Source organism: Equus asinus, chromosome 20, assembly GCF_041296235.1.
Source record: "Equus asinus isolate D_3611 breed Donkey chromosome 20, EquAss-T2T_v2, whole genome shotgun sequence".
Taxonomy (NCBI): Eukaryota; Metazoa; Chordata; class Mammalia; order Perissodactyla; family Equidae; genus Equus; species Equus asinus.
Window position 1 is genome coordinate 16,728,928 of NC_091809.1, and position 118,897 is coordinate 16,847,824.

The window sequence follows — 118,897 nt, forward strand, 5'->3', positions numbered from 1 at the left end:
CACTGGGACAGAGGACCCTAAACCCGCCTCCCCTCCCAGTGCTGCCCGGTGATGGCGTCTTTGTGGGGCTCCTGCATCCTCTGAGCCATCTCGTTCCCACCTCTGCCCCTTCATTCCCTGCTTACACCCCTCCAATGGGGCCCATCAACCACATTTATGCTCTGTGCCCCCGAGTCCTGTGGGTCTGACCCCACCCCCAGGCCTCCCCTGCTATGACTGTCCCCCTCCAGCCTCTCTCCAGCCTCGCTCCATCCACGCTGGCCTCCTCCTCTTCCTCCAACAGCCCCAGCTCAGTCCTGCCTCCTCCTCTTTGCCCTTGGGCTGCCTGCCACCCAGAATGCGCTTCCCCGAGATCTTCATTTGCACGCCTGACTCCTTCTGGGCATTCAGGTACCAGCTCCAATGGCCTTTCCTGAGGTCTCAGCTGCAGTGGCCTTCCCCGACCCCTGACTCCCCGGCTAAGGCAGCCGCCACCCCCACCCAGTCTCTGTCACATCGTGATGTTTACTTCCTGTCACAGTTAACACCATCTGACATCACCTGTGGGTCTGTTTCCTGGTTCACAGGAGCTCACTGGAGCATGAGCTCCCCCAGAACAGGGTGTGGTGTCTGTCTTCACCAACGTCCCACGTCTACAGAAGTGCCCGGCATAGAGTAGGTGCTTAATAAATGTGTGTTGCATTGTACAAAGAATCATCTGGTTACAGAATGTGTTGTGCATGTGAATCTGTGTCTTTCTGTGTCTCCTTGTGTCCTGTGTGTGCTTGTGTTTGTGCGTTTCTGTGGACAGTCCTCTGTGCGTCCCTGAGGACAAGTGTGGAGTCAGCAAGGGTTTGTGTCGAGGGGTCTCTGGGTCTGTGTGTTTGTGGTTTTCAAGGGGGTGACCAGTGTGTGTCTCCATGTGTGTATATGTGTGTGCGTGTTTTAGTCATTATGTGGCCAAATGTGTGTCCAGGGGTATTCGTTGTGTGTGTGTCTTCATGTCCATTCGGTGTGTCCATAGGATGGTGTGTGCTCATGTGTGACCGTGTGTCCATGAGCACACCTTTCTGTGATTCTGTGTCTCCTTGCATGCTCCTCTCTGGGTGTGTCCCTGTGGATTCATACCTATTGTGCGTGCTTGTGTCTCTAGTGTCCTGTGGGTGCCTTTGCGGGCTCCTGGGTCCAGATGTGTGACCGTACGTGGTGTCACAGATGCATGTGTGTGAACCTGCATGCAGTGGTGTGCTGGTAAATGGTTAACAACCGGCTCTCTCTGGTTTGCCAATTCCCATGGTGTAAATCCTTTCACCACGGCCAATTTCTAAGTACCAATGATGTCACCAAACCCAGAGTTGGAAGGAGATTTGCAGCTGCACCCCGTTATATAGTATTTCCACCAAAAGTATGGAAAAGAAAAAAAAGTAGCAAAATAATTCAGGAGTGATGAACTGCTTTTTATTTTATGATAGTGAAACATACATGACATAAAATTTACCACTTTGTTGGTAAGCATATGGTTCAGTGGCATTAAGTACATGTGACAGATTCGAGTGGACATTACCTGTGTTCTTAACATAATTTATTGAACAGTAAATTTATATAATTACTTTTTTTTTTTTGCTAAGATTAGCCCTGAGTTCACATCTGTTGCCAATCTTCCTCTTTTTTTTGTTGAGGAAGATTGGCCCTGAGCTAACATCTGTGCCAATCTTCCCCTACTTTATATGTAGGATGCCATCACAGTGTGGCTGATAAACGGTGTAGGTCTGTGCCTGGGATCCGAACCTGCGAACCCAGGCTGCCAAAGTGGAGCATGTGAACTTGACCGCTACGCCACGGGCCGGCTCCTATAATTGCATTTTTGATGATGGCTGCATTTTACAACCAGTTTGCAAAATCCGTGAACATTTAACAGGAGGAGCTGGCTCTACCTGTCTTTGTGTCTCTTCGCGGGCTCCTTCTGGCCTCGGAGTCCGGGTGTGCGCTCCAGTGTGCCTGCGTGTGACTTCACGTGGCTCCGTTCCTAATGCTGTGCATGCCTGTGTATCCACCTGCCTCTGAGCACAGAGGAGGCTGAGTGTGCCCCGTGTGCACCCAGGGGGCTCTGTGCATGCCACTGTGTCTGCACACCCCATGTCTCTCTGGACCCACAGCCTCTCTCCTGGGGCCCAGTCTCTCTGCGTGAACCCATGTACCTGACTACCCACTCCAGCCACGAGCCAGAGCCAAGTCTGAGCGGTTCTTCCTAATTCCACGCTCAGTGACATCAGGGTGGCAGTTGAGATCAGCCGTGATGGGAGTCTCCACACCACAGGAATTGGCAAATGCTACACAGCAGGACTTCTTTTTTTGGTCAGAGGGGTGGTTGTTAAACATTTACCAGCACGCCACGGGGACCCAGGTGACTCCACGTGCCCCGTGTCACCGTGTGTGCCTCCGTCTCCCCGTGCGTACCCACGAGCCAGTGTGTGTTCATGGGCGTCCCTGTGAGTCTCTGTCTGTGAACCCGTGTGCCCGGGGGAGGCCACGGCGCCCCATTCTTTCTTGGCAGTTAGTTCCGGAGGAAGCTGTCAGGGTGGGGGTGAGGGTGCTGAGGCTGCCCTGCTCGCCACCCACCTCGTTAGGACGCCTGCATGCACAGGGCTGAGCGGCGAGGGGGGCTCCCGCATCTAGACCCCAGTGCTGTGCTCTGCTCAGACCCTCCCGCAGCCCGCGGCCGGGGAGGGAGGCGCCGGGCAGGCGGGAGGGCGGTTGAGGAAGAGGAAGTCAGGGCAGAGTTGGGTCACCCTGTGGTTACCCCGGGATCTGGCCCGCTGATGCACCCCTTGGGCCGGCTGGAGCCCTAGCCATGGGTCGTGGGGGCTGCAGCAGCTGGTAGCCAGGCTGGGTACCTGCAGCAGTGAGGACAAGGCTCCATCTGGTGAGTGACGATTATTGCGTGGGGACGGGGGTGGAGGGGCGGTGAGGGACAGACAGACCAACACAGACCGAGCACAGGGGGCCCGTGGGGGCCTGAGGAGCCGCGGACAGAGAGACATCCACGGTGTCTCTCCATCTTATAGTCAGCCTGCTTCCTGAGTGGGTGGGGGAGGCTGTTTGGCTCCCGTGTTTGCTCTGCAGAGATCTGTGGTCCTAAAAGGCCACCTCAGGGGGCTGGGTCCATGATGGACAACCAAGTAAGTCAGGAGGATGAAGCCCCTTGTAGCCAAAGTCTGCATGGGGGACAAGGGACAGGGGGTGAACGCGGGGCTTAGGCTCCCTGTGGCAGGGTCACCAGGCACGTTTTGCTTCTTAAACTGGAGATTCCGGGGGGTGGGGGACCACAGACCTCCCTGAAGCAGAATTCAAAGGGTGGAGCTGAGGAGAGTGACTTTCAAAACAAGCTCCCGTTTAAGGCTGCTGTCGGAGAGCCAGCCCCAAGAATGGCCTCGCCCCGGTCTCCCGAGGTCATCCAAATAGGAGGATCTTCCTCTGGGCAGCCCTCCACATTGGGGCCCCCACCCCCGGGAGGTGCCCCCTGGCTCCCACCGTGGCCCACCTCGGGGAGCCGCCGCACACCCCTGGCTGCTTGGGGTGGGGTGAGACGGGAGGAGGAAGGCTGTGGTTTGTGCAAGGCACACCCAAGCTGGCTGCTTCCTTTCGGCCCCCGTGTCACACGACCTATGTGAGGGCTTCACGTGCCCTGGGTCGGGGAAGGTGGCCCAGGAGCAGCCGGGAGGAGGTGAATTTGGAGTGGACAGCTGGGGCCAGGAAGGATGGAGCTGGTGAGTTAGGCTGGGGGACACCTCAGGGAAGGCCTTGAATGCCATGCTCAGGAGGCTGATTCTTCACGGCACTCCGCTGGCCCGGTCACCTGCGGTTCTGAGGAAAAGGGCTTGACCAGCGAGCGCAGCCGAGGGAGCTCTGCCCCCACTCTCGGCCCCCCTCGAGAGCCCCTCTGAGAGAGCTTCCTGGCACAGGTAGGCTTTCTACTGCTCCTTCAAACACCGGTAGGATGTCAATTGCAAACCCATCAGTGTGTCTGGTCTGGACCATTCTTCATGTGCCCTCCTGGTCCTCCAGCTCCTGACACAGGGCTGGACACATGCCAGCACTCAGTACTGCTGTTGAAGGCGCTAGGATGTCTGTGGTGGCCCGTTGCGCGTTCAGATCCCCATCCCCCGTCTCTGTGTGGCCGTGGGCAACTGGCTTCACCACTCTGGCCTTCCTTTTGCTCCCCTATAAAAGGATTGTGGTAGGCTTTGTGTGCAAAATCTTAGCACGGTTTTTTTTATTAATGCCGTCAAGTAGATTCTGACTCCCAGCGACTCTGTGGACCGCGGAGCAGAACTCTGCCCGGTCTTTCTGCGCCACCCGCTCACCGTCGGAGGCTCTATCAGACAATGCCCTGCTGTTATCCAATGGGCTTTCATGGCCGACTTTTTTGGAAGGGGGTGGCCAGGCCCTTTTTCCTTGTCTGTCTTAGTCTGGAAGCTCTGCTGAAGCCTGTCCTCCCTGGGTGACCCTACTGGTATTTGAAATCCCAGTGGCACCACTTTCAGCATCACAATAACACACAGCCCCCGCAGGATGACAACCACAGCCAGGTGATGTGGTTCCCTGACGAGGAAATGAGCCTAGACTGTGGCAGTGAAAGTGCCAGATCTTAAGCACTAGACCACCAGGGCTGGCCGGCATGTGGTGGGAGCTCAGGAAAGATTGTCAGCATTGCCCATTCCCTCATACACTGTCCCTGCCCTAAGGCTTTGCTTCCCTGAGTGGTCTCATCCATGCGCCATGTATGCACCCTTAGAAACTTCCTGTGCCGCGCTCAAAAAGGGGGCCAAATGGTGGACTAACCTCTACTGAGTACGCAAGGTGGGCTCCTGAAAGGAGGCTAGACAGAGATGGCAACCACCTCCTTGGACTCTGCTTGAGGCTGAGTATCAGCCACCGAAGGGGCAGAGCACAGCAATGGGGTTCTTTTGAGAAGGTCCCTTGGGAGCCCCCCATGGAGGAGGAACTGGAGTGAAGGGGAGAGATAAGGGGAAGGGAGATGCTCTCAGGAGGCGACGGAGGCTGGACCAGATCAGGGCAAGGAGGACGCAGAGGGAGGAAGAGGACTGGGGACAGGACTTGGGGACCATTTGGTGGCTCTAGAGGGGGTTCAGGTCCAAAAGGAGTCCAGGACAAGGTGCTGCTTTCAGCTTGATTGATGGGATGGCGGTGGGGGATGTTGGTTGAGTTGAGAGAAGCTGTGTTTGAGATGTTTGTTACTTAACCTCCTTGTGTCTCAGTTTCCTCATCTGTAGAATGGAAGCAGTGGAAGCACCCCCACCATCACCCCATGGTAGGGTGGTTGTGAGGACTAGATGAGCCTATTGGCGTAAAACACTTAGACCAGTACCCGGCACAACATAAGCTCAGCTCTTGTTAAATGTTAGGTTGCGTTGCTGTTGTGTCACCCCTGGTGAAGGCTGGCATGACCCACACACCCGGCCCCCTCTTTGACATCCCCTCCCGTTGACCAGGGTCTTACCTGTACCCGCACCTGCCCACCTGGACTTCAGGGCCACACGCTCCTGCAGAATCTTGCCTTTCCTCATCAAGAAGAGGAGTCAAGGTGGAATCTCCTCCCCCTGGACCTGGGCAGTCCTTCCTGATTCCCCCAACTAATAAGGACCAGCAGAAGTGATGCTAGGTCATAATAAGGTAGCTTCTGCCTGGCTGGCTCTCTTTCTGTCTCTCTCGGGATGTGGATATTTGGAATCCTGAGTCTCCAAGTGGGAAGTCCGGCTTCCCTGAGGATACCGTGCAGGAGAGACCATGAGAAAAGACCACATAGAGATCAAAAGAGATGCCCAAGGAGCCCCAGCTGTGTAAGTCTTCCCAATCATGTGAGCAAAGATGCCTTCCAGATGGTCCCGCCCCAGCCCATGTCTGACTTAGAATCTCACAAGAGACCCCAAGCCAAAACCACCCAGTCAAGCCACTCCTGAATTCCTATCCCGTAGAAATCTTGAGACATAATAAATGATTGTTGTTGTTTTAATCCACTAGGTTTGGGAGTGACTTGTTATGCAGCAATAGATAACCAGAGCACCCTGCATTGCCCTGTACTGCACCCCAAAATTTTGTAGCTTAAAATGATAGTCACTTATTTAGCTCACAATTTGTTGGGTCAACTGAGTGGCTTTTCTGGCCTGGACCAATTCAGCCATTCTCTGCTGGGTTCACTAATGGATTCATGGGACCCTGTCATGAAGTCTTTTCTAGAATCTCCTCTTTCGAGGGGCCAGGACACCATTGTGTGAAAAGACAGTACCCTTAAGAAGATGACAGTCACCATCAACAAGATGGTGAAAGACCTCATTAACATGGCAGACTCTCATTCTCATTAAGACAGTGATGCCCTGACCAACATGGCAGATGACCTTACCAAGATGGTGGATGCCCTCACCAACATGGTGGCTATCTCCACCAAGATGGTGGACGCCTTTATCAAGATGGAGTACATTCTATACCCTGCATCCCCATCCAGTCTCTTCACCTGTTCTTTTCTACAATCTAGTAACACCCAGGACAAGAAGATCACCTTTTGGAAGGACAAGGGGCTATTTACTACTTATGATAACTAGCATCAGGCTCAGGGGAGACAATCCAAGTGGTAAATGTCATCTGGGTCTCCTTCTGGTACATACATACGATAAAACCAGAGCATTTAAACTTGAGACACTAAAGTCACTTGGCCCTCTGCCTCCAATTACTCCCACCCATGCAATGCCACCCAGCCTCCTCCCCACAACTTCACAATCAGCCCAACAGCTCAAGGTGGGAACCACATGTTCCCGATCCAGTACTCTAGGAACACTGTGGTCAATTCTGGCCCTAATGAAATAAGAAAAATTGGGCAGTGGAACCATGGTAGAAGTCATCTCCCAAATCTATATCAAAACTCTCCATTAGGTGGGTACATTTGATCCTGTGCATGGAGGGTATACCTGGAAATATCCCTTCCCCCTGACCTTTTACACGAGACCAACCCATCCCCATGTCTCATTATGCTGGACTTTTAAATCCAGCATCTGTATCTTCTGTGGATCTGTTGCTGTTGTCTGTTTTTCTTCCTGGTTTTAGGTTGTGAGGTTCTATCTCCTGGTGTGTGTGGTAATTTTCGATTGAATGCTAGCTATCATTTATGAAAATCCTTAGATACCATTGGTGGCTCTTCATGGTGTTATTTTCCTCCAGAGAGGATTTACTTTTTCTCCTGCCGGGCGGGGAGAGTAAGGCCAGATCACTTTAGTCAATTAACTGACTTGAAGCTGGATTTTGGTCTTGGTGAGGATTGGTCTATTTCTGGTCCCCCCTTGCTCATAGCACGCAGTCTTCTGGGGGTCCCAACTCTCTCCTCTTTATGGGCTCTGAATTCCAATGTCTGTTCCTCCAGCCCTAGAAGGTTGCCAGAAGCTACACTTAGCTTCTTAGCCTCTTTCTGGTCTGCTCCACAGTCATGTAAGCACTGCATCCATATCAACAACTCATTCCTGAGAAAAAAAGCAGTGCCTTATGTCTACTTCATCTCTAGGGCTTCTCTTCCTTCCAGAATCTTGACCCCCTCCAAGTCTGGCTGCCAAAGCCTTCAAATTGAGTGTGGTTTTTTTTCCTTCCAATTTTGTCCAGCTTTTCTAGCTGTTCTTGGTAGGAGGGTAAATCTACAATAAGCTAGCCTGCCATTGATAGAAGTAGATATCCCTTTTACAGGAAGATTTTTAGCAAGCCCCCTTTGCTAACTCTGCTCTAGATTCTGTGTTTCTCTGATTCTGGACTCCTGGATCCTTGCCTCTGGTACCATCGGGTTGATGGAGGTCCCTCCTGGCTTCTCATTGCCCTATATTTCCCTGAACTTTTCCTACCTGCTCCCCATCTAGAGGTCTGGGAGACCTAAGAGAGGTCCAGGGAAAGACGTGTGATGGGAGATGAGGAATTAAAACCCAGAGCACAGCAGAGGAGCTGTCCTCTGGATTTCTGTGTATACGTCTGGCTGTTTGTGCATATCTGTGTGTGTCTGTGTGAACGTATGTCTGATTATGTGTGTGTGTGTCTGCCATTGTCTACGTGTGCTGGAGAGTGTGTTGGGTGTTGGTGTATAGAGTGTTTTTATGTCTTTCTGTGAGTGAAAGACTCAGCGGTCACCTACTCACAATGTGATGGCTGAAGTCATGAGGGAGGTGCAGAGGGGGTCACCAGAGCCAGCGGGGAGAGCACGAAGTGGCCAATCAGAGAGCCTTGGGAACACAGAGTTTCAAGGTCAAGAAGAGAAAGGAAGACGAGCCAAGTCAGGATGGGAGACCGAGAAGGGGCACACAGAGGAAGGTGGGGTATGTAGCATTGTGGGAACATTGGATTTCAGGAAGGGAGTGGTCAGAGGTGTCCAGTAAAGGTGAGACTTATAAGTGCCCGTTGGATTTAGCCTGAGAGACAGCTAGAAGACTGGAGGAGATGGAAATAAGACTGCAGTGGGCTGTGGAGCCGAGTAGGTGTGTGCAGGTAAAGACAGGAGTGTGGATAACTCTCTGAGAAGAGGGGAGGAGAATGAGAGCTCCCTGAAGAGAGAAGTGACAGCTGGGAATTTTGCAGACACGAGTGACAATGCAAGTCAGGAGGGTCCACCTCCAGGGGGCAGCGCTTGCAAGGGCGTGCTCTGGCTGGCGTGCCGGCTGGAGCACCTGCAGACACACACCCCACGGATACGTTCAGAGATAAAGACGCAAACGCCTAGACACACAAAAACCCAGGCAGACGCCAAAACGCCTTCACAGATATCAGAAGATCTCCCCCAGCCCCAGATAAGTCGTGCAGATCCAACCTCACAGATACTGATGGGTATCCAGACACCCACACGCGTAGGATTGCAGAGATTTGACAAATCGACTGCATAATATCGTTCAGCCATAAAAAAGAAGAGAATCCTGGCATCTGCAACAGCATGCACGCACTTCGAGGGCATCGTGCTAAGGGAACTAAGTCTGTCAGAGAAAGATAAATACCGTATGATCTCACTTATACGTGAAATCTAAAAAAAACCTCAGAAAATGAGATCAGATTCGTGGAGACCAGGGGTGGGACAAACTGCCAGTTATATGATAAATAAGTCCCGGGGTGGCAACGTACAGCGTGTGACTATAGGTAACCCTGCTGTGTGGTCTATTTGAAAGTTGTTTTCACTATGACAAAAAAAATTTTCTTTCTCTTTTTGTATCTATATGAGATGATGGATGTCACAATAACTAAACTTACTGTGGCAATCGTTTCACAATATAGGGAAGTCAAGTCATTACGCTGCACACTTCAAACTTATACAGGGCTGTAGGTCAATTATATTGCCATCAAATTAGGGGGGGAAATCCCTTAAATGGTCATAGACACCCCACATAGACAAGTCGACACTCAAGACTCACAGATCCAAAAACACACACTCTAGATGTTGATGCAAAAATGCACCATCAAAAACATAGGCACAGGGGCCGGCCTGGTGGCGCAGTGGTTAAGTTTGCATGTTCCGCTTCTCGGCAGCCCAGGGTTCGCCGGTTCGGATCCCGGGTGTGGACATGGCACCGCTTGGCGCGCCATGCTGTGGTAGGCGTCCCACATATAAAGTAGAGGAAGATGGGCACGGATGTTGGCTCAGGGCCAGTCTTCCTCAGCAAAAAGAGGAGGATTGGCAGTAGTTAGCTCAGGGCTAATCTTCCTCAAAAAAAAAAAAAAGACCCAATGGGGCACACACACAGAGATACTGATGGGCATCCAGACACACAGAGAAGATTGCAGAGATTTAAAAAATCAACTGGATAACGTTACACTCAGACATTCATGCACACCTAGGCGCACCTCAGGACCCGGGCTGTGTTGCCTGAGGACCCCCAATGTCACCATCCTTCACACAGCATCCTTCGGCTCCTCCTAGGAATGTCTTGTCAAGCCAGGATAGAGGCTTGTAAGACTAGGGGGTGGGGATGGAGATAAGGGCTTGGCCTCCCCCCAGGCTGAAGTCCCAGGCACCACCACCCCCCTCCCCAGCCAGAACCAGCAGCCCCCCTGCCCAGCCCCAGGCTCGCATCAGCTGATGCATCTGGCAGCGCCTGGCGGCAGTCTCCGCCTCTCTTGCTGGCAGCCCCATCCTGGCAGGGAGTCCCTGCCCAGCTCCTGCTTCATCCCTTACTCCTAACGCACATTCTCCGAGGCAGCGGTGCGTGGCCCCCATGGCTAACTCGGGGCTCAACCACTCCTGGCCAGCCCTCTCCAAGCTGTGGCTGAAGCGGTGGGCCTTCAAGAGAGGTAAGGCTGCAGGGCACCCTAGTCAGCCTGCCCCCCATCCCGCCTCGAGCCTTTCCTCGGCCCCAGGGCATGGACTCTGCCCAAGCCAGCCCCAGATTCCATGACCCCTGGCTGCCCCGGGGTCCCTCAGAACATCACACACTCATGGGGTCCCTCTTTTCTCAGAGGAAAAGTCTCCCCAGGAACTCGTCTCACGAGGCAAATTTGCAGAAGGAGAGTCTGCCCCAGAACAGCTCAGAATTCCCTAGGGCAGCCCAGCGGCTTCCTGGGGGTTCCGGCTGCTGTGCGCCGCTGGGTGGCTGCAGAGCAGAGGCTCAGGGAGGCAGCAAAGGCAGGACTTAGAGACCGCAGGGGTTCTGAGAGACAACCCCCTCAAACACACACACACACATTGGCTGGGGGACCCCTCTCAGGCCCAGGGCCTCAGTTTACCTCTGTGGGGACTGGAAAGTCCCTTGTCTTATACCCTCCAAGGCCTGGTGAATCGCTGTTGCAAAAAGACACTTCCCCTTAAATCTCAGGAGGCGTCTAGTCCTTGAAGATAACCAGACAGGGGGTAGGGGACAGAGTGACAAGAGTCCCCTGTGGCCTCCACACCTACATGAGCCCCTCCCTGTCAGGCCAGCCCCTCTGCTCAGCCTCAAGTCCTGGCCAGCATCGGCAGCATGAGCCGAGTGCCTGTTAAGGGTGGCAGTGAGTGTCTGCGCAGGAGCGGGGCTGGTGAGAAGATTCATTAACTTGTTCATTCCACAGGCTGTCCTTGAAAGCCTACTGTGTGCGGGGCGCTGCGCTGGAGGAGAGGGGAAGATCAGGGGATGTGGTGGCTGGGGTTGGGGAGAAAGAGGGTGGCCTGGGGACAGAGATGCAATAGAAGAGCAGTCATAATGATGGATGTTGCTGCTAGTTGTTGAGCCCTCATGAAGTTGGGCTCAGAGAGGTTGAGTGACTTGCTCAAGGTCACACAGCAAGTACACCCTGGAGGAGTCAGATTTAAAACCAGTTCTGTTCTAAGGCCACCTGTGCCATGTGCTCTGCCCAGTGGACAAAGCCACCAGTGTGGGCAGCCAGCGGGCCTAGGGAGGGTTCTTAAATCCACCAGTGGATGGCAATGCTAGAGAATTAGTGCATTAGCCGCAGATCACCAAGCTGCCTGCCTGTGAACCAGGTCCTAAGGAAGGGGTCTACCTGCTCCTGGCCGCCTGGCCCACCCTGTCATCGTGCCTGGGCAGGGGCAGTGAGCTGTGGGACCAGGAGTGACTCTTACACACTTTTGTGGCTGGTGCTGTGGGGGCTGCGGGTGGAAGAGGCTTCTTTAGACCTGAATCCAGGCTGATGGATGGCTCCTTCCAGACAAGTGAGAAAAACAGGGGTGGGGGGTCGAGAGTGACTCCCTGACAGGGTCCTTCCAGTCTTCAGCCCTGGGGGGCATAAGGTGAAGGGCCTTTTTGCGCCCCTCTTAAGCTTTGTAACTGGCTGTCTGGGTGCCTGATGGGGCTTCCTGGGAAAATGGTGGGGTTGGATTGGGGGAGGCAGACACAACCGGGAGAGGGAGGTTAGGACATCCAGGGAGGTTCCCCGGGGCAGGGCCCCCCACTGCCCCTTCCCCTCACTTGCTCCAGTGACCCATTCTGGCCATTCTTTTTCATTCATTCCCCAAAATATAATCAGCGTGTATATAATGTGTGCATGCTGTGTCTCACCTTGGTCTCTTTCTTGCCTGGTTTCTCTGACACAATTCTGCCCCCCTTCCATCTCCACCTCTCTCCATCTCCTCCCCTCAGAAAGCCAACTTCTGAATGTAATGATCACTGCCTTTGAGTACTACCGCATCGCCTATCCACCCAACTACCCACCCATCCATTCATCCACCCAACTATCCATCCATCCATCCCTCTAACCATTCATCTTACTATTCATCTATCTAACTATCCCTCCATCCTTTCATCGAACCATCCATCCCGTCATTCACCCATTCATCCATCAAACCAACCAGCCAGCCAACTGTCTAGCCACTCATCCAGCCAGCCAGCCAGCTAGCTAACTGTCCAACCATCCATCCATCCATCCATCTAACCACTCATCCATCCAACCATCCATCCATCCATCTAACCACTCATCCATCCAAACATTCAACCATCCATCCATCCATCCATCCATCCATCCATCCATCTAACCACTCATCCATCCAACCATCCATCCATCCATCTAACCACTCATCCATCCAAACATTCAACCATCCATCCATCCATCCATCCATCCATCCATCCATCTAACCACCCATCCATCCAACCATCCATCCATCCATCTAACCACTCATCCATCTAACCATCCATCCATCCACCTAACCATCCATCCATCCATCTAACCACTCATCCATCCAAACATTCATCCATCCATCTAACCACGCATCCGTCCAACTGTCCATCCATCCATCTAACAATCCATTCATCCAGCCAACCTTCTACCCATCCATCCATCTATTGAGTCATCAGCTCACCACAGGACAGTCTGGTGGTGATGAGCCCTTGCTTTGGAGTCAAAAATACCTCAGTTCACATCCCACTTCTGCCTCTCACCAGCCTGGTGTGACCTTGAGCAAGTCAATACATCTCTCCGAGCCTCAGTTTCCACTTCTGTAAAGTGGGAGGCCTCAGTACTCCATAAAGTCCCTGCCCAGTGAAGGAGGCAGACCCTGCAGGCTCTCCTGGTGCCCCTGGGGGACTTGGCGGAGGGATGGGCCTGCCCCTCTGGGAGGATCCCCCTCCCCTCTCAAGCTCCCTTCAGCCTCCAGGACCCACCCCACATCTGGCTTTTCTCCTCCTTCACAGACTGCTTGTTTTGTTCCGACGTTTCCCTGAGTCATAGATGCTGCCTCAGCTTCAGGGTGAGGAAGGTGAGAAATGAAAGATGATGAGGGCAGCAGAACAGAGTCCCTCGACCAGCCTGGACGGGTAGCTGAGAAAGCAGTGATGGAGGAAACCATGACATTGTCAGGCCATGTGGCAGGCCAAAGGCATCAAAGGCTCATTTACCTTGAAGGGAATGGAGCTGGAACCCCCATGTGCACCTACCCCATCAAAGCTTTGCAAGGGGCCCCAGCAATTTTTTGGTGACAACTTTATTGAGATATAATTTGCACACCATACAAGTCACCCATTTAATATGTACAATTCAATGATTTTTAGTATATTCACAGCATTGTGCAACCATCACCACGATCAATTTTAGAACATTTTCATCACTCCCAATAGAAACTCATATCCTTTAGTTATCACCCCATAATTCCACACACCCCTCCCCCAGCCTTAGGCAACCACTAATCTCTGTTCTGTCTCTATAGATTCACTATTCTGGATGTTTTATATAAATGGAATCACATAGCTTATGGTCTTTGTTGACTCGCTTCTTTGCTTATGTTTTCAAGGTTCGTCCACATTGTAGCATATGTCAGAACTTCACTCTTTTTCATGGCTGAATACTATTCCATTGTATGGTTGCACCACATTTTGGGTAACTATTCACCAGTGGAGGGACATTTGGGTTGTTCCCACTTTTTAGCTATTCTGAATAATGCTACCATGAGCAATCATGGACAAGTCTTTAGATGGACGTATGTTTTCATTTCTCATGGGTATAGACCAAGGAGTAGAATGGCTGGGTCAGATGGTAACTCTTTGGGTTTTTTCTGAAGAACTGCCACACTGTTTTCCAACCTCCTTGGTTTTCTGCACACATGCATGCATGTATGTAACCCCTTTTCATTCACCTATTCATGAAGTGGGTTCATTTCTGTCTTGGCTAATTTCTGCCATTCTTGCTACCGCCCAGAGGCCCCAGCAATAATTTCGTACTCTTTTTCTTTTTTTTGGAGGAAGATTAGCCCTCAGCTAACTACTGCCGGTCCTCCTCTTTTTGCTGAGGAAGCCTGGCTCTGAGCTAACATCCGTGCCCATCTTCCTCTAGTTTATACGTGGGACGCCTACCACAGCATGGCTGCCAAGCAGTGCCATGTCCGCACCCGGGATCTGAACCAGCGAACCCCGGGCCGCCGAGAAGCGGAACGTGCGAACTTAACTGCTGCGCCACCGGGCCGGCCCCACGTATTCTTTTTCTTAAAGAAGGATCCTCCGAAGTGTGTGAGCTTCAGGCCCCCAAAACTTGGGGCAGTGTTTGTAGGGACGCAGCTGAGAGGAGAGGGAACATGAACGGGCACAGACAGCCTCATGCCGTCCCCCTCACTCTGCTCACCCAGCGTCAAGATAGACAGACATCATCACCCCTGTCTTATGGTTATACACAGGGTGACCACAAAATGTATCACCCAACCCACAACCTTTGGACAGAGAAAGAGGTACTGCTAATAATTACCTTGACTCAGAAGCATTAACTAGTACTGTCCCCAGCACATCGGGACATGGGGTCACCCAGCCATAGGGGACCCAAGCTATGGAATGAACAGGGACCTAACTCCAAAGGCATCTGCCATCCCACTCCCCACCCCCATCACTGCCCCAGCTGTTTCTCTCACTGCGAATGTGCTGGTTAGTCCCTCCACGCATCCCCCCACTGGTCTGCTCTCCTCCACCTTCACCCACCTCCTCAAGCCTCACCTGCAGCCACTCTCCCCTCACCTCCCTAGTTTAAGCAGAGCCCAGAATGTCTTTGCAGAAAGGATGGAGGAGTGAAAGGAGTCCAGACATCAAGGCAATGCAATGAAATGAAATGCACATGAGAGAGACACTGTAGGTGGGGGGTGGGTGGGGATTTCCGGAGGGGGTGGGGGAGGTCTTCATGCAGGCAGCCTTCGGGCAGGAACTAGGGGGAGAGGGTCTCAGGCAGCAGGTCCTGCAGGGGCGAGGATAAGGCACAGAAGGAAGATCCTGGTGGACATCAGTGGCTGGGCCAAGAGATCCTGCAGGTGGTGGGGAGCCTCCCCGGGAATTCATATAGGCAGGGGTGACGTGCTGTAGCAGACAGGGGCAGGGGGATGGGGATGCCCACTCCTCCCACAGAGAGGGGCTCCGTCTAAGACCCAAGATCAAGCCAGGGCACCCTCCTGACTTGGAAGGCAAGGAAAATGGCCAAGACTGGCCAAGTACCATGGGATAATGCTTGACACATGCTGGGACCTGGCATCTTCACCAAGCCCTGAAAGGTGGGCATCATCACACCCACCCTGCAGGTGAGGAAACTGAGGCTCAGGCAGGTGCCTTCCCCAAGGGTGTGCAACCATTAATAGCAGGTCCAGGAAAGGACACAGTCTGGTTGACCCCAAAGCTCTTGTTTTCTCCTCTATACCATGCCACCCAGTGGTCTCTGGAACTCAAAGTACAATATAGGGACAAGAGACAGCTTGAAGTTCAACCAGTACACACCCTCCAAATGTGGGCATTGGGCACTTGCATTTGATCTTAGGGACCCGTTCTATCAAACGCTCTACTTTTGCTAGAGGAGGCATGACCAACCAATTTCATCTCATGAGCCAATTAGGATCAACTGGAGACAGCTGCCAAAAACGGTGTGCTGGGAAGACTTCTGAGGGGACAAATGGATCAGTTGTGATTGATTAGAAATGTCTGCCACAGCCTCAGGATGAGGAAGCAGTGGCATGTATGTTGCCCTAAAGATCACTGAGACCATCCTCCCCCACCACCCCATCCTATAGATGGGAAAACTGAGGCCCAGGGACAGCAGTGGCAGATGCAGAGCTCAGGACTCCTCAGGACTCCCAGCTTAGCCCTGACACCTTGTCCCTCCTTTCTCCTCAGGCTCTGAGCCCAAGTCATGTGTCCAGCCTTTTGACTCTGGAGCTGCAGCCTCGGCCACCAAGAGCAGCAGTGGACCCTGGGGGCCTGAGCACCCAGACTTCTTCTCTGCCATGGAGGATGAGCAGGCAAGTGTGTGACTGCTGAGATGGGCAGCAGCTGATGGCAAGGGGGGCAGCAAGTACACGTTGTTATCACCTGCATTTTACCAGGCACTTGGTGTGCATTATTTCAGGGGAAGCTCATTAAAACTTGGCCAAGTAGCTATTATCCTGTTTTATAGGGGAGGGAACTGGAATCCTTTCTGGAACAAGAAGAGGGAGGGAGGGATGAGTAGAAGGGAAAGGGGATGAATGGATGGAAGGAAGGAAGGATGGACAGAAGGGATGGATGGACAGAATGAAGGAAGGAAGGGAGGGAGGGAGGAGGGAAGACTAGATGGGTGGGTAGGTGGGTAGATGGATGGAAAGGTGGGTAGATGAAACAGTGAATGGGTGGATGGATAGATGGATGGATGGATGGTTAGATAGGTGGATGAATGGATGAATAGAAGGAAGGAAGGGATGGCATGGATGGAAGGGTGGTTAGATGGGTGGTTGGGTGGGTAGATGGATGGAAGAGATGAATGGATGGATGGATGAAAGGGAAGAAGAAAGAAAGTAAGGATAGATGGATGTAAGGGTGGGTAGATGAAACATTGAATGAGTGGATGGATAGACGAATGGATGGATGGTTAGATGGGTGGATGAATGGATGGATGGAAGGAAAGAAGGAGGGAAGGAAGGTAGGAAGGAAGGGCTGGCATGGATGGAAAGGTGGTTAGATGGGTGGGTGGGTGGGTAGATGGATGGAAGGGTGGGTGGATGAAAGAGCGAATGGGTGGATGGAAAGATGGATGGATGGATGGTTAGAAGGGTGGATGAATGAATGGATAGAAGGAAAGAAGGATGGGATGTCATGGATGGAAGGGTAGTTAGATGAATGGTTGGGTGGGTAGATGGACTGAAGAGATGAATCGATGGATGGATGAAAGGGAAGAAGAAAGGAAGGAAGGATAGATGGATGGAAGGGTGATTAGACGGGTGGGTTTGTGAGTGGGTGAGTAGATGGATAGATGGGTGGGTGGATGGAAGAGTGGATGAATGGGTGGATAGATGGTTATATGGGTGGGTGGATGGAAGGAAGGAAAGAAGAAAGAAAGAAAGGAGGGGCCGGCCCAGTGGCGCAGCGGTTAAGTTCACGCGTTCCGCTTCTTGGTGGCCCGGCGTTCGCTGGTTCAGATCCTGGATGTGAACACAGCACCGCTTGGCAAAAGCCATGCTGTGGCAAGCGTCCCACATATAAAGTAGAGGAAGATGGGCACGGATGTGAGCTCAGGGCCAGTCTTCCTCAGCAAAAAGAGGAGGATTGGCAGTAGTTAGCTCAGGGCTAATCTTCCTAAAAAACAAAAAGAAAGAAAGGAGGGATGAGATGGCATGGATGAATGGACAGAAGGGTGGTTAGATGGATGGGTGGGTAGATGGATGGATGAAAAGGGAAGAAAAGGCTTTCTCCCACAGCGAGCTCTGAGCCACAGCAGCCCTGTGGAGTGGTCCAAAGTCTGGCTGAGATGGCCAAGCCATTCTGTTCCCACATCAATCAGTCTCAGCCTGGGGACTGCCCAGGAACCGCTGTGTCTTCCCCGAAGGGAGCTGATAGCTGGCAGCCATCTATTGACAGCTCCCCACTGCCCGCCAGCATCTGGGGCAACATGTCCTCACTGAAGGGGGTCTGGGTGGCATTTTACACCACCCACCACACTCCAGAAGGAGGGTCTGTTACGGTTAAACCATACAGGGCATTCTGCGTATGCCCCCCTGTCATTTTACAGAAGACGGCACTGGGGTCCAAGCAGGAAATCCATCCATTCCCAAGAGTCACAGAGGATTCAGGGTGAACAGAGATAGGACTAGGACTCAAGTTCAGTGATGGGCCCATCCGGGGCTCTGGACCCCTAGGAACCACAGGCAGATGAGATGGTTATGGAGGAACAGAGCGCCTGGGGAAGACGGGAGCCCTGGGAGCACGCAGCCAGGCTCTACCTCACCACCAAGAAATAAGCCCCTCCACCCGCATCCCTGTCACCGTCATCCACCTGGTCAGCAGAGCTGGAGGAAGTGGAGGGCATTGTCCTTCCCCCTCCCTCCCCGCTCTGTCCCCAAGCCCTGTGACCACTGTGCCTGCACAGTCCTCAGCTCTGTCCACGACTCTCCCTCATTCTCCACTGCCCTGGCGGAGGCCACCATTATCCGTCGCCCAGGTGGCTGGGACGGGTGTCCTCCTGCTCCGCCAGCCTTCATCGTGCCCCATCCAGACCCATCTCGGCTCTGCATCTTGTATAATCTTCCAGCCTTCCCACCACCATTGTCTGGAATTCAGAGATTAAGTCCTTCCTTGACCCGCCGGGCCCACTGACCGGCCCTCCCTGCCCCACCCTCCTCACGTCCAGCCGTAAGGAACTCTTGCTGGTTGTTAGAAACCGACAGCCGTCTGAACATCCTGTTCTTCCGACGCTCAGAACACCCTCACCCACAGCCTCTGCCCAGCCAACTCCTACTCCTTCCTCAGGGCTTCACTCGCTGTCTCTTCCTCCAGGAAGCCCTCTTGATTTCTTTTTCTTTTTTCTTTTTTCGTTTTCTTTTTTTTTACACATTTCGTAAGACTTTTTATCTAAAGTCTACTAACGAGTAAGATCATTTTAAAATGTATGAAACTTGACCAAAATGGCCAATTCGAGAAATCATTTCCAGGTCACATGGAGACTATCTTATGTGGTTGGAAATAGAGTTTGGCGGCTTTGTTTTGGCTATGGAAGCTGTCTAAAGACTATCTAACATTTCCTAATTGATCACACTCAGTAGGTTTTTCATACCAATGAGTGTCCTGGGTTTTGTACTTTTTAAAAAAGGGAGTTTTCTAAGTAAATTTCCAATATTCCAATCCAGAATTCCTGTTGCTCCGGACAGAGTCCGCCGGCCCCCCCTCAGTTTTTCTCCAGCCTGCGCCCTGAAACGTTCTCTCATACTCAATTATAATTGCTGGGTTTAATGGTCAGTCTTCTCCAGGTAGCGCCAGGAGAGCAGGAGAATGCATCTGCGTGAATCCATCTGGGGTGATATCAGCTTCTCAGAGGAAGGGCCTGACTCCTGACACACAAAAATTTGAAATATAAAGGCAACCACCACCAGAATGTCTGCTTCCATCAGTTGAGGGCTGGCAACACGCACACCTCATCTTATTTTGCCTTCATGGCAATCCTACAAGCAGGCAGCATCCTGTCCATTTTCGAGATGAGAACATGGAGGCCCAGAGAGGTTTAGGAACTTGCCCCAGGTCACACTGATCTAATAAAAGCCACAGCAGAGATACAAACCTTAACGAAGGCCTTTCTACCGGGCTGTCATTCGAGAACCCTCTGCCCTGTTACACACTTGCTAGTTCATTTGCAATCAATGCCCTGTGTTACACGATAAAATGAAAGCAGAGACATCATACGCTTGAAGTTGCTTTGGTGTGCTACTTTTTCTTTTCTTTTCTTTTTTTTTTTTTCTTGAGGAAGATTAGCCCTGAGCTAACTACTGCCAATCCTCCTCTTTTTGCTGAGGAAGACTGGCCCTGAGCTAACATCCATGCCCATCTTCCTCTACTTTATATGTGGGATGCCTGCCACAGCATGGCATGCCAAGCGGTGCCACGTCCGCACCGGGGATCCGAACCAGTGAACCCCGGGCCAAGGAGAAGCAGAACGTGCACACTTAACCGCTGCACCACCAGGCCGGCCCCACGAGCCCATTGATCTTATTTCCCTCCCACCTCCCTGGGTGCCCCTTCTCTGCCTCCTCTTCCTCCCTCTGTCCTTTGAACACTGGGGTCCCATTTCTTCAGTCTCTGTCTAAATACCCACGCCCTTGGCCCCGGCTGACCCGGGTGCACCCACCCCTCCTGTGACTTCGAAGGCAGTCTCCTTTCGGCTCACTCCTTTCCCCCCAAGTCATTCCAATCTGGTCCCTGGTGTCTGGACAACCTGACTCCCATCTCTTCTTCCACTGCCCGAAAAGTTTCCTTGTATCTCTGGTTTTCATCCTCCCGTAAATATAAACACGTCAGGACAGGCTCTTGGCGTGGACCGGGCCGCCCTCCCTCTCCCGCATCTGGGCTCCCTCAGCGGAGGCAGAAGTGGGAGCCGGGCCAGGGCTGGGGGTGGCGCGGTGGGGAACAGCTGGTGCAAGGGCCATCCGAGCTCCCTGCCAGCAGGTCGACTCAGGGAGGGAGCAGGAGGGGGCCTCATCCTTTGCCGGGGACCTTGTACCTTTCCTCCAACATTTCCTGCCTGAGGAAAGATGGGAGCCGGCCAAAGGGGGCCTTTCTGGACATCTGACTAAACATTGTACGCTGACGCCCCACAGAGGATGCAAGAAATTCAGGCTCGCTGGACCCTGAAGAGCCTTAGGCGATGGGGTCCCCTGCTCAGACCCAGAGATGTCTCAGTAATCCCCACTCTGAAAGAAGGCTTACTGTGTGCAGATTTAGGTATTACACGGATAAACGTTTTTTTAAAAATGTGGTTATTTATCTTGTTGTATATTAAGAAAAAGTAGGTGGCCGGCCCGGTGGCCCAGCAGTTAAGGGCGCACGTTCCACTTCGGTGGCCCAGGGTTCGCCGGTTCGGATCCCGGGTGCACACATGGCACCGCTTGGCATGCCACGCTGTGGCAGGCATCCCACATATAAAGTAGAGGAAGATGGGCACGGATGTGAGCTCAGGGCCAGTCTTCCTCAGCAAAAAAGAGGAGGATTGGCAGCAGAAGTTAGCTCAGAACTAATCTTCCTCAAAAAGAAAAAAAGATCAGTGGGCACAAAGCAGAGATTCCAGAAGAAGGGAGGTCGTGGAAAACAGGATGGCGGGTCCTCAAAAAGTCAAACACCAAATAACCATAGGAGACAGCAATCCCACTTGTGGATCTCTATCCAAAGCAGGGACTCAGAGAGTCTCGCGCCCACATTCATAGCGGCGTGATTCACAGTGGCTAAAGGGTGGAAGCGACCCAAGTGCCCATCGGCGGATGAATGGATAAACACAATGTGGTTTTGTTTATATCTATACAGTGTGGTCCATCCATACAATGGGATGTTATTTGGCCTTAAAAAGGAAGGAAATTCTGAGACACGCTAGAATACGGATGAATCCCGAAAACGCGCTGCTAAGTGAAATAAACCAGACGCAAGAGGACACATGTTGTGCGATTCCACTCAGATGAGGTCCCCGGGATAGGCAAATTCGGAGAGACGGACAGTAAATTAGAGGTTCCCAGCGGCTGGAGGAGGCGAGAGGGGGAGTGAGTGTTTAATGGGGACAGAGCTTCCGTTCGGGAGGGTGAAAACAGTTCCAGAGATGGATGATGAGGATGATGGCACAACCATGTGAATGTGCCTAATGCCACTGAATCAGACACTCAAAAACGGTTAAAATGGTAAAGTTTATGTTATGTATATTTTACCAAAATAAAAAGAAGGGAGGGGTCAAAGCCATAGAGAGCTCCAAGTGGGTGAGGTCAGGGAAAAGAGGCCAGCCCCTATGGAGCTCCCCTTCCTCCTTCCAAGGCAGGTGTGGATGCTGCCACCTGCCTCCTGCCAGCCAAGATCCACAGCTGACCAAGGGCCTGGCTTTTGGTTGGCAGGTATTTTCTGTTTTAAATTGGAAGCATCTCTGAAAATTCCCCACATCAAGCTTTACCAGCGATCTCCCTGTTCTCTTTCACCTAGTAAGGGCTGGCCCTGCCCGATCTAGTGGTCCAGACCCAGGATTGCAAAACTGAGCAAGTACAATCGCAGGACCCCCAGTTAGATTTGAAGGCCAAATATTGCAATGTTTGGGATATACTTATACTACAAACAATATTTGTTGTTTATCTGAAATTCAAATTTAACGGGGTGTCCTGTATTTTACCTGGCATTCCTACCCTAGGGTCCTCCTGTAGAGTTCATGAAGGGGGCCAGGTCCCCTCAGTGACCCCCTTCAGGCCACCAATTGGGACAGTCCATCAAGGGCTGCCTGAGATCATATAGATGCCTGAGGCCACATCTCAGCGTGGGCTTTGTATGGAGCAATGTGAGAGGCCCACCCACCCACCCACCTGCCCACCAAACCCTGTCTGAGGACAGTCCTAACAAAGGCCTGGAAAGGGACAGTTCTTGTCCTGCAGATCCGGATAGCCCAGAGGAGGAACACCTTGCCTAGCCTTGAGGAGTCAGGAAGACAGCCTGGAGGGCATGCCCAATCTGGGTTTTAAAGGATGAATAGGAGTTCGCTGGGCAAACTCTGGTTGGGCTGGGAGAAGAGGATCTCCAAGGAAAGGAAAAGGCAGGTACCCAGGCTAGAAAAATTGGCAAATAGAATGACTGAGACAGAGAGGGAGGAGAAGGGCATAGGAAGCAGAGGAAAAAGAAATAGAGAGGAGGGGGCCTGCCCCGTGGCTGAGTGGTTAAGTTCATGTGCTCTGCTTCAGCAGTCCAGGGTCCACGGGTTCAGATCCTGGGCGAGGACCTACACACCACTCATCTAGCCACGCTGTGGCAGCATCCCACATAGAAGAACTAGAATGATCTACAACTATGTACTGGGGCTTTAGGGAGAAAAAAGAAAAAGAAAATTGGCAACAGATGTTAGCTCAGAGCCAATCTTCCTCCTGAAAAAAAAAATAGAGAGAAGAGGAGGCAGAATAAGAAAGAGCATGGAGCTTGGATCCAGACAGCGGTCCCAGTTGAGTCTTTTTTTCCTCCCCGAGCCTCAGTCTCCTGATCCGGAAAGTGGAAGAACAATGCCCCCTGGTGGAATTGCTGTGGGCTTAGGCACAATGCACGCTTGGTTCCTGGTGCTGTGGCAGACGTGCATCATTGTCCACCCCTGTGTATCTCTGGTGTCAACAGCGCCTGGCACTCTGCTGCCAGAGTGGTGGGTGGGTGGGGACAGGAGGCCGCAGAGGGGCAGAAGCAGGAGGCAGCTGACCCTGGAGCCTTTTGCACTGTGCTGAGGAGGCTGGGCTTCTGCCTCTTGGCAGAACGGAGCTCAGATGTTCCAGACCCCACTCTGGTAGGAGGGAGCAGGGCCGGGAAGAGGGGGAGGCCAGCGAGGCGAGCTGGACAAGTGAGGAGCCCAGACTGTCATTTCGTAACCTTTTGATCAGTTGTTCACTGTGGATCTCCTTGCATTATTTTTGAGGTTTTTTAAAAATATTGCATTAGGGTCCGCCCCCTGGCCAAGTGGTTAAGTTTGCGCGCTCCGCTTCGGCGGCCCAGGGTTTGCTGGTTCAGATCCTGGACGCGGACATGGCACCGCTCATCAGGTCATGCTGAGGGGGCGTCCCACATGCCACAACTAGAAGGATCCACAATTAGAATATACAACTATGTACCAGGGGGCTTCCGGGAGAAGAAAAAAAGATTGGCAACAGATATTAGCTCGGTGCCAATCTTTAAAAACTATATATATATATATATTGCATTAAAATGTAATTTGTCTTGATCTCCGAGTTTTGGGGCATCCCCTTCAATTTTGTGCCTGAGGCCAGCGCCTCACCTGTCTCACCCTAGTCCCGATCTGGAAGGGATACTTAGGGTGGGTGAGGGGACGCCCCAAGCAGCCCAGGGAGAAGCCTGGAAGCCCCCACACGGCCTCGAACCATCTGCCCTTAGCGTCAAGGATAACCTGCCTGCGCGCAGCACTTAAACGAATTGCGTTCGCGGACGTGACGTTCCGTGGGCGCAGCGGGCGGGGCAAAGGTCATCATGTCGGTTTCACCAGCCGATCAGGCGAAACTCAAGCACAGACGTGGAATCAGGTCTGGAAGCCCAGGCTTTCCACCCCTTTTGGGGGATAAGGCCGTGAACGTCCAGGCAGTCTAAGAGCCATTCCTCCCCTCCCGCCGCGCAAAGGGCGCCGCGCCCAGGTTGGACGGGAGGGGGATGGGCAGGGTTTGGGTCCTGGGACTCCTGCTGCTCTGGGTCAATGTCCTCTTCTCCCCACCCGCCTGCAGGAGGATGGTGTTCCAGGGCGGCTCAGCGAGAGCGCGGAGGACCTCAGCCTGGACCTGGGGGCGCTCCAGGGCAGCGAGTATCTTCAGGACCTGGGCTTTGGGGTCCTTTCCCATGCCGAGTCCGGGGAGGCCAGGGGCAGTGGATCCCCTGGTGAAGAAGCTGGAGGAGATTCGCCCTTCTCCAGCTCCGCACAGGCCCCGGACCAGCCACGGACGCGCAGCTGGGAGAGGGCACGGAGCTGCCCCGACAGCTGGCAGAGGTCAGCCCCCCACCGCCACTGCTTCCGTGACCCACCCCCAGGGCGGCCCGGAAACGCTGCCCCCTGCCTCTAGCTCGAGGGCCACTGTGGGTGTCTGCACTGACAGAGGCAGCCCAAAAGGCCCTCTCTCCAAGACGCACATGCATGACGCACCCAGAGCCTGTGTGGGCACACGAATCCGGGTGCACAGACAAGCGCGCATACGCCAAAGGAGCGTGCACAAGCACCAAGTGAAGACTATGCCAGCGCTCCGCAGGCACCCACAAACCCAGATGTGCACACTTGCCCGCGCACACTGGGTGTCCACGCCCACACTCAACCTGCAAGCTTGCACACTCATGCATAGAAGGCTAAGTGTGTGACTTTTTGCACACCAGTTGCACATGTATGCACAAAGCCACAGATGTGCTTGTGATCAAAACACAGCTGTGTGCTCAGCTCCACACACGCCATAGTGGTGGCCCTGTACAGTGGAAGGGGGTGCTTTAGCCACCCCCACCCATCTCCCTCAACCCCCCCAAGTCACCCCAAATAAATCTAGTCTAGTCTGTGTAAACAGGGTGGGCCTGCGACACAAATGGGAGCATCAGCAGACCCCCCACACAGGGTTCCCCTGATGACCCCTCCGATGTAGCGAGATCTGGACGCCTCTCTGTGCCCTGCCCTGGAAGGATCACCCCAGGTTCCCCAAGCTCCTGGATGTGTGGCAGGCCAGGGATGGGGCAGCCGCCAGATGGAACAGACCCAGCCAAGCTCTGACTCTCTCCTTTCCCCCAGCAGGTTCAGCACCGACACCTCAGCTGTGAATGACGGGCCCTGTCTCCCTCGGACGCTGGCTAGCCTTGCTCTCAACCAGCCGGGAGAGGGTCTGCAGGCCTGGACCCAAGAGTGTCTGCCTGGGGGTGGGACCCCAGCAGAACACTCTGGCAAGGTGGGTGCAGCCCGCAGCCGCCCCCCCCTCCCACAGTAACACACCCTTGGGCCCAGGAGCTGGTGCTGCGGCAAGAAAGGAGCATGTCTCCCATAGCTAGCGGGACTTACGAATCATGGCGGGGTTGTCCATGGTGTAGCCCCTGACTGGGGAGCGCTGAGTCCTGACATTACAGCCCAGGCCTGAGGGGCTTCACTGGGGCTGGGGCCACAGCATGGGATCCTTGACCACAAGTGCAACCCATGGGTTGGGGGGCAAGGGGACGTCTCCACATATCTGCAGCTGGAAGGAAGCAATGTCTGTGACTTGGGTCTGCAAATGGGTGGGGCTTGTCTTGGGTCTGGATTGCAGCCCATAGCTGGGGAATGCATGCTCTGGGCTGTGGCCTGTGCCAGGGGACCATGACCTGGGGGGAAATCCCTGACCACAGCTGGAACGTGTGGCTCAGAGTTTCAGGCCCCAGCTCACAGCTAGGGGGAATGTCCTTGGCCAGGACTGCCATCCATGACTGCGGAGGGGATGGCTGCAGCCCGGGGGTTGCTATGGAGACTGAGCCCCGTGCTTCTGCCCTGTGGCTGGGGGGAGCCCTTACCTGCGCTGATGGGAGGCTGGGGCCCTGGCTGTGGCTGGGGACCCTCCATCTGGGGAGTCTGCCTGCAGCCTGGGGCTGCCTCCCTCCCCCGGCTTAGCAGGATGCTTATTCCCTGCAGGAATGTGACAGCCCTGAGAAAAAAGTGAGGTCACGGTCAGTTCCCGTGTCCTTCGATGAGATCAGCTTCCTGGGACTCTCTCCAGTTTTGGAGGTGCCCACTCCAGCTGTCGAAGGTAGCCAGGCCTGGGGGTTCCCTCATTCCAAACAAGTAGGGCAGGGGGTTTCTGCTGGAGGGTGCCCCGGATGGGGCCCCAGCTGGACCCCAGAGAAAGGAAAGGAGCGAAGGGGGCTTAGGGTCCCCTGGGCAGAATGCTGGGGGTCCTGGGGAAGGGTGGGCAGAGAAGGGAAGCAGCCTCCAGTATCTGCCCTCCCCCTCCCCAGGACCTCGAGCCAGGTGGACTGCACCATTGCAGTGACCTTGCCCCCCGAGGGGTCTCTCTTCTTTCTCTTTCTATCTTTATCTGGCTCCTTGTCTCTGAATCCTAAGAGCTTGTGTCTCTCTGGTGTTAGACGGACTGCAATCTAAACCCAAATCTCTCACTTTCTAGCAAGTCTCAGAGCCTCGGCAGCTTTCTCTATAAAATGGGACGATCAGTGTATCTCCCTAGTGCCACCTGGAGGGTTCCCTGAGTGCCCATGTGCAAAGCGCGTAGCGCATCATAAGTGCTCGTAAGACACTCAGGACACCTCCGTCCCTGGCTGTCTGCCCTCTTCGTGCCTTTCCTCCCCGAGAGTGGCAGGCCCCATCTGGACAGTCTCCAGTTCTGCAGGGGTGGGTCAGGGGGTGCCAGGGCAGGGCTGGTCCCACCCCAGAGCCCCCTCATCATGCCTGTGCCTCCTGGGGTGGGGGCTCCTTCCAGGCCTGGAGCCGCCGGCGCTGGAGTGCATGGAAAAGGACCACGTGGAGCCGGATCGTGTGTGAGTGTCCGCCCTGGGGAGGGCGAGGGGCCCCAGTGGACAGCCAAGGGGTCAAGGCTGGGGTCCATCTCAGTCCCCCCATAACCTCTGTCTTCTCTCCCACACCATCCTTCTCCCAGGGGAGGGACCCAGGCCCCTCAGAAAGGTCCTGGACATAGCATCCAGAGAGGGTTGGGGCTTCGGGGTAGGGTCTGCATCAGGACCCTGGGCCTGGTCAGGCCATCGCAACTCGTCTTGGGGAATATGCCTGTAATCCGGGGACCATGGGCTGTTTTTATCCCCCACCCAGGCTGATTGTCCAGCAGGTGCTTCAGGAACTTCGACAGTACCATGGGTGAGTGGGAAGGGGGACAGGTGTGAGGGCACAAGTGTGGGAGAGGACAGAAGTGGAGACAGGTAGTGGAGAAGGGTGGGGAACACAAGTTTGGGGGAACAGGCATGGTGGGACAGATGTAGAGGGACAAATATGAGAGACAGTTACAGGAGTGGACAGGTGTGGGAGTGGACAGGTGTGGAGGTGGACAGGTGTGGGAGTGGACAGGTGTGGGAGTGGACAGGTGTGGGGGAATGGACAGGTGTGGAGGTGGACAGGTGTGGGAGTGGACAGGTTTGGAGGTGGACACGTGTGGGAGTGGACAGGTGTGGGGGAGTGGACAGGTGTGGGAGTGGACAGGTGTGGAAGTGGACAGGTGTGAAGGTAGACAGGTGTGGAGGTGGATAGGTGTGAAAGTGGACAGGTGTGGGAGTGGACAGGTGTAGAGGTGGACAGATGTGGGAGTGGACAGGTGTGCAGGTGGACAGGTGTGAGAGTGGACAGGTGTGGGAGTGGACAGGTGTGGGGTAGTGGACAGGTGTAGAGGTGGACAGGTATGGGAGTGGACAGGTGTGGGAGTGGACAGGTTTGGAGGTGGACAGGTGTGGGAGTGGACAGGTGTGGGGGAGTGAACAGGTGTAGAGGTGGACAGGTATGGGAGTGGACAGGTGTGGGAGTGGACAGGTGTGGAAGTGGACAGGTGTGGAGGTGGACAAGCATGGGAGTGGACAGGTGTGGGGGAGTGGACAGGTGTAGAGGTGGACAGGTGTGGGAGTGGACAGGTGTGGGAGTGGACAAGTGTGAAGGTAGACAGGTGTGGAGGTGGATAGGTGTGAAAGTGGACAGGTGTGGGAGTGGACAGGTGTAGAGGTGGACAGATGTGGGAGTGGACAGGTGTGGAGGTGGACAGGTGTGAGAGTGGACAGGTGTGAGAGTGGACAGGTGTGGGAGTGGACAGGTGTGGGGGAGTGAACAGGTGTAGAGGTGGACAGGTGTGGGAGTGGACAGGTGTGGGAGTGGACAGGTGTGGGGGAGTGAACAGGTGTAGAGGTGGACAGGTGTGGGAGTGGACAGGTGTGGAGGTGGACAAGCATGGGAGTGGACAGGTGTGGGGGAGTGGACAGGTGTAGAGGTGGACAGGTGTGAGAGTGGACAGGTGTGGGGGAGTGGACAGGTATGGTGGAGTGGACAGGTGTGGGGGAGTGGACAGGTGTAGAGGTGGACAGGTGTGAGAGTGGACAGGTGTGGGGGAGTGGACAGGTATGGTGGAGTGGACAGGTGTGGGGGAGTGGACAGGTGTGAGAGTGGACAGGTGTGGGAGTGGACAGGTATGGTGGAGTGGACAGGTGTGGGGGAGTGGACAGGTGTGAGAGTGGACAGGTATGGTGGAGTGGACAGGTGTGGAAGTGGACAGGTGTGGAGGTGGATAGGTGTGAAAGTGGACAGGTGTGGGAGTGGACAGGTGTAGAGGTGGACAGATGTGGGAGTGGACAGGTGTGGAGGTGGACAGGTGTGGGAGTGGACAGGTGTGGGGGTGGACAAGCATGGGAGTGGACAGGTGTGGGGGAGTGGACAGGTGTAGAGGTGGACAGGTGTGAGAGTGGACAGGTGTGAGAGTGGACAGGTGTGGTGGAGTGGACAGGTGTGGGGGAGTGGACAGGTGTGGGGGAGTGGACAGGTGTAGAGGTGGACAGGTGTGAGAGTGGACAGGTGTGGGGGAGTGGACAGGTGTGGGGGAGTGGACAGGTGTGGGGGAGTGGACAGGTGTAGAGGTGGACAGGTGTGAGAGTGGACAGGTGTGGGGGAGTGGACAGGTGTGGGGGAGTGGACACGTGTGAGAGTGGACAGGTGTGGGAGTGGACAGGTGTGGGGGAGTGGACAGGTGTGGGGGAGTGGACAGGTGTAGAGGTGGACAGGTATGGGGGACAAGTGTGGAGAAGACACGAGGAAATGGGGAAAAAACGGATGCTGGAGAGGTGGGAGGAGGGACTGGTGTGGGAAGGACAAGGGACATGAGCTGCGGATCAAGCTACCAGTAGCCGGTGGGGTCCCTTTGTACAAATGAGAAAAAGTGCCTCTGTCCCGAGACACCGCCTCTGTTAGAAAGTCTTCCTGACACGCTGACTTGGTTCAACCAAGAGGTGTCAGCGCCCCCTGCTGGAAAGCCTGCCACAGTGCCCACGTGCACAAGCCCACGTGTGCAGAAATGGTGGGCTCTCGGAGGTGGCACCGGGTGCACACCTGTCCGCAGAAGCCCTGAGAGAGAGACCGGAAAGGGAGCAGCTGGGGGAGGAGGAGCTGCTGACCCTGGTGTCTGCCCCCTCTGATCCTGCAGGACCCGGCAGAGAGCTCGCCTGTCCGTCAGCCCTGGAGGAGCCCCCTCAAACCTCACCTGGTTTGAGTTCCTATCTGAGTAAGTGCGCAGAGCTCCCATTGTGGGCGGGGACAGCGCTGGATTCGCACACACAAGTGTTTCCGGGCCTCTGTGCCTGACCCTGTGCTGGGGGCAGGAGCTGGGGCCCTCATCCTCTCACTGGAACCACCAGGGCAGCGGTGGGGGGTGGCAGGGTCTCCTCATACACCCTGGAAGGGCAGAGGAAGACTTCCTGGAGGAGGTGACAGCTTGAGCTGGGTTCTGATGGAAGAGTAGGAGTTCGCCAACATGTGGAGAGAAGGATGGGGCAAAGCAAAAGGTGGCTTGCAGGGGAACTGCAAAGCCTTGTGAGTGGTGTCAGGGTGGGGCTGAGAGGAGGGAGGGTGGGGGAAGTCAGCAGAAGCTAGATCAGCTCTGTGAAGCTGAGGAGCCCAGCTCTCTGGTGACTGATGATGGGGAGCACGGACAGGGCTTGGGGGCGGGCACAGGGCGCACACTGGAGGTGTGGGATCTCCCTCCGGGGAATAGATTCCACCAGAGCTGGATTTGTCTGTATTTTGACTGACTTAATAAGGATTTATTAAGTGAGGGTGTGTGATTCTGTAATCCGGGAGAGGCATGACCGTGATCTGAGGCTGGAGTGTCGGGGAAGAGGGGGAGCAGGATTTGGGAGATACCCCAGAGGAAGAGTGGGCAGAATTTATAGGCTGATCAGATCGGGAGGGGAGGATGAATCAGAGGGAGGAGGCAGAGATGGACAGAGCCAAGGTTTCCAGCCCGGGCCCATCAAAGGACCTCAAGCTTGAGACCATATCACACTCCTGTCTGCAAACCCAGTCCCTGAGGTTCCTGAAATTTCACAAACATTTGTGAATGTTTGTTGAATGAATAAGTGAGTGACAGAGTTAGGCTCCATGGAAGGGATGAAACCGCTAGAAAAGGAGGCCACAGCGAGACAGATTCCGGGTGGATCGCAGGAGGGACCCACAGGACTGACTCAGAATGGCCCTCTGGGTGTGCTGCCCAGTCCTCATCAATCTCCCCACTCCTTAGGAGTGAAGATGGAGCCAGCAAGATCGAGCGGAGCGACAGGAGCACCGGGGTGAAGCGCAGACTGAGCTCGCTCCGCAGTCGAGTCACCAGGCAGAAGGAGAAGGTGAGGGGAGACCCCCTCCGCCTTCTGCAGCTTGTGAGGGTGACCCTGGCCCCAGAGCCCTGTGATTCAAGGTGGGTCTGCGTACCCAGGGCATTCTAAGGCCCACCTCCATCCCCCACAGGGGAAGAGCCCGCTGCCTCTCAAGGACAAGGGTCAGGATGCTCAAGAGAGGAAGGAGTGTGTCAATGGGCACCAGCTGGCACACGGAAACTTCTCGGGCCACTCCAGCTGCCCCCTGTGCGGCCAGCCCTTTCTGAGCTCCGGTAAGTCCAGTGGCCCAGCCTGTCCCGCTGGATGGCAGCCACTTTCTCTCCTTCACTTCCTTGAAATCCCTCTGGCGGCCTCCTTTGCTCTTTGCATCCTCGTCCCATTTCGCCCTTGCCAGGGGAGGGATGACTTCGGCTCCCTGCAGAGCACGAGGGATTGGTCCCCAAGGGCAGCGACCATTCGATGAGCTCAGGGCCCGAAAAGTACCTTTAAGCCTCAGCTTTTGTCGTTGCAAAAATCCTCTTGCAAAAAACCAGACTCAGGCAGTGTCTTAGTTAGCTAGGGCTGCGTAACAAAGTATCACAATCTGGGTGGCTTCAACAGGTCTTGGAGTTCGGGAGAAGTCTAAGATCAAGGGGTCGGCAGGGCCAGGCTCCCTCTGACAGTGCCAGGGAGGGTCCATTCCAGGCCTCTCTCCTTTGGCCTGTGGCAGCAGAACTCCGGTCTTCACATGACATTCTCCCTGTGTGTGTGTGTATGTGTGTGTTTGTACGTCTGTGTCCCACTTTTCCCTTTTTATAAGGAGACCAGGCATATTGCATTCGGGGCCCACCCTACTGCAGTATGACCTCATCTGAACTAATTATATCGGCAATGACCCTGTTTCCAACTCAGACCACCCTCCGAGAGACAGCAACATATGAGTTTGGGCAGGAAGGGCACAATTCACCCCATAACAGGCAGCGTCCTGCCTCCCAGGGCTCTCCAGGGAATAAGAGTGAGGGTCTTTGCTCACGAAAGAGTATTGGGTACCAAAGACCCTAAAGGGAGATGGCTCCGGTCTTTTCTGGGATTTAGAACTCTGCCTTTGTGAAAAACGAGCCCCACTTTGTAGGGAATGGAGACAAGGCGTTGGCAACTGTGTGTTAGAAAAGATGAGCGTGCAGCTGGCAGCGAGAATTCAGACGGTAGACTGTGTCTTGTGGGAATCACGCTAGTGTTGGGTTCGTCGAGACAGTGGCACTATTGATATTTGGGGCCATGTCATTCTCTGTTGTGGGGGCTGTCCTGTGCATTGTAGGATGTTGAGCGGCGTCCCTGGTTTCCGCCCACTAGATGCCAGTAGCATCCCTCCAGGGAGTCGTGACAAGCAAAAATGTCTCCAGATGTGGCGAAATGTCCCCTGAGGGGCAGAATTGTCCTGGGTGAGAATCAGTGGGCTAGTGAGATGGAGAACAGGCCTCAGGGTGGGCCGTGCAGGGAAAGCCACACCTCCACCCATGGGGCAGGTGCCTTCAGGTGACCTGAGCCTGAGCGGCAGGTTTTGTATTTCTTGGCTTTGCTGGCCCCACACATGAGCCTTTTCCTTCTTCCTCATTCCTCCCTCTTTCTGGAGCCCCGTCTGGTTGGCTGTGGGGCTGTGGCTGTCCAGCTGGCCGCTGCTGCTGTCAGGGCTGTCCTGTTTTGAGCTTTCCCTCCGCTGCTGCTGTCAGGGCTGTCCTGTTTTGAGCTTTCCCTCCGTCAGATGACCTCCTACCTGCTTTCTGACACATGAGCTTTCTTCAGCCGAGGCTGGCGTGGGCTTTGCAAAGTCTTCAATGTACCGCCGACTTCAGCATCTTGAAGTCGTTTTAAGCAGCAGGTGACTTCCTGTTTCTGCTGACTTCCTGTTCTCTTCTTGGGGGACTGAGGTCTGCTGGATACGGGGGGCCGCCTCCCCGGAGGGCCAGGATCAAGCCTTCAGAGCCCCATCTCGGCCATCAGTTTCAAGGGGCAGGTGCGAGGTTGGCCGAGGGAAGGATCCAGAACCGAGCCACAGACAGTACGTAAACGAAGGCTGCTTTCACGCTACACCGGCAGAGTGGACTACTTTGCAACATGATCCGCAAAGCTCAAGCTATTTACCGCGTGATTCTTTACAGAAAGTTTGTCGATCCCTGAGCCAGCTTACCTGGGGGCAAGGAAGACCCAGCAAAGTGACTTACCATAGGCCACTGCTAGATCAATAAACCCTTTACAAATAGGACCTTGAAAGACCAGAGTTCCAACCCGGACTAATTTCCTGAATGTCACTCCGAAGTCACATAAGATTTTGTGCAAATAATAAGAATGATAGGTAACATTACTGTACTGATCGCAAACACCCGTGTGCTTTAAGTGAATTTCCTCATTAAATCTCAGAACATCTCTATAAGATAGCTGTTGTCACTTCCCCTTTTACAGATGAGGAAACTGAGGCTCAAAGGAGTTAAGTTCTTGCCCAAGGTCCCAGAGTCAGGATTGGGGCTCCTAGTCTGAGGCCCTGATTACCACTCCCCTACCACACCATGCCACTTGCTTTTTTTTATTATTATTATTATTATTAGTTTTTTTTATTTTTTTCCTTTTTTCTCCCCAAAGCCCCCCAGTACATAGTTGTGTATTTTAGTTGTGGGTCCTTCTAGCTGTGGCATGTGGGATGCTGCCTCAGCGTGGCTTGATGAGCAGTGCCATGTCCGTGCCCAGGATTCGAACCGACGAAACACTGGGGCTGCCTGCAGCGGAGCGCGTGAACTCAACCGCTCAGCCATGGGGCCAGCCCACCACTTGCTTTTTTTAAGAAATAAACTTTTAATTATTTTTTAGGTGTACCAAAGGCAAAATTTTCTATTTCAAAAGAAAATTAAATGACAGGCTACTTGAAGAGCATAAGTTTAAGATACCAAAGATGCTTTGTTGTTTGATGACTTATTGTCAATATTTGGGGCCATTTTTAAGGTTTTCCCCCAAAATGGCATTAATAGTAGCTCTGTACAATATTTAAAATAACAGGAAAATGAAAACCCCTTTCTGCCCGATTTTTTGAGACTGTTCTAAAGACAGCAAATTTGTGCTCAGTTGTTTTTCCTTTGCTTTAAAATAAGCTACTAGTAATCCTAAACCAGGCGAAAATGTATTGTTCTTGGATTGAATATAAGCATTCATATTTGCAAAAATGTTTTGCAATGTGTCCTTGGCTTCTAGAAAAGCCTAAAATAGCTACTGAGAGACTAGAGTTTATTTTCAAATTCTGAGACTGGCTTCCAGTAATCTCTTATCAGTGGACTTCGTGGTGAAATACCAGATACTAAGGATCACACTGGATTCCTTGGTATAACCACGAACCTGTTATTGATTGCTTTCTGCGGCTGGTATAAACCAGTGAGGAATCGAGTCTAGAGTACAATGCAAGACAGGCAGGAGTGATAGCTTAACGTTTTGTTTTGTTACAGGAAAAGTCAACACTAAAAATATGCGCTAGAGAAACTAACACCTACTTAGAGAGTTTAACATTCTAGCAAACCAAAAGGTCAAACTTCAAAATGACCAAACGGGTAACTTGTAGCTGGAATATTTTGCTACATTTTGCCATTGTACCTTAACTTAGATTATACCTGTCTGTAGAGTCTTGGCACCATCTTGGCACAAGAAACGAACTCCTCCTGCCTTTCTGGGGGCGGGGGACCCTTTTTCTTCTCTAAACTTTTAATTTGAGATTTATAGAAAAGTGCAAAGAGAGAAGAGAGAATTCCCTTGTACCTGTCACCTGCTTCCCCTCTTGTTAACATCTTATATGACCACAGCACATTTGTCACAACTTAGGAACCAACGTTGGTGCTGTATTATTAACCAAACTACAGATTTTATTCAGATTTCACCAGCTTTTTGTTGTTGTTAGGTTCTCTTTCTGTTTCAGGATCCAATTCAGGATACTACATTATCTTTAATCAGCCTCTCTCCCCCGTCTTTCTGGTCTGTGAATCACCCTGCAGGTAATTATGGAAGGTGGGTCTCCAGGTAAAACTGAGATGCTTCCCCAGAGATCAGCTCCACTACAGAACACCATTCCAGACAGTCCTGTTCCTGGCCTTGACCTTTGAGGCCCTTCGTGGTCTGACCCCGCCTACTCCTCCGCCCTTCTCTCCCACTGCTATGCCACCCACACTCCACGGCCCAGCCGCCCTGAAGTCTTGCGGCTGCCCATGCATATCACCTGCGCCTTGCTCATGCAGTGCTGTTCTGGAACTCCCTCCGCCACCTAACTCTTACTCATCCATTAAGACAAAGAGCAGGTCCACCTCCCCCCAGGAAGCCTGCATTGGGTGACTGTGTCAGTAAGTGTCTGAGTTCCTTTTGGGCCGGTTGCTGTCAGCTGATGGGTCATTTTGCTCCCCAGGGGACATTTGGCAATGTCTGGAGATATTTTTGGTTGTCAGGAATGGGGGTACTACTAGTGGCATCTCGTGGGTAGAACCAGGGATGGTGGTCAACATCCTCCAGTGCTCAGGACAGGCCTCCCACAGAGAATTAGCCAGCACCAATTGTCGATAGCGCCGAAACAGAAACTCTGCTGTAGATTTAAGATCCCTGTGTCTCCTTAGCTCCCAGCAGAATCCCTGGCCCATGATAAGGACTCGATAAACGCAGAATGGTTGGACAGATAAAAGAAAGATGAGAGACACCTCTCCTTCCTGCCAGGCTCCTTGAGAAAGTTGGTTTCTACATTTAGGGGAAAACTGTGTCAACCTGAAGGTTTCTATAACCAAGGTGGCTAGAGAAATAAGGATCATGCCACTTTTCCTGCTTAAAATCTTCAATGGCTCCCCACTGCCTTTGGAATACAGTTCAAAAGTCATAGGAATTCAGAGAGTAAACATTTACCAATCCATTGAGACCTCAAAAAGACCTGTGTCTGGGCTTCTGAACTCATTCGGGATGGCTTATCTGATGAAGCATGTCCTTGTTCTTCTGGAACCTCCAGTTCTGTGGGCACACTTCCTCTCTTGACCACAAACTACAGTTAAACTGAAGGCAGGTTACTTGGGGACTCTGCCACCCACTTCTGAACTGAGGGCTCTTGACCACAGATTGTGGGTGTTTTGAAGTGAGTTGCGTTTGGGGAGATCTTGACCCGCTTGAGCAGCTTGGACCTTGAGTGAGAGGGGCTGGCTCCTCTCCTGGTTACCGCCCGACTGCTCCACCTGTGGGGGACCTGGATCGGACAAGCGGCCTCAGGGCTGGGATGCCTGATAGCACCTGAGTGGGTGCTGGCACTGGGGGAGGTATCTGGTATTATCTACAGGTGTCTACACACACCTGCGTGTAGGTGTCTGGCATGTGTTTCAGACTCTGAACACCTGTTTGGGGGTATCTGATAGCATCTGTATTGGGGATATCTGGTATGTTTTGGGGAGTATCTAAAAGTTCCCGTGTAGGGTCTCTGATATGTTTCTGGGTGTCTAAAGGCGTATTTGGGGGTATTTGATGGCTCCTGGGTGAAGGTGTCTGGTACTTTTGAGCTAGTGGCATGATTTTCAGCTTCTGAATAGTTTCAGGATGTCTAACAGACCTAGGTGGGGTGTCTGACCTATATTGGGTACCTGGAAGCATGTTTGAGTATCTGATGGCACTGCCTGGATGTCTGGTATGCATTTGGGGTATCTGGTGGTACCTATGTTGGGGTGTCTGGGACCACCAGAGAAGCATATGATGTATTATTCCCAGACTTGCAGTCTACCTTCCTATGATCTATGCTTCCTGCAAACTACGCTGCCCCCTCCTCACACGTGAGACCTGTTCTCTCCATTTCTTGTATACCCCTCTCAGACTTCTCGCTCCCAGACTTGCCCCCCTTAGATATCCCCAGATGCCCACTGGCTCCCCTCTTCAGCCACCCCTGATGCCCCCCAGACCTGCTGTCCTCCCCCAGAAGCCCCACTAATCACCCAGGCCCCCCTAATCACGTTGACCCCACAAAACGGTCCCAGCCCTGCCGATCTCCCCTCAGGACCCCCCTAGGCTCCCCCTAGCTTGGCTATCTCCCCTCAAGATCACCCCTGAAGCCCCCCGGGGCCCCGCTAATCACCCAGCCCCCGCTGACCCAACAAAACGCCACCCAACCCCGCTGATCTCCCCTCAGGACCCCCCTAGGCGCCCCCCAGCCTGCCGATCTCCCCTCAGGATCCCCCCTGAAGCCCTCCCAGCCCAGCTAATCACGCAGCCCCCGCTGAGCCAACAAAACGCCCCCCAACCCCGCGGATCTCCCCTCAGCACCCCCTCCAGGCGCCCCCAGCCCCGCTGGCCCGCCCCTCAAGGATCGCCCTCACCCTCATCGCAGGTACCCTCCCCCTTCCCTCCGCGCGCCCCTACAAGCCCAGCCGGACGTCCCCCGCCCGCCGCCCCAAGCTCAGCCCGAGGCAAAGTCCGCGGTCCCGGGGACCCTCTGGCGCGCGAGGCCCCGCCCCCTTCCGGGCCCACACCCTCTGGCCCGCCCTCGGGGGCGGGGCCGCGCATGCGCAACTCGGCGGCGTGGCTTCCCGCTTCCGGCTCGGTACTGGGGGCGGCTGTGGATCCGGGGAGGCTGGGCTGCAGCGGCAGCGGCGGCGGCGGTGGCGGCGGCGATCGGGCTGCGGGGGACCCAGCCGAGGTGAGGACGGCGGGGCGGCCCCGAGGAGCACGGGGCTCGGGAGGGAGGCCTCGGGCCCCGGGAAGGCGCCGTCGGGCCCCGGGGGCGGTCTCGGGCGCGGGACCCCCGGGGTGGCGTCGGCCTCAGGCCGGGCCCCCGTGGACTCCTCCAGGCTGGCGGAGGGTCCTGCGGCTCAGGCGGCCCTTTCGGTGCAGGTGGGGTCCGTTTGGCGAATGCAGGGATGCAGACGATGCCTGCCGGCCCCATCCGAGCCCCACCCCTCGGGCGGTGCAACTTTGCCTCGTTCGGGAGAGAAAGGTCACCGGGCTCTAGGTGCAGGGGCGCTGGGGGCAGGACCAGGGATGCAGCTGTAACCATCCCAGTAACCAGCACTGGCGTCCATCAGGCCTCCGGGGAGCTCTCACGCCCTGGGGCAAACGTCCTTCCTGCCAGTGGACGTTGGGGCAAGGAAAGCACACCAAGGGGGTGTGTGCTTCGGGTTTTCCTTACCCCTCTCTCCAGTTTCTTTCTCGTGGAAGAATTTAGATCGTGCATTGCAGGCGGGAAGGAGAGGCCCGTGGTCCTTGCACGGTTGGTTTGCTGTCTTCCTCCTGTCTTTCTAACCTGTTGCTCTGTTGAGATCGAAGCCGCAGAAGAGATACCCCGCCCAGAGGGTAAAAAGTTTCTTGAAGTTTTACCAAGGAAGTGGAAGACGCTACTTGCCTCGCTTTGGCTCATTCAAGGAGAGCGGAACTCCAGCCAGGAGCTTTTTAAAAGGCTCTTCTCTTCTTGTTGACTAGAGAGAGTTCAGGGCAGTGTACACAGCCTATGGCCGAGGGCGATTTGGGATGATTTGCAGGCATCTTGGTGAATGATTAATCCTGGAACTGTATGGAGAAGTGTCAAGAGCGCAGGCGTGAGTGACAAGTCAGATCTGGGTTCTGGTCCCAGTGTCCACCATATATTAGCCGTGAAACCTCGATAGGCCTCTGTCTTCCCCTCTTTAAACTGGGAATAATGGTTGGTTGGGGGTTTGATGACATAATATGTGTAAGGTGCATAGTGGAGTGCCTGGCTTATGGCGAATGTTCGATAAGTGTTGTATGTTCTGTGCATGTGTGTGTGCCCCGAGGCCTGTATTCTCAGGTTGACATTCCAAGTAATAAAGAGTCTGGAAAATCAGCATCTGAGTTGTTGTTCGGACTAAGTCAGAGTTTACGTTTTATCAGTAATTTGTTATTTCTGTGGTTCAGGCCCTTTGGAGAAAAGAGTTGTTCTAAAGCGAGGAAGAGCATACAGCCGGAAGGCAGAATAAATGTAATTCTTGTAAACGTACTTTGTGTTGGTTTTGTATAGCTAATTTCACTTTTAAATGGCATACACTAGAGAAATGGAAAAGCCATAGGGCGATTCTTTTCTCTTTTTTCTTTTGCTTAAGTTGACTCGAGAATGCCCCCACTTTGAAAGTGGAAGTGGCACATATGTTTTTTCTGGCATAAGCTTTGGTATAATTTTCATTCTTGTCACACTAGCTAGCAATTACAGCTGGCTGCAGGGCGGTTGTCCTTGTCACCAGCCCCTGGGACTCCGGCTGTGGTCACCAGCTGAGCCTCCCTGGGTGTTTACCTACCACATGTTTAGCATATTTCTGCTCCTTATATCAAGGTCTGCTTCATTCTTTCTCATTCATCCTGAGTCCTGTTTCCATTTTTCCAAATTCCATCTATGACTTTTAAAACATTTTCATCTGAGCTCTCTTAAGTAATTGAAAGCCCAGAGACCTTTATGAAGTCCCTCCCATCTTCGTTTCTTTGTTATTTGTTAGATAAACTTTGCTTTTCCCCTGAAAGTCGTGAAGAGCTGCTGTGTTTTGAAAACCGTCTCTCCAGGTGCAAAGCTGTTCCAGTCACAGCTCTGGGGCTGCCTGTGGGAATTTTTTGGAGGAGGAATGTGGCTGATGGGGGAGGGGGCAAACTGATTAAAATAATGTCCTCCAGGAGGTCTGGGTGAAAGGACCCCCCACAGTGTGCTCATTTTGTTGTTGGTGGTGATAAAATTGCCGTTGGGTGTAAATTAAATTCAGCTGGCTTGCTTCCCCCGCTTCTGTTCCTAGATAGATTTATCGTTTCAACTGAGTACAAAGTTGCAGTTGGTTATGTTCAAAGTAGCAAATTTTGGTCAATGACTGACCTCATATGCAAGGGTGGGCCCTTGTGTAGTAGGCTGTACCATCTAGGTTTGTGTAAGTGCGCTCTCTAATGTTCGCACAATGACACACTCTCTTAACGACGCATTTCTCGGAACCTGTCTCCGTCGTTAAGCGGCGCATGACTCCACGCACTGCATGACTCCACGCACTGATTACGATTATATCTTGAAACAAAATATTCTGAAGGTTTAGTTAAGTATACACTTAGCACATTGTGAGTGGTTACATTTTAGACTCATGCCACTCTTTTTTTTAAATTATAACAACTTTATTGGGATATAATTCACATACCATAAAATTCACCCTTTTAAAATGTGCCATTCAGTGCTATTTAGCAGGTTCACAGAGTTATGCAACTGTCACCACTGTCTAAGTGCAGGACATATTATCAGCTGTCATTTTTTTTTTTTTTGAGGAAGATTAGCCCTGAGCTAACATCTGCCACCAATCCTCCTCTTTTTGCTGAGGAAGACTGGCCCTGAGCTCACATCTGTGCCCATCTTCCTCTACTTTATACGTGGGACACCTACCACAACATGACTTGCCAAGTGGTGCCATGTCCGCACCCGGGATCCGAACCGGCGAACCCCAGGCTGCCAAAGCGGAATGTGCGCACTTAACCGCTGCGCCACCGGGCCGGCCCCGAGCTGGTCATTCTTATGGCTGGGTTTCAGGAGGAGAGAAAGGCAAGAGAGGGAGGTGGGTCTAAGCAGGTGCCCCCTCCATTGTAGCATGGCATGGAGGAATTGAAGGACCACAGCAAATTACGTGGTGGGAATCCAGTGTGATACTGCACATAAGGACGGTTATGTGCTATTTATGCATAGCTCTGATTTGCTGAGATTAATTTGCAGAGTGAAATTTAACTTAAAAGGAATAATAGGGGCCGGCCTGGTGGCATGGTGATTAAGTTCATGCACTCTGCTTCAGTGGCCCAGGGTTCATGGGTTTGGATCCCAGGCACGGACCTAAGCACCGCTTGTCCAAGCCATGCTGAGGCAGCATCCCACATATAAAATAGAGGAAGATGGGCACAAATGTTAGCTCAGCGACAATCTTCTTCAGCAAAAAAAAGAAAAGAAAAAAAGAATAATAAATCGCCAAGTCATCCACAGTAGGGATCAGCGTACTCAGTCAGAAGTCCCATCACGAGAGTGAAATGGGCCAGACACAGTGTAGAGCAAAGAACTAAGCATCCTTGGGCATCCAAAGCAGTGAGGGAGTGAGCTTTGTGGTGCTCATAATGTCAGGATGTGGGGACTGATGGCAGGTCCTTGTGACCCTTTGCACTGTTCACCTGGGGGCTTCGAATCAAAGAATTTAAGGAGAGATGGGAAGATGGAAGAATCGAGGCCCTCATACACTGCCGATGGGAATGTAGGAGACTGCGGCTGCCATGGAAGACACGCCAGCAGTTCCTCAAAGTTAAACATAGAATTGCCAGAGACTCCAGCAATTCCGCTCCTAGGTATGTGCCCAAGAGAAATGAAGACGTACGTCCACATAAAAACTGGTACCCCCATGTTCACAGCAGCATCATTCACAGTAGCCAAAAAGGGTCCATCCGCTGATGAATGGAAAAGTCAAATGTGGTCCACCCGTACAACGGAATAGAATTCATCCACAAAAAGGAATGGAGCACCAGCACGTGCTGCAACGTGGATGAGCCTTGAAAACATTCTGCTGAGTGAAAGAAGCCGGTCCCGAAAGACTACGTACTCTCTGATTCCGTTTGTGTGAAGTATCCGGAACAGGCAAATCCAGAGAGAAAGAAAGTGGATTAGTGGTAGCTGGGGCTGGATGGAGGGGGACGTGGGGAGTGACAGCTAAGGGGTGCAGGGTTTCTTTTTGGGGTAATGAAAACTCAAATTGGTTGTGATAATTGACGCATGATTCTAAATATACTAAAAGCCATCAAATTGTCTATTTTAAAAGGGTGAATTGTATAGTATGTGAATTCCACCTCAATAAAACTGTTAAATAAAAGAGAGAGGAAACGAGAACTAGGAGAGTGGAAATGATTACGGGCATGGGGCAGAATTGTAAGAAATGGTTTGAGACTGGGAAGGCTGATGGGTAAAGATGAGAGAACCCTGAAGAAAAAGGGAACAGCTCACCAGCATAAATGGCACAGGGCTGGATTATTTTTCTTGTTTTTTTCCCCTCTGTTTTTTGTTTTGTTATGTTTTTGAGGAAGATTAGCCCTGAGCTAACATCTGCTGCCAATCCTCCTCTTTTTGCTGGGGAAGACTGGCCCTGAGCTAACATCTGTGCCCATCTTTCTCTACTTTATATATAGCATGGCTTGATGAGCGGTGTGTAGGTCTGCACCTGGGATCCGAACCAGCAAACCCCAGGCCACCGAAGCAGAACATGTGAACTTAACCACTGTGCCACCAGGCCGGCCCCAGGGCTGGATTATTGACACTAATAGCTTCTTATTCTCCTAAAGTTGATTACAGACTTAGGCCCCTGCCACGCAGGAGATGGTCACAAAGTCGTCTGTGCCATCCATCATGACAGGGGTTCAGGCAGAGGTATGGGGTCACAGTTTCCCCGTGGATGTAGGCCAGGCACGGGTGTGAAAGCCCTCTCTCTCCTGAGGGGTGGTGGTTGGGCCAAGCCTCAGCAGCTGTTGGCAGAAGGGGAACAGCATGTGCAAAGGCTCAGAGTCAGGAAACAACATCCCGTGAATCTGGTAGAGCTGAAACGGGCAATTTATAGGCTGGGGTGTTACCGTAGAGGACTTTATGGCTGTGCCCATCTGTGGGTGGAGGGTGGCTTTGAAAGGGTGGAGGCTGGAAAGAAAGAGGCCCACTGGGAGATGAAGGGGACCTTAACGAGGACAGCGTGGAAAGAGGACAGACTTCAGGTCTATTCAAAGGTGGATGTGTCGGGGCTCGGGTGACAGTGTGGGAGAGAGTGTGGGGGAGGTGACTGGTAGATAGTGGCACCGTCGTCAGCCAGTAGAGCTCTTCCTTACGCAGATGGGCACCAGGCAGCTAGCAGATGCCGACATGTGTTGGCATGACCAGTTTGGACCCCTCTCAGGTTTATATACTGCATTGGAGTATTCCTGTCCTCAGATCAGAGGTCTGTTCCCTCCCACCTCCACCCCATACCGAGGTCCTTCAGGGTTCAAGAACCGTGAGGAGCAGCCCTTTGCAGACTCCCAAGGACCCTGAGGTTGTGGCACTCGATGGTGGAGTGGGGACAGGGCAGAAGGCTAAGGAAGTGTTTAGAAGGCAGTTTCTGCCTGCTAGAGGTTGGCGGTGGAGGACGGAACAGGAGTGGCGGAGCACCAGGCCGCTGAGGGATGCAAAATCCATCAGAGATGGAAACCAAGGACATCTGACAGCCGAGCATCCGTCTGGTTAACGCGCTTATGTAACTGACTCCCGGAAGTCCAGCCGCTTCCACGTCCGCATGGCAGCTCTGGGCTTTGCTCGACCTGGATGCCATTCCCAGCAGCTCTGAGCCACTCTCACTGCCCCCCACCCCACCCCCAAGCACGTTACGTGTGGAGGGTCGTGGCTTTGGTGACTCGAGGGGCAGCTGCGTCTCTCCCCTGCTCTGTAATTTATAGCTGGCTTCTCCCACCGCAGTGATCTTGTGCACACATCTTAACTGGAGTGGTAGGCAGAACAATGCTGTGCACGCCCCCCGCCCGCCAAGATATACCCACAATCTAACCCCCAGGAACTGCGAGTATGTGACCTTACATGGCAAAGGGGACTTTGCAGGTGTGATTAAGGATGTGGAGATGAGGAGATGATCCTGGATTATGGTGGGCCCAATGTCATCACAAGAGTCCTGACAAGAGGGAGGCAGGAGGCTCCAGGTCAGAGAACGACGTGTGATGATGGAAGCAGATGTCGGAGAGAGAAGTCAGAAGATTCTACACTGCTGGCTCTGAAGATGGAGGAAGGGGCCGTGAACCAAAGAATGCAGGCGGCCTCTAGTAGCTGGAAAAGGCAAAGAAACACATTCTCCCCTAGAGCCTCGCAAAGGATCGCAGCCCTGCCCACCCATTTTAGACTCTCGACCTCCAGAACCGTAAGGGAGTAAATTTGTGTTGTCGTCAGCCACTGTTTGTGGTCATTCGTCACAGCAGCCATAGGAAGCTCAGTCACCCGGGTTCCATCTCCATTGCTTGAAAGCTCAGACTTCTCATTTGACTTGGGAGCCCCTCCGCTCCCCACCTGTCCCACCTGCCCTTGCATTTGAGCCCTTCCTTCTACCGTGGCAGCTTCTGACACTCCGGGCTTTACTCGGGATTCCACCTGCCTCCAGCAGGCCACTCTCGTTCCCTCTTCTCTGACCTGATCCGTGGCCCTCTACACACACACACACACGCACGCACGTGAGCCCCCTGAACAGGTGGCTGGGAGCTCTGGTCTGCTTTTGTGGTATTGGATATGCTACTTAAACTCTCTCATCTTCCGTTTCCTGTCTAGAGAATTAGAAGCCTACCAACACTCCCGTTTCATAGGCTTGTTCTTGCTTGTGGAGTACTCAGCAGTGTTTGGGTGTGTTCATTCGTTCATTCATTGATTCATTTATTCAACAGACAATTATCAGGCACCTGCTGTATACCAGGTACTGGCTTGCAACAGTGAACACAACCTAGCTCTTTTTTGATTTTAAAAATATAACTTCATTAATGAACTGCAAATGTATCTATAAGTAAAAGTCAATTTTTAAAAAATGAAGTGAAACCACGGTGGTGTGCTCCAGAAATTTGAGGAGCAATTATAAGTCACGTCTGATAAATTAGTGCTTTTAAATTTGTCATTAGCCCCACCTGGCTTATTGTCAGGAAGCTAAAACCTTCCTTTTGGTGTTTCTCCCTCTTCTAGAATGTTCCGAAAACTCCAGTCAAAGGGGAAGGCCCTCCAGCTTCCCTCCTTCCTGGGTCCACAGGGTTGGCCATTCTGCTGCCCTTTGAAATTTAGATAGTATAATTCACATACCATAACATCCACCCTAGTAAAGTGTATGATTCAGTGCTTTCTAGTATGTTCACTGTGTTGTGCAATGCACTAATTCCAGAACATTCTCGTCATCCCAAAAGGAAATCGAGAACCCATTAGCAGGCACTCCCCATTTCCCCATCCCCAAGCCTCTGGCAAACACTAATTTACTTCCTATCTCTGTAGATTTGCCTATTCTGGACATTTCATACAAATGGAATCCTACAATATGTCGCCTTTCGTGTCTGGCTTCTTTTACTTAGCATAGCGTTTTTTCGAGATTCATCCACGTTGTGGCCTGAATCTAGCTGTTTTTATCTGTAGCAACATGAGCATTAAGCAGTGATGCGGGTCACACCAGAGGTGTCTACGGGCTGCCCTGGGGGCAGTGTCCTGTCTCACTCGGTTGAGCTGACTGAGTGTCCTCTGATGGGTGTTGACTAGTGTCCTGTCCTGTCTCCGGTGAGCTGGTTGGCCCCGTGCTTGAGGGGCTTCTCGGCCACTGCCTCCACCTCTGGGTCCTACCCGCGCTGTCTCGTGAATACGTGGCAAATTGCACCACTGATGTACAGTAAGATAAGAGAAACAGAGTTGAAATCGGAAGGCCTTCTGGAGGGTGAAACTAACCAAACCCTGAGCATCTCTGTCCCTAGAGATTTTCAAAACTGGGGTAGCTTTCTGTTGGTCTGGAATGTTCACCTTATAGACGGGCCCAACGATGATGGGGGCTTCTGGGATGCCATTGTAGCACAGTCCCTTAGCTGAGTGTGTTTTGTTTTGACCGTGACCGTATAGTAATTTGCTATAACAAAAATCCTCCAAACTCGGTGGCTTAAAATAACAGAAGTTTACTCGCTCACAGTTCTGGGGCTAGACGTGGGAGATCAGGGTTCTGCAGGACCGTGCTCCCTCAGAAGGCTCTAGGGGAAAATCCTTGCTTGCCTCTTCCGGCTTCTAGAAGGTGGCGTTCCTTGGCTTGTGGCTGCAATCGTCCAGTCTCTGCCTTTGTACTCACTTGCCCTTCTCCTCTGTGTGTGCGTTTGTCCCTTCTGCGTCTGTGTGTCTCCCCCTGTGTCCATCTGCAAAGACCCTGTTTCCGGATGAGGCCGCATTCTGAGTTCTGGATGGACATGAATGAATGAGTTCCGTTCAGTCCACCACAGGAACCTTCTATTTCTAGTGAATGCCAACAAGTGTACAAGTTATTAGTACTCATTTCCTAGATTCTTTACAACATATAGTTATTTTCACATATTTTAAAGTTAAAGTAAGTGTTGAACTTGGTCTCGCTCTTGGGAACCTGGTAAGTAAAGAAAGGAAATGGAGGTTCTTAAGGACCAGTACTTTCTTGCTTGAAAAGCTTGTAAGTCTGAATCCTCTGTGAATATAATTTGCTATAAAGTATAAATAGATGCCTATTATTACAATCTGTCAAATGTTTGGCTGTTCACCTAGACTCATCTTACACAATCTATTCCTTCCCCATGCGTTAAAATACCTCTTTCACCAAATGCAAAAGTTTTGGAGGTTTAGAGAGGAAAAAAAAATGTTCTGTCGGCACCTGCACCTAGCTTACATAATCCATGAAACTGCTTCCTTCCTGACCTTGAGACGTGAAATAGATTAAAATATATTCAAGCTCACACCATTGCAGTTTTACAAGGAATACTAATGAAGCTCTTTGCGAGGTTCTGGAATGTTCCTAATGTAGGCGCTGCTTGCCGACTTGCATTAATAGTTCCAGCAGGCATTCTGAGGATTGTGGGGAGCTCGAGATGCTCAGCAAGCAGCCTCATGCCTGTTTGCTACCAGCACACGGGGATTAAAAATGGGAGCTTCCCAGGCTACAGGAACCCTGCCGGCTGCATTTTGATGGTTGGGAATAGGCCCCCCTTCCAGAACAAACCAATTAGATGTGGTAGACCAGGGATCAGCAGTCTGTTTCTGTAAAGAGCCAGACAGTCAATATTTTAGGCTTTGCAGATCACATAGCCTCTGTCACAGCTACTCTGCTCTCGAAAGCAAGACAGCTCACAACCCGGAAACAAGTGGGCCTGACTGACTTCCAATAAAACTTTATTTACAAAAACAGGTGGCTGGCCCCCGGGCCATGGTTTGCCACCCTCTGCGGTAGACTCCTGATTTTTACCATTCTTTTTCTAAGCCACTCTCTGATCTCGTAAATTTGGTGAGGGGCACGTCAAGGGGACAGGAGTTCCTCGCAGATGTGAGTTTTCAGTGGAAACTGCCCTATGGGGAGTCTTTCTCAGCCTCCTGAACCCTGACATCATTTCGATTGTCTTTACAGAAACGCAGTGCCCTTGAATAATTTCCCAGGCCACTGAAAGCAAACAGGTTTTTTCTGGCATTGTCTAGGCCTGTTTTTCTTTCCTGCCTTCCACCTTTAACAGAATGCTTTTGATCTGCTGCAAGAGAAACCCGCTGGCCTCTCTCAAGTGTTTGATTTCCTCTGCCCTCCTTCGGTCACCTCTGATAACATTTGTTCTTTATTTCCCGCATCAAAGATTTTTTTAAAAAGTGATAATAAGGACAGTCAGGTTTTTCTAGAAGATGCCAGGTGTGTCGTAGCTACACCTGAATTCATCTTTTCACAGTCGTTTGTTTTCATTAAAATGTTTTTCAGCCACGTCATTTTCATTTCTGTACGGTCAATTGAATGAATATAACTGTTTAAAACGTGCCAAAGAGGGAAGCTGGCTGCCCTTCCTGGCAAGGCCTCCGGGGGTGGAAGCGTTTTGCTGGGGCCCCTACAATTCAGCATCTCGCCTTGTACCCAGAGTCAGGAGAAATACTCGTTCACAAGGCATCTGCTTTTTCAGGGTCTTTCAAACTAGCTGTGGCTGATGTTGAAGGTGCCTGCTCCCTGACACCAGAAAACAGTGTGAAATCGGGCAAAGGGGAGCTGGTCATGTCTAGGAGAAACCTGGGCAGAGGGGGACCACCTCCACTGGATCGTTGGTCTTGCTCAGCTATGTTAATAATGAAGTGGATCACCATGCTTCTCATTTTTAGCAGTCCCCTTCCGGTCTTGAGGTCACACCTCTGTCCTCTGGAGCAGATTTACTGCCCTTCAGTCTCATGTCGAAAGGCCATCTCCATGGGTGGTTGGTATCATTGTTTAGGAATGATTCTTACACGTTCACCCTTGGTGAAACGTTCCAGGGACAGCTCCGCCTGGCCCCTTGTGTTGTGGTTAAACCTGTTCATCAGAATGACTCAAAACACCAAATGGAGCAGATATCGTTCCCTTATTTCCATCAGCCATCCTGGGTGATTGCTAAGGGAGCCTTGAGGAATGGGCAGTAAAAGGCAAGCCACTTGGAAAGCCCAAGGAGGGACGTGTGGAACCAGTCTCTTGATGGACAGCTGTCAGTAGAGAAGCAGAAAGAAGTTTTTTTTTTTTTTCTTGAGGAAGATTAGCCCTGAGCTAACCTCTGCTGCCAATCCTCCCCTTTTTGCTGAGGAAGACTGGCCCTGAGGTAACATCCGTGCCCATCTTCCTCTACTTTATATGTGGGATGCCTGCCACAGCGTGGCCTGCCAAGCAGTGCCATGTCCACACCCGGGATCCGAACCAGCAAACCCCGGGCTGCCAAGAATCGGAACGTGGGGAATGTCAGGTTCATGGGAGAAGGTCTAAATCCATGATGGTTGAGGGGCAGCTGCTCTGAGGTTCAAGTCTCCTACAGCACTAGTTACACCTTTAAAAAAAAATTTTTTAACCCCTTCTCAGTGCACAATTCAGCACGTTAAGTACGCTCACATTGTTGTGCAACCGTCCCCACCGTCCACCTCCAGAATTTGCTCATCGTCCCGAACAGAAGCTCTGTCCCCATGAAACTGACTCCCCCTCCCCCAGCCCCTGGCCCCCACTATCCTACTTCCTGTCTCTATGGATGTGACTCCTCTAGGGACCTCCTATGAGTGGGATCACACAGGATTTGTCTTTTTGTGTCTGGCTTATTTCACTGAGCATGATGTCCTCAAGGTTCATGCATGTTGTAGCATGTGTCAGAATTTCCTTCCTTTTCAAGGCTGAATAATATTCCATTGTATGGATATACCGCATTTTATTTGTCCACTTATCCGTTGATGGATGCTGTGGTTGTTTCCACCTTTTGGCTACTGTGGAGCCTGCTGCTATGAACACGAGTGTATAACTCTGAGGCCCTGCTTTCAGTTCTTTTGGGTGTCTACCCAGAAGTGGAATTGCTGACCATATACTAATTCTATATTTCGCTTTTTGAGGACCTGCCAAGCTTTTCCACAGCAGCTGCACCATTTTACATTCCCACCAGGGCTATACGAGGATTCCAGTTTCTCCACGTCCTCCTCGCTTGTCATTTTGCATTTTGTTGATAGCAGCCATGCTAGTGGGTGTGAAGTGAGGTCTCATTGTGGTTTTGATTTGCATTTCCCTGAGGATTAGTGAGGCTGAGCATCTTGTCACGTGCTCGCTGGTCGTTTGTATGTCTTCTTTGGAGAAATGTCTTATTCAAGTCCTTTGCCCGTTTTTGAAGTGAATTTTTTGTTTTTGAATTTTTGAGTCGTAAGAGTTCTCTACTCTAGTTGCTGGCACTGTGGGGTGTTGCAAAAACTGAAATGCAAATCTCAGAGATCCACACGGACCATCTCCAGGCACACCACCAGAAGGCTGGCATCTGATGAGTGTGGTCCCAGGCCTGGGAAGGAAGCAGAATTGGCTTCTGGAGAATTCCCCGATCGGAGACCAGCCGACTCACCGTCATGCCCCTGTCACCCTGAAGAGTGGCATTAGTAAAGAGACAGCTGCAGTCATGAGCCCTAAAGCCAGCATGAATCACAAGGAAGAAACCATGTCACATCAACCTCATTTCCTCTCCTGGCAGAGAAATGTCTGGTCCTGTAGACCAGGAAGTGGAACGTGTGGAAGTGGGAAGCATTGAATTAGGTCCCGCCCTATATTCTGGGGAGCAGGATGAGCAGCACACAGAGACGTTAAGATAATTCTGAGCCACTTATCATTTAGCCAGCTCACAACTAGTTGGATGAAAAAGTTCCCAAAGGGCGTTCATTAGTGCACCAGTGTCAATTCAGAGGGAGACCGCCAGCTGCCATCCTCTGCTCCGTCCTGACTGGTGGCTTAGTGTGTAATTTAGAAAGACAGAGATGTGGAAGGTTTGCTTATCAAAGCTGGAGGTGACAACCAGAGGGGTGGCCTTCATCTCAGTGTCACAGAGCCAGGACCCAAAAATCTCCACGACTTAAACAGTTGGCTGAAGCCAGCGAGGGGGGCCTCAGTGCCATGAATGTTTTGATTCCCGAGCCTGAGTCTGGATCAGCGTTTCCCAGCCTCGGCCCTGTGGATATTTGGGGCCGGGTAATTCTCTGTGGTGGGGGCTGCCCTATGGTTGTAGGGTGTTGAGCAGCATCCCCAGCAGTGAGCCACTCGATGCCAGGAGCACCTGCCCCATTGTAACCATCAAAAATGTTTCCAGACTTTGTCCAGTGTCCTCCGGGGCACAGACGCTTCCAGATGAGAACCACTGGTCTAAATAAGCAACTATGTAAATATAGGATGGGGAATTAGGGCCAAATGACTGCCTATGAGAAAACAGCTTAGAGAGTTCAGTTGATGAGAATAATAAGAGTTTAAGCCCGTCGTTGTGATACAGGAGTCTTCCCCACTTCTCCCATCCTCTCCCACTCCCCAAAAAATGGGTGGAATTAGGCTGTTCTGGTACCTCTTGCCACAAAGCAGGCCCTGTGGACAGTTAATTCCATGTCTTATCCTGTTCATTCTAGGGCAGTCTAGACAGCAATCTCCCAGCCCTGGGATCTCCTCCGCACCCTGACTCCAGGTTCCACCTTAGGCCCCAATTTCCATCCCTCTTCTGGGCCTCGCTCGTGAGCGCCACACTCCTGTGTCCGCTCAAGCGGCCGCCTGCCGTCACCTTGCATCCCCGTGGGCAGCTTAGGCGACTCCAATCCGAAGTGAAACTCGCCCACCTCTCCCCTCTCCTGGCCCCCAGTCTGCCCTGCCTGGGTCACCCATGTCAGGTCCCAGCACCTTCCACCCCAGGCCCTCCTCGGCTGTCCCCACATCCACCCATAGCCCCTTCCACTGTGTTCCCCAGCTGCAGCCACTGCTTCCAGAGGCAAATCGGATCCAACACCCTATGCAGAAATCGTTCTGTGGCTTCAGTTTCAAGGATGAAGTGTAAATTTCAAAGGCCACCAAGGCCCATGATGGAGCCTTCATGACCAAGGGATTTCCTCCCCCCTGCCCCTTGGGCAGCTTCATTTCTCCTCGTTTGTCCTCTGTCACACCCCAGACCAGGCACCTCCAGACGTCCCCTCCCTCCCTCTGTCCCTTCCTCCAGCAGATGTTTGGGGACATCCGCCCTGTGCCAGCAATGAACAACACGGGAATCCCCACCCACGTGCCCACTCCATATAAACATCAATATGGTCGATCCTCATGATCTGTGCACCCCATATTTACAAATTCACCTGCTAGACAGACTGTCTCTGTAACCCCCAAATCAACACTCACAGTGCGTTCTCGGTTATTCAGTGACACGCACAGAGTGGCCGAATGTTTGAGTCGCCAACGCGCACGGTCCCAGCTGAGGTCGAACAAGACCACGCTCTGTCTTCTTGTTTCAGCTCACACTGTAAACAAGTGTCCTTTCTGCGCGTATTTAGGGCCACATTTTTTGCATTTTTGTGCTGTTTGTTGGCGAGTCCACTGTTGAAAATGGTCCCCCAAGTGCAGGGAGGCTGGGAGGCGCCTGAGGGAAGAAACGAGTGTCAGACAAGCTTCGTTCAGGATGAGTGACAGCGCTGTTGGCCGTAAGTTCAATATTAATGAACTAACAGTATATATATGAAATAAGGCATCTTTCCACAGACGCACACGTAACACAAGGCTATGTATTGATGGGTTGACTAAAACATGACCAGAGGCCTGAGGAAGCTAGCCCCAGATTTCCCCTAGAAGCGATGGTTCAATATTCACTAATTCATTGTTCGCAGCGACTTTATAGACGTAACTATAGCGAATAATGAGCGCCGATTGTGTGTAGTATCTGAGGTGGTGATGAGTGCTAGGAGGAGAAATCAAACCAGGAAGAGAGTGTATGTGTGTGGGGGGGGGGGGGGGGTGGGCTGGGTGATATTTGAAGCAGGCTGCTCCCAGGGCCTCCCTGAGAAGGAGACCCAAAGGAGGTGGGGACAGGCAGAAGGAGCGGCGACCACGGGGGTCCTGGAGGGGCAGTGGCGTCATTGAGGGACATGGAGGAGGCCAGGGGGCTGGAACCAAGAGTGGGGAGAGGTGACAGCAGGGAGAGGGCGGAGGGCCTTGTGGGTAGAGGTGCCGGACTGTCTATAAAGGGCTCACAGTAAACGTGTTAGGCTCCGTGGGCCATTCAGGGTCTGTGTCGCATATTCATTTTCTTGCTTTTTTTTTTTTTTTTTTTTACAACCTTCTGAAAATCTAAAACCCATTCTCAGCTCGTGGGCTGTACAGAAACAGGTTCCAGATTTGGCCCCAGGGCTGGAGTTTGCCGACCCCTGTTGTAGGCCACAGGAAAGCAGGGGCTCCTCAGGGAGATGGGCACCCTGGGGGCTTCGAGTTGGGGGTGGAATCTACCTGGCTTGGGTGTTAATGGGGTCATCTGGCAGCTGGGGAGGAAGTGAGCAGTAGTACAAAGAGCCCCCACTAGTGTTTACCACGTGCCAGACACTGTTCTAGAATGTTCTCCATCCGTCGCAGCCACCATCTGAAGAGGGTGCTGCTATTATCCCATTCCAGAGATGGGAGAACAGAGGCAGGGAGCAGTTAGGTCACTGGCTCAGGGTCTCATGGGCTGGGGTTTGAAGCTGAGGGGCCTGCCTCCAGTGTCTGTATTCCTAACACTGCCTTGGCCTGTAAGTAAAGGGAGGACTGAAATGGATCTAGAAATGCCAGGAAGAGGGAGGGACCATCTGATCCTTTGGGTTCAAGGGAGAGAGAGGGAGGAGAGGGGGGAAGTTCAATTATTTGAACTTCCACCAATAATTGTTTCCTGGGGGTCTTTCCTTGTGCCAGTGAATGGAGGGACCTCATGGCACCCCTCCTCCTTCCCCTCTGAACTACAGATGTGTCTTGTCTCCAACCCCTGTATGTCCCTGTACTCCAGGGCACCCACAGCCCTTCACCACAGCCTGGGGAGCCCCCTCCTGCTGTAAGGGGAACTCCTCGTCCCCACAGGGTCTCGAGAGCACGCCTTCACAGCCTGCCCTTAATTGGAGCCTGCTTTTGGCCAACGACGACCTCCTACTCACCCTTCAAGACCCAGGGCAGATGACCCATGACCTCCCCCCTGGGCAGAATGACTTGCCTTCCTCCTTGGGACACTCCCAACTCCCACTACTGGAAATCCCATAATTATTTGCTGACACGCCACCTCCTTGGGCACCTGGCCTCCTCCGGGCTAGGGCTCGGTCTCCCCGAGACACCATTATTCCCACAGAGAGATGTGTTTTAAGTTTTCTAATCGACTTTTTTTTAAAAGTCGCACAACCATTGCAGGAAATTTGGAAAATAGAAAAATGAGGGAAAACACCCACAATCCCGTGCACCTACGGTTAGTTGTCACTTTGTGGTGTCACCTTCCAGAATTTTCTTTCTTTATACGTATTTGCCTGCAAGGTTGTACTCGTTGGTGCAGTCCTGTGCAAATGCAGCTTGGTGGTGTATCTCTAAAACCATAAAGCGTTTCTAACCTTTGCCTCCATAATTGTGTCTCTTGGAGACTTGTGTCTGAAATTGGAATGCATCGAATGTCTGACAACCGGGAAATATTTAAAGCGATACTTGCAAAGACCATAGCAACTTGAAAAATGTGAAATGTTTGTATATTCACTGTAAGTATAACATAAACACATACACCCATGCAGGCAAGATGGGCCACAAAGACATTTGTCAGTCATAGGAAGAATGGTTCATTTTAGTTTTTCCTTTTGAAAAATTTCCAGTTCCCTCTTGTACTCTTAATTCAGAGGGATCAGGCAACAGTGACATAGGTGACATTTTTCCATGCACCCTTATCAGGGTTTCCCGAGGGCCATTTCTTATCAGCCAGGAATCTTCGCAGGTGAAGCGTTTGTACCACATTTGTACTTTCGGACCATAACATGCAGCCAGCTGGATTTATGCCCAAGAATGTTCTGCTTTGTTGTCATGGTTTGTTTTTTTCCCTGAGATGACTCACCTGTCACAGTTTGCCTTAGTTAGTTATCTTTATTAAACAAGAATAGTGTAGAGAAACTCCATCTTAGTATGGACATTAATTTAGACAAATGCCGTATTTATCAATGGAATAATTAAGCCAGCAGCCCCCTATTCCCCCCAAAAAACCCTTTGACATTAAGTTTTATTAACAACAATAAGAATTGGCTTCTGGGCAGTTTACCAGATAGTTAATCGACGTCTAGTCCTTTGGACACTAAAACCCAGCTCTCTGCCTAGCCCTCCCATCTCAATCTCAGTTTCCCCCTTACACGAAGCCAGGGTAATGTTTTTTGACACCTCAGGTCACAGGAATGCTGCGGGACTGCCTCAGAGAACATGGGGACAGAATGGGCTGCTCCTGCCAGGATAAATTCTTACGTTGTATTTCCAGTTAGCAACACGTGTGTTTTGTACCACGAAGCGTCCCTGACTCTGAAATGTTCCAGAAGGAAAAGCAGCTCCCAATAGTCTTCCTGGAGACTTGTGGTTTCTCACCACGGATGCCAGGTTTTTTTCTTAGTATGCTATCAAAACTGGTTTTTTATGATACGTCACCCAGCAGCCTTGAAAGCTTCTGAAGAACCTTCTAGATCTCAGCAAAAGGGAGCCAAGAGGATTCTGCGGCTGGAGGAGCCTGAGGGAGGTCAGGTCCTGCCCTTTGGGGTTAGAGATGAGAACACCACCGGCCCGCCCTCATTTTTCCCCTGACACAGGCAGCAAGGCCCATAACCCCGAGTCTGGGCAAGTAATGTGGCTCCGTCTGGCTGCCTTGTGGACACAGAACATTGAAACCTGCCAGGAAAACCCACCCGCTGGGGCTGAGGGCAGGCGTGTCTGCCCAGCTCCTGAGGATGAGGATGTCCGTGGGCACCTACTACGGAGGAGGGCTGTGCTTGTGAAGTCGGCCAGGGTGGCGAGTCCCACAGAGACCCAAGGAGAAGAGTGGCCTGGCAGAGGTCAGCTCTCGGGGTGCCCAAGACGCACGGGGCAGGGTCTGTCGGGGCAGGAGCTGGATCAGCATATCTGGAGGTGAAGAAGTGCGTAAAGTTCTGGGGGGGGCAGAGTTCATTAAGACATGAGCCGTGAGGGTTGACAGTCACTCACTTCCCGATCGTGTCTTTCCCCTACCTCCCAACAGGTTCTGGCCTGTTATGTGGAGACTTTTTTTTTTTTAAGCAGAAAGATGGCAAGTTGTCTTTAAAGTGAAATAGCCAAGAGCGGGCTTGCGCCGGCCCCTGAAGGCCTCACCTCTGGGTGCCCTCCCCGATCCAGCTCCTCTGTCTGCCCCCCGCCCTTCCTGCCTGCATCCTTCCTAGCAGGGACCAGGGCTGTGTGCCCATGCTGTGAGCGGCTGACCAAGCACGTAGATGGGAAGCAATGCGGGCACCCAGAGAATGACACCTGACCATTGCCCTCACGGAGGTCAAGGTTCGATGAGGCGGTGCCATAAAAGCCATCTCGCAGGAAGGTGGCCTGGAAGGACTCTGGCCTGGCCCCACAGCTGGCTTTGAGGCTCCCCAGGGCTGTGGGTTGGCATGGTTGGGGTGCAGGGTGCCAGCGGCTTCAAGAGGTGAGGCCTGGGAGGGGCCTGAACCCCAGAGAGGCTGGCACCACCAGGCCAGAGAGTCAGGATTTATACTAAAGCCATGGGGACACTGAGCAGGTGCGCGGTGTGACACTTAGGCAGCGGGTGGGGAGGGATGGGAGTGGCAAGCCTGGATGGGCGGCCACCCAGGGAGATTGTGGGCTGAGCTGAATGACCAGGGGACAGGCCCGTTAGGGAGGCAGGCCGGAGGCAGAGCTGGTGCTCATTGGACCTGGGATGCAGAAGAATGCAGCATCCTGCAGGCACCTACATCTGGGACTTGTGCCACTGGCATGGAGGGAGGGCCCTCCACAGATGGGGGAAGGTTCCAGAACAGCCTGGAGAGGGGCCATGGTGGAAATGGGGAGAGAATCTAGTGCTCGGTAGAGATCTGTTGAAAGGATGCCAAAGGATCTGAGAATCCGGGCCCTCAACCCCGCTTGCACAGTGCCACCCAGTACGCTCTCAAGCAGCTGGGGATGCAGCGCTCGACCGGACAGACACAGGCCTGCTCTCAGGAAGCTTCCAGGCAGTGGAGAACAGAGACAGTGTGTGCTGTGATGCGGCGAAGTTGGGCTGTGTAAGCATGGGGCAGGGAGACCGAGTCTAATAAAGAATTTATCCCGAGAAAGTATCCACTGCCGATGGAGTGTTTCTCGCAGATGTCCGTCCCAGTTTTATTTATGACTACGTGAAACGTTGGAAGCACCCAGGAATGTGACGTTGGAGAAATGTTCCTGTTTAATAGATGGTTTCACAGCTGTTGCAAAAGATTTCTGTAGGAAAGCAGTTGTAAAAGCTTTCTGAAATTTATTTACCGTAGGCAAAACGTTTATGACGTCATCTTAAGCAGAAAGGCAGGATGCAAATTGTGTATTCAGCAGGAGCTCACCCATGTATTAGGTCGGACCGTGTGAAACAGTCATTTTCGGTCGGAAATGGTCGATTAGCAGCAACGGTGGGACCTAATTGAAGTTAATAGAAATAAGAATGGAAAAGAATGTGCTAAAAATAAGAGCAGTAGTGGTTCTTTCTGGTTTGTGAAATACTGGGAGGTTGCTATTTAATAATTACTTAAAATCAGAAATTCCTGACCGCGCTGGTGTCACCCCGTGTGCCGGGGAACCTTCCACGCCCACCAGCGGCCAGCCCTTCACCAGGACTGTCCTTGGCTTCCCTTTCTCCGACAACATCCCCTTTCTTCCATCCTTCCTCCCCAGTCCTGGCTGGATCTGTTGTTCTGTCAACACTGGATGTCCTCCAGTTGGCCTGATTTGGCCCTGTGGGGTCCCCAGCCCACCTCCATCCCACCCTCCATGGTCCTTGTCAGAATACAGCTTTCAGAGTGCCACCGCTGGCCAGCAGCTTAGCCCTCCTGATTCTTGTCGTCACACTGATATTGATGCGACCTTAGGGGACCCAGCCCTGCACGCCCCACGCTGGTCATTTACTGGGCCTGCCATCAGACCCCTACCAACCGCCTTGGTTTTTTCCCCTGTGCTCCGGCTCCAAGTGGAGGCCCCCCGCTGCACCCATCTTTGCTGAATCTCTTGACGTTTCCTTCATTGTAGCCCATCAAGAGAGCTTTGTGTTAACTCATCTCTCTGTCTTTATTTCCACACATGACTTGAAGCAGCTCCCCTGCTTCATGTCATCTGAAAATGTGACAAGCCAGCTCCTGTGTTCTCATCCAGAATGTCATCCAAGGCGACACTGAGGACAGAGCCCTTTGGCCTCCCACTAGACACCCTCTTTCTACTTGAGATGGGTCCGTTACCGAGCTTGGGTATGAATGGTCAGTAAGTTTTAAAGTTACCCGACCTGCACTCATCCAGTCCTTATTTCTCCCTCAAATTTACAAAGATGTCATGTGGGATTCTGGTACCCCAGGGGCGGGCGGGTATCTTCTCCATCTCCCCGCTCTGCCCAGAGCCACCGAAAACCAGCCACTCATTCGCTGTAACGACTGTAAACGCCTTCTCTCTGTCTGCTCCACTCCAGGGCTGCAAAGCAAGTCTCCTCTCAGAGTTTAGTCTTTATTTGTTGAAGGAAATGGGAAACCCAGGACCCAGGGCCTGTTTCTCACACTTACAGCCCATAAGCCGTTTTTCGCCCCAGATTAACGTCGAGTTTGTAAGATTAACTTCCTTCCTCCTTTTGCGAGTCAGGATTGGTTTGTCCCGTTGCCGTCTTCTGTCACTTCTCTCCTCCCCAGGTCCCCAAAGGGGCCACCCAGAGGCTCAGCCAGTCCCCCCTCGAATTGTCTTTGTGTCTGAAGTTGGAATTTCATCCGATCTGGCGACATTAGTTGGTACAGTCTGTGTTGAGCAGCTGTTGTGGTCCGGGCACTGAGAAGCAGGTTGGCGACGGGTCCCTCTTCCAGCCTGGAGCTTCGACGTCCTTCTAAGCACATTTTCTCTGCCCCTTCCCTGTTGAAGGCCCATCTCACCACAGCGGAGACAGAAGTAAACCACAGTTAAGGAGTCTCGTTTCTTCCCCATCATGTGGTATTTATTATGTGGGTACATTCTGGGTCCCTAAATGGTTGATCTTCTTTTTTTTTTTGAGGAAGGTTAGCCCTGAGCTAACTGCTGCCAATCCTCCTCTTTTTTTCGCTGAGGAAAGCTGGCCCTGAGCTAACATCTGTGCCCATCTTCCTCTACTTTATACGTGGGACACCTACCACAGCATGGCTTGCCAAGCGGTGCCCTGTCCACACCTGGGATCTGAAGCGGTGAACCCCGGCCCGCCGAAGCGGAACGTGCAAACTTAACCGCTGCACCACTGGGCCGGCCCCGATCTTCTTTTTTTTTTTAAATTGTGGTAAAATATACATAAAATTTGTCATCTTATCCATTGTTAAGTGCACAGTTCCGTGACATTAAGTACACTCACGTTGTTGTACACTCATCCCCACCATCCGTCTCTAGAACTTTCTCATCTTCCTAAACCGAAACTCTGTCCCCAGGAAACACTGACTCCCCATCCCGCTCCCCGAGCCCCGGGCAGCCACCATCCTACTTCCTGTCTCTATGAGTTTGACCCCTCTAGGGACCTCATATAAATGGAATCATATATGTCTATTTGTGTCTGGCTTCTTTCACTTGGCATAATGTCCTCAAGGTTCGTCCCTGTCGTAGCGTGTGTCAGAATTTCCTTCCTTTTCGAGGCTGAATAACATTCCGTTGTCTGGATGGCCCACACTGTGTTTCTCCATTCATCCGTCGATGGACACCTGGGCTGCGGCCGCCTCTGGCTGTCATGAATCCTGCTGCCATGGACGTGAGTGTCCCCAAATGCTTTCTCTTACTCCCTCTGCCCCCAAAGGGACCTGGCCCATTCTTGGTCTTCTTCCTCATAATTCAGAGCACCCACACATGCCTGCCTTTTAAAAATTATTCTTTTGTCTTTAACAAGCCTCAGTTCATCCTGAACTTTTTTTAAAACGTGAACTTTCTTTTGTGAATAATTTTCCATTTAGAGAAAAGTTACAAAGAGACTCTGAGCTTCTGTATAGCCCACAGGTAACTTCCCCTGATGTCCACGTGACTCTTGATTAAACTCCATGCTTTATTCAGATTTCACCAGTTTCCGTTGTAGGATCCAGCCCAGGACCCCACAATGCACTTAAGAGATGTAACTTTTTTTAAAAATCATGTTGACATCCAATATGTTGTTTCCTGAAGAATATATGCACGTGGTCATGTTTATTTTTTTGTTGTTCAATTGAAGTGCAGTTTTCAGTTTTGAGATACATTCCTACCATTATCATCATTTTCAAGTGTGTCGTTGTCCGGTTCTGATAACCAGCCTTTGAAGATCTGAACTCGGTGGTCTTCCTGTGGCAGCCCCTCTCTCTCATCTTTTTATTTTATTTTTTTGAGGAAGATTAGCCCTGAGCTAGCTACTGCCAATCCTCCTCTTTTTGCTGAGGAAGACTGGCCCTGAGCTCACATCCATGCCCATCTTCCTCTATTTTATTTGTGGGATGCCTGCCACAGCATGGCTTGCCAAGCGGGCCATGTCCACACCCGGGATCCGAACCGGTGAACCCCGGGCTGCCGAGAAGTGGAACGAGCGTACTTAACCGCTGCGCCACTGGGCCGGCCCCTCCCTCATCTTTTAGATTCTGCTCCTTTCTTCATTCCTCATGATTCTTTTTTTTTTTTTTGGTGAGAAACATTGTCCCTGAGCTAACATCTGTGCCAGTCTTCCTCCATTTTGTATGTGGGACGCTGCCACAGCATGGCTTGATGAGCAGCGTGTAGGTCCACACCCGGCATCGGAACCTGTGAACCCCGGGCTGCTGAAGAATACGCAAACTTAACCACTACCTCACGGGTTGGCCCCGCCATGATTCTTTACTAAATCATTTTCTGATATTTAAGACCCTGCCTTCCCCTTTCTGCTTGATATTAGAGCTTTGAAATAAACCTCTTCTCTGAGCTCTTCCTCTTCCTCTCAAAAGAAATTTTTTTAAAAAGGAAAGCACGTTTAATTGAAACAAAACAAAGGAGTGATCATCTCTAATAACAGGCAAGCATCTACTCATTGTAAAATATCACTGCAGGGGCCAGCCCCGTGGCTGGTACCATTTAGGTACCAAAGTATCAGTGGATGTCATTGGAGAAAAGGAAAACTCCATTTAGGTGGGGAACCTCAGAGTTTTCTGCCAACCAACCTGCTTCAGGGACAGAAAGATCCTTGGCCATTTATTTTTGTTATTGTTTGGGTTTTTGGTTTGCGTTTTAAGGCACAATGCTTCCTGAGATGCCAACCCCATTCAACGATGTGACATTAACAAAATGTCAGCTGTATCCAGCAAAATGAATGTCCGACCTGGGCTTGCAAATAAGTCTTATATCCTGGTTATGTTGGAGCCAGATAGACACACGTAAAAGATCACATCGTTTCTTTTGTCTAGACACAGGCAAATAAGTTATTGAATATTTGGGCTAATAACACAGTAAATTTTTCTATGCCTTGGGGTGATGTGGAGGAGTTACTCACGAAGGCAAATTCTCCCACGCGATCGGGGACAGGAGGGCGCAGCTGGGACCCATCGCCCTTGGTTTCGAGCCTGCTGAACTGAGCCCAGGGCCAACTGGTAGCTCACCCAGCCAGGGGTCATTGCTTAAGAGCCACACCTTTGCCCATTTCTGTGCTCCCCAGCAGCCCCTGGGGAGGCTTTGCCACCAGGTCTCCTGGTTTCCACCCAGGAGAAAGTCTTGCTGTCGGCCAGCTCTCAGTGGAGCGGCCCCGCTTCCTGTTGAGAAGTTCTGGATTTTCAATGAGTTCTCAGGAAGTGTAGTTTTATCACTGTTGGTTTTTAGTCAATGTTGAGTTCTAGGGGCTGAACCATGTTCCCCCAAATTCCCATTTTGAAGTCCCGGCCCCCAGTGTGATGGTATTTGGAGGTGGGGCCTTTGGCAGATGGTGAGGGTTAGATGATGTCATGAGGGTGGGGCGCTCATCATGGGATCAGTGCCCTTATAAGGAGAGACACCAGAGGGTTCACTGTCTCTCTCTCTGCCACGTGAGGACACAGAGAGAGGTAGCCGTCTACAGTCCAGGAAACAAGTCCTCACCAGGAACCAAATCAAGATCAGATGGCCCTGATCTTGGACCTTCCAGCCTCCAGAACTGTAAGACATTTCTGTTGTTTAAGCCCCGCCCCCGCCCCCCACCCCGGGTCTGTGGTATTTTGTTACGGTGGCCCGAGCTGAGTCAAGACACTGGGCATGAGCGCCCTTTGTTTTTTTTTGTGGGTGGTGCTTTGGTTTATTTCGAACTTTTCCTTTTGAAATCCTCATAGACTCAGTAAATTGCAGAGATGGTCCCGAGAGGGCAGGTGTACCCTTCACCCACTGGTTTCTTCTCGGGTAACTAGAATAGGATCTCAAAACCAGGAAACCGTCATCGGGACAATATATGAGTTTAGTTCTGTGCCGTTTAATCACATATGCGGATTTCCGTAACTACCGCCGCCTCCAAGATCCAGGGCTATTCCATCACCACAAAGATCACCCCTGAACTTCCACTCTAGGGTCACGCCCCCTGCCCTGCCCCCTCCATCGATAACTCCAGCGGCCACCAATCTGTTCTCCAGCTCTATCATTTAATTTTGTCATTTCAAGAATGGTATGAATGGAATCATCCAGTGACCTCTTGAGGTTGGCTTTTTTCTCTCAGCACAATGCCAATGAGATCTGTCCAGGTTGTTGCATGTTATCAATGGTTCCTTTTCCTTGCTGAGTAGTATTCCGTGAAATGGATGGACCACGGTTTGTGTAACCATTTACCCGCTGATGGACAGGTGGTTGGTTTCCGGTTTGGGGCTGTTACAAATAAAGCTGCTACAAATGGTCAGGTATAGCTTTTTGCCTTGACATAAGTGTTGCATTTCCCTGAGATAAATACCCAGGCGTGCAATTGTTTACAATCGTTTCTTCACAAACTACCCAACTTTTTTCCAGAGTCTGTTCCATTTTACATTCCCACCAGCAACGGATGAGTGATCCACTTTGTCCACATCTTCGCCAGCATTGGGAGCCATCATTATTTTTTATTTTAGCCATTTTAATGGCGATAGCTCATGGGGGTTTTAATTTGCATTTCTGTAATGGCTAATGATGTGGAACATCTTCATGTGCTTTTTTACCGTCTGTATATCTTCAGCAAACGTATCTTCTTCTCTTTAGCTCATTTTCTAAATCAGTTGTTTGTCTTTTGAGCTTTGAGAGCTCATTAATTTTCTAAATACTAGTCTTTTGTCAGATGGGCAGTTGGCAGATATTTTCTCTTGCTCTGTCGCTTATCTTTTCACCCTCTTTTTTTTTAATTAGTTTTTTTTTTAAAAAGGTATGCTTGGTGCTTTTTTGTTTGTTTGTTTTTTGGTGAGGAAGATTGGCCCTGAGCTAACCTCTGTTGCCAATCTTCCTCTTTTTGTTCTCCCCAAAGTCCCACTACATAGTTGCAAATTCTAGTTGTACATCCTTCTAGTTCTTCTGCGTGGGACGCCACCACAGCACGGCTTGATGAGCAGTGCTAGGTCCGCACCCAGGATCCAAACCCGTGAACCCCATGCCGCCAAAGTGGAGTGCACGAACTTAACCACTGTGCCTCCAGGCCGGCCCCTCATCCTTTTAACAGAGTCCTCCACGAGCAGAAGTTTTTAATTATGACAAAGGGAATGCAGAGATAATTTTTTCTTTTATGGATCAAGCTTTTGGTGTCACGTCAAAGAACTCTTCACTTTCCAAGCCTGAGAAGATTTTCTCCTATATTATCTGTGAAAAGTTTTATAGTTTTACATTTTCCATTTAAATCTGTGGTCCATTCTGAGGTTCATTTTTAGGCCTGCGGCTCTGGGCATCGTTGTTCTTTCTATTTTAACTTCCGGAATTATCCACAGAGTAACGCAAAATCTGATTTCGTAGTATCATGATTCGCAAGTCTATCACTCAGTGGCATAACCCACATGTCCTGAATGATATTTATGCAAAAAAATACACATTTTGCTGTTAATATTATCCTTTCGCTATCGGTGAGGGATTTTCTAACACAGATCTCAGGATCACTCATTATTAAACATTATTTCTCAACTTATAAAACTGTTTACGACAGTAGCAGTTAAGTCTGGATTGTGGTTTTCTGGATTCTTTCTAGTTTTATACCTTTTTGAGATTTTTAAGTTTTCTAAACACATAGTCAAGAAGATACCACAATTTTTTTTTTTAAGATTTTATTTTTCCTTTTTTCTCCCAAAGCCCCCCAGTGCATAGTTGTGTATTTTTAGTTGTGGGTCCTTCTCGTTGTGGCATGTGGGACGCCGCCTCAACATGGCTTGATGAGCAGTGCCATGTCCACGCCCAGGATCCGAACTGGCGAAACCCTGGGCCGCTGAAGCAGAGTGCGCAACCTTAACCACACGGCCATGAGCCGGCCCCACAATTTTTCTTTTAATCATGTTAGTTTTATCGTAATTTGGGAGTAGGGGGCTCTTGTGTTTTTTTTTTATTGGATAGTATCAGGTTTAGGAAGAGTATTCTTTCTGGCTCACACTATCTTTTAAGCCGCAAGATACCTTTTTTCTTTGTCTTTTGAGGCACGAGGTTAAGATTTGGGGAGGGTTTTTTCCACTATATTTTGACTCTTTTTTTAATGCCATCATGCTGGTGTAGCATCCAAATGAAGCGGGGCAGAGAAATCAATGGGTTGTCTCGTCATTGATTTCATCTATTCTCAGGTGGCCGACAAGCCAGGAACTGTGAACTGAAAGCTTCACTTTGTATCAGATTTTCTTAATTGCCTCTCAGACCCTCGCCTGCAGCTCGCACTTGCTAGAACTCTCCAGAGACAGGCGGCGGTCTCCTCCTGAAAGAAAAGTCTTCGCTGAGACAAAGAGTGGGGAGCAACACTGAACCTCACTAAATAGGAGAAAAGGAGCCGTTATTTCCAGCCTTTGGAACCGCTGTGCAGCTGGGGGAGGCCGCCCCTCCTAACTTGTCGCCTTATCTGGTCCGTGTGAGTGGCCTTTTGCAGAAAACTGCAGGGACTCTGTGTCAGGGCCCAGCTACCTTCAGAAGATGTTTCTAGTTACTTTCCGTTGAGCAACAGGAGGAATCTGCCATTTAGAGTATAAAATTCTTGCTTGAATGTTGATATTTCTAGAAGCCAGTGTGCTTGTAGATTGTAAAGGACAGTTTAAAACTCAGATGGTGACTTGAATTGTCAGATTGGGCTTCCTCGAAAAGTGACTTTCAACACATTCGTGGCTATTAAGTCTTGTTAATAGAATTTCCTTCCTACCAGAATGGGGTTGTTCTTGAGTATCAGAGAAAAAAGTCTTTGACCTAAAGGACTTTGCAGCAGACCAGCCTCGGTGGCCTGGGGTTCACAGGTCCAGATCCTGGGTGTGGACCTACACACCACTTGTGAGGCCATGCTGTGGTGGCGTCCCACATACAAAGTGGAGGAAGATTGGCACAGATGTTAGCTCAGGGCCAATCTTCCTCAAGCAAAAAGAGGAAGATTGGCAACAGATGTTAGCTCAGGGCCAGTCTTCCTCACCAAAAAGAACCCTCAAAAATCACCATGAGATCAGGCTGCTGTCGTGTTTGCTGCTCAGAACAGGGTGTGCATTTTTTCTGCAGGCCAAGAACTTTTTCCATTTTCACTGTTCACTTCTTATTTTCATCACTGCCTCTTCTCTGGGTCCCCTTGGAGAAACAGCTCGGTGATATACGGTCACCGCAGTGGGCCAGGTGCCTGCCAATCGATGGCACCTCTCGACAGTGAGCAGACGGTGCTAATTAGGCTCCGAGACGGCTCTTCTGGCCATGCAGACAGTGCTAGGCAGCGCTCTGCTGAAGTCTGCTCCGAGGCGCAGCTCCCAGCACCACACACTGCCTGTCTGTCCCACCATGGCTGTCTGGTTTCAGAAAACACGGTGGCTGGATGAATATGTGTTCCTCTGTCTCTCCGAGCTGAGGGCAGGATGACGAACGCATCCTGTGTGTTCACCCGCGGAAAGATGGCTCTGCCTCCTAGGAGTTCATTTATTTTTCTATCAGCGTTCCTGAGGTAGAATTCACATCCCATACTATTCACCCATTTAGTGTCCAATCCAGTGGCTTGTGGTGTAGTCACAGAAAGAAAGCCCGGACCCGTTCGTTGTCAGCCTCCAATCTCCCCGAGCCCTAGGCACCTATTAATCTACCTTCTGGCTCTGTTGATTCACCTGATCCACACATTTTCTATAGATGGGATCCCACAATATGTGGGCCTTTGTGCCTGACCTCTTTCACTTGGTGTCGTGTTTTCCAGGTTCATCTGCAGTACAGCACGTAACGATACTTTGTTCCTTTTTATGGCTGCATAATATTCCCTTGTACGGATGAACCACATTGGGTTTATCCCCTCATCAGCTGGTGGACATTTGGGTCATTTCCACTTTTGGCCGATGTGAATATTGCCACTCTGAACGTTCACGTAGAGGTATTTGTGTGGACGTGTATTATCACTTCTTTCGGCCGTATACCCAGGAGCAGAATCACTGGATCCTATGGGAACTCTCTGTTCAGCCGTTCTGAGGAACTGCCAGACTTTTCCAAAACACTACACCAGTTTTCATGCCCACCAGCAGCCTGACATTTTGCACGGTGATCCCCTCCATCTAGATGTAAGAAAACTGTGACGAGATGTCTGAGGCTGTCCCCACCCTGGCAGGCAGACCTCCGGGCCCCTGGGCAGCTGGTGTTTTAAGCGTAACTGGGATTTGTTTTAACCGGGGATGGTAAGACACACAGTCACAGAAACGACTGCCGTGAAGGAAGAAATTTATACTCAGTCCCCTAGAAGCAGGAGGCAGGGCCTGCCACGCAGGGCCACACGGGGAAGCACCAGGTCAGTCAGGAGGCAGCAGGAGAGAGGGAAACACAGGCAAGAACCCTTGTTGTGGTTTCCAGGGGAGGAAAGGGTGAGGCAGGGTAAGCAGGGTTGGGATGGGCTAGTCTGAACAATCCCAGCGGCTCTGGGATGTACACTCTGTCCCTAGTCGTCTGGCACCTGGCCCTGGGGCAATCGGGTATGGGAGGGTGGCCCTGAGTGTGAGAGCCCCAGAGAGGAGCGGGTGCCGTGTGGGCTCTGCACTGGTTGGTTTGCACGTGAAAGGCACTCTTGTAGATGAGTCCATTACTATCTCCAGGAATCTGCTAGCCCTGGGAGGGGCAGGCTTTCCAGGGTCAGCAGGGCCCCGGGTGTCACAGCATCAAAAATACAGAATAAAAGACATGCTTAATGCAGCTGGTCTGTGGCAGAGCCACTGACTCAGGTCTTGATCCATCAGTTATTCCCATAGTGGCACATGTTACGGAAAGACTCAGTTAATGACTGTCCACCTCCTATTTTAAAAGTCTTAGGTACCTCAGGGCTGGCCCAGTGACATAGGGGTTGGGTTCACCGGTTTGGGTCCTGCACACTGCTCGTTGAGCCATGCTGAGGCGGCGTCCCACATAGAAGAACTACAAGACATACAACCAGGATATACAACTACGTACTGGGGCTTTAGGGGAAAAAAAAGAAAAAAAAAGAGGAAGATTGGCAACAGATGTTAGCTCAGGGCCAATCTTCCTCACCAAAAAAAAAAAAGTCTTAAGTAGCTTGAGAGGAAGTGGTGGTTAGACTGTTTCAGAGGAAAAAGAATAATTTATCTCAGTAGGTTACATTTATCTCAGTAGGTTATACTGCCAAATGCACATCATTAACCTTTTCTGTAAAAAGTCCCCCTCCCAAAATAGAACACCATCTCAGGTGCTTTTTGGAAGTATGCATATAATAAGTTATAAAGAACTATGAAGGGGGCCGGCCCAGTGGTGCAGTGGTTAAGTGCGCATGTTCTGCTTCTGTGGCCCCAGGTTCATCGGTTCGGATCCCGGGTACAGACATGATACCGCTTGGCAAGCCATGCTGTGGTAGGCGTCCCACATATAAAGTGAAGGAAGATGGGCACGGATGTGTGCTCAGGGCCAGTCTTCCTCAGGAAAAAGAGGAGGATTGGCAGATGTTAGCTCAGGGCTAATCTTCCTCAAAAAGAAAAGACAGAGATCTATGAAGAATATCAGTGCTCTGAGGAAATACGGCTCGTATTTGAGAGCAAACAAGGGTGTTCTTCTAAAATCCAATGCATTCTCATTCAACAGTGTTTTTACGTAGTCGATCCTCATTATTTGCGGATTCTGTATTTGCAAATGCACCTACTCACTATGTATGTTTATAACCCCCAAATCAATGCTCGAGGGGCTTTCAAGGCCATTCACAGAGGTGTATAGAATGGTAAAAAATTTGAGTCGCTGAATGCGTACCTTTCCAGCTACGGTTGAATAAGGCGACACTCTGCCTTCTTGTTTCAGCTCATTCTGTAAACAAGTGCCCTGTCTTGTGGGGTATTTAATGCCCTGTTTTTCACATTTTTGTACTCTTTGTTGGTGATTTGGCTGTTTAAAACGGCCCCCAAGCATAGCGCTGAAGTGCTGTCTGGTGTCCATAAGCGCAAGGCTGTGACTCGCCTAACGGACGAAATACGTGAGCTAGATATGCTTCCTTCAGGCCTGAGTGATAGCCCTGTTGGCCGTGAGTTCGGTGGTACCGGATTGACAATGTACATTACGAAGAGTGTCGCCCAGTAGAAACACACATAACCCAAGGTTATGGATTGACTGGTTGACAAAAATGTAACCAAAAGCTTCCAGGAACCTAGCCCTGTATTTCCCCTGGGAACAGCAGCTCCGTATTCACTAATTCAGTGTTCACTGGGGCTTTATAGAACGTCGCCACCAGGAATAATGAGAATCGACTGTCCCTTTTCACTTTGAAATAAAGACTCACAAGAAGTTGCAGGAGTGGTACAGAGTTCCCACGTACCCTTCACCAAGCATCCCCCACTTATATCTGACGTAACCACAGTCCATGGTCACATCCAGGATGCTGACAGTGACACGATATTAACTCGGAGACAGACCCTGTTCGGATTTTGCCAGTTGTGGCGAAAGAGCGGTAAATGGTTCAATGAAGTTTTATCCTGTGCATAGATTTGCATCACCAACACCACAGTTAAGATGCAGAACCGTCCCGTCACCCCAAAGTAACAATGATTTCTTATTTGAGAAAATCATGGCAAAAAGATACATGACATGAAATGGGGCCATTGAACCATCCATCTCTGGAGCTCTTTCGTCTTTCCAAACGGAAACTCTGTCCCCATTAAACAGAAGTCCCCACGCCCTCTCCTCCATCCCCTGGGAGCCCCCATTCTTTCTGTCTCCACACTTCTGACTCCTCTCGGGACTTCCTAAAGTGGCATCATAGAGTATTCACCCCTTTGCGTCTGGCTTCTTTCACTGAGCAGAATGTCCTGAAGTTTCACCCACGTTGTAGCAGATATTAGAATTTCCTCCTTTTTGTGGCTGAATAAAATTCCATGAAACGATGACTTATTGACACCCATTTTGTGCGTGGCGCTGTCCTCTATTCTGTTGGGGAGACAGCTGATCAAAATAAATAAGTAAATTATATTGTATGTTAGAGGGGCCGGCTCATCCTTCTTTAAGCTGAAATTCTCTCTCTTGTCACCTTTTGAGTCCAGTGGCACCTGGGACCCCTACACATGGCCCTTAGACATGAAAACCTCAAAGTATCTTTGCAATGATCCAAGGAGGATTTAGCCCATTTACCATAGATTTAGCATTCCCGATGATTTACTAAAATCCTTTGCAACCAGTAATTCTTGGAACGTGTTTCTGTGACTTTTTCTTCTATGGGCTGTTTGATGAAAGAAGATCCATCCGAATTCAGGCAGGCCCTTGGCTCACAGGAGCAATCTGTCAGCCTTGCCAGGATGCTGGGCAAAGGACGCATTTCAGGATTTGTCCCCTATTTGCACGTCCAGTCATAATGCCTGGGTGGTGTTTAACATGGTGTGGGAATGGCAGGGAGTGCCTGCCCTGGACCGTGGAGGCCTCAATTTCTGATTTGTCACCTTTGTCCATGGCTGTTGGTACCTGAGTAATATCCTCATCACCTTTGTCTACTATAATAATAGTAATTGTTAGCCATTTATGAGCATGACATCGGGATGGTTCAGGTCGCTGCCCAGATGGCATCCTCACCGTGCTGAGCTGAGGGGAAGAGTGAATGGCTGTAGATGATGTGTGTTCTACGTGTCATATGGCATCTCACCACTTGGTTAAGTCTCAGTTTACAAGCTTTCTTCGTTACTCCCCTTCCAGAAGTTTTCTCTCTGACACATACACACCTGCACATTCGCAGCCACCCTAAATTAAAACTCGTTCAAGGGGCCGGCCTGGTGGCGCAGCGGTTGAGTGCGCACATTCCGTTTTGGCGGCCCGGGGTTCGCCGGTTCAGATCCCGGGTGTGGACAGGGCACCGCGTGGCAGGCCGTGCTGTGGTAGGCATCCCACAGATAAAGTAGAGGAAGATGGGCACGGATGTTAGCTCAGGGCCAGACTTCCTCAGCAAAAAGAGGAGGATTGGCAGCAGATGTTAGCTCAGGGCTAATCTTCCTCAAAAAAAAAAAACCCTCAGTGTGCCAAATCTGCCTGCCCAGAAAAGCTCCCGAGACAAGTGTATTTTACCCTAGGGCTGGCCCTGTGCCCACCCATCCTGAGGGTCTCAGGCTCCATGCTACTGAGAACCAGAATCCCCACTACTTTCTTCAGAGAACGTAGAGAAACCGGTGGGTGGGTGCACAGGGGACCCAGGAGCAGGGTTGGGAAGGTCACCAAACAGATTTCTTCTTTGCTGCTGTTTGTCTTGGAGCAAAGCTTTCACATGTGGCTTTCACCCTGAGAATAAATTAGCCAAGTGGCCCATCTCAGCCAGGCTTGACTTGAGTGATTGGCTTGTCTAATAGGAGCGGGCACATGAGCCTAATTAACGGTAGCCTGACTTTCGAAGAGTCGCATCTTCTGGTCAGTGGGAAAAGTAGTGGGTGGGCACAATGCGTTCTAATATCTCAGCTCAAATTAACAAGCAGGAGAGCGTGAACAACGCTTCGGACCCCCTGTTGTGTGTGTTACAGTCACCTATAAAGTAGGATCAGAGCCTCTCGTCCCCTTCAGTGGTGAGATTGTCAGAGCGCTTACGAACAGTGGCTCGTGGAGCGGAACATCATGCGTGCCCTGTGGTCTCCAGGCTTAGGATCTTCCCGACATCCGATCCCAGATTGCTTACAATCGCGTGTGATGTCGGCTCGAGCCACGCCAAGCCCAGAGCTCCCTGTTTCCTGATTGTAGATTTTTTACAGTGAACATAGACCGTTTTCCGCTTTGTAGCCTCTGCGAAGACAGAAGTGTCAGGATTTTTCTTACTGTTATTTTATCAAAGGAGAAAACACTGCAATTTCCACACCAAGCGGTCACAGTGGGGACCCATTTCCTGCCCTCTGGACTCGCTGCTGCAGCCAATACAGTAAGAGAAGACGCAGCTTTCCATTTCTAGAAGGATCAGTCGGAGGTATTAAAAACGGTGCAGCCCGGCCTCGCAGCGCGCCGGGTCTGGGAGCCCTGACCGTGAACATGGGGAACGCGAATTCCAAAGGCAGTGACAGAGACGGCGCGCTCCACGGCCACCCTGAGCTGGCTTTCTACAGCCGCCCCTTTCCTAGAAAATGGAGCGAGAATGTCTTTCTCGATAACGAGCTGCTGACCTCCAAGATCCTGTCCGTGCTGCGGCCACAGTCGGAGCGGGGTGTCCGGCCGGGCCACCTCCACTACCCTACCCACTTTCTCAGCACCAACTCTGTCTTTGCCTCTGTCGCAGCGTCCCTGAAGGAGCACCCGAGGGCCACCCTCTTGTCTGATGGCAGCCCGGCCCTGCCCAGGAATGTCGGCATGACGGTCCCGCAGAAGGGGGGTCCACAGCCAGCACCCAGCCCGGCGGGAACGGGGACACGACTTGGGTAAGCCAGGGTCCTCGCTCTGTCCTCAGGCAGATGAAGGGAGGGACCCGGGTGTGTGGCCGGCCACGGGGACCCTGCACACAGCCTCTCCGAAAGGAGACCCCTCCAGGGCTGTGAGTATCTGCTCATCGGCCCCCAAGCAAGCGGTGACATTCCCTTTAACTCTTGCTTCGGAGATTCAGCCCTTTTCCTCTTTCAAAGATGTGTTCTGGGTGTCCTCGGCCGTTGGGAGGCAGCTGGCTTCGTGCTCTTGAAGGACCCTCGGACAGGGCTCCTTGCTGTACTCAAGATGGTGCTGGAAGCCCACTGAGGTTTCCCTGGAGGTTGTGCCCCATTATTTATGCCTTACCCCGGTTTTCCAGGAACCCTGAAGTGGTTCCCTCAGTCTGGCATTCCGCAGGGTCCAGGGAGAAAATCTCATACTGAAAAAAAATGTCATTGCGATGATCCTTATGTGAATTTGTGGGGAAAGCAGCTGATCCTTTTTCCTCTGAGGATTCTCTCTCTGCCCTCAACTGTGAGTGAGGCTGTGTCCACTGACTCTTGCTAGAAAGAATTCCAGGGGCTCCAATGGGCTCCCGTGGCCTCTAAAGGAAGTGTACAATTAACCAGCCTCAGAATGGACCTCGACACTAAATTAAAGTGACTTATGACAGAAGTCCTGATGTTACGTTGACAGTCTCCTAATTTTTAAAAATGATCTGTGGCAAAGTTAAGACTTACGTTGAAATCTGGAAAGTTCTCAGTATCTAATCAGATTAAGTAACAATCTGATTTGCCTTCGTACAATGAGGTGTGTGTGTGTGTGTGTGTTTAATTCAATTTTGTGAAATAATTGTGTTTGTGTTTTTTATTTAGACCGGTCACAGGAGAGATGGATGATGCCGACTCTGGGTTTTTGAAATTTAAGCAGGCAGCCGATGACTCCCTTTTGCTTACGTCTTCAAATGCCGAAGCCATTTTTGTAGAAGGTACAGTCACCCCGATTCTTTCACGGATGTCACGTGGTCTCCGTGCTCCCTGGGGAGTGCTGGGTCCCCCATCCGTGTGTCCCCAGGATGCGGGCTGAGGCGGCCGAGAGCTGGCCAGGCTGCAGGCCCCCGAGCAGCAGCCTCTTGTTCTCCCCCCAGACCCCTACACTGCCTCGCTGAGGGGTGAGATCGAATCGGACGCCCACGAGTTTGAGGCTGAATCCTGGAGCCTCGCCGTGGACCCGGCGTATGCAAAGAAACAAAAGAAGGAGGTGGTCAAGAGGCAGGATGTGCTTTACGGTAAGAAATCCTGTGCCGCCACACCACCCTCCACTCACTTCTTTTCCTTCTTTCTTTTAAAAATTAATTCCAGGGCCAGCCCGGTGGCGCAGCGGTTAAGTGCGTATGTTCCACTTCAGTGGCCCGGGGTTTGCTGGTTTGGATCCTGGGTGCGGACATGGCACCGCTTATCAATCCATGCTGTGGTAGGCGTCCCACATATAAAGGAGAGGAAGATGGGCATGGATGTGAGCTCAGGGCCAGTCTTCCTCAACAAAAAGAGGAGGATTGGTGGCAGATGTTAGCTCAGGGCTAATCTTCCTCAAAAAAAAAAAAAAAAAAAGTGGGGAAAAAAATTCCACCTGGGAGTCTGGGCTCCACTGCTGACTCACCCGAAATCCTGTCGCCCACTCTGCCTGCTCTCCTGCCTTCCGGGCCAGGGAAGAGGTGGCCGGGGACATCTTTGTGAGAACCGGTCCCCATGGACGAGTATGGCCCAATGCCCAAGCCTGACTCATCCTTACTGTGTTGGTGACTCTGAGAGAAAAACCGCCCGGCTCCTCCCAGCCGTCCTGGTGACCACTGGATCAGCCCAGATGTGGCTGTGATTGGGGGGGCTGGGGAGGCATGCACCTCTCTCCTAATCGACTGGAGCACTGGCTCCCTGGTGGGCACCCTTCCCACTGGCTTTCGGAGAACCTGGTAAGGGGACCCACTGTCCTGAGCTGAGCTGGGCTGTTGTAGGTCACTAGGAAAACCACAGCTCCCAGACACAGAGCCGGCCCCTGGGACAGGCGCCGTGCTGGGTGCCCCCACAAAGGTCTCTCCAGGCCTCTGGACCCCCACAAGCGGAGTGACGAAGACCCAAGACAACAGTCCTGGAACCTGTGGCCTTTCTCTCCCCAAAGCCCTCCCTTATTCTTCTTATGACTCCCTCCATGGGAATCGTCCCCAAGACTGCCAGCATTGTGTCGCCCAAGATGCTTTCCCGTCCTCGTCGGCCTTTCATGGGGAGATTCTGCCATAGAAGTATGTTCACTTTTCACCCTACTAGTTGGGGGTGTCCACTGGCACCCACTTCCTTCCACGTTTCACACACTGAGCTCCCTGCCCAAGCGTAGGTCGGGCTGTGGGTGGGGAGGAGAACCGGATGGATGCTTCCCCTCGGGGCCCCAGAGCCAGGCGAGAGATGCTGCCAAGAGGGGTAGAGAGCACCAGTCTGGATGCTTCCATCCGGGGAGCCCTTTACCACATTGTCCACCTGCTAGATAGGCACGGAGTGCTTCCAACCCCGTGGCTGGCGGCCCTGGGCCTGGCGCTCTTCACCTGTTTCGTCTCTAACAGCTTCAAGGCCTTGACTTGACTGACAGAGAAACCCCAGCACACAAATCTGACCTTTCTTTGCCTTTAACAGTGAATTAAAATCCTCGCTCCAACTGCTTTCTCATCAGTTCTAATCTAGGTCTGGTCACCGACATGTCCAGATGAGTGAGTTTCCCTCCCAAGGAGTAGCGTTCGTCAGAACAATCTTCTTGCTTAAAACCGCCTCGAAACGTCTTCCATTGATTTAGGCAGGAAACCCTCCCGTGAATTTGAGGTCCCAGCGCACATCCTGGGTCCTCTCCTTTCCTTGTGTCACACCACCCCTCGCTGCTCCCCTAAGCTGGGACCCCTACAGCCCTGGGCTGGGGAGGACGGGAGGCCTGGCCCCCGGGCAGTACGACCACCAGGGCAAGGCCCTCAGTGGAGGAGTGTGAGAAGCAGCCTGGCCCATGGTGGGCAGGTGGTACGCCCAGTGCCACTGGGGACACAGGAGGAAGGAGGCCGGGGCGTTGCCCCCGGCGTGGGTGAGTCCTGTGGTCCGTGTGCCGCAGAGCTGATGCAGACGGAGGCACACCACGTGCGCACGCTCAAGATCATGCTGAAGGTGTACGCCAGGTGCCTGCAGGAGGAGCTGCAGTTCACTAGCAAGGCCGTCGGCCGCCTCTTCCCCTGTGCCGACGACCTGCTCGAGATGCACGGCCACTTCCTCTCGCGGCTGAAGGAGCGCCGCCAGGAGGCTCTGGAGGAGGGCAGCGACCGCAATTACATCATCCAGAAAATCGGGGACCTCCTGGTACAGCAGGTGGGCACACCGCGATGGGCACAGGGCCTGGATGAGCCCGCGCCCCGTCTCTGTTCCTCCCAATAATAAAAAGAGGACGGCCCCCGTTTAGTGAGACCCTGCTGCTCCAGAGGACGGGGTCCTGGGCCCTTACAGCCCTGCCTGCAGCTAATAGTCTAGCAGTACCAAGGCCTAAACACCAAATGCGCTTGTGCAAACACTGTCCAGTGTCGTGTTCTGGGCTTCTGTTTGGTTGGTTGGCTGGGTTTGATGTTTTTGGTTTTGACCGCTGTGTTTTTGGCTGTTAGACGCGTGTGTGTGGCCCAACAGCATCCGTGGTAAGGGTGTGACTTCTGATTCGGCTTCTGAGCCAAGATCAACAGAGGGGACCCGTAACCCCTCGTCTGACCTCAGAGCGCTCCAAGCATCCTGCATCAGCTAATTAAAATTAATTACAGGGGCCAGCCTGGTGGCGCAGCGGTTAAGTGCACACATTCTGCTTCAGCAGCCCGGGGTTCGCCAGTTCAGATCCTGGGTGTGGACATGGCACCCCTTGGCAAGCCATGCTGTGGCAGGCGTCCCACGTATAAAGTAGAGGAAGATGGGCATGGATGTTAGCTCAGGGCCGGTCTTCCTCAGCAAAAAAGAGGAGGATTGGCAGCAGTTAGCTCAGGGCTAATCTTCCTCAAAAAAAAAAAAAAAATTTAATTAGAATACCCCTTTTGCTTTTTAATTTTTCTAACATTCTTCAGCTTAAATTTATTTCTCCTTCTCGAGCCTTAGGAAGTTGTCCCAGCACCTGAGATGCAGTAAAGCCCGTTAGCAGAAAATTTTCTCCTTTTACCCTGATTGTCCCTTGGGACACACTGTGCTGAAGCATTTCTCCGTCTGCATACGTGTTAGAGAAGACAGTGAATTCTCAAGTAAATTCAGGCCAGGTTCTAGAAAGTTAGGGGAACCACAGGAGAACATCCCCTGGCGGCTTGCGTGTCTCCTTTCGGTAGCATCTCCATTCTCTTCAGTTTTCAGGTGAAAATGCGGAAAGAATGAAAGAAAAATACGGTGTTTTTTGTAGCGGCCACAACGAAGCGGTCAGTCATTACAAGTTGCTTCTGCAGCAAAACAAGAAATTTCAGAACTTGATCAAGGTAAAAAAATATTATTTTTAAATTAGAATCGTATTCTCTGTGCTGTAGGGTTTTTTCCCACAAAAGTGTTTGGAAATCTTGAGATGAAGGTAGCCTGTTAGAAACCAGGGATTTTCAAGTTTTTGTTTCACTTTTAACTGCAATCTCATTCAGGACAGGTCAGTGAAATCTTCTGGAGAATTCCACTTGTAAAACAAAGCAAAGCCAAGAAAACCTAGGGCTTTGTTCTCGCCACATCAGGGTGGCCCCTGAGGTGCCCCACAGGCCCCAGCGTGGAGCCCGCTGACCATCATTCCTCAGACCGTTGAGGTGACACTAATGTCATGTCAAGGGCCCCCTGTCCTGGGAACCACCCCTCCAGAGTCACCCGTTCTGCCTTCAGGTGCAAGGGCTTACTCTAAACCTTTGTCCCTCCCTCGCCTCCTCCCCTCTCTGGTCCCCATTTGTCCCCGTGGCCTGTGGAATGGTCCACACCTGTCTTCTCCCTCTCAGTGTGCAGGCAGTGAGAGATCAAAGCCAAGAGCACTTTGCCCAGCCTGAGTCAGCCGGGTCCGGCAAGGCCCCACCTCCCGTGTTCTGGAAAGTGTGCCCAGGTTAAGGCCACTTGGCTCCATCTGCATACACTCTGCAGCAGCCCCAACACGCTTGATTTCAAAAGATCTCCATCACCTGTCACCCGCACTGCAATGACTTATTCTGAAGTGACATCCGACAACTGATGGTCTAGAGTCCAGAAGGATGTGTTTTTAAATTTTGCTCCATTATCATTGCAAAGGATAGACGTGAAAGGGAGAGAGTCATTTGGGGGCCTAAATTCATCTGCTGATAAGCAATGGGACAGGCCACCGGACATCATGAGCCAGAAACACCTAGAACGAGGGAGGGGTTCAGTGAGGCTGAAGGAAACAGAGACAGAACCTGGTCCCCGGAATCTCGCAAATGCCACAGTGACACTTCTGGTCCTCTCAAGAAGTGGCTCTCTGCGATTGCTGGCATTCCTGAAACGCCGCTGAGAACAGTGGGAGCCGAAAGGCAGAATGTGTGGCATGCTCTGGAGAGCACCGGAAGCCGCTCTTGGGCCCCATCAAGAAATGGCTTCAGATGACTGCTTCTTGGGTTCTTAGCCAGAACCGTGCATCAGAAGCCACTAGGGAGCCAGATCAGAAGGCACAGCCCCACTCTAGCTCTGGAAGGTTCCGACAACTGTCAGTTCAGGCTTAGGGCTTCGTGTATATGTGTGTGTGTTGTACAGCTTTCCAAGTGGTTCCCATAACTGCTCCCCTGGCTAGTTCCGGGCTCGTGATGGGTTTTGCAGGGACCTTCATTTACAGTGGGTGAGGCTGCCCCTGCTTTGGTGGCCTTTCCGTCTACAGCAAGTGATCCTTGCTTTCAAGTGTCTGGCAAAGCAGCAAAGGTCTCTGAGAACCCAAAAAAGGAAGGAGGCCCCAGGCTCGGTCTCCAACCGTGAACTCGTTCAGCAGGAGATCAGGTGTCAGCCCGGCGTGCTTTTGTTTTCCGTTTCCTAGAAAATCGGCAACTTTGCCATCGTCAGGCGGCTCGGTGTGCAGGAGTGTATTCTTCTGGTCACTCAGCGTATCACCAAGTACCCGGTGCTGGTGGAGCGCATCATTCAGAACACGGAAGGTACGCCGGCTCTCCTCACCGCCTTGCCCGTCGGTGCTTAGCAGGGTGGGCTCCCTGCCCCTGTTGTAGCAATGGGTTGGACCCACACCCCTCTGTGGTCTGTCCCTAGTTCTGTGGATTCAGCTGGGCTCAGCGATCATTCACTGAGCTGCCTTCATGCGGAATCCACTGTGCTGGGTGCTGGGGTTTCCAACTCGAGAAAGATGAGGGGCCAGGCCTCCTTTGCCCACTGTTACCCCCGGCCCCTGGCAGAGGCTGGGTCACAGCACGCACACCCTTGGTCTGTATCTGGGGAGTGGGTGAATGGGTGATGATAGTGCCCTTGTTAAGGTCACTCCTGGGTGATCCAGACAGGCACAGAGATGACCTCTATGTCACATGACCAGGGCCACGAGAGGGGCATGCCTGAACCATGGGGGGCAGAGGAGAAAGGGCATGCAGCCCGGCCAGGAGTTCTCCGAGGCCAGGGCGATGCCAAGCGCATCTCCAGGGCATTTGGGCAGTGGGAGAACGAGCAGAGTTCTCGCACCACGAGAGCCTCTTCCTCGGAGCGAGAGGCCAGCTCTTGGTAATGGCAGGAGGAGGAGGGGGTCTTGTATGACAAGCTCGAGAGCACAAGGGAGTCTATTTATTGAGGAGTGGCCGGCAGAGCTACGCCAGGCTGATTTTGTTACTTGAGTTGTACCCTAGGTCTGCATTCACCAGAAGCTCTGTCTTGGTAAAACCAAATGCTGGGCTGATGTATTTATTTTGGGGAAGCATTTACATCTCAGGAGGGTGATTCTTGAGGGTCCTCTGAGCAGTGGCCTCAGGGCATGTGCCTCAGAGACCCAGTAGCATGGCCCCTTGTGTGGCATTCGTGCGCGTGAACAAAGGAAAGCATGAACTCTGCTCTGTGTGGCAGCTGGCACCGAGGACTATGAAGACCTGACTCAGGCTCTGAACCTCATCAAAGACATCATCTCACAAGTGGATGCCAAGGTCAGCGAGTGTGAGAAAGGCCAGCGCCTCAGGGAGATCGCAGGGAAGATGGACCTGAAGTCCTCCAGCAAGCTCAAGAATGGGCTGACCTTCCGCAAGGAGGACATGCTGCAGCGGCAGCTCCATCTGGAGGGCATGCTGTGCTGGAAGACCACATCGGGGCGCTTGAAAGGTAAAGCTCTGCCCCAGGCTACCTCTGGTGGGCGCTATATTGGATTGATAGCATCATATTGGATTGGTGGCACCATCTTGGAGTGGTGGGTACCATCTTGGGTTGATGGTGCCATCTTGGAGTGGTGAGTACCATCTTGGGTTGGTGGCACCATCTTGAATTGGTGGTGCCACCTTGGAATGGGATGCCATCTTGGATTGGTGACCGCCATCTTGGATGGGTAAGTACCTCTTGGATTGGTGACCACCATCTTGGAGGGGTGAGTACCTCTTGGGCTGGTGACCGCCATCTTGGAGGGGTGAGTACCTCTTGGATTGGTGGCCGCCATCTTGGAGGGGTGAGTACCTCTTGGACTGGTGGCTGCCATCTTGGAGGGGTGAGTACCTCTTGGATTGGTGGCCGCCATCTTGGAGGGGTGAGTACCTCTTGGATTGGTGGCTGCCCACTGACGCAGAGCTGCTGCAGCCTGGCTGCTTCGTGGCTGAAGGGAGGTGACATGCTGGAGTCAGCCTGATCACAGGCAGCCAGGAGCGTACAAGAATGAGGTAGTGGCCCCAGCACCCTCTGTCTCAATCTTTGAGATGGGGTAGAACACACCAGGAAGGCTGCTAGATGAAGAGGGCACACTGAGTCATTGACTTCTGAACAGAAACCCAAGGCATCATGACACCCCAGATTTGGCTGAGCTCCCAGGGTTCTAAGCAGGCAGTAGTGGGCCCGCCTGCAGTGGGCCAACTGCTGAAGCCCCCAGTGTGGGTAGAAAACACCACCTGGACTGCTACCTCCGTGTCCCCAAGCATCCCACTCACTGCTCAGGTGTCCTCCAAGCCCCGCTTCCCAGATCCACGCTTCCTGTCCATTTCATGAGCTCTGGAAAAATCCTAACCTGTCCAGAGGCATCAGAGTCTTTAAAGACCTTGAGGGGACTGCTTGAGGTAGCCCAATGACAGGATGCGTTTGTTAGTCATTAGAGCGGCGAGCATCCGGCAGACGCAGTTTAGCATCCTCCGTGTGCTGGGCCCGGAGGAGGGTGGTGGGAGGCCCCTACCCTCGGGCTGCAGTCAGCGGACAGAGAGAGGGAAACAAGCACACAGAAAAATAGTGAAAAGCACAGTCAGTGCTCTAGAGGAAGCCAGCAGGCCGCCATGAGAGGGCATTACACAAAGGTGGCCTGTCCGGTTGACACAGGGGTGTCCGAAGAAGCTGCCAAGAAGGTTGTTGCGACACGAGTGCTCCTCTGGGATATGCGGTTCAGGATCTGCACCTGCAAAAGTTCTGCCGTGCAGGTGGCCTGGAGATGTTCCTACAGGGTCCAGGCATCCGCCTGCTGCCACCAGGAAGCTCAGGGGCACGAGGGCACAGGAGTGTGTCGCCTCAGTAGGAGGCAGGGTGCCAGCTTCCGGTGGCTCAGGTCCCGGGTGACCTGGGAGTGGGGAGCACAGAGGGGTGAGTTCACGTTTGAGAAATCACAGTGAGAGAATGTCAATGACTAGACCCAGCAGGCGCAGTGACAACAGGGGAGGGTCGGGGCCCAGGGGCCTGGCAGCGGAGCGGGAGGTGCCGAAGGGACCTTTAAGACGAGACTCCAGCCACGGGAAGGGTGAAGTGGAAGGAAACCCTCAGGCTCCTGCAGACTCGTCGTGACGCCCAGCTGACAGTGACCGGGGCTCCTTCCCATGGCGCGGAAGCCACCTTGGGGTCCATGTCTGCCCGGCAGGACCACATGGCCGTGTCGCCCTCTATGACATTTCCTTCTGTGCTCTCTCTTTAGATGTCCTGGCCGTCCTGTTGACTGACGTGCTTCTGCTGCTACAAGAGAAGGATCAGAAATACGTCTTTGCGTCTGTGGTGTGTATCCTGTCTTCACACAAAGTGTGGCTCTGCAGCGGCCCTCGCAGAAGGCGGCCGAGTGGAGGGGGCGGCCGGGGGGCTACCTCAGTGACAGGACAGGGGAGGAGCACAGAGCCAGGTGGCCAGAAAAGCACATCCCTAAATCACCCCATTGTCCTGGGCCCTCCCAGGGGCCGGAAGGTTCCAGCAAGGCAGGGGTAGAATTTTCCAAGAATGGGGTCCTGTCTCGTTGCCTGACAGGGTCTCAGGGGCTCGTGCTCACATGCCCTCCGTTTCCGTGGCTCTTCCTCTCCCAGCGCTCGGATTCTCAGGGGCCCCCGCATCCTTGCCAGGGGAACCCCACCTTCCCTCCTTCCGACTGGCTCATTATTAGGACCCGAACTCAAGCAGCCACTGCTCTGTGAGCTGTGTCCCTGTTGACCCCACAGCACGCTGGTCCCAGCACAGCCTTGTCATGGGAGCCAAGCCTGCCATTGGCAGGGTCGGTTTCTCCTGAGGCCTCTCTCCTCAGGGTGTAGACAGCTGTCTCCTCCCTGTTTCCTCACATGGTCCCCCTTCTGGGTGTGTCTGTGTCCTAGTCTCATAGGGACACGAGTCACACTGGATTAGGGCCCACCCTAATGACCACATTTTACCTTAATCACCTCTTTAAAGGCCCCCTCTCCGGACACACTCACATTCTGAGGTGCGACGGGTTAGAGTTTCAACATACAGATTAGGGGGGACACAAATCATCCCATAACCACCAGTGAAAAATGTGCATTTTACTGCCGTATCGGAGCATAAGCTCTTGTGGGATACACAGCAGACTGGGCATACTGGTTGGCTCTGCGTCTTTGGGGCCCAGGATCGGAGGAAGGTTTATTTGTCATTTATACTACCTGTGTTTGTATCCTTTGAGTTTTGCACAGAGACCACGAGTGACTGATTACAAAACACTTTTTTTTTGAGGCAGACTGGCCCTGAGCTAACATCTGTCACCAATCCTCCTCTTTTTGCTGAGGAAGACTGGCCCTGAGCTAACATCCGTGCCCATCTTCCTCTACTTTATGTGTAGGACACCTGCCACAGTGTGGCTTGCTAAGTGGTACCTAGGTCCACACCTGGGACGCGAACCGGTGAACCCCGGGCCTCCAAAGCGGGACGTGCAAACTTAACCACTGTGCCGCTGGGCCGGCCCCTAAAACAGATATTTTAAGCATGTTAAACAGACACTTTAAAAAGATACGAGGATATTGTTGCCGTAATGTCTTTTTTCCCCAGATGGCAAAATATTTCTGCCTTTAATTGTTTGATAATAAGTGGAGTACGTGGCTTTCCTCCTCCCCCCCCTCCCCTCGGAGTGGCGATTCCGCGGATGTCGGGTTCCGTAGGGTGAAAGGTGACCCCCACCACCTTCCGCCCATGCAGGACTCAAAGCGCCCCGTCATCTCACTACAAAAACTCATTGTGAGGGAAGTGGCCAACGAGGAGAAGGCCATGTTTCTGATCAGCGCCTCCCTGCGAGGGCCCGAGATGTACGAGATTTACACCAGCTCCAAGGAGGAGAGGAACGCCTGGATGGCCCACATCCGAAGGGCTGTGGAGAGGTGAGACAGGGCTCCTCTGTGTTCCCTCCGCCGACGGCTCTGCCCTTGGCTTTGACGGCTGGCAAATCAGCTGTGACTTTGAAGTGCCGGAGAGAGGGCCATAGGTCGCAGGCAGACAGGAGACCTGTTTTCGTCTTCCTCATTCCACCTGTGGCTGTCTCCATCTCCCCATCTAAAAGGGACAGAGGCACCATTCCGGCTCCTTCCACAACGCCTAGAAAGGCCCAGGAGTTTCTGGCCGGAGGATTTGGGGCCAGGCAGCTCTAACCCTCCATATTGCTGGGACACTCACCTGACATGCTGGGCTCTCCCCCGCCCCCAGTCTGCGGCCAGACCTGTTGGAGCAGGTCGTGACATCGTGTCCTTCCTCCTCAGGCCGAGGGACCCCTCAGGACCCCAGCCTTGTGCCCCTATGCAATGCCTGGCTGCTGGTCCCCACAGTAAACAGGGGAAGTGGCCCACTCCCCACGTCCAGCCAGCCAGCTCTCCCTCTCTTGATGCCTGGAAGCTTCCTGAAGCCTTAGCCTGCTCAGAGCTCCCTTGATGCTCAGCTTCGGCTCTGACGGGCTTGCAGCCTCCCGCACCTGGCAGGTCCCCAGGAAAGGAGCTGGCCCCAGTCTTCTCCACCTCGTCATGGCCAGGCGTTTAAAACTTGTGCCCAGTTACGTCCCAACACTTTGAGACTGGATAAAAGCCACGGCTATCTTTCCCCCCCTTTTTTTTTCCTCACACCATTAACAAGCTAAATCGCTCACAAACTCAGAGACACGCTTAGCGGCCACTTCTGCAGACGAGCCTCAGCGCCTGTTTCAGAAGCCGGCCAGCCCATGAGGCATGCTCGTCCATCTGTCCCCTCTCCCTGCAGCTGTCCGGACGAGGAGGAGGGGCCCTTCAGCGAGGCCGAAGAGGAGAGAAAGATGATGGAGGCCCGAGCTATGAGGCTGAGGGACTTCCAAGGTAAGAGGGAGTCCACAGACATGTCCCCATGTGGTGACGTGGCCCGGCAGCGCCCTCCTTCGGCAGCAGGCCCTGGGCCCACCAGTGGCATTTCTGTTCTGGCCCCTCGGGATTGGCCATGGAGCGAGTCACCGCCCAAGCAAGCACAAGTTTTGGTTGGACTGTCTGTGTCTTGCTGGCCGTTTGCGACACGGCTTTGTCATTGGGTAGTGATCTTCCAGAGGGCGTGTGGGAAAGAGGGGGCGCTCAGGACCCCTGAGCCCCTTCCACACATGATTGTTTTGCCTCACACGCTGGCTCCTCCCTCGGTCCTCGTTCAGAGAGGAGCTTGCCGTGGGTGTCCCAGGTCACTTACAAAAGAACCCCACAGGAGCCCTACTGCAGTAGCACTGGGCTCCTGCAGCCTCCTCCTAGAGCCAGGCACATCCAGACCAGCCCTGGCTTTGTGACCAGGGCCATCAGCTCCCCCCACCCTGTTTTAATTTTTTTTAACTACATTCTTCAGATATAATTCACATACCATACAGTTTATGCATTTAAGTGTACCCTGCAGTGTCTTTTAGTATATGTCACAAGGTGGTGCAGCTGTCACCACAGTCAACTTTAGGCCGTTTTCATCACTCCAAAAAGAAACCTCAGGGGCCAGCCTGGGTGGCATCGTGGTTAAGTTTGTGCACTCTGCTTCAGCACGCTGGGGTTCAGAGGTGCAGATCCTGGGTGTGGACCTACACACTGCTCATCAAGCCATGCTGTGGCAGCGTCCCACATACAAAATAGAGGAAGGTTGGCACAGATATTAGCTAGGGACAATCTTCCTCAAGCAAAAAGAGCAAGATTGGCAACAGATGTTAGCTCAGGGCCAATCTTCCTCACCAAAAAAAAAAAAAGAAGAAGAAACCCCGTCCCCCTTAGCAGTCATTCCCGTTCCTTCCTCCCCGTAGCCCCTGGTAACCTCTAATCTCCTGTCTGTCTCTATGAGTTTGCCTGTTCTAGATGCTTCGTATCAATGGAGTCATGCAATATTTGTCCTTCTGTGTCGGGCTTATTTCACTGAGCATGATGTTTTCAAGGTTCATTCATGCTGTAGCGTGTGTCAGAATCCCCTTCCTTTTTACACTGAACACCGCTCCTTTGCATGGATAGACCACATTGTGCTTATGCAGTGCCCTCCCCAGTTTTAACAGATTCCTGTAAGATTTCAGTGAGGTCATTGCCAAGAACGAGGCCTACTGCTTTGTGGTCTCAATCAACTTCCCTTTTTCCCTCTCACTCACTGCAATATTTATTTTTAACTTAGGTAACATCTAAGCAAGAACTACAAACTATAAAATTGGGTAGTATATACTTTATCTCTTTGTGGGGAGAAGTATATATTTGAGGGTGTTAATAAAAAGTGTCCAAAAAAGGGGGGAGGAAATCCCTTTGGGCCTTAGAAACCTAATCCTAACATAATTTTCATTTCATCCCATTCTAAGTCTTTTTGTTTGTTTTTGCTTTTTGGGTTTTTTTGGTTTTCGAGGAAGATTAGCCCTGAGCTAACTTCTGCCACCAATCCTCCTCTTTTTGCTGAGGAAGACTGGCCCTGAGCTAACATATGTGCCCATCTTCCTCTACTTTATATGTGGGACCCCTACCACAGCACAGCTTGATACGTGGTGTGTAGGTCCACGTCCTGGATCCAAACCGGCGAACCCAAGGCTGCCAAAGCAGAATGTGTGAACTTAGCTGCTGCGCCACTGGGCTGGCCCCTCTAAAGCTTTATTTTTGCTGAATAGTAATAAAATATATGCCTTGCATAGACGCATCTCCATGGATGCCACAGAGTCATACAATAATATCTATCCATCACTCATTCCTGACAAGATTCTTAGTGAGTTAGAAATTCAAAGATATTTTCTTTATGAAGATATTCTTCCCAGGGGGCCGGCCCCATGGCCGAGTGGTTAAGTCCGCGCGCTCTGCTTTGGTGGCCCAGGGTTTTGCCAGTTCAAATCCTGGGCGCAGACATGGCACTGCTCATCAGGCCATGCTGAGGGGGCATCCCACATGCCACAACTAGAAGGACCCACAACTAAAAACATACAACTATGTCCCAGGGGACTTTGAGAAGAAACAGGAAAAATAAAATCTTTTAAAAAAAAAAGATATTCTTTCCCATCTTGGATCAAAAGCCAATCTCCCCCTTAACACTGGAAGTCAGGGACACTCTCATCACAGTCAGGAGCCAGGCAGAGCCACCCACTGTCACCATAATTATCTTCATCCTGGAAGTTCCAGCCAGGGTAATGAGGCAGGAAACAGAAGTAAGATATCCTGATAGGAAAGGAGGTGACAGAATGATGTTTTACATGTGACATGATTATTTGCCTGTAAAGTCCAGTAGAGTCAACTGGGAAATGATTGGAACTAGTAAGAGCTCAATAATTTAGGTGAATGTGATATATATATAGTGGCAACTACCAATGAGAAAGTCTAATAAATTAAGTTGCGGTCACAGTAGCAAAAAAATGGTACAAAAGCTGGAGACTTGTAAGAAGGATTTAAAGGAAGAAAACTTTGACCCAAATGCGTGGAGGAAGATTTTGAGATGTTTTATCAGGCTCTCAGTTTGTCCCAAACTAATAAATCAGCCTGTCATGGTCCTCACACACACCCCGCTGTGTTTGCTTTTTCCAACTGGGGCAATGAGCAGAAGACGGGGCCACGCCCTCGGGATAGGGTGTGGGGCAGGGAGGGTCCCCTGCGAGGCACCTTTCCACGGCTCCTGGGGAAGCCGTCCCAGAGAAGGCAGGCCACCACCTCCACGTCACTTTGCAGAGCGACTGAACCAGAAGGACCAGCAGATTGTGCAGAGCCTCAGCGAGAAGCGGCAGATCTACCTGGAGATGGCCGAGCTGAGTGGACTCGACGACTTGGCCCACTCGCGACTCCTCTTCCGAGGAGGGGACCCCGCCGAGAACCTGCAGGGGGAGCTGATTCTCAAGTCGGCCGTGAGCGAGAGTAAGTAGCCGCAGAGCTCTGCTGGGCAGCCGTGTGCCCGGGAGCAGCGCTGACCCCACCAGCACCTGCTAGAGCCAGAAGGTCCTTAGACACCATCAGGTGCAGGCTTAAAACACCTTCTCTCACGGCCAGCAGACACTCCTGGGTGCCTGCTACGTGTGACGCACCGTGCTGGGCCCTGGGGATCTGAAGTTGACTGAGATGAGGTCCCCACACTCAAGAGGTCCCTCCTGTTTCTGATAAGTGGGTCACTGATGATATCCTCAGAAAACGCACACGTGCCCATGTGGTGGGTCATTTCAGAGGGCTCCTGGGCCGGGAACCCCACATCTAGCAGGAAGAGGCTTCTGAGCAGCAGCAGCCACCGGAGGGCGCTGGCCCCTAAGCAGCCTGCCCTCTCCGCGTGCGCCCTGCCACCGGCTGGCTTCGTGGAGCAGTCAGTGTCCTTGCTGGAGCCCCTGGCAGCTTCCAACGAGCTGCTGAGCCCACGCTGGCCAGGGCACGTGGTAGGCAAGGCAGCCAGTGCTTATTCAGTCTGCTCTTTCAAGAGCAAAAAGACAGACACAGCCCCTGCCCTCCAGAACTTTCCTTCAGAGTGAAGAGAACAGAGACCAGAGTGGGGTCCTGCGTAGACTCTGCTCCTGTTCAGTCTTGGTCCCTCCGGCCGTGCCGGCCTTCTCCTTCCTCCCATTTCTCCAGAGGCTGTTATTCTCGGCCCCCTGAGGACCCTCTCGTATCCTGTACCTTGGTCTGGAATGTTCTCCCCATCTCCTCACCTGGCCAAAGCTTGCTTGTCCTGGAGTACTTTGTGTAGCCAGTCCGGCCCCTGACCTTTTGTGTAACCGTTGTCACAAAAGCAGTGGCCACATCGAGTTCCCTCGTAGGCCTAGAGCATCCCTGACCCAGGATGCCCAGGTCCCCGGAGCGCCTCTCCCACGTGGCTGCCCCGTGTCCCGGCCTCTCCTTTAGACACCGACTGGCACATCCCAGTGGCAGTACCTAAAGTTGGGGTGCACAGAATCGCATCCAGCGATGGAGAGGGGGTGACAAACTCCCTGTGAGCTCCTCGGCCCCACGTCCCCGCGGCCCCCTGCACTCTGATGCCCACAGCCTGGTTCCACAGGGGAACTCAGCTCCTCTCGTCTCCTTCCACAGTCGAGGACATCCAGAGCCTGATCTGCAGGCAGCTGGGCAGCACCAACGGCCAGGCGGAAGACGGAGGCAGCTCCACGGCCCTGCCCCGCAGGGCAGAGACCTTTGGGGGCTATGACAGCACGAGCAGCCCCGGCAAGAGTGAGTGGTGGCACTTGTCACCCTGGGGCTGGGGCTTCTCGGGGACCCAGGGAAGGTCTTCAGCCGCAGGAGGCTGTGCAGTTTCTGGAACATTCCCTTCCCACAGCATCCTTGGCAAATCCCAGGCGTTTGCTGTTTGGCATCTCTGCTACTGCTGCCCCTCAACTGTCTATAAACTCTCCATGATTGGGGTTCTGGAACCTTCCAGGTGTTGTCAGTCGTGTCCTAACAGCAGCACCCAGACCAGCCCTCCTGTTCCCACCGGTCTCTGTGCCACAAATGCTGCCATTTCGGCACAGGTCCGAGGGCAGGACGCCGGCCACGATGTCCTACCCTGGCTGGGGCGCGGGTTCCAGACTCCCACAGGACCCACAGCATCCTAACACACCTGGTGTGGGGTTTTCAGGTGGCAGTTTTAGGAAGAAAGTCTGCAGCAATGACCCCAGCCTCCAAGACTGGCAGGGCCCTGCAAGCAACCCGGACTCGAAGCTCGGCGACACCCCGGGGGCCTCCGAGGAAGCCCCGCAGGCGGTACGTTGCTTCCATGGGGTGTTGCTCAGTTCGGTACACAGGCGGCGCGCGTCCTTTTCATCATTGTTCATGGGTGCGCACAGCCTGTGTTTGGCTTGCCTGGTGTCGCCATCTTCATGGCGAACAGCCACACGTGCCGCTCTGCTTCTCAGTGAATAATAGTAACACCTCAGCCCCAGTGAACGTGCGGGCCGTCTCCCGGCCCCGGGAATGGTGGGAGGCAGGGAAGCGGGTGGGCTCAGGGCAGTAGCCATGGCCCTCTCAACAGGTGAGAAAAACCGTATGGGGACCACGAGCTTTCAGTCCGCACAGGTGTCCTCACGCCCACGGACGCTGAAGCAGGGCCAGCCTGTGGTCTCAGAGTCTCAGGCGGGCTGCCTCTGGCCAGCTGTGAGGCCTGGGCTCCCCCCGGCCGGCACACAAGCTTCACCTCTGAGCGCTCTGGACAGGCTCATCTAACCAAGCCTCCCACAGCGTGGGCCCATGACAGCCGCCCTCCCACCTCGCTGGGGCCACCTGTGCCCCATTCTTGTCAATAATAAGCGGGTCCAGCTCGAGTTGGATTGGCCCTGAGAAGCTCCTCGTGCTGCTGTCTCTGCAGGTGGAGGCCCCAGGCCCAGAGTCCAGCCCCCGTGTGCCCACCGTCCTGGAGTCGGAGGTAGGTGCCTAGCTCCTGCATCTCCCCGGGGCCGGTGTGCACACTCATACAGCTCGGTGCAGAGCCAGCATCTCTCTCCCTGTCTCCACAGCTTGTCCAGCGGATCCAGACACTGTCCCAGCTGCTCCTCAGCCTCCAGGTACAGGGGCTTCTGGGAGAGAGTGACACACTGCACCTGCCTTTTTCCTGGGGAAGGGCACACTCTTCCTGAAATCGGCCTGGAGCCCGGCCCTCACCGGTCCCTCCCCGCAGGCGGTCATCGCCCAGCAGGACAGCTACGTGGAGATGCAGAGGGCCACCATCCAGGAGCGCGAGAAGCAGTTGCGGCTGCAGTCGACACGCGGGAACCTGCTGCTGGAGCAGGAGAGGCAGCGCAACTTCGAGAAGCAGCGGGAGGAGCTGGCGGGCGTGCAGAAGCTGCAGGGCCAGCTGCGGCTGGAGCAGCAGCGCTGGGAGCGCCAGCGGGAGCGCCAGCGGCAGGAGCTGGACCTGGCCTCGGCCCGGCTGCAGCAGCGCGAGGGCGAGGCGCAGAGGCTGCAGGAGCGGCTGGGCCAGGAGCGCGCCGAGCTGGAGCGCCAGCGGCAGGCCTACCAGCAGGACCTGGAGCGGCTGCGCGAGGCCCAGCGCGCCGTGGAGCGCGAGCGCGAGCGCCTGGAGCTGCTGCGGAGGCTCAAGAAGCAGCACACTGTGCCCGGGGCGCTGCCGCCCGAAGCGCTGGCAGAGGTGAGTGCGCGCGTGCAAGAGTGAGTGTGAGTGGGCTAGAGCAAGAGTGTGAGCGTGCTAGGGTGTGTGCGTGTGGACTGCATGGACATGTGAGCTTGCCAGTGTGAGTGCACCTGTATGTGTGTGGATGAGTGTGAGCGTGCTGGTGTAAGAGCAAGCGTGTGTTACATGCGTGGATGTGCAAGTGTGAGGGGCTAGTGCGTGCGTATTGCATGGACGTGAGTGTGCTAATGTAAGGGCAAGTGTGAGTATGTTACATGCATGGATGTGTGTGAGTGCAGTAGTGTATGAGTGCATTGCATGAACGTGTGTGTGCTAGCGTACGCGAGTGTGAGTGGGCTAGTGTGAGCATACTAGTGTAAGAGTATGAGCGTGCTGGTGTGTGTGTATGTGCACGGACGTGTGTGTGAGAGTTGTGTGCATATGAATGTCAGTATTCGTGTAAACCTGTATGAGAATGTGGGCATGTGAGTGTGCCCGTGGGTGTGCACATGTGTGGGGCTGTGCAACACGTATGTCTGTCTGTGTTTGGGGGCCAGGCGATGAATGGCGGCTCTGGCAGGCCTAGAACCGGGCGCAGGGCAGCGAGCCTGGCTGGGCGCTGTGCAAATCTGAAGGGGGCGGCTCCTTGTCTAGGCTCCCCGGGGGGCTGGCAGCAGGAACAAAGGCGTTGGGATGTGTCTTTTGTCTCTCTTGCAGGCCCAGCCGCCAAGCCACTCTGCCAGCTTCGACGGGGAAGGGCTGGAAGGGCCCGCGGGCCTGTCCAAAGCGCCAGGGCCCCGGGTGAGCGTGCTGCTGTCGGGCGGCCCCGAGTACCCCGAGCGCTCGGAGGTGGCCCGCCGGGACAGCGCCCCGACCGAGAGCCGCCCGGCCAAGAGTGACGTGCCCATCCAGCTGCTCAGCGCCACCAACCAGATCCAGAGGCAGACGGCCGTGCAGCAGCAGATCCCCACCAAGCTGGCCGCCTCCACCAAGGGCAGCAAGGACAAGGGCGGCAAGAGCAGGGGCTCCCAGCGCTGGGAGAGCTCAGGTGAGCCAGGCGCGCGGGGCGGTGCCATGAGGGGGCGGGGCGGGGTCCGGGAGGGGGCGGGGCCAAGGGCGGGCAGGGTGGGGCCAAGAGGGGGCGGGACAGGGCCCGGGACTTGGCTCGCTGGGCGGGCCGGTTGGAGCCAGGCCTCCCCCTATCCTCTCCGCATAATACAGGAGATGGGTGACCTCTGCTGCCTGCCCGACCCCTCTTCTCAGATTGGGGGGGTCCGGTTGTGGGCTATTTGTGAAACCAAAGCGGCTCCTTGCGGGCACAGAAAAATGGGACCCCAGGGCCATCCTCCTATGGGGGGCCAGGAGGAAACCAGAAGGCACGGCTGGCTATGTGGCTGAGGCCACGCCCCCCACAACTCCGCCAACAAACAGAGGTCTTTCATCGCAAGAAACGAAACTGACATGACAGACCCACCTCGGTCCTCACCCTGGGCTGCGGGCAAGGGAGCGTCTTGGCGATTCAGAAAGAAGGGGCCTTGGAGACCTTTTCGGATGTGGTCACGAGAGATAAGAAGTCCAAGAGCCCTGGTCAGTTAGGGACAGTGTGGTGACCGAGGCTAACCCTCCCCACCGAGCCCCTGCCAGGGGCAGGTCCTGGTGCCGGGGACTCTACCCCATGTCTTGGTTCCACGGCGGGGACACAGATCCTCGCCCCGGAGCCCCCTGCAGCAAGCGGCCCCCAGTACACAAAACCCCGGGGCTCCCTCAGGCCCTGCGAGCCTGCAGGCCCCGGCGGGGGGCCCTCCCAGGGGCGTTCCTGAGGAGCAGGGCCTGTGTCCCAGGACCTCTGGGGCTCTGGGGTCTCAGCCCCCGTCCAGAGGCCAAATTACTCTGGGGCCCTCTGTGGTCGGGTAGGAGCTGCTCTGTTTTTGCATTTGTGGCTCAATACCCAAGTGGGGTCTGTCCCTGAGAACGGGTGCTGGGGGCCTTTCCCGACTGCCTGTGGGAAGGACCAAGGAGTGGGGGAGGCCCCTGGCTGAGGTGTGGGGCCACTTGTGTGCCTGGAGCGAGGCCGAGCACCCCACGCTGCGCCCTTCTCCCTCTTCAGGCTCGTTCGACCTCAAGCAGCAGCCGCTTCTCAACAAGCTCATGGGCAAGGACGAGAGCGCGTCTCGGAGCCGCCGCTCACTCAGTCCCGTCCTCAGCAGCCACAGCCCTGTGCCCTCCCCAGGTGAGCCCAGCCCCCTGGGGAAGCAGGCCGCGCGCCCAGTGCCCAGCAGCTGCTGACCACCACAACCCCCTCTCTCTGCAGACCCCGGCTTCCTGACCCCAAGCCCGGCCCCATCGGATGCCCCCACCGAGTGTTTCTCCTTCAAGGCCGGGGGGGCATCCGTGCCCCCGTCCCCGTCGCCACTGCCCACCACACCACTCGACAAGGAAGAAGGCAGCAAGGAAGACGTCATCTTCTTCTAGGGGGCTGTGGCTCAAGGTGCAGGCCCCTCCCTGTCCTGCCCACCCTCCGCGCTCTCTGGGGCACCACCCAGCTGTCCCCCTCCCGATCCTGAGCAAGCCACCGCCACCCACCGCCCGGCTGGGGGCAGGGCAGGGCCAGCAGCAGCCTGTGGTCTCAAGGCTCTTTCCGTAGGTTTAGCACTGGTGCCTGGGTACTTTTCTAAACCTGTTTTTTTAATACAGAAAGGCAAGTTTTTAATCGAAGGTTGACCAGAGCTAAGCCCAGGAACGGTTTTACGTCATACCCCCTATTTGAGTAGGGAGAGGTCGACTCCCAGCTGTTTTCCCAAGGTAGTGACAAACGGTGGTGGTTCCACAAGAAGACTCGTGACAAGCCAGATCCTGGTCTGAGGAGGTGCTGGCTGGGCTCCACGGCCACGAGGAGACGCTGGAGCGTGTCATGAGAGCACCCAAGGGGCCGGGGGTGTCGCTGTGTCTGTCGGCAGAATCAACTTCCAAAGCAGAGACTGCGGGTGCGCGGGGAACCTCTAGGCCGGGACAGGGCCACGGGGCAGGGCGGCTGGAGAGGATGGCCGATGGCGCACTCTAGGCGGGTTCTGTGGGTTTGGAAGCGCCTCCTGAAAGGGGCTGACCACAACTCATTTTAACTTGGCAGGTTTTTAAAACCTGCCGTTGTCAAACTCGGTGCTTTCTCGAGGGCACCAGCCGTTCTCCAGGGCTCGGCCTGTCCAGGAGGTCGAATCACGAGGGTCCCAGCCCCAGCAGAGGGTCCTCAGCCCTGGAGAGATGGGCTGGCGTTCATGAGGCTGCCGGGAGGAAGCCCCCAGGGCAGGTGTCCCTCACTGATGGGCAGAGGCTGGTGCGACATGAAGCAGAGGAGTGGGGCCGTATGTCCAGGCGGATGAGGGTGAAACGCAGGAGGGGTCCTCCATGGCCTGGGGGCCTTGAGTGGGCAGAGGGCCACCTCACGGGCGCCTCAGGTCCAGCGAGCTGTCATAGCGTATAGTCAACTTCCCCTGGCCGGGGGTGAAGGCCACGTGGCTGTAGATGTTGGCAGTGGGGTTGGATGTCCAGGAGCAGTCCAGAGGTGGCAGCTGCTTCAGATCCACATTCCAGCTCTGGCCCCACTCAAGCCTGGGTGCTGGGGTAGGGAAGCGAGAACATTCCAGCCTTTCTCTGCTGCCCCCCCCGGGGCCCGAACCCAGCATCTCCCTAAGCGTTGGTGGGAGGACTGGCTCTTGTGCTGACCAGGAGCAGGGGCACTACGGGGTTGAGGTGACAGCCAGTCGGTGACAGGGAACTGAAAGCAGCCGTCGGGAACCTCTCCCGAGCACCTCTCGCCCCCCTCCCCCACCCCGTTGACTGCCCACGGGGCCTGCAGCCTCAGAGAGGAGCAAGAAGCCACCTCCCTCGTCCTGTGACCCCCTCAGCTCCCCTGTGCCATGTCTAGAATCAGTGTTTTGCGTTTTGTCCTGAGAAGCCGCGGAGCACTTTAGAAGTTGACTCCAGTTCCTGTCCTGTTGTGAAGGCGACGTTCCCAGGCCCTCGTACTGGGTGGTGTCACCACCGTGCGCCCCTGTGCGCATGCTCTGGTCTGACCCTCCGCGCCGCCGTGGTTCCTGGGACCATAAGACGTTCAAGGAGTTCCCACCCACGCGGTGGGGATCGGCGCTCCTTGCCATGCGGCCGGGCCTGTCTCAGCCGGGTGGCGGCGTTGGTCCATCTCTCACCAGTATGCTGAGGTCACTCCTGGGTGGAGCCCGATTTTACTTGTAAAGTTGGTGGTCAGCAGACGTTCTGGTCTCTGTGGGATCTGTGCACGTCTTCGTCCATCGTGACTGTGATCTTAGTCCACGCGACAATTATTTTTACAATGATGCATTTCCTCACCGCGGGATAGAACTTAAGACCCGATTCTAGCAATAAAAGTGTCTCAGATGAGCTGCGAGTGGCCGTTCTCTGGGGTTTTGTCAAACGTTGGTGCTGGAGTGGTGGGTTCTGGTGGGGCCCCCTTGGAGCCTCTGCTGGAATGGGACCTTGGGGAGGCCCAGGCCCAGGGCCCCCCCAGCTCCCCTCGACAGTGCCTGCCTGGAGCCAGGAGAGCCAGGGAGGTTCCAGGGCCTTGAGAGAGCCTGAGGACCAGGGCCTGCCTGACACCAGGCTGTCCCATCCTGTCCGTCCAGGGTGGGCCCAGGTCACCGTAGGGACCCCCGCAGCTGCTGTCATCTCTCCTACTGGGTACAGGCATCAGGCCTGTGGGAGGGTGACCACACTGCTCCCCCTGCCCTGTGGCTGGGCTGGGGAAGCAGGGAGGTGGGGACACCTCCCGGCCAAGTGACAGTTCCCCCACCCCACCCTGGCTGGGACCAGCTGCCTGCACGCCAGGCCTGTGGTGAGTGATCGGGTCTGAGGAGACCACACAGAGGGGCCCGGGCCGAGGAGTCTGCTCTCATTCCCACTGAGGAAGCCCCAGTCGATGGTCACCTTCCAAGCCAGGCAGTGGCAGTGCCAGTGGCTGCAGTGGCCCCCAGGAGAAGCAGCCACCAGACAAGACTGAGGTTCGGGGAATGCCACCGAGTCCCCCCTGGCCTGGCTGGGTCCCCTCTGTGGTCCCGGGATGTCAGCTTCCTCGACAAGGAGCTGTTGCCCCACCGTGAGGCCCTGCCAGCTTCTAGGCAGTCCCCGGGACCTGTCAGCCTCCCTGCTCCCTGACGGCCGGGTTTGCCACAGATGCGTCCTGCTTAAGGCTTGGAAAATCCATTTAGGCCCTGTCCCCAGGAATTGGCCTGCTTCACTCCATCCTGAAGAGGCTGAGCTGCCGGCCCAGGGAAGGGCACCAGGCAGGGGTTGTGGCCGCGCGGCAGGAAGGGCCCACTCCTTGGTGGCCTGGGGGTGTGCCTGGGGTTGGGCAGCTGTGTCCCCAGTGCTGGCAGCTGGCTGTGCCCAGGCCCACAGGGACGCAGCCTGTTGGGGTACCAGGGACCTGACGTGTTGCACATCCAGGTGTCCACATGACTGCCCCACAAACGCGCTGCTCCAGGTGCTTTCCAGGTGTTAACTCACTGAGGCTACAGACAGGCAGGCAGGTGCTGCTGAGCCCAGCCTAATGTCGCTGGAGCCCCTGGGCACTGGGACCGGGGCCTCTGTGAAGGGCTGAGGCAAGCTCACCCCGGCTTTGCAAGAGGGAAAATGGAGATTGACCCAGCCTGGCCCCTCCCCTAGCCCAGAGGGCCCACCCATGAGCTCCGGGCAGAGGGAGCCCCCACAGATGGACCAGCCAGGGCGCTCCGGCCAGGAGCCACGCAGGGTCTCCTCTGCATCCCGCATTGCCCCCAGCAGCCTTCCATTCCAGCTGCTTCCGGCCGCAGACGTTCCTTGTAAAAGAACACGCGGCGGATAGCACATGAGGCTCCAGGGACTGCAGCCGCCCACTGTGCTCGGTCTTCCCAGCGCCTGCGAGACGGAACGGAGAGCATGACTCCCTCCGCCTTCCCCCGGCACTCAGAGTGGAGGGTCTGACGACACATCAAGAGCAAGGGGCGAGCGTGGGCCGGCCACCATCTACTGACGCTTCCCCGAGGCCACACACACACGTCCTCTCAAACATCAGACTGAGAAACAAACACGTCGCATCCCGCCATGTTCTCCTTGAGGTGGGAGACGGGGCCACGGGCATCTTCAGTACCAGTGTGCATGGCCCGGGCCCAGCTGGGAGCCGGCGAAATGCTCAGACTGGCCCTGGGTGGACAACGGGGGCCCTGGGTTCAAGCTGTGGCTGAGGGTGAGGTGGTTCAGCCACGACAAGCACCCCAAGGTGCCCAGGAGGACGTGACACGGGTGTGGTCTAGTGGCAGTCAGCATGGTGGCCCCTGTGCCCAAGACTGAGAGGAGGAAGAGCTGCCCCCGTAGCAGAAGCGGGCTGCACCTGCAGAGTCAGAGGACCCACTGGGCCAAGGACGTTCCAGAAGGCAGGCCGCCAGGAAGGTGTGCTGTCCCACTACAGCTCCGTCCCATGAGAAGCTGAACCCAGGCACGCCGCCACGCCCAGAGGTGGCACCTGCACACCCTCCCTAAAATAGGCCCAGGGACGCTGCCGGGGGAGAGGGCGTGTGCGTGAGCGGGCCTATGGATGGGAGGGCCCAGGAGCCGCGGAGTTTCGGAATAATTTCTCACACCTGGGCCCGGCACCAGCACCACAGTATTTAATTGATTCTCACTTTCCTAAGGCCCCACTTGGCGCAGGGGATCCTGGCTGCCCTGCCGGCTTTAACTGGAATGCAGGACACGGGCCGGTGGACCCGGAAGCCAGGCTCTGCTGAGGCCCGAGGTGGCCCTCTCCTGTGCATGGGAGTCCCGGGCCATCCTGCTCCAGCCCTAAGAGAAGCCTCACCCACAGAGGCCGGCCTGGGAGGAAAAGGCCTGGCCCCCGGGGCCTGGGGGACCTCGCCCCGGCTGCTCCGTACCTTCTCCGGGACGCATCTTCCACCCCTAGCCCTGATTTGCTCAATTAGAGAGCCAGCCCTTGCCCAGGTGATTTCTGCTTTGTGGAAAGGGGCCCCCACCGGGGTTCGGCTGCATCCACGAGCTCCCCGGGCCGTGTCAGGGGGTGGTGTCAGCCTGGCCACTGGCCCGGACTGCCTGGTACACGCTGAGGAGGGAGGAGACGGTACCCAGGAGGCCCACCAGCCACGGGGGGAAGCGGCCGGCCCACAAGATGCCCGGGGGCAGCCAGTGTACGGCGTTGGCCAGGTCGGCCAGGTTGCTCAGCAGAGTCAGCACCTCAGACTGGACCTGAGCCTCCAGGGCCCTCTGCTTGCTCTGGGGCATCCGGCTGTGGTGACAAAGAGACACTCAGGGCGGGCCCGTGCGTGCCACACCCACCCGCACCGGGAGGTGAGGAGTGACCACAGACCCTGCTTGTGGGGAGCACACTCACAGGGACTGAGCCCCTGTCCCCCCCCAGAGAGGGAGCCCACAGCGTGCAGAGGGCACAGACCAGCGTGGAGGGTCTCCAGCCACACCTCGGTCGTCTGGAACCCTGGAGTGGGGGCTGGGCAGGGGCAGGGTCCCAGCACAGCTCCACCTCGCCTTCTTTCCCAGCGTGAGACAGTGACAGTGACCGTGGTCCTCAGGAAGCCGGCTCCATCTCCCATCATCCCCCCTGCAGGGGCGCAGCCGTGAAGGCCAGCCCTGGAGTCCTGGCTCTGCCGCTCCCTGCCCCACAGGGCCTCAAGCAAGCCTCAGTGTCCCTGTCTGCACCACCCACCTGGCAGCACGGGGCCTGCACGGGGTGGGGCTGATAACTGGTGGCCGCTCTGAGCACCCCCCAGCTGGGGAACCACGGGGGCCCGAGACTGCAGCAGGGGCGTCGTACCTGGCGCAGGGCACCGTGGGGCCCCTCAGCCTCTGTCTCAGCTTCAGGACCATCCACAGGGACCTGCAACACCAGAGAGGATGGGAGGACACCCCGCCGGAGGGCGAGAGAAGCAGGGGGGCGCTCAGCGCTTAGCTCCCCAACGCCAGCCCCAGGGGAAGCCCTGCCGCCTGCCACCGCGGCCACAGGCTCCCTGTAAAGTTGGCTGAGCGCTCCCCGGAGCTCCAGACCGGGCCGGGCCTCAGAAGCTCCAGAAGACTCATCCATATGACAGACGCCCACCTGCTCGGGGGGTGCTGCACCAGATTCACGAGCATCTAGCACCTCTGGCGTGGCCAGCCACGCTCTGGCCCCGCTTCTGCAAACTACTGGCCCAGGGCCACGGTCCAAAGGAACACCCGCCACGTGGGGTGTTTACGACCCAGCCGGGAGGCCGCCCCTCCGTAGATGAGGACACTGAGCCTGGCCCACAGCTGGCCTGGCCTGAGGAAGCTGCTCCCCAACCTGCGCTTTGGCTGGCTCGCCAGGTGAATGTGGTCCGCATGGGCACCCTGTCTGTCCCACCCCTCAACACACACACACACCCTGGACGCTGGCCGGCCCTGCCTGAAGTGAGGCTGGACAACCCTCTGGTGTCTGCAGACTGAGGAAGCGGCTCCCTCGGGGACCCTGCGCGCTGCCCACCCAGGCTGCACCACTTGGCCTTGCAGCCTGCAGCCCCGGCCGTGGGGCGTGCCGGGGTGGGAATGTGCCCAGCCCGGCCCGTTTGAGGGCTGAGCTCAGCCAGACGTCCCAGCTGGGAGCTCCAGGGCCTGGTCACATCTGTGCAGCCACTGTGCAGCCATCCAGGTGACACGTCCCCAGGGAGGATGGGACACAGGGCAGCACCTGGAGTGAGGCAAGTGGATTTGCCTCAGAGCCACCTGGGGGATGAGGGCGAAATGATGATGCCTGGCCCCCAGACGCTGGGAACTGGACCCTCTGGGTGCCTGGCCCAGGCACCTGCATTCAGCAGCCTGCCAGGTGATGCTCGGCACCCTGGGGTCTTTGGGACACCTGGTCATGTGTCCCAATGATGGGGAGCACACACCAAACGCTCCCCAGCCCCCACACCCCAATCACACCAAATATAGAGATGACGGAAAAGCCACCTGCTCTAACAATGAGGGACGCATAGAGCACGCAGGATCTCCAGGGCAGTGGAACTGCTGTGGATGACACTGCAGTGTGGATCCAGGTCATGACACATTTGTCTAAACCCACGGAATCTGCCACACAGAGTGAACCCACATGTCAACTATGGACTCGGGGTGACAATGATGTGACCATGTTGGCTCATCGATGGTAACAAAGCTCCCACTCTGGTGCCATGTTGATCGTGCGGGGGCCGTGCCTGTGTGGGGGATTATGGGAACGCTCTTGACTTCCAGCTCAATTTTGCTGCGAACCTAAAATGGCTGTAAAAAAATAAAGTCTATTTGAAAAAAGATTCATGGAACCAAGGCCGCCCCATGGTCACAAGGCACTCGGAGGAGAGGCCGCAGCCCAGCCAGGTGTCGGCCAGAGCCCCGAGCACACGGGAAGCTCCTCGAGGGAGCTTAGATCAAGAAGGAGCTGCATCCGTGAGACAAGATCAGAGACGAGGGAGCATCAAAGGCCGGGAATAATCGCCGGTCTAGAGAGTGGGGGTCTCTGGGTCAGACTGTGGGTGACTTGAATCTTCCACTTTGGGGTTTGTTCATTTTCCAGACCATCTACCATAAGCGTATAATTAGGGCGTCTGTAATGGGGGACGGGGAGGGGACAAGGCCTACTGAATGTCAGTGTCCGGCGACAAGTGACAGCAGACGTGAGCACTGCCCATGCCACGCCACTCCCCAGGTCAGGGGCCGCCCTGCCATCGGTTCAGGGATCCGAAAGACCTTTGCCGCCATGAAACGGAGACACGCCTGTGCTTTCTGAGCAGGGCCTCTGAACAAACCCACTCTGCAAACGTGCAGAGACGGAAATGTTTGGGAGGAAACCATTATTTTAAAGTTCTGGAAACCTTACTGGTTTCGGAAACACGGAGCCAGTCAGGAAACTCCTGGCTGGTTCATCTGGGGGACGTTTGCCCATGACAGCACATGCAGGGACCCAAGTAAAGGCAGCCACACCGGCCACTTCTGTCCAGGCTCCGGAGTTTCTTCTGCTGGGGTCTGCTGTGTACCATATAGCCCCAAAGATGTCCACGTCCTCATCCCCAGGACCTGTGAGTGTGTTCCTTTATGTGGCAAAAAGGACTCGGCAGATGGGGTTAAGTTAAGGACCTACAGAAGGGAGATTATTCAGGTGGGCCCAATGTCATCACATCCCATAAGAGGGAGGCAGGAGGGTCGGAGTCACAGAAGATGTGACAACAGAAGTAGAGGCTGGAGTGACTTGCTCCGAAGCCGGAGGAGGGGCCCACATGCCAAGGCATGCAGGGCCTCTGGAAGCCGGAAAAGGCCAGGAGCGGATTCTCCCAGAGCCTCCAGAAGGACCACAGCCCTGCAGACACCCTGGTTTTAGCCCAGGGAGGCCTGTTTTGGACTTCTGACCTCCGGAACTGTAAGATAATCCATTTGTGTTGTTTAAAGCCACCGAATGTGTGGCAATTTGTTATAGCAGCCAAGGGACAAAAACAGAGGGGTGGCGACGAGAGGAGGAAAAGAAGAGGCAAAGAGCCCACTCGTCCAGCCCATCTGCCATCCGCCTGGGGATCTCGGGTGCCCGCTGGCGGGCGGCGACGCCACCTACCTGGCAATCCCCAGGAGCAGGGAGAGGCCCCAGAAGGCTGTGCTCAGTGTCCACCACCGGGCAGAGTCCACGCGGAGGATCTTGGCGTCGGCGGCCCAGGCGACGTGCTCGCACGGGTAGTAGAGCTGGTCGGCCAGGTTGCCCAGGACAGACACGCAGCGGACAAAGATGTCTTCCTCCTGCAGGACCAGCAGGGAGAGCGGGATGGGCCTAGGATGAGACCTACCCACTGCCCACCTTAGGGGCCCAGGCCGTGCCGGGTGGCAGTCACAGGGCAATTCCAGGCCCGCAGGCTGGCCCAGGGCTGGCCCCAGCAGGAGAAAGGCCTGACTTCTGCTTCTCAGCCATGTGGGCATCGCTGCCCAGTGGAGCAGCAGGCGCAACTCAGCTGCAGGGTGGACTCCCGGAGGAGCTTGGTTCACGGTCAGCCCCCAGCCCCAGGGCCTTTGCACTGCAGATTTTAAGTTCCCAGATGACTCCTGCTTAGGACAACTTGGGACGCCCTGCGTCCGCGCCTTCCTCCCCTGCAGGCTTCCACTTCCCGTGCACCGGTCTCCAGGCAGGGCTCTGGGGCGCGGGGCAGGCAGAGCGGGGTGGGGCAGTAACACCTGGCTGCGAGCCGGCGCTGCGCTGCTCGTGGGTCACCGTCGCCGCAAACGGGCAAAACGAGGCGCGTGGGGTCAGCGGCCACCCGCCTGGGCTCACACAGGGACGGGCCTCAGGCGCTCAAGTTGCAGAACCCACGCCTTCCAACCCTGAGTCCTGAACCACGGCTGCACCCAGCCAGGCAGAGCCAGCTGAGGCCGCGGAAGCCGCGTCCCCGGAGCTGCATTCCCGGCCCCGCCCACTCGAGGCCCCGCCCCCGGAGGCCACACCCCTGCCTGGGGACTCGGGATTCTTGCAGAGGACACCTGGCGGTGGGAGTCTTCTGGAGATGCACCGGAAGTGGGCCCTAATCAAAGGGGAGGGTGACGAGATGGGTGTCAAACTAGAGGAACACTCAAGATTTGGGATGATCAGGCCATGGGTGCTGGGGGCGGAATGGGGGCGTATCTGAGCATTGAGTGGCTCAGACAGGAGCCCCCTGGGAGGGCAGGGGGAAAGGGCAGGGCAGCCCAGGGCGGGGCATGACTCAGCCCGGTGGGCCCAGGGCGGCTTCTCAGACCGTCCCCGGGGAAATGTCCTCTGGGGGAGGGCCAAGATCGCCCCCAGGTGAGGACCACTGCTCCAGATCGACCGGCATTCACGTGGAATAACGCAGGACTGTTGTAACCGCAGAACGTTATAAATAATCTGCATGTCCACCAAGAGGGGATCAGTTAAATAAATCAGCATCCGGCTATCCAGCAGAGAACTCTGTGGCCATAAAGAAGGAAGGAGCTCCTAGCTGTACTGTTAAGTGAAAAAAGCAAGAGGCCGAAGGTGTAAACGGCACGCAACTATTTATGTAAACAATGTGTATTTGCCTGAGCGGGTACAGGACATCTTAGGCGGAAACCCAAGAAGCTGACAACAGTGGCTGCCTCAGAGGAGGGAAACAGGGGGCTGGGGATCAGGAAGGAGAGAGACTTTTAATTATATAGTCTTTTAGAATGTGCAAATATATTAGCTATTTTTTTAATTTTAAATTAAAATGAGGGCTGGCCGTGTGGCCGAGTGGTTAAGTTCGTGCGCTCTGCTTCGGCGGCCCAGGGTTTCGCTGGTTCCGATCCTGGGCTCGGACATGGCACCGCTCATCAGGCCACGCTGAGGCGGCATCCCACATGCCACAACTAGAAGGACCCACAATTAAGAATATACAACTATGTACTGGGGGGCTTTCGAGAGAAAAAGGAAAAATCACATCTTTCAAAAAAAATTAAAATGACATCCGATCATCTCAAAAAAAGAAAGTAAAATTTAAAAAATAATAATAAACTGCCCCACACAGTTGCCTGTAGACAAGTCCACAAGACGCCAGCTTGCCAGGGTCTGCACCCCCTCCCTACAGCCCCACGCACCCCGTTACCTCTGCCCCCAGGCCGTACTGTTTAGTGTAGACAAACATGGCCGCGTCATCGAAGAGTCGAAGGACAGTCCTGCAGTGGCTGAGCTGGGAGGACAGCGCCAGCAGGCGCGTCCCCACTTCTGACCTGGCCGGACATTGTTGCACCAGGACCCCGCCGACCAGCTGGCAGCAGTACCCCAGCGTTCGGATCTGTGGGAAACCAGAAGCAGTGAGCATGGCCCGCTCCTGGACTGAGCTGGGTCACCCCTGACCCGGCCGGGGGCCCCGAGGGACTGAATAGGCCAAAGATGATCCATCAGCAAACTTCCACTAAAAGCTGAGAGTTTAAGAAGAAACTTGGAGGTGGGACAAACGGAGAAGCCTGACGTCATCATCCAAAAGGCACTGTGGAGGGTTTAATGGAGTGCTGGCTCATGTCACTGAGGGGCACAGTATTTGGAGGCAGATATGATATGATGGGGACAAGAAAATGAAACCAGGGGCCAGCCCGGTGGCACAACGGTTAAGTGTGCACGCTCCCCTTCGGGGACCCTGGGTTCGCCGGTTCGGATCCCGGGTGCAGACTTGGCACCTCTTGGCAAGCCATTCTGGGGCAGGCGTCCCACATATAAAGTAGAGGAAGACGGGCACTGATGTCAGCTCAGGGCCAGTCTTCCTGAGCAAAAAGAGGAGGATTGGCAGCAGATGTTAGCTCAGGGCTAATCTTCCTCAAAAAAAAAAGAAAAGAAAAGAAAAGAAACTGAAACCACCATTTCCCACCTCCTGGATCCTCCTTTTCCCAGCTGGCAAGAGGACCAGGCGGAAATGTATATTTGCATCCACCTGGCTGGGCCAAAGTCTGTGCCTGGGCTGAGGGGTGGGGAGGTGATCGGGCCTCAGCCCAGTGACAAAGGACAATTTCCTTGAATTACTGTAGTGACCAGGAACCCACTCCGTGGGTGATTTGGGACACTGTGAGCTGGGTCAGCTTCACCGCCCTTATATCTTTTTTATCTGCTTTTCAGAAATTGCCTTTTCCTGTTGTTTTATATATTACTTTCACTTGTCATTCCTTTTCAGCCCATTTGTAATGGAAAAACGCTGCAATTTAAATGTCCAACTTGGGGGGAGGGTTTGTCAAAACCTAAATGCCCAATTGTAGGGGATTTGGTGGGAACCTCATTGCCCAGCCACCAGTACATTCTCTGTACAACCTAAATGCCTGCCTGTATAAGAGACTAGTTGGGACAAGCCGAGAGTCCGCCCTCAGAGGCCTGGATGGAACAACCTAAATGCCCAGCCAGAGGGGATGTGGTCAGAACCTAAACATCCAGCCATAGGGGAAGCCCTGCGACATCCTAAATGCCCATATGAGATTGTTCAGGAAAACCCAGGGACCAGCTGCAGCGGGCTAGTCAGATCCTAAATGTCCAAACATGGATTTGGTTGGCATGTAAATGTCCAGCCAGGCTGAACTGGCCGAAACAACCTAAATGCCCAACTGTAGGGGATGTGGTCGGAACTTAAACGGCCAACCACGGGGGGAGCCCTGCAACATCCTAAATCCTCCTATGACATTGTTTGGGACAACCCAGGGACCAGCTGCAGTGGTCTGGTCGGATCCCAAAGGTCCAGACGTGAGGATTTGGTTGGTAATGTAAATATCCAGCCACGATGGGCGGGCAGGAATAACCTGAATGTCCACCGCCAGGGGACAGGGCTGGGGCCCAGCTCAGACGCGGCCTCTGCGAGGCGGGGATCCTGAGCGTCCCAGCCCCCTCTCGGGCCTCAGTTTCCCCGTCTCCGAGCTCTGGCCCAACGCGGACCTCCGGCCGCGCTCCGCCCCAGCCTCACCAGGCGGTCCCGAGCCCTGTACGACTCCAGCGCCGACGCCAGGCCGCTCAGCGCCGCCATGGCAACTCCGTCGTGACGTCACCGCGACGTCTGCGCGCCGCGCGGGGGGCGGGGCGCGAGGCCACGCCCCTCTGGGCCGTTCTGCGCAGGCGCGGCTGCGACCCTTTGTCCCTGAACCAGCTCTTTGTTGCAGAGAGAGCACGGCTTGCAGACGTTGCTCCTCCGAGCTCACGGATAGAATCGTTCTAGAAGAATAGAGAAAAATCCGGTGACCGGAGTTGCTCCCGAGAGAGGCAGTGGGTGGCTGGGAAGAAGAGATTAAATTGTTCATCTTTGTACCATCTTGTAGCTTCCCCCCTCTCCAGTTATGTTGAGACACAATTGACATACGTCACTATGAGTTTCGAGTGTGCAGCATCAAGGTTTGACTTGCATACGCTGTGAAATGATTACCTCAATAAGTTTAGTCTCCATCCATCAACTCCTCTCATATAATTGCGTAGCTTTCGAATTTTGTGCAATATGCGTTTCTTATCTGGTCAAAAAGTCAAATAAAATTTTTCAAAACGTTAACATGACCCGTTTCCTTTTTTTTTTTTTTTTTGAGGTAAAATTCACACAGCACAAAATTCACCATTTAAAATGTACCGTTCAGGGGCCGACCTTGTAGCGCAGCGGTTAAGTGTGCACGTTCCACTTCTCGGTGGCCCGGGGGTCGCCGGTTCGGATCCCGGGTGTGGACGTGGCACCCCTTGGCAAGCCATGCTGTGGTAGGCATCCCAAGTGTAAAGTAGAAGAAGGTGGGCACGGATGTGAGCTCAGGGCCAGTCCTCCTCAGCAAAAAGAGGAGGATTGGCAGCAGATATTAGCTCGGCTAATCTTCCTCAAAAAAAAATAAATAAAATGTACCATTCAGTGGCATTTAGTACATTCACATCTTGTACAAACATCACCCCTGTCTAGCTTCAAAACATTTTTATCCCCTTCCAAGGACACCTGCCACCCTTTTAAGCGCTCATTCTATTCCTCCGTGCCCCAACCCCTGTCAACCACCATCCACTTTCAGTCTCTATGGCTTTACCTATTCTGGCTATTTCCTGTAAAATTGTATAATATGGGATCATTTATATCTAGCGCTCTCACTGAGCGTGATTTTGAAGTCATCCGTGTTGCAGCGTGCGTCAGAACTTCATTCCTTTCGTGCCTGAAGAATCTTCCACAGCACGCACAGACCACATTTTTAGTTTATTCATCCGTTGATGGACATTTGGGTCGTTTCCACCTTTTGGCTATTGTGCATAATTCTGCTAGGACCGTGCTGTCCAGGTACTTGTTGGAATCCCTACTTTCAATTTTTTCAGGGAAATACCCACAAGTGGAATTGCTTTGACTTTTTGAGAAACTCCCATACTATTTTCCGCAACAGTTGCACCATTTTATCTTTGTTCCTAGTAGCAATGCACAAGAGTTCCAGCATCTCCATATTCTGGCCAACACTTGCTATTTTCCTTTTTTTTTTTTTAATTGTGGCCGTCCTACTGGGTGTGAACTGGGATCTCACTGTCATTCTGTTTTGCCTTTCCCTAAGGACTAATGATGTTGACCAATGGTGTTTTGCAAAATATTTCCTCTTGATTTCGACTCCTATTACTCTTCCTGCCTCATTCTCCGTTCCAGCCCCATTGCCTTGCTCCTGTTCCTTGAAGTTGCATCACCTTCTGCCTCAGGACCTTTGCACTTGCTGTTCCCTCTGCCCCGAATGCTCTCTCTCTGGTTACCGGCGTGGCCCCCTCCTCACCTTTTCCTCATGTTGACTCAAATAGCATCTCCTCATGGGACCTCCCTGTCACAGCCTCCTGGGCACTTCTGCTCACATTTCCTGCTGCCTTATTTTTCTCCTTAGCTTGTAACTCTATCTAACACAACTGTATATTTGCTTCTTTATCTAGTTGTCTGGTTATTTGTCTCTCCTCAACCGAACGTGAACTCCACCAGGGCAGAAATTCTGATCTGTCTTGGTCGCAGCTCTATACACACAGCCTGACCCAGAATAGGCGCTCCCTAAGTGTCGTCGCCTGCGGGCCTCAGCTCCCTGTCCAAAGCTGTCTGCTTGTGCTCCATCCACACTGTCCTGGGAGACCTTATCCACTCCCGCGACTTCCCTAGCCACCTCTTTGCTGGCCTCTCCCTCACCCCTCTCCAATCCTGACCAGTCTCGAGCTCCCCCTGCCCCCCCCCCCGCCCCCCCGCCCCCGCACACTTCCCCTGTTTGTCCCACCTGCCCCCTCACACTCAGGAAGTCCCAGACTGACCTTGGCACCATTCCCGAACGTTTGCTCTCTTGTGTCTCCATCTCAGGGCTGCCCTGCCCATCACAGAGCCACCCAGCCACACACCTGAACATCGCGCTCACCTCTTTGCCCTCTGCACACACGCACACCCCCTTCCACTTCCCAACAGTCACCAAAACGCCCCTCGAGTCCATCCCAGCCCCCTCCACGGGCAGCCCCCACTCTCTCTCATCTGGACCCCCAGCCCCGGCCGCCCCAGGCCTGCCTCCCCACAGCATCCCAAGAGACTCTTTAAGCCCCACATCCGACCACAGCCCTTCTTGCTCTAGACTTGGATGCAGGGGTCTGTGTGCCCCCATCCCCCAACTGGGGACACTTCCTGCAGCAGAAAAAATCTCAGCGAACCTGAAAGCCTGCAGAGGGCAGGGGGCCTCTGGCTTCAGAGGCTGCTGCTGCGTGAGAAGCTGGATCCCTTCTCTTGAGCCTGTGCTGCTCCCGCCGGCCTTGTAACAGCACAGTGCATTTCTCTGAGCACCTACTCTGTTCCAGACACCCAGATACAGCAGGGGGCTTTGCAGACGCTGGCCAGCCCTCCCAGCATCCCCCGGCAGCGTCCGCTTGGGGCTGAGCTTGACCTTTGAGAAAGAGACAGGAGCTGGTCTGGGTTCACAGCTGGCCTCGCTGTTGCTAGGAGCTGGCCCGGCAGTCACGGCCAGGCCCTGGTGTTCTCCCACGTGACATAAATAATTCCGCAGAACGCCGACACGGGACAAGGCCGCTCTGTGACCCTGGTGCAACGAGACAAAACAAGCCCGCTTCATAATCGTGTCTGAACACAAGCAAAACATGAGCATTGTCCAAACCACGACAGCAGCCAGATAGCCGCTTTTCCTGGCTCCTCTGTGTCACTGCTGTTTCTTTACCAATCCCGGCTGTATTCTTGCCTCGTTGCTGAGACTTCTTGATAAAAATTATCCAGATCCTCCATCCCCTCTGCTTCCTGCTAGCATCCACGGTCCACTTCTTGGGGCCTCTTTTTCCCAGGAGGTGGGGGGACTAGGCTGAAATGGGGATTTGCATCAAGCAGGTGGGACCAAGTCCTCTGCGGGGCTCAGGGCTGGGGAGCAGGTGACCTCAACGTGGTGGACAAAACGATCAGCTTGAATTTAGTAATCAGTGAAAAGGAATGCACTCGTCAATAAGTCCTGGAGACTGACCCACAGTACGGGGATTCCAGCCAACGAAACTGGGTTATAAATGTCAGACTTGTTCAGAGACTGTATCTTAATTGCTCCCAACAATTATGTGACACAGCGGAGGTGTTAGCTAACATCACCAAGGCAATCAGATTGCAACATATAAATGTATCAAATCAATGTGTTGTACATCTCCAACTCACACAATGTTGTATGTCAATGATACCTCCATAATTTTACGGGACTGGCCCCGGGGCGTAGTGGTTAAGTTCGTGCACTCTGCTTCGGGGTTCACAGGTTCGGATCCCAGGCGTGGACCAACACACCACTCATCAAGCCATGCTGTGGCGGCGTCCCATATACAAAGGAGGGAGAGATTGGCACAGATGGTAGCTCAGGGCCCATCTTCCTCACCAAAAACAGAAAGGAAAAAAAAAATCTCAATTAAAAAGAAAGAAATAAAGAAGGGACTCATTCGGTAGGTGATTGGGGGCATCATGAACTGGGACAGCTTCGTCATCCTTGTGTCTTTATTTCATCTATTTTTCTTTTTAAGAAATTGCTTTTTCCTTTAAAAAAATTTTTTATTGTGGTAAAATGCGCATGACAATATTTACCATTGTAACTATTTTTAAGTGTCCAGTTCAGTGGCATGAAGCCAGTTCACCTTCTTGTGCAACCATCCCCACCATCCCTCTCCAGAACTTTCTCATCTTCCCAAACTGAAACTCTGTCCCCATGAAACACTGACTCCTGATTACCCCCATCCAGATGTTTCATATATTATTTTTATTTGTCAGTTCATCTCAAAAAAGAAAGTCACAGGCCGCAGCGGCTAAGTTAGCACGTTCTGCTTCGGCGGCCTGGGGTTCGCCAGTTCAGATCCCAGGTGTGGACATGGCACCGCTTGGCACACCATGCTGTGGTAGGCGTCCCACATATAAAGCAGAGGAAGATGGGCATGGATGTTATCTCAGGGCCAGTCTTCCTCAGCAAAAAGAGGAGGATTGGCAGTAGTTAGCTGAGGGCCAATCTTCCTCAAAAAAAAAGAAAGAAAGAAAGAAAGAAAGTCACGTGCTCGCCTTGGCAGCACACATGCTAAAATTGGAACAATACAGAGCGTGCCCCTGTGCAAGGATGACATGCACATTTGAGAAGCATTCCATATTTTTGGGTGACAGATAAAAACTAGACTCTTCGTGGTGAGGATGATGCAATCTATACAGAAGCTGAAACATAATAACATACACCTGAAATTTATACAATCTTATAAAGCAATATGACCTCAATAAAATAACTAAAAAAGAAAGTCAAATTTCCAGCCAGTGAAAGGATCCATCCTTCCTTAAACCTCCCAAGAGACACCTAAGACAAGCCTGAGAGGGTCTGAGAAGCCCTTTCTTTTTTTATTTATTTTATTTATTTATTTATTTATTTTTTGCTGAGGAAGATTCACCCTGAGCTAACATCTGTGCTAGTCTTCTTCTATTTTGTATGTGGGATGCCGCCACAGCATGGCTGATGAGTGGAGTAGGTCCAGACCCCATTATCTGAACCCGGGAACCCCGGGCTGCTGATGCGGAACACACCACACTTAACCCCTATGCCACCAGGCTGGCCCCTGAGAAGGCCTTTCTGACACACTCCTGAGATGGGATGCCGCACAGCATCCAGTGGACTGTGCTCCCTCTTGCCACAACAGTAACAAGCCCCCATTTGTTCAACCACAGCTGTGTTCCTGATGGGCTTTGGGCTGGGGGGGTGACTGACATCTTCAAAGGGTACCACGTTGGAGGTCCCAGAGTCCTGGAGGAACATTAAGCGGTGCAGAGATCAGAGAGGTTGGCCCATCCTGTGTGGAGAGTGTTTTAGCAAGAAAACTCAGGAAAACGCCAACGGACACCAGCAGCCCATTGCAGTCAATTCTCGTTGCTGCTTCCTGAAGCGCGTACCAGCCCCGTTTCTCCAGATGAGAGTAGTCAAGTAACTTGCCAGGCTCTGTCCAGCTCTCAGGAGGCAGGATGCCCTGGCCTCGCCCCTGACTCTCCTCCCCGCTGCCCCCCAGAGGTGCTGGGGACCATTGTGACAGCGTCGTCCAGGAAGCTCTTTAGGTCACAATGGGCAGGGCTGGACCACACGCGAACGCAGCTTTGGAGGGAACATGTGAGCGTCCTCTGGGAGACCCGGGGACACAGCGAGTCTTGAGAGTCAGGCCGGTGGCCAAGGAGCCCCCATGTCACCCCTCGAGGTAGGTACCCTGCCCTCATCCTTGATGAAGAGACTGACGCTCACAGAAGCCCAATTACTTATCCCCAGGTGACCCGCTAGTCATTTCAGTTGTCAGATTCTCCCAGTAACTCTTAGAGGTCTTCTCCACTCTCAACTATTTTGGTGGCAAAATGATCAAAAAAAAAAAGCACACTTTGCCACTGAAAAACTGTGGTTTTGTCAAAACCCGTGCTGCGTGTTTTCTAAAGAAGTCGACAGGAGCAAGTAGTTGTGGGCTGAAGTGATCTGGGAGGGCTTCCTGCAGGAGGTGAGCATCAGCCAGGCGTGCTGGTGGCACCCGGGGCTGGTCTCTGAGGGGCAGGGAGGAGGGGGGAGACGCCTCTGTTCTGAGCATAGGCCAGAAAGTGGCAGTCGGCTAAGTGGGGTGCTGGGAGCCTGGAGCTGAAGGTGAGAGAAATGAGGGGGGCGGGGCTGTGTGAACCTCAGAGAGTCTGAAGACAGGAAAGGATCCAGGAGAATAGCCAGGACCCAGGACAATGGCAGAGGGCAGGGCGATCAGCGAGGAGGTGTGTGGCCAAGATGTGACAGCGGCCAGGATTGGGCAGAGATGGAAGTGATTCCCCAGCCATGAGGAAGAGGAGAGCCATGGCGGTGACGACCGACTGAGGGTGAAGAGAGGCGTTTCACTATCAGACAAACTGTAAATGCAGTTGTTTATTCTGCAGCTCTCCCCTCGGATCACTCTGCACCAGCCTCAGGGCCTTTGCACCTGCTGTTCTTTCTGCCTGGGATGCTATTCCTTCAGACACCCAGACGCCCCTCTCCCCTCTCTTTCAGGTCTTTGCTCAGCTGTCGTCTCAGTGACACCTTCTCTGACAACCCTATTTAACACTGCAACCCTCCCACCCCAAACCCCATCCTTCCACCTTGTATGACTTCCCACAGCATCCACCACCTTATCACTTACTCTGCAACTTATGTTATTATATTTATTCATTCCTGTCTTTCACCTCCCGATCCCATTATCATCGCCACAAGGGCAGGGCTCTTGGAGTGTTCTGTTAACTGGTGTGTCCCCTCTGAGGGCCTGGAACAGTGCCCGGCACACAGTAAAGGCCAACTGAGTGCGTGTTTCTATCTCTGCTTTCCCTGGGGGAAGGCACAGGGGCTGCGCCTGCTTCTTCCCGTGTCCCCAGAGCCGAGCCCAGTGCCTGGCACACAGGAAGGAGGAAAAGGCAGCCTTGTCCTGGGCGGGCACTTGCTCAGTCGTCTCTCCGCCCCCTCGCAGGTGGCTCCACATCCCGCGGTGGCCGCGGGCGCCCTGCTGCCAAGCCCGATGTCCCTGAGGGACTTCCTCAGGGCCTCGCACTTCGCGCTGGGGCCAGACCCGCGGCTGCACGTGGGCACCCTGCACTCCACGACGCACCGGGACTTCCAGGCCTACCCGGGCGCCACCCGCGCGCTGCCGAGCCAGCGGCCGCCCCGCGCGCCCCTCTTCCAGCAGGACCCGCGCTGGGCGGGCGAGGAGCGCGTGTCGGAGGCGCACTGCGTCTTCGCGCCCCCGCCGCCCTCCGAGCGGTCTGGGGAGCGGGAGCGGGAGCGGGCGCGGGATCGCACCCTCGCCATGCAGGCCAGCCACCTGGTCTTGCACGCGGACGCGCGCGCCCGCACGGGCCTCTCCACCGCGCGCTCCGACTTCCGCTGGCCTGAGCTGCCGGCGCGCGCCCGCGAGCAGATCCGCGGCGCGCGCCTCATCTTCGACCGGGACTCGATGCCGCCGGGCGACCGAGCCAAGCTGCGCATCCCGCCCACCACGTACCAGGAGCTCTTCCCGCCCCACGACGCCCGACCCCAGCCCTGCGCACCCCGCCGCCACCTCGGTGAGCGCGCGCCCCGGGGCCCTGGGCGATTTGCTTAACCCAGTGGTTCTCAAAGTGGGCGCGGACTCTGCGCCTCTCCCGGGGGACATTTGGCAATGTCTGGAGGTCATTTAGGTTGTCAAGATGGAGAGAGGGGGGCCGGGGATGCTGCTAAACTTCCTGCCGTGCACAGGACAGCCCCCGCAATAAAGAATTATCCAGGCTGAGAAACCCTGGAACGAGCCTCAGTTGCTGCATCCATATAACGGGCACAGCTCCAGGGGGCTGTGTGGTGGGCAGAAGTCGTGAATGCTGGTGGGGGGGGGGGTCAGACAAATCTGCTGAGTGCCCCCCCGCGCCACCGCAGCCCTGCCACCTAGCAGTTGTGTGACTGAGCAACTGGACCTCTCCAAGCCTTTCTCATCTGCAAAATGGGTGCCATACCAGGGCCCCACTTCATGGCAGCTAGTGACATCCAAGGATCCCGGAGCCCACGATGTGCCTGGCATCCAGGGAGCGCTGGACAAACAGTAGCTGTCACTGGCGTGATTTTCCAGGGGGCTTTCCTGGGGGGGACCTCACTAGTCAAAGTCCCTCCAAGCTGGGCTCAGGCCTTCTCAGACCCGGATGTGGCTCAGTTCTGGTTCGGAATTTCTGTGATTTCTGGCAAGTCGTTTAGCCTGTCTGAGCCTCAGGGAGGCTGTCAAGTGGGGCGAATAATACCAGCGCCCCAAAATGAGATGCAAAGCTTAACCTAGCTGCCTGGCTCAGTATTTGGGAGTCATTCATATTATCATGATTTTTATTCTTTTTGGTGTTTCCGAGACAGCCCTCCGGCTGGGCTAGTCGGGACCACCCACCTCCCCTTCTCAGGGAAGAAATCGAATCCCGCTGGTCCTGAGGCTGCAAGGAGTCATGCCATGAATTCCATTCTCTCCTCTTCTCCATCCTCAGGGGGCCCCAACCCCCTCAAGTGGGACCACGGGAGACAGGACGATGGGACCTCCTACCAGAGACAGTTCCAGGCCCTGCCAGGCCCACCTGCCTTGATGTGTAAGAGGGTAAATGCAGGCGAGGCTGATGCTGCCGGGGAGGGCAGCGATGGGGCCGGGTGGTCTTGCCCTTCCCACCCCTGTCCACCCACAGGCGGCCAGCAGCGTGGAGCTAGGCAACTTCAAGAGCGCTTCTGGGCCCGTGTGTTCGGAGCAGAAACAAGCTTACGGGCCCCAGGGTCTGCCCTCACATAGGTACACAGGGACAGTGGCCTTCCACCAAGACGGGGCAAAGGGGTCTCAGGGACATACGGGTGTGCCCCCTAAAGCTCCAGGGCCGGTACTGTGCCTCTGAGGTCTCCATCACCCGCAGGCAAAGGCAGCCCTCTCACCGTTAGCAGCCCACAGCTTGGCCACTGGGAAGCCAGCTGCCCCTCTCCCTTTTCCTGGGAGGTTCAGGGGTCCAGATGGCATGACTCCCCCTTATCTGCAGGTATGACAAAGCCCAGGCCTCGGCCCACATCCACTATGTGAATATTCGTCCTGGAGACGGCCTCTTCCACGACAGGACCACCCAGGCTGAACACTACTATGCCCGGGAGCCAGGTGAGAGCCTGCGGCCCGCCCTACCCCTCGCTCCCACAGCAGCCTCCCAGAGTCGCTCAGCACCTGCTCTGCCACTGGCAGAGCCTTTCATTCTTCACCACAACCAGACTCCAGAGTCGCACATCCTGGAAGGAAACTGGTGCCCCGGCCCGGGCAGCCTCACCACCTCCACGCGTTTCTTCTACGGCCAGGTCAGCAGGAACAGGGAGAGGGCGGCGGGGCTCATTAGGGAACAGGGCTTCCCAGGCAGAGCTAATAGTAAGTGCAAAGGCCCTGGGGTGGAAGTGAGCTTGACATGGGTGCTGCGATCTCCTGGATCTATTAGCAGGACCTAGGGTATGTGGTTTCAACACTCTGAGCCTCCGCGGCTGTCTGTAACAGTACCAAATCCTAGCGCCAGCACATGGGGCCCAGAGGGCGTGTGAGCTGTCCCAGGTCATACAGCGCCCATCTCTTCCCTCCAACCGGGCCTCGGGACATGCTGGACACGCGGGAGCTTCCCAAATGCTGTATGGTCCTGCAGCCGCCTCCCGCCACCAAGCCACCCTGCCGCCACCCGCCTCACGAGAAATTGCAGAGTCACGTGACCCTAGGGGAGCCTGCGCTGCTGGGACGGTTCTTCCAGACCTCCATGGGCAGGGACTATTACCCTCCTGGGATGCAGCACCCGCAGAAAGCGCCCAACCTGCACTTGAAGCAGAGCAACCTGCCCCAGGGCACTGGCGGTGAGCGCGGCCCCGCCCACCCCGGAAAGCCCCGCCCCCGCCCCGGCTCTAGCCCCGCCCACTGCCCCACTCTGGCTCCGCCTACTGAATGGCCAGATCCAACCCCAGGGACCAAGATCCCAACTCTGCCCCTGGACGACCTCGCCCGCTAGTGGTCATGACTCCCCCCGCCCACCTCCGCCATGGCACCGCCCCCTATATGGCCACAGCCCCTCCCCTTTTCATATCCGCCCTCACCTTCCTAAGTCAGGCTCTGGCTCCGCCCCCTGGCCAGCTAGCCTACCTACCTGCCCCCAGACTCGTCTGCACTTGCCCCACCTGTGGCCCCCCCAGCTCCACCCTCCTCCAGGCCTCCTAATGCATCCTTCACTGCAACTTCAGCGTTGACCCGGGCTTCGCCCTAAACCCTTACCCCACCCAAAGTCTCGCCCGGCCCCGCCCCCTGGCCCCGCCTCTCCTCCCTCGGCCCCTCAGCTGGGCCACCCCCACCCAATTCTCCAGAACTAGATTTTTTAACCATGAACCAGAAGATGCTGAAGCCGCACCAGACAGCTCCGGCCTCCCCGACTGAGGAGATGTTCCAGCGGGTGAGAGAGAGGGAGGGGGCACCTCCTTGACTAGGTAACCCCCCCAGGACAGTGTCGAGTTATCTCGGGGTGATTATACCGTCACCTCAGACTCAGAATTAGTGTCAAGTCCGCTGGGGGTCACTCTAGGGTCACCCCAGGCTCAGGGTGATCTTAAAGTCATCTCAGCGTCAAGGTCATTCCTATCTCACCCCCAGGGTCATGTCAGGGGCATCTCCGTATCAGCAGCCACGGTTATACCCCAAGCTGAGGGTTAGCTCAGAGTCGCCTATGGTCACCCCAGCCCTGAGGTCATTCCAGGCGCCCCCACCCCATTTCTCTCCTGCTTCTCATCCAGCTTCCGGGTCATCCCAAACAGGGGCTCCTTTTGCTCACCTCCCCAGGGCCCAATCCCCAGCCTTTGATGCTCCCAGGGTGGGTGGTGGGGACCACGAGGGGGTCAGCCAACGTGCAGGCTGCCCTCGTGACTCCACAGTGCAAATATAGCCACATGGAGCCCCCGCTGGGTAGACAGCGCTTCTTCTCAACCCAACACGGAGACGAGTTTACCTTCAAGTACCAAGGCCCCGCGGTGCTGAGATGGGGCAACTTCCAGGAGAGTCACGTGCCACTGGGCTCCCCTCGCCAATGGGGCTGTTGGGGTGAGAAGGTAGACCCTCAGGCCCCCCAGATTCCTATGTACCCGTGCCCTAGCCAGCAATAAACAGCATTTTGGCAACATCCCACACCTCTCCATCAGTCAGCCATAAAAGAGGAAGCTTGGGGCGGTGGGGCTGTACAGGAGACAATGACTCCATCGAGAAGACTCTGGACAGACCCTTCTGTGCGTCACCCTCCTCTGGGCAGGGAGGCCATCCCAGCTTGTGCAAATGCCCGGTCGTCGGACTCAGGGTAAGATGTCCAGGTGCAGGGACAAGCTGTGAACGACGAGGAGAGGATGGAGTCGTCGTGTTGAACAGAGGCAGCATGGCGAGAGGTGGAGAGCACAGGCTCTCGGGGCTGAATGGACAGAGTCCAAATCCCGACTCCTCCCTGTCCTGGATAGTCAGCCTGGGCAAGTCATTCAACCTCTCTGAGCCTCAGCTTGCTCATCTGTAAAATGGAGATAAATAGCAGCTCTCTCGTTAGAATGTTATAAATGGGAAATGTGCACACTTGTGAGCGTGTGTGACTGGAGGTCACGGGGGGAGAGAGCTTCTCTTCTGAGGATGAAGGTGAGGAAGGGAGAGGAAGACGACGGTGTAGGAAGGAGCTTTCAGTCATTGAGAGACTGGGTGGGGCTTGCAGGGGGGCGGGGGGGAGGTGCTGAGAATGGCCCAGCAATGTCCTCCTTTGTGGGCAGACACTGGAAGCTGAACTGTGCGCTGGCTGGCTGGGCAACTGGCCCTCAGGTCAGAGCGGGGTCCTCGGGCAAGTCAATAAAAGCAGTGAGGATATGATCAGGCCCAAGGGGGTAGGTGTCCAGCCAGGGACAAAATAGAAAGAGTGGAAAGGGAGGAAGATTGAGTGGGACCCTGAAACCCGTGGGTGACAGGGCTTAGCAGGCGTGTCAAGGACCAGGACCTTGGACAGCGCCCCCACCTTGCAGCTCTGGGGTCCGTTAAGATCAGCGCCAAGAAGTTGGCTCTGTCTGGAATAAGACGGGCCGTGGTGGCTGCGCCTGGGTCTTACCTCTGTTAGCTGTGGAGAATCCGATTTCAGGGAACGAACACGGCTCCCTGACCCTGTAGTCAGACCTTCAAAGACCAAGGCCCCCAAGCCCATAGGCCCCTAAGAGGCAACTTCAAGCCCGGCCAGGAGCCCTTTCCCCAGGGCAGCGATTCTGTGAGGCCACGTTGTCATTTCCACAGGAAGGACGGGAGTCTAGCCTTGGATCCTACGGGGACCACATGGCCCTTTTGGCTACACTCCTAGTATCCGTGTTGACCATGAGAGGGTCTGCCGGCCACAGAACACCTCTTCTATGGCTTTTACTAAAGATATGCATGACACTTTTCTGAATTACTTCATGATAAACCGGAATTTCTCAGTTTCAGCGCTGTTAACATTTGGGTAGGATCATTCTTTGTTGTCAGAGTCTGGCTTGTCCATTGTAGGATGTTTAGCATCCTCCCTGAGCTCCATCCACTACAGGCCAGTAGCACGCTCTCTCCCCCTCATCCAGTTGTGATGACCAAAAGTCTCCAGACATTGCCAAATGTCCCATGGGGGGAAGAGTTGCCCCTGCTTGAGAACCACTGCAATAAGCCTATTCGACAATAATTTCCACGACAAAATCAGGCTCTGCTAATCAGGCTGGTCTGCTTGTTGACCAGACTACGTGAACAAAAAGGCTTTCCCTTTTTGCCTTGCCTGCCAGGAAGCTCAGAAAGCTTACTTTGGTGTTGAGTTCCATATAGCTCCAGTTGCAGGATTATGTGTGCTCCTGCCTGGTTCTAGGAATGGTTTAAAGCAACCCAGATACCAGATGAGAAATAATGCATAGAAGTCATAAGGAGGCAAATTTCAGCTCAACTTCAAGCATTTTCTAACAATGGAAGTGACCGGCCCCAGGATGGGTTGCGAGGAAAGAACACAAACTTTACCAGAAATATTTTCAGGGCAGAAAGACACTACAGCATGATGATTCTGGATATCTTATGGATTTCTGTCTATCCTTCCTACATCCCACTCACCCCCTAAAAAGGGCATTTCCTGTGAACCATAAGAACCAAAAAGGCTTATGAAATGAAGATGAATAAAACAGGACTGAACATGAGAAAACAGATTAATTGTTAAAGAAAAACAACTTTGTTGACGGTAAGCGTCACAAAGCAGCAGAATTCAGACCTGCCACTTCCTTGTCTTTCTGTCCTTGGGCAGGTGATGTCATGCTCTTCACCCGTCACTGTCATTATCCGTAGGATGGAGATGCCACTAGTTCCTCCTTCATAGAACTATCTCTAAATTTTGCTAATGTCTCAGGTCATTTCGTCCTAACAGAAAGCCAGCTCACACAGAAAGGGATTTTATTGACCGACATACAAGAAAATTTGGAATTAGATCTAACATCAGGTATGCTGGTTCTGCATCAGAACTCTCTCCCTTGCCTTCTCTCGGTCCCGTGTCCCTCTAAGTAGGGGCCATAAAAGGATGCTGATGGCCCAAATGCTTATGGTGAAAGTCCCAAAGGAATGGGGAGCGGGGGAGGGGTCTTCCAGACTCCTCCTACTGGAATTTAAGGAGCCCTCTGATTGGCCCATTTGAGTCACACCCCCAGCTGTCAACCAATCACCGTGCCCAGAAGGATGGAATGCTGTGATTGGATGGCCCAGCTCCCTAGCCCACCCCTGGGGGATTTGGTTCCCCAAATCTCGCGGGATCTCGGAGTCTGGAGCCCAGGGAATCTTTGCTGGATCTTATCTCCTAGCAACAGACCCGTTGCCTGCCCATCCCCTCCTGCCCCAAGTCACAATCTGGAGGGTGGAAGACTCAGCTAATAGGCTCTTCCTGAAGAAGGTAATTGTTACCTTTCCAGACAGGGCGAGTGTTCAAGAGTACCCTGGGGCATCAAGTGCTCCCCAGTTCTCTGATAATCCCCAATCTTATCTTCGGCCTCATTGCTAACTTCCTCTTTTGCTGGGGGAGGAGAACTCTGCTCTGGCAGTCTCACAAAATCAAGCAGATGCTAGTCCTGCTTTAGGAAGGAACACGTAGAGGGAGTTTGTGTCTATCTTGCAAGAACTTGCTGAAGGCTTCATGAAAGCTCTGACGTATTCCAACATCCTGATATTTTTCTCCAAAACGCTGCATGCCACAGTCTCAGGAGACACATGGTTAGAGTCCCAAGATAAAACAGGCAAGAATTTAATCGGCTGTTTTTCCTACACAGGGCAGGTTGTGCACTGCACAAATCTAGGGAGCCCTATTCACTTTATAGTGAATATATATGTACATGGTAGCCCTGGCCCCCTACCTCACCTTTGCTCAGCCAATTCCACTTTTTAAGTTATTTCCCTCAATACCCTTCCCTTTCCAGGTACTAATTTCTAAATTAGTCAAGACTATCATGGAGTCAAGGGACAGAAACCCACTAAAACTAACTCAAATATCCAGGAAATTTGTTGGCTCACGGTATTGGAAAAAAATGAGGGCCTCTGGCTTCAGGTATGGCTATATCCAGGAGCTCAACCAGTATAGCCAGAGCTGGCTCTCTGACTCTCACCTGTACATCCTGGTGTAGATTGACTTCAGTCTGTAGACTGTTCTTCCAGACAAGTGAGGAAGGTGGCTGCAGGTAGAATGAGGCCCCATATACAGCTCATGATCCCAGAGGAAGAATGAGAGCTTCCAACATCATGTTCTCATCCCAGACCTAATTACGGGGGCCAGGGGATGGGGTTCTCTGATTGGTCAGTTTAGATTGCATGGTCCCAGGGCCTGTGTTAGACACTCCGTGGTCCCTCTGGAGTAATGAAGGGAGATCCACACGGGGAAAGCAAGATGCTGATAGAGATACTGGGCTGACAGAAGCAATAGCCATCATTATAAGTATTATTCGTAAGGGGGTTCAACCAGGTGGTGGCAGGATGAGGAACCGGCGACATAATCCAGCTGTGGTCTCAAATCTCTCTGATCTGCTGCGGGCTTTTCCAAAGAAAGGTGGAGAGGCTGGCCCGGTGGCGCAGTGGTTAAGTTCCCACATTCCTCTTCGGCGGCCTGGGGTTCGCTGGTTCAGATCCCGGGTGCAGACATGGCACCGCTTGGCAAGCCATGCTGTGGTAGGCATCCCACGTATAAAGTAGAGGAAGATGGGCACGGATGTGAGCTCAGGGCCAGTCTTCCTCAGCAAAAAGAGGAGGATCGGTGACAGATGTTAGCTCAGGGCTAATCTTCCTCAAAAAAAAAAAAAAAAGAAAGAAAGAAAGGTGGAAAGCAGCTCTCAGGCCATAAATTCAGTTCAGATCCAGAAGGTTCAGGAAGGAAGAGAGAAGACTCTTGGAGGCTTGATTTGCTCAAGGCTGTATTCAAGAGTAGGTGTTGTCAAAACTGACCTGCCAAAGAGCATCAGAAACACACCTGTAGTCAAAAGGGTTTTTGGGGGTTTTTTGAGGCCTGGCGTGCCAGGCTGTGCCATGTCCACACCCAGGATCTGAACCAGCGAACCCCGGGCCACCAAGAAGCAGAACGTG

The 118,897-nt window shown here is 53.7% G+C and overlaps 3 protein-coding genes and 1 pseudogene across 23 annotated transcripts; 3 read left to right on the plus strand and 1 right to left on the minus strand.

The window, feature by feature from the left end:
• Positions 1-570: 570 nt before the first annotated feature.
• Positions 571-93,189, plus strand: ARHGEF18 (Rho/Rac guanine nucleotide exchange factor 18). 11 transcript variants are annotated; one of them, XM_070491846.1, is made up of 30 exons: positions 2,552-2,902; positions 3,798-3,941; positions 16,068-16,192; positions 24,137-24,396; positions 25,177-25,327; positions 26,038-26,152; positions 26,840-26,897; positions 27,187-27,231; positions 29,546-29,623; positions 30,638-30,740; positions 30,862-31,003; positions 70,755-70,893; positions 71,752-71,864; positions 72,024-72,164; positions 74,018-74,268; positions 75,270-75,395; positions 76,922-77,039; positions 77,944-78,192; positions 79,964-80,040; positions 81,454-81,632; positions 82,498-82,589; positions 85,407-85,589; positions 86,745-86,882; positions 87,289-87,413; positions 88,015-88,071; positions 88,163-88,210; positions 88,324-88,794; positions 89,494-89,824; positions 90,884-91,006; positions 91,088-93,189. In XM_070491846.1, the coding sequence occupies exons 3-30, from the start codon at positions 16,178-16,180 to the stop codon at positions 91,246-91,248; spliced, it is 4,089 nt and encodes a 1,362-aa protein (XP_070347947.1). In that variant the 5' UTR covers positions 2,552-2,902; positions 3,798-3,941; positions 16,068-16,177; the 3' UTR covers positions 91,249-93,189. The 11 variants fall into 11 exon arrangements, with proteins under 11 accessions (XP_070347949.1, XP_070347950.1, XP_070347945.1 ...); XM_070491848.1 differs by lacking the exons at positions 2,552-2,902; positions 3,798-3,941 and adding an exon at positions 571-654; XM_070491844.1 differs by lacking the exons at positions 2,552-2,902; positions 3,798-3,941 and adding an exon at positions 633-654 and having other exon boundaries at positions 25,174-25,327.
• A 1,128-nt stretch (positions 93,190-94,317) lies between these two features.
• PEX11G (peroxisomal biogenesis factor 11 gamma) lies at positions 94,318-106,368 on the minus strand. 11 transcript variants are annotated; one of them, XM_070491854.1, is made up of 8 exons: positions 106,072-106,233; positions 103,905-104,120; positions 103,695-103,776; positions 103,242-103,486; positions 101,409-101,597; positions 99,401-99,579; positions 96,623-96,685; positions 94,318-94,701 (listed from the first exon to the last, which is right to left on the minus strand). In XM_070491854.1, the coding sequence occupies exons 4-8, from the start codon at positions 103,299-103,301 to the stop codon at positions 94,467-94,469; spliced, it is 726 nt and encodes a 241-aa protein (XP_070347955.1). In that variant the 5' UTR covers positions 103,302-103,486; positions 103,695-103,776; positions 103,905-104,120; positions 106,072-106,233; the 3' UTR covers positions 94,318-94,466. The 11 variants fall into 11 exon arrangements, with proteins under 11 accessions (XP_070347955.1, XP_070347953.1, XP_070347954.1 ...); XM_070491852.1 differs by having other exon boundaries at positions 103,905-104,124; positions 105,938-106,177; XM_070491853.1 differs by having other exon boundaries at positions 103,905-104,006; positions 105,938-106,158.
• Positions 106,369-107,802: 1,434 nt separating this feature from the next.
• LOC123279195 (U6 spliceosomal RNA) lies at positions 107,803-107,900 on the plus strand (annotated as a pseudogene).
• Positions 107,901-110,227: 2,327 nt separating this feature from the next.
• Positions 110,228-114,554, plus strand: SAXO5 (stabilizer of axonemal microtubules 5). The gene is made up of 8 exons (XM_014862004.3): positions 110,228-110,837; positions 111,771-111,877; positions 111,963-112,063; positions 112,302-112,414; positions 112,496-112,605; positions 112,938-113,139; positions 113,641-113,726; positions 114,202-114,554. Exons 1-8 carry the CDS (start codon positions 110,294-110,296, stop codon positions 114,427-114,429), a joined length of 1,491 nt encoding a protein of 496 aa, XP_014717490.3. The 5' UTR covers positions 110,228-110,293; the 3' UTR covers positions 114,430-114,554.
• Positions 114,555-118,897: the final 4,343 nt, after the last annotated feature.

Coding starts and splice junctions, on each gene's coding strand:
- PEX11G (XM_070491851.1), bottom strand. CDS start 106,353: ATGAAGCGGGCTTGTTTTGTCTCGTTGCACCAGGGTCACAGAGCGGCC. Junction 101,598..105,937: donor TGCCCTCTGCAGGCTTTCAG/GTTCGCTGAGAT, acceptor GGTTTCCCACAG/ATCCGAACGCTGGGGTACTG. Junction 96,686..99,400: donor CTGCTCCTGGGGATTGCCAG/GTAGGTGGCGTC, acceptor CTGGTGTTGCAG/GTCCCTGTGGATGGTCCTGA.
- ARHGEF18 (XM_070491840.1), top strand. CDS start 8,306: ATGGGAGACCGAGAAGGGGCACACAGAGGAAGGTGGG. Junction 26,153..26,839: donor GCCCACTCCAGCTGTCGAAG/GTAGCCAGGCCT, acceptor GGCTCCTTCCAG/GCCTGGAGCCGCCGGCGCTG. Junction 87,414..88,014: donor CCGAGGAAGCCCCGCAGGCG/GTACGTTGCTTC, acceptor CTGTCTCTGCAG/GTGGAGGCCCCAGGCCCAGA.
- SAXO5 (XM_014862004.3), top strand. CDS start 110,294: ATGTCCCTGAGGGACTTCCTCAGGGCCTCGCACTTCGCGCTGGGGCCA. Junction 112,064..112,301: donor CAGGGTCTGCCCTCACATAG/GTACACAGGGAC, acceptor CCTTATCTGCAG/GTATGACAAAGCCCAGGCCT. Junction 112,415..112,495: donor CTACTATGCCCGGGAGCCAG/GTGAGAGCCTGC, acceptor TGCCACTGGCAG/AGCCTTTCATTCTTCACCAC.